The sequence below is a fragment of the Lithobates pipiens genome, unplaced genomic scaffold, assembly GCF_037356315.1.
Source record: "Lithobates pipiens isolate NorthernLeopardFrog02 unplaced genomic scaffold, aLitPip1_a1.2 Scaffold_55, whole genome shotgun sequence".
Lineage (NCBI taxonomy): Eukaryota > Metazoa > Chordata > Amphibia > Anura > Ranidae > Lithobates > Lithobates pipiens.
The window spans coordinates 3,511,911-3,633,806 of record NW_027507877.1 but is presented as its reverse complement, the minus strand read 5'-3'; the positions used below and the strand labels follow the sequence as shown (position 1 = coordinate 3,633,806).

Here is a 121,896-nt window from a genome sequence, read left to right as displayed (position 1 = left end):
GTGATTAGGGGAGCAAATCCTTCCAGGTCCTTACGTGGTTAAATAAAGAGTAAACATTTTATTCTATAATTTATCCAATTTAAAAAGAAAATTCAAATTTATATGCAAATGAATAAACTAGGGCTGTGGAAATTAAAGATGAACTCCTCGATTAATCAATTAATTTTTTTGATCGATCAAAATTCTTTTGATCGGTACTCACCTCTCCGCAGTCTTCTGGGTCTTCAGGGAGTTCCATCGGAGATCCGGTGACGTCACGGACATCAACGTCACTGGACTCCTCCCCCCCTTCCCCAAGTGCCTACGTCTGCTAACGAAGGGAAGGGGGGAGGAGTCCGGGGACGTTGAAGTTCTGATTGAACGTAACGCATACGGGGGAGGAGCTACGCATGACGTCACCCGCTGCTGCCCTACGGAACTAACACGATTGTTGGCTTTACATGCTGTGTTTTTATCATCTTTATGTGAGTAGTTTGTGTTTTGAACACAAAAATGAAATCTTATACTTAAGCGGTGAGCACTTCGATCTTTTCTTTCTACCAATGACCTGCCGTCCTTACTGGGATCTAATGAGACGTGAGAGAAGTTTATGGTCCGTGTTAACCCTTTTGATACCCACTTGCATGACCACCTGTTTTCACAGGGCTCCATGCCATAAGGTGAGAGTGATTAGTTAGACCGGAGGTGGAGGGATTGTCTCGCTACTGTGGGAAAAAAAATGACTTACGTCAGTGCTGCAGTTTGAATTTAAAACGTATTTGTGTGAACTGTGAAGTCAAGTCATGGATTGTGGAAACTAACTAGTGTCGGGTGATTGTATATAGTGTATACCACATTTACCACTGACTAATGCAGAGCTGCAGTGCAAGGAGATCAGCTAAAAGTAGTTGGATCTGTATGTGCCTTATAATTAATCGAAACTAGTCAAATAATCGATTAAAAAAAATCTATTAATCAAACACGAAAATTTTAATCAGTAACAGCCCTAGAATAAACACCAATTTTCTTTAAAGAAAAACAATTTGCATATTTAAGTGACACTGAAAAAAATTAACAAATACAAAAAAAACTAAATTAAAATGAATCAAGAATAAATAAAGAGTATATATTTTATTCTATAATTTGTCCAATTTAAAAAGAAAATTCTAATTTATATGCAAATGACTAAACAGAAATTTTCTTAAAAGAAAAAAAATTGCATTTTTAAGTGAAACTGAAAAAATTAACAAATACAAAAAAAAAAAAACTAAATTAAAATGAATCAAGAATAGATAATAAAGAGTATACATTTTATTGTATAATTTGTCTAATTTAAAAAGAAAATTCTAATTTCTATGCAAATGACGAAACAGAAATTTTCTTTAAAGAAAAACAATTTGCATTTTTAAGTGACACAGAAAAAATTAACAAATACAAAAAAACTAAATTAAAATGAATCAAGAATAAATAAAGAGTATACATTTTATTCTTTAATTTGTCCAGTTTAAAAAGAAAATTCTTATTTATACGCAAATGACGAAACAGAAATCTTCTTTAAAGAAAAACAATTTGCATTTTTAAGTGAAATTTTCTTTATCTAAAATATATGAAAAAAGCTAAGGGGGTAGCTCACCCTAAATAGCATAAGCAAAAAAAAAGTAGGAAGAAGGAGAGAACAGACTATACTGGTACCTGAACAAGATATAACAAACAATTTGTAATACATTTTTAATTTTATTGATACAAAGTCCACACTATACGTACATAAAATTCATAAAAAAATAAAAAAAAACATGTTCTAATATACTTTTGAAGTCAAAATCATGGGGCTGTACAGGCACTATCCACTTCTCCCCTAAATTCTATCTAAGGGTGATACACCTCCTCCAGAGTACGGGCCTCCTTTCTAGGCTGGCCTGACTTGAGCTATATGTATATAAGTCAGTCTGATTCTTAGTAAAATTATGATGGGTCATTTATTGATAATCTACATTTAGTGTAATATTTAGAATCTATACTTGAAGGGTTTGCCTTATATACCTCTGCTCTCCTAGGTTCTATAGTCATATTTACCTGGTTTCTGAGGAAGCCATCGGCGAAACGCGTCAACCAGTATCTATGATTTTGACTACAAAAGTATATTAGAACATATGTTTTTTTTTTTTTTAAATGAATTTTATATATGTATAGTGTGGACTTTGTATCAATAAAATAAAAAAATGTATTACGAATTGTTTGTTATATATTGTTCAGGTACTGGTATAGTCCGTTCTCTCCTTCTTCCCCCTTTTTTTGCTTAAGAAATTTTCTTTAAAAAAATGTGCATTTTTAAGTGACACTGAAAAAAATTAACAAATAAAAAAGAAATAAAATGAATAAAGAATAGATATAAATGGTAAAAAAAAAAGCTAAGAAGAGAGAGGAGGGAAAATATTTAATTAGGGTTGATGAGGATTAACTAAGGGTCAATGTGAGATTAAATTGAAATAGAGTTTATGTAAAAAATATAAAAGATTTTTTTTTTTTTTTTTTTTAAAGAGATGTCATACATTCATACCTTGAACTTTCCCATACTGCCTATTAATGAAATAGGAAGTACAATGAAAAAAAAATACATTTATACTTTGTTGAATTTTCTTAGGACGTATCCCTTATGTTTTATGTCCACTCAAACGGAAATCTGTCATTAAGGACAACGGAGGGGGCCAATTTTATCAAAACTGCAGCCATTTTCATTGGTCCACGCCTGTCATGCCTGTGACATCCCCCCTCTTGTTACTCCTCCATACACATTGTTGTATTTTTTTTATTATCTGGTCCTCGCTGCTCTCCACATTTTTCTTGGCGATGTCTAGCAGTTCTCCCACCATAGATTGGCCATAGGAATGAATACGAGTCTTATACTTCTGGGCTAATATCGCTATTTCTTTAGAATCTGAAAAAGAAACAGTATAAGACTATAATATAATAATAATAATAATAAATAATAATAATAATGTCTGAATTATCAATTTTTTTTTTTTATAAAATTCCTTCTCCGCTATTTATTTATTATTTATTATTATTTATTATTACATTTATCATTCACAAGAATTAACAGCTTAATTTCTGCGCTTTAGTACAGTTCATGTGGGTGATGAAAATTCAAAAGGAAAACCCCAAACTCATTTATGAAAATAATATACAGCATCCTGGGGACATGAGAACTTCCTTCCCACATCACCAGCTGCATGCGGAATAAGGAATATCTGTTTAAAAGGAATATGATTGTGGGGTTTGTTTGGGTTTTTTAATATAAAATAATTTATATGAATATCATGTAATCATATATCCAATTTATTTTTTGTGCTATTAACCAACAAAAAAAAAAAAAACAGACAATTGTGGGAAAAAAAACAATTTTTTTTTTACTTTCTGCTATAACACATATCCCCATCATGCTACATACTTTTGGTAAAAAAAAAAAAATAAAAAAAAATTGCAATAGGCGTATATTGATTGGTTTGCGCAAAAGTTATCACATCTACAAACTACGGGATGGATTTAGGGACTTTTATTTACTGTTTTTGCTGGTAATGGTGGTGATCTGCAATTTTTTGCGGGACTGCGACAATACGGCGGACAAATGTGCATTTTTTTTATTTTTCACGCTATGAACAAAAAATGATTGTGAAGTTTTTTTTTTTTTACTTTCTGCTATAATACATATTCCAAAAAAAAAACAGAAAAAAAAACAAGTAAATATATTATTATATATTAATATAAATATATATATATATATATATATATATATATATATATATATATATATATATAAAAAACATATTTATTCATCATTCTAAATACTTTTGGTAAAACAAAAAAAAATCGCAATAGGCGTACATTGATTGGTTTGCGCAAAAGTTATCACGTCTACAAACTACAGGATGGATTTAGGGGCTTTTATTATTTTTTTACTGTTTTTGCTGGTAATGGTGGCGATCTGCAATTTTTAGCAGGACTGTGACATTGAGGCGGACAAATCTGCTTTATTTTTTATTTTTTGCGCTTTAAACAAAAAAATACAGACAATTGTGAAAAAAAAAAAAAACAATGTTTTTTACTTTCTGCTAAATTTATCCTAAGTGTATTCTTCTACATATTTTTGGTAAAAAAAAAATAAAATCCCAATAAGTGTATATCGATTGGTTTGTGCAAAAGTTATCGTGTCTATAAACTTTGGCATATTTTTATGGCATTTTTATTTTTACTAGTAATGGTGGCGATCAGCGATTTCTAGCGGGACTGCGACATTGCTGGCGGACAAATTGGACACTACGTGACACTTTTTGGTGACCAATCACACCAATACAATGATCAGTGCTAAAAAAAAAGCACTGTCACTGTATGAATGACACTAGCAGGGAAGGAGTTAACATCAGGGGCGATCAAATGGGTAGAGTGTCCCTAGGAGGTGCTTTCTAACTCTATTTGGGGGATGATTTAACCCCTTCATGTCGACTGTACGCAAATTTGCGTTCTTAGGTTGAAGGAGTTACCCTGGGATGATGCCTGCAGCTGGAGGCATTACCCCAGTACCGTGTTTTAGAGCGGGGGCGATTGGCTCCTTAGTGATAACAACTGATATAGCTAAAAGCCGCTCAGCTGTCATCCTAAAGGAGCAGGAGGGGACCCCCCCAGCTGTTATCCCAAAGGAGCAGGAGGGGACCCCCCAGCTGTTATCCTAAAGGAACGGGAGTGGACCCCCAGCTGTTATCCTAAAGGAGCAGGAGGGGACCCCCCAGCTGTTATCCTAAAGGAACGGGAGTGGACCCCCAGCTGTTATCCTAAAGGAACGGGAGTGGACCCCCAGCTGTTATCCTAAAGGAACGGGAGTGGACCCCCAGCTGTTATCCTAAAGGAACAGGAGGGGACCCCCAGCTGTTATCCTAAAGAAACAGGAGGGCTGTTATCCTAAACAAATGGGAGGGCTGTTATCCTAAAGGGGTGGGAGGGAACCCCCCAGCTCTTATCCTAAAGGAACAGGAGGGGACCCCCCAGCTCTTATCCTAAAGGAACAGGAGGGGACCCCCCAGCTCTTATCCTAAAGGAACAGGAGGGTTGTTATCCTAAACAAATGGGAGGGCTGTTATCCTAAAGGGGTGGGAGGGAACCCCCCAGCTCTTATCCTAAAGGAACAGGAAAGGTCCCCCCAGCTGTTATCCTAAAGAAACAGGAGGGCCCCCCCAGCTGTTATCCTAAAGGAAAAGGAAAGGACCCCCCAGCTGTTATCTTAAAGGAACAGGAGGGGCCCCCCAGCTGTTATCCTAAAGGGGTGGGAGGGGACACCCAAGCTGTTATCCTAAAGGAACGGGAGTGGACCCCCAGCTGTTATCCTAAAGGAGCAGGAGGGGACCCCCCAGCTGTTATCCTAAAGGGGTGGGAGGGGACCCCCAAGCTGTTATCCTAAAGGGGTGGGAGGGGACACCCAAGCTGTTATCCTAAAGGAACGGGAGTGGACCCCCAGCTGTTATCCTAAAGGAGCAGGAGGGGACCCCCCAGCTGTTATCCTAAAGGGGTGGGAGGGGACCCCCAAGCTGTTATCCTAAAGGAACAGGAGGGGACCCCCCAGCTGTTATCCTAAAGGAACGGGAGTGGATCCCCAGCTGTTATCCTAAAGAAACAGGAGAGCTGTTATCCTAAACAAATGGGAGGGCTGTTATCCTAAAGGGGTGGGAGGGAACCCCCCAGCTCTTATCCTAAAGGAACAGGAGGGGACCCCCCAGCTCTTATCCTAAAGGAACAGGAGGGGACCCCCCAGCTCTTATCCTAAAGGAACAGGAGGGCTGTTATCCTAAACAAATGGGAGGGCTGTTATCCTAAAGGGGTGGGAGGGAACCCCCCAGCTCTTATCCTAAAGGAACAGGAGGGGACCCCCCAGCTCTTATCCTAAAGGAACAGGAGGGGACCCCCCAGCTCTTATCCTAAAGGAACAGGAGGGCTGTTATCCTAAACAAATGGGAGGGCTGTTATCCTAAAGGGGTGGGAGGGAACCCCCCAGCTCTTATCCTAAAGGAACAGGAAAGGTCCCCCCAGCTGTTATCCTAAAGAAACAGGAGGGCCCCCCAGCTGTTATCCTAAAGGAACAGGAAAGGACCCCCCAGCTGTTATCTTAAAGGAACAGGAGGGCCCCCCCAGCTGTTATCCTAAAGGGGTGGGAGGGGACACCCAAGCTGTTATCCTAAAGGAACGGGAGTGGACCCCCAGCTGTTATCCTAAAGGAGCAGGAGGGGACCCCCCAGCTGTTATCCTAAAGGGGTGGGAGGGGACCCCCAAGCTGTTATCTTAAAGGAACAGGAGGGGACCCCCCAGCTGTTATCCTAAAGGAACAGGAGGGGACCCTCCAGCTGTTATCCTAAAGGAACAGGAGGGGACCCCCCAGCTGTTATCCTAAAGGAACAGGAGGGGACCCCCCAGCTGTTATCCTAAAGGAACAGGAGGGGACCCCCCAGCTGTTATCCTAAAGGAACAGGAGGGGACCCCCCAGCTGTTATCCTAAAGGAACAGGAGGGGACCCCCCAGCTGTTATCCTAAAGGAACAGGAGGGCTGTTATCCTAAACAAATGGGAGGGCTGTTATCCTAAAGGGGTGGGAGGGAACCCCCCCAGCTCTTATCCTAAAGGAACAGGAAAGGTCCCCCCAGCTGTTATCCTAAAGGAACAGGAGGGCTCCCCCAGCTGTTATCCTAAAGGAACAGGAAAGGACCCCACAGCTGTTATCCTAAAGGAACAGGAGGGGCCCTCCAGCTGTTATCCTAAAGGAACAGGAGGGGCCCCCCAGCTGTTATCCTAAAGACATGGGAGGGGACCCTCCAGCTGTTATCCTAAAGACATGGGAGGGGACCCCCCAGCTGTTATCCTAAAGGAGCGGAAGGGGCCTTCCCCAGCTGTTTTCCTAAAGGCACAGGTCAAAAAAAAATTGTCCCTTTAAGAGCTATGGACGGAAGTGATGTTTTGACGTCCCTTCCGCCCTGCAGTGTCATGAAGGCGGGTGGGGTTCATCTTCCCCTCACTGATCTCCATGTCAGCCCAGGGGACAGACACAATCGCCTCCACCTCTGCCTCCGGTAAGCAGCGGACAGCACCGGATCATGGCGGGAGGGGGCCCCTCTCCCACCACAGATAAAAGTGATCTTGTGGCGAATCCACCACAGAGACCACTTTTATCTTGTAGCCAACAGCCGACCTGCAGGTGGTTGGGTGACCCAGCTTTGTGTGATACGGGGGCTAGGGAGGACATTTTCTGTTAGGCTTTTATAATTGGAGATGTTACTGCCCCATCTTTCCACCTGATCCAATCAGAAAACGCTGAGAGAATGACTCACATGCCAAGTGACCAAACTCCTGTGTTCAGAATGCAGCATGGCAGCCCCTCAGTAGACATGTGCAGGATAAAAAAAATAGTTCTGTTCCATTTCAATTTGTTATTTAACTAAATTTGTTTAGTTAAAGTGGAGTTCCACCCCCCCCCCCCCCCCCAAAAAAATAAATTTGTAATGTGCTTAAAAAATAAACATTTGGAGAGAAAAAAAATTCTCACCTCTAAATGGCTGTTGCTAGGGGGGTCCCTCGTAGTCTGTCTCCTTCGGTGCCTGGGCTCCTGACATCACTTCCCTCTGCACAGGAGGGGAGATCGCCTCTCCCCCCTTTTGTCAATCATATGGGACACGTCACAGGTCCCAGATGTTTGCATGGTCAGTCACGGCGCGCAGAGCGTCTCGCGCATGCGCAGTGGGTGCCCGGCTGTGAAGCCACACAGTTAAAATGCTGGTGCCGCCGCGCGGAGGGGGAGACGAGCGGGGCTCTGATCCCCCGCATCGCTGGACCCTGAGACAGGTAAGTGTCCGATTATTAAAAGTCAGCAGCTGCAGTATGTATAGCTGCTGACTTTTATTTTTTCTTTTAAGCGGAAGACCACTTTAAATTATTTACATTTAGGGATTTGTTTCGTTTTCAAATTCGAAAAAAAAAAATTGTCCGAATTTGAAAAAAAGAGATCAAATTCGAAATTTTTTTTACCGCATTTGAAAAAGTAAACTATAACCATTTTCCAAAATTTGAATTTCGTATAGAATGAAATCAAATTTGAATAGAAAATAATAGAAAAGAATAGCATAGAAAAGCAACAAAACAGAAAATAATAATAATATATATATATATATATATATATATATATATATATATATATATATATATATATATATATATACAGTGGTGTGAAAAAGTGTTTGCCCCCTTCCTGCTGTTCCTTTGCATGTTTGTCACACTTAAGTGTTTCGGAACATCAAACCAATTTAAACAATAGTCAAGGACAACACAAGTAAACACAAAATGCAATTTGTAAATGAAGGTGTTTATTATTAAAGGTGAAAAAAAATCCAAACCATCATGGCCCTGTGTGAAAAAGTGATTGCCCCCTAAACCTAATAACTGGTTGGGCCACCCTTAGCAGCAACAACTGCAACCAAGCGTTTGCGATAACGTGCAATGAGGCTTTTACAGCGTCCTGGAGGAATTTTGGCCCACTCATCTTTGCAGAATTGTCCTAATTCAGTTACATTAGAGGGTTTTCGAGCATGAACGGCCTTTTTAAGGTCATACCACAACATCTCAATAGGATTCAGGTCAGGACTTTGGCTAGGCCACTCCAAAGTCTCCATTTTGTTTTTCTTCAGCCATTCGGTGGTGGACTTGCTGGTGTGTTTAGGATCATTGTCCTGCTGCAGAACCCAAGTTGGTTTCAGCTTGAGTACACGAACAGATGGTCGGACATTCTCCTTCAGGATCTCTTGGTAGACAGCAGAATTCATAGTTCCTTTTATCACGGCAAGTCTTCCAGGTCCTGAAGCAGCAAAACAGCCCCAGACCATCACACTACCACCACCATATTTTACTGTTGGTATAATGTTCTTTTTATGAAATGCAGTGTTCCTTCTACGCCAGATATACTTGGACACACACCTTCCAAAGAGTTCCACTTTTGTCTCATCGCTCCACAGAATGTTGTCCCAAAAGTCTTGGGGATCATCAAGATGTGTTGTGGAGAAATTGAGATGAGCTTTGATGTTCTTTTTGCTCAGCAGTGGTTTTCTCCTTGGAACTCTGCCATGCAGGCCATTTTTGCCCAGTCTTTTCCTGATGGTGGAGGCATGAACGCTGACCTTAACTGAGGCAAGTGAGGCCTGCAGTTCCTTGGACGTTGTTGTGGGGTCTTTTGTGACCTCTTGGATGAGTCGTCGCTGCGCTCTTGGGGTAATTTTGGGCGGCCGGCCACTCCTGGGAAGGTTCACCACTGTTCCATGTCTTCGCCATTTGTGGATAATGGCTCTCACTGTGGTTCGCTGGATTCCCAAAGCTTTGGAAATGGCTTTATAACCCTTTCCAGACTGATAGATCTCAATTACTTTCTTTCTCAATTGTTCCTGAATTTCTTTGGGTCTCGGCATGATGTGTAGCTTTTAAGAATCTTCTGGTGGACCTTACTGTGTCAAGCAGCTCCTATTTAAGTGATGCCTTGATTGTGAACAGGTGTGGCAATAATCAGGCCTGGGTGTGGCTAGAGAAATTGAACTCAGGTGTGGACAACCACAGTTATAGTATGTTTTAACAAGGGGGGCAATCACTTTTTCACACAGGGCCATGATGGTTTGGATTTTTTTTCACCTTTAATAATAAACACCTTCATTTACAAATTGCATTTTGTGTTTACTTGTGTTGTCCTTGACTATTGTTTAAATTGGTTTGATGTTCCGAAACACTTAAGTGTGACAAACATGCAAAGGAACAGGAAATGAGGAAGGGGGCAAACACTTTTTCACACCACTGTATATATACACACATATATATATATATATACACACACACACATATACATATACATATATATATATATATATATATATATACATACATGTGTATATGTGTGTATATATATATATATATATATATATATATATATATATATATATATATATATATATATATATATATCTTCTGAAAATTATTGTATTCTATTCTGTTCTATTTTTTTCTATCCTATTCTTTTCTATTATTTTGTATTTCAATCTTTTCTATTCAAATACATTCTATACAATATTCGAATTTTTGGAAGCCATCATTCAATACAAATTTTGTATAGAATAAATTTGAATTTGAATAGAAAAGATTAAAATAGAAAATAATAGAAAAAAAAATAGACTAGAAAAACAATAGAACAGCATAGAATAAAATATATTATAATATATATTTTATCCTATGCTGTTCTATTGTATTTCCAGTCTATTATTTTCTATTTTTTCTATTCTATTCGAATTTGAATTCATTCTATACAAAATTAAAATTTTGGAAGATGGTTGGATGTATATATATATATATATATTTTTTTTTTCAGTTCTAGTGTATTCTTTTTTTTTTTTTTTTTTTTATTCTATTATTTTCTATTCTATTCAAATTCATTCTATATGAAATTCGAAAGCCATCTTCTGAAATTTGAATTTTGTATAGAATGAATTCAAATTTGAATAGAAAATATAGATTAAAAAATAAGATAATAAACTAGAATTTAATAGAATAAAATATAATTGATATATATATATATATATATATATATATATATATATATATATGTGTATATATATATATATATATATGTATATATATATATATATATATAATGTATATACACGTATATATATGTGTATATACACAACCATCTTCAGAAATTCTAATTTTGTATAGAATAAATTACAATTCGGATAGAAAATATGAAAATAGAATAGAAAATAATAGAACAGAATAGAATAAAATATTTTTTTTCCGAATAATGAAGAGAAATTTGTCTGAATTTCGATTCAGAACGAAACAAAATGCCCAGAAGCTTGTAGTGATCATATTACTAGAGGTACTGTATCTATACAGTGATGTCTAACTTCTAAAGGGACCCCACAGGTACGGTATATACATAGTTAGATTCCAAGTTAGAACAATGCAATTATAAGTAGCACCCTCCTAGATAGAAGCTAAGATGAGTTCAATTTAGTTCTGACCACTGTACTCCATGGAGCTCCTGCTCGTTATTAGACAAATTTAGTTTTGCCTTATTGTAACCAGCATGGCCGTGTTGATTGCTTTGATCTGATCTATGTTCCAGTAGTTGTAAGGTTTACTTCTTCCCCCTGATTAGTCCAGAAAGCACTGGAAATAACTGGGCAGGGAGAGCCTAATCAGCAGCTAAATATTCATACAGCCCTGGCCAATCCCTGAGGAGGGTTACCCAGATGTGAGCTAGGAGCCTGTATAAATACCCTGGGACAGAGATCAGTGGAGTTTTTTTTCCCTTAGTCTAAGGGGGGGGATGCTTGCTCCCTTAGGCCATCCTGACATGTGCCTGTGGGGTGTCGAGGCCTCAGGTTGGTTACCTGGAGGCCTGCTTTGCAGGAAGCTGCAGAGAGCTGACAGAGAAACTGTTGTCTGAGGATCTAGTCTGGTATCACAGGGAGAAAGTGTCACAAGGATATTGGAGGGAGGCAACCAATTTTCCAAAGACATTTGGGAGTACGGAGTGGAGAGAGATCCTAGATCAGTGATGGCGAACCTTGGCACCCCCAGATGTTTTGGAACTACATTTCCGATGATGCTCCACTACATTGCAGAGTGCATGAGCATCATGGGAAATGTAGCTCCAAAACATCTGGGGTGCCAAGGTTCTCCATCACTGTCCTAGAGGGTGTAGGCTGAGGCCATCCATCAGGTGTCAGAGTCCTCTGTGTGTGTGTAAAGGGGACATAGTGTCCGGTGTTCTGAAGAACTTAGTCCATTTAATTCCCAGTAAAGGGACTTTGCTTGGACTGTCCAGCAGTCTCCTCAAGTTTATGACTGGTTTATAGTTCTATAGAACATAAGTGTCATTCTACACTATTTGTACATTGTTTTTAGAGTACCCCACCCAATTCCCTAACCCCATCCAAGTTATCCAAAAATAAAAGCACCAAAAAAGAAAATCCCTAGACTGATTCATTGGACCAAAGAGTGACTTTTGATCGTGTGCCTGGCTGTGGAGCAACTATTGGGGAAAGGATCCCTGGGCATATTTCTAGTGGTGCCTTTGGGGGTAGCTCTACATATATCAAAGTATTCATTCCTGGAATTCTTTTTTAGGCATCAACCAAGCTCATAATACAGAGAGTGAGACAACCCCATAAATACACAAGACGTATTACAGGACTTTCCTCTGTAAACTCACCTCCACAAGTCTGGGTGTTGAACAGAGGAAAGTGCATCACATCGGGCGTCTCATATCCATCTCCTTCAAAGACGTAGCAGCTTTTTGTTGGAGGGTCCTCATAACTTTCTTCAGTGTTTTTTGGAAAGGGAATTTGGTGCGCCTTACAGTATTCAGCTGTTGTTTTCACCGTCTAGTGAACAAAGAAATTAATTCTGTTACAACATTTCCCCTGTACCCCAATAGCGATGATCAAACACGACCGGATTTAAGGAAATATGTTTTTCTATTAAAGTTGAAAATGGCTGCTTGCAAGACTCTAGGAGAATTTCTAAAAATTAAAGTTCTCCTTTTTTGATTGAGACATTTTAAAATCACCTTTAAAAAAAAAAAAAAAAAAAAAAATACAAAAAAAAAAAACATTTCATTGGAAGCCAACAAAATGTTCTTCTTAAACCCTTTTGCTGTCAGGTCCATACAACCTGACAGTGGGGAGTTTAACACACAATCTGGTGGCTGCGGCCACCAGGATTGTAGGTAAAGCTGACAATAACCAATTAGGTTCTACTTAATATACCCAAGAGCGGAATGCCCTCCTGGGGGGGTATAAAGTATGTGTAAAGGGAGTTCCGATTCCAGTTTGCACTTAAGCCAGTGTTGTCTAGTCTTTGGGTCCAATATTCAGCTATGATACCTGGTTCATGGGCCTAGACTGGAGGAAGCTGTATACTGATGGAAGCACCCATGCTGGGAGCTGGACGGTTCTGTCACAGTTCCTGAGGAAGCAATGGGTCCTGCTAAATCCCCGGGCGGCACAGTGGTGTAGTGGTTAGCACTCTCACCCAGCAGTAAAAAGGGTCGCTGGTTTGTATCCCAACAACCACGCTACCTGCCTGGAGTTTGCATGTTCTGCCTGTGTGGGTTTCTTCCAAGTACTCTGGTTTCCTCCCACACGCCAAAGACATGCAGGTAGGTTAATTGGCTTCTATCCAAAATTGGTCCTAGTATATGCATGTGAGCTGGGGGACCTTGGATTGTGAGTGCCTTGAGGGTAGGGACCGATCTGAGTGTGCGATGTATGTGTGGAGCATTGCGTAAATTCACGGCGCTATATGAGTACCTTAAATAGGGATAATTGTAGACACGCACCTACCCACACTCACTCAGGTTGAACAGGATGGACTGGTGTCTTTATTCAACCTTACTAGCTATGTAACCACTAACGTCACTGAGGAATCCCAGCCAAGTAAATGAAGGGGTGGGGATAGCAATGACATAGCAACACTCAGATATGACCATTGACTATGATTGGGCAATGAGGTCATGAAGTCGGCGATCAGTTGTGTGTGCAGGCCCACCTGGGTTATTTTTGCAAACCAGGGTCATCATAATTGATGATGGATCTACAGCAAGGGACCTTTATTTTTTGAAGGGCATTGGGTGTCTTACATATAGGGTGACCCTATACGTATTCACATGGGATGAGCAGTATCCGGGCCTCTCCTTATTAAAAGGGGGGTTCAATATTCTGATAAGCCCCCTGCCTGCAGGGTTGTGGGGAACAGGCCCTTGTCCTCATCAGCACGGGATCCCTTCATCTTGAGGGCATATGTGCTGGTATAGTTTAGGAAAGGGAGGAACACTAGTATGCTGGGATTAAAGGTCTGCTAGGGATTTCCTTTGGGATCTCACACTTTTTTTTTTTTTTCTGCATGGAAACCCCAAGAAATCCAGACGTTTACAAAAAAAGAAAAGAAATAAAACATTTACAGTTTAAATTGTTGGCAAAAGACATTTCCTGGCTCACAGACTCCCCCAAATGTCCCCCAAATTACATAGCAGACCTTTAGAAGGGCCGGCAATGACAATGTCATTTGCTGGCAATTTGAACACTTTTTCCTTTGTAAATGCCAGCGCTGCTGCAGCACTTTCTGTCCATTACAGAGATGCCCCCCCCCCCACTTCCCAGCTACCCCCCAGGCATGTTATTTAACCACTTGCCTACTGGGCACTTTTACCTCCATCCCTGCCCTGGCCAATTTTCATCTTTCAGGGCTATCACACTTTGAATGACAATTGCACAGTCATGCAACACATCACCCATATGACATTTTATCACACAAATAGAGCTTTATTTTGGTGGTATTTAAACACCACTGGTTTTTTTTTTTTTTTTTTGCTAAACAAGAAAGACCGTACATTTTTAAAGAAAACAGATCAAAACAAAATGTTTTGCTTGGTCTCTGTTAATTTGTTTTTGCAAACAGGTAACTTTTCTCCTTCTCTGATGTGCGCTGATGAGGCTGCACTGATGGGAACTAATGCGGCAGTAATGGGTACTGATGAGACGGCACTGATGGGCACTGATGAGACGGCACTGATGGGCAATGATGAGACGGCACAGATGGGAACTAATGCGGCAGTAATGGGTACTGATGAGGCGGCACTGATGGGCACTGATAAGATGGCACTGATGGGCAATGATGAGACGGCACAGATGGGAACTAATGCAGCAGTAATGAGTACTGATGAGGCGGCACTGATGGGCACTGATGAGACGCCACTGATGGGCAATGATGAGACGGCACTGATGGGCACTGATGAGACCGCACTGATAGGCTGCACTGATGAGGGGACACTGATTGGCAGCACTGATGGGTACTGTTGGGGCTGCACTGATAATCAGGACACTGATGATCACTGCCCTTTTTATCAGTGTAGATGTCCCCTTTAACACTTGCCGGTTACTGCCTCTCCTCTCCTCATGCTGTGACAGCGGGTGAGGAAAGGAATGCCGATAACCAACAAGTGTGTTTCCATTACAAGGAATTGGACATTTTTATTGTTTAACTTTAAGAATTAAAAAATCACTTCTCCTGGGTAAATATAATATTTCATTTTTATTGGTACTGTACATGCACCCCCTGGGCCATATCAGGCTAATTTTTTTATTTTATATTTTTACACCATTTTGCCCAATAAGCCCAGAAAATTGTCACTTTTAGTGTGAGAGGTTTGGCTCCCACTGATTTCCCTTGGGGGTTTTGGGTTCTGCCTCCAAACTGCTATGAACTTTGCCGAACGACGACTGAATCAAACCCGGGGCAGTTCGGCTCATTCGCTGATCGTTTCATCACTTATGTTTACTCTCAGTCAAGTTGCAGCGAAATGACCATAAAATGTGGTTACCTGGAATGGATCTCCTTGACTGAAGTCAAAAGACAAAATCAGATCCACTTTGCGATGAGGAGGCAACACCAACGGGTACGGAGTATTAATTTCCAACCCGGCATCGATCAGACTGATCTTCTTTTTATGAAAGAGGTCGCAGGTTTCTGGGATTTTATCTGGGAAATAAAATCAATGAAAATAATTACAGCACACACAAAGTAAAGTCAAATAATTTAACCACTTGACCCCCCCCCCCCAGAAAATTTTATCCCCTTCATGACCAGGCCTTTTTTTTTTTTTTTTTTTTTGCTATTCAGCACTGTGCTACTTTGACTTTTTGCTACATAAATGAAAAAGAACAAAAAATGAAAAAAAAAACAAACATTTTCTACATTCTGTCATAAAACATATCCAATAAAATCAAATGTATTCATGCATGTAGGCCAAAATATATTTCTTTCATAAAAATAAAAAATCTGTGTATATTATTAAGTCTGTGTGAAAGTTATAGAGTCTACAACTATGGTACTATGGTACATATATATATATACACATACCATAGTTGTAGACTCTATAAATTTCACACAGACTTAATAATATACACAGATTTTTTATTTTTATGAAAGAAATATATTTTGGCCTACATGCATGAATACATTTAATTTTATTATATATCAAAATATATATATATATATATATGAAATTGATCAATCCTGATGCGCTGACAGCCAATCTCATTTCTTGAAGCCCTAAAATGCCAGGAAAGTACAAATGCAATGCAAGTTTTTTGAAGCTGTATTTTTTTTTTTGTTGCGAAACTACAAGTCCCATGAGGCTTTGCAAGGCTGACAGTTTTAAGCATGACTCCCACAGGCAGAGGCATGATGGGACTTGTAGTTTTGCAACAGCTGGAGGGCCGCCATGTTTGAGACCCCTGCTGTAGACCAAGCAGCAACCAGTACATCGCTGAAACTCCGTTTAACTAGGCTAACTGGCGGCCGTTCTGGCAACAGGTGCGCGCACACTCACAAACGTGCGCGTCTACTGAGACATTTGTGCTTGTTCTGGTTGTTCTGGATTGGCACATGTGCACAGGTATGCGCCTGGAGACCTCAGCTGCACTTCGCAGATGTCTTTCCTGACACATGGTTGGAATTTAATCCGACAACTCCATTGCTGCCAGGCAGGAGTGCTAACCACTTAGCCGCCATGCAGCCTTCTGACCTTACTGCAGTTGGAGACTGGAAGGTTGAGGGAGGGGGTCAATACACCATCTAGAATTATGAATCATATCTTCTGGTGATAAATAAGCAGTTTCTGATTCATGGAAGGTTTCTTTGTTACAATGTCAAACATGTGCTCACTTTTGCATTGATAGAGGAAATTGTTTGTCGTTCCCCATTTCCACTGTGCAAAACAAGATGCGATGTTCTTTAGCGCTTTAGCACTTTTGTAGTAATCTAGGGAAAAACAAAAACATTTTCTTGAAACAACCAGTGTCAGACAACACTAAATGTTTGCAATATTAATGTGTATTGCTATCTCACAGTATTGACACTGATGTAAATTATCTGGTTCCTGGGCAGGTGGCTTCTACACCCCAGAGGATCTTCCCAGTCTCCTTGGTGTGTAGTGTAATGTGACCCTGATGAGTTTACTTCCTCTTTCATTCCCTGCAAAGGTAAAGCATAATGGACTACTATGCATCGCATCGCATCGTAGTCCATTATGTGTCACTTACCTGACACAGGAGCCAGCGAAGTCACCGCTGTCCCCTTTAGTCCGGCGCATCCATCTTCTCGGTGGGTCACGCTGGTCCGCCGCTGTCATTCGGCGAAGCCGCGATGACGTCGCTCCCGCGCATGCGCACGAGAGCCGCCACTCGTGGCACATCGCGTAGACAGCGGTGTCTGTCTTTCGGCAAATACACGGTTTGCACAGTTTAGGAGATATTTCTTGGACCTACAGGTAAGCCTAGAGATTAAGGCTTAAGTAAGGGTTTGGCTCCCTCTAGTGAAACTTTATCAGGATTTTTCTTACATTTATGAGGCAAACAGTTATGCATTGTGGGATATATAGTTTGATGAGGAAGTGACTCATGTTATTAACTCAGTTTGGGAACTACTGGACCCACAATGCCAAGTCCCAGAACAGCCTTCTGGGTAAACAGATAAAAGGAACAGTGTGGCCATCTTTTGGCCACTTGGGACGCCATTCAACAACCAGCAGGGAGGTCTGTGTGTGTGTGTGACCAGAAGGCTGCGGCCTACAAGGCGCAGAGCAGGATCATCAGCCTCTGAGAGACTTCAGAGTACTGCCCTGCCAGCTCAGCAAGCGGATCGGTGTGCCACGCCATGACATCTGGAAGTTTCCTGCATCTCAGCCATCCGGAGGAGCGGTACAGCGCGGCGGCGCCATATTTTCATCAGACTAAGACATCAAGGGGGGGAGTCCGGACAGAGCCTCACAAGCCTCTGAGTCTATTGTGGTGAGAAGGCACCTGCCCATTTCAGTAAAGGTGCAGTGTTTGCTGTTTGAGTTATTTACAGACTGCTGGTGAGACTTGTAGTCCCACAAAGGTGATTCTATTTATTCATTCACAGGCCACATACAGCTGAACCCTGGGGTTTGTTATTCCCTGTGTTGTAAAGTCAGTATTGTATTACACTCAAACATAATGAGGAAGTTACAAGTGCCATATTTCTTGAGTTACACGTTTATCAATCAATCATTTATTCTACAGTTTGCTTTCTCTCTGTTTCCCCGTTGGATTACAAATACTGCAGTTTACACTACAGGCTAGCTGAAGATATCCGGAGTCAAGGAACTTTTATCATCTTTTCCAAAGCATCACGGTTCTACTTTGTAATGTGAACATTGAATTACAACCTAGGGGGAGCGCTTGAGTACAGGTTATATATTGCACTGTATTATTGAATGTGAGAAACATCATATTAGGATTTGGTGTGTGTATTGAAGCTTCAGTGGAAAAGTTTTTAATAAAGGTCTTGGAGAATATTGAACACTTGTCCCACTGTACACCTGTCTACGTATACTCACTACAGTGTTTTTTGAATCCACAGTTTTCATATTCCATGCCAATTGTCACCAACTGTCCTTTATTGTTTGTATTTAGACCCATTGTTCATTGTGTTTAATAACCACTTTAGTAAACTTCCTGAGTGGTTAATTAATATTATGTGTGAGTCGCTATTGTTATTACAGCTAGTGAAGGGACAGGATGCAGGGCTATGGTAAATATATGTTATGGATTGTCATTACTGTGTTTTTCTCTATTGCCGGGTCTCACACTAATATTACCAAGCAGGTGTGCCAGCGGGGTTGAAGCCATTCTTGGGGTTGAGAGGCAGGGTGAAGAATCAAACATTCATCAGTGGCTCCTTTGGTGGTAGTGCTAAACTTGTAGGTAATAGATGTATTAAACATACATTTTTAGAGGGAGAGCAGTTGAAGGTGTCAATGGTGGAGAATAATCAGGGTGTTCTGGTAGATCATATACCTAATATGCATACATTCTAGGAGAACAACAGCTGGGCAAGTCAATGATGGAGAAGGATCTGGGTGTTCTCATGGATCAAAGTGTCAGGGAACGAACAGCAGGAGAAGGGCTCTAGGAACCAGTGTCTCCACCAACACTTATGGCAGGAGAAGGACTTTAGGACCCAGCATCTCTACCAGCACTTATGGCAGGAGAAGGTCTCCGGTTTGCTTCCTGTGTTCGATCTCGGCTATCCACCTGATCATGTCTGCTCTAAAATCCACCTGGCTTTTGACCTCGGCTAGTGACCTGACCACGTTTGCTCTGCTACCTACCTGCATCATGACCTAGGCTTCCTGCTGGCCAGGGCAGGACTTAGGGTGGTGGGGGCCCCTGGGCTTGAGTCACTTTTGGGCCCTACCTTCTATACATTACCGTATTTATCGACGTATAACACGCACCCCAAATTTAGGAGGGAATTTTAAGGAAAAAAACTTTTAGGAGGGAAGTTTAAGATGAAAAACGTATATTTAAATGCCCATCAATGCAGCCCAATCAGTGTCCATCTGCAGCCTTGCCCATCCATTTGCAGCCTTGAAGTTTAAAAATGGTGCCGCCAAGATACTCAGCTCTCAGGTCCTCTCAGCAGAGGCTCTCAGCCTCCTCTCACAGTCCCGAGTCTACTTGACTTGGCTCACAGTCACGCTCAGTCCCTGTGTTATGTCCATCATAGGGCGTGACTATGAGCGGAGCCAAGCCGAGTACACTCGGCTGTGTATCTCAGGGGGGCCTGCGGGGCCCCCTATTGGGCGGGGCCCATGGGCTTGAGCCCAGTCAAGCCCAATGGTAAGTCCAGCCCTGCTGCTGGCCACTCTCTATTCTCAGCCGAGTCCTGCAACACCTTACGGGCACCACCTGTCTGCTGATTCTACGCCAGGACATCAGCTGTACTCTGGAACCACCTGCACACAGTCAAGCAGGTGACCAGTGCTACTTTGGGCCTGAACTCTCCTGCTTTCACCCTCAGGGGGGTTCCAGAGTACAGCTAATGTGCTGGCGTAGAATCAGCTGACAGGTGGAACCCATGAGGGGTGTTGTAGAATTTGGATAATGCTAAGACTAGAGAGTGCTCAGCAGGAAGCCTAGGTCATGAGTTGGGTGGGTAGCAGAGCAGATGTGATCAGATAGATAGCCAAAGTCAAAAGCCAGATGGATTTCAGAGCACGCGTGGTCGGGTGGATATCCAAAATCAAACACATGAAGCAAATAGAAGACAGGTCAAGGACAAGCTGGGTCGGTAACAGGAGACACGGAAACTGGAATATTATGGAGATAATGCACTGAAGGGCCCGAAGATCAACCAGCAACTGCAGCCACTAACAGACTTCCTTATGTAGGCCCATGTGACATGCTGGTAGAAAGTTTGGGTCCTCAAGTCCTTCTCCTACCATAAGGTCTGATAGAGATTCTGGGTCCTAGAGCCCTTCTCCTGCTGTTGGTTCCATAGGGGTTGATTTACTAAAGGCAAATTGATTGTGCACTTTGCAAAGTGAAGTTGCTCCAGAGCTTAGTAAATGAGCAAAAGCTCTGCTGACTTTCATCATCCAATCACGTGCAAGGAAAAAAAAAAAAAACATTTTTTACTTGCACGTGATTGGATGATGAAAGTCAGTGGAGCTTTTGCTCATTTACTAAGCTCTGGAGCAACTTTGCAAAGTGCACAATCTGTTTGCCTCTCCACCAGCACTTATGGCAGGAGAAGGTCTTTAGGACCCATCATCTCTACCAGCACTTATGGCAGGAGAAGGACTTTAGGACCCATCATCTCTACCAGCACTTATGGCAGGAGAAGGACTTTAGGACCCATCATCTCTACCAGCACTTATGGCATGAGAAGGTCTCCTGTTTGCTTCCTGTGTTCGATCTCGGCTATCCGTAATTGGGTACTCTTTGCAAAGTGAAGCTTTACCTCATTTACTAAGCTCTGGAGCAATGGCACTTGCTTTGCAAAGTTCACAGTCTATTTGCCTTTAGTAAGTCAACCCCATAGACTTTTTAATCATACATTTTAGAAAGAGAGCAGCTGGGGAGTCAATGGTGGAGAAGAATCTGGGTGTTCTGGTAGATCCTCCTACAATTTAAGAGGAGAACAAGGTATGTTCCATTTCTAGATAGAACAAGATGATATCAGCATCACTCCATCCTATAAACTGGACCCCCCCGCCTTACATACCTTGAATAGTTTCAGACCAGGATTTACGAATTTCTACAGTGTCTATAATGAAGTAAAACAAGATGTCATCAATATCATCCCAAACATGACATGTACAGAAGAACATCAGACTGTTTTTTTTGCAGACCACTTTTTTCTGATTGAATGGAGATGAAAGATGATGTCATGTTATAGACTGCTACATTGTAACCTGTAATGATGGAAGGTGTCCCTCGTGCTTAGTAGATGGTGTGCCCATCATAATGATTACAATACTAAATGCTTCATAAAATATGGTGGCAGTTCAGGCCCATCAGAAGATTTATTCAACATGATGGAAAAAAACGATACATTATATAAAATATGAACTGAGATCTGTATATGGAATGTAGCTGTGATGACAGATCATGTCTCCAAACATAATGCTTACACCCGGGGCATGGCTTTTTTTTTTATTAGATTTAAATGATCACTCTACCTGTGAATGTACAAATCTCTGTCAGCATATTTGTCTATCAGGTTCCTGTAATTACTGAGCTCTATCTGAAGGTGGCCCACTGCCTTTGTTTTTCAGTGATCACAAACAGGGCTGTCAATGGGGGTAGGGGGGGTTAGACCCGGCCTTCCTGTACTGAGACCCCACCATCAGTTCAGCATAGGGCCCCATGGCAGAGAGGAGACAATTAAAATATGTGTGGACATACGCACAGTAATCTCAAGGACTGTGGTATCCAGCTATTGAATAAAAGTTCCCCGGGCCCCTATCAGTTCAGCAACAGGGGCCGACAGGGGCCGACAGGGGCCAAGGACAGAGAATGGGCTGCTTAGTAATTTTAGTGAGGAGGCGGAGTAATCCTCCGTTCCACGCCCCCCGACCATTAAACTAAAGTTCCGGCCTCGTCCTCTATATCAATCTGCCAGGTTGGGAGGAAACTGAGAAGGCAAAATTTTAAGATGAAATATCTGCCTTAAATGATCCTCAGATTTATTATTTTCTCACCTTTGGTCCCCATAGCCACCCTCTGCATCTGAAGGTAGTGGGAGCCACCAAACAGAAAAATATTGTTGGTTAAAATAAATTGAAGCAAAGTCAAAATGAATGTGTGGCGCTCAATGACTAGCTTACTGCCTGCAGGATAATCTCGATTTGTTGAGGGTGCTGGATGGGATTTCAATTCCTGAAGGGGCTTGGCTCGTTGCCCTCGATGTTGAGGCCCTCTGCAACTCCATCCACCATGGGCTGGGTGTTCGAGTTGTGGAGGGCTTTATTTCCAAGGGCGGCGATGGCGCATTGGAATACCACACATTAATTTTGACTTTGCTTCAATTTATTTTAACCAACAATATTTTTCTGTTTGGTGGCTCCCACTACCTCCAGATGCAGGGGGTGGCTATGGGGACCAAATGTGCCCCCCCCTTATGCCAACCTGTATCTGGGGGGGTGGGAGCGGCACCTCCTTTCTCGAGAAAATATTCAGCCATTTTTTGACCAGATTCCCATCTGGAGACGCTATATAGATGATGTTTTTTTTTTATTTGGATAGGGACGGAGAAAGATCTTTTGTTATTTTTTGAAAGTTTAAAAACAAATTGCTTCAACCTCAAATTTACCATGGAAAGAAGTCAGTCTCACCTCACTTTCCTAGGTTTATACATTTTCCTCAATTCTGATGGCAGTATAGGCTCCACTTTATTTCGCAAATCGTCTGAAGCCAATACTTTATTACATGCAAAAAGTTCCCATCGAGCACCTTTGATAGCAAGTGTACCGTATGGTCAGTATCTTCGACTTAAAAGGAATTGCAGTGAGGAAGTCCACTTTGAACTGGAGGCAAAGCAACTCCAAATGCGTTTACGTCAGCGCAGCTATAGCAATAAATGCTTGAAAAGGTCTTACCTTAGAGCCAAAAAACAAAGTGGACTGATCCTTATCCATGGTAATAAGACACCTAAGTCTGACACTGGGATGAGATTAATCACTCGCTTCTCAGGACAACAGCTTCAAGTACGCAATATTTTCATAAAATATTGGTACCGCCTCAAAGCTGACCTCACTGTATCTAAACATCTGGGCGATCGCCCTGCAATCACATTCAGAAGATCCCAATCCCTTAGAGATACTTTAGTACGGAGTCATTATGCCCCAATGGCAATCTCTGGTACCAAACAAACTGGTACTAGACCTTGCCATAAATGCAATTTTTGTCATGTTATCAATGCGTTTTAACACATTTTGTTACCCAATGGCCAATTTTTTAAACCCAACTTTTTGGCCACTTGTGAATCAATAGGTGTAGTATACATTATGATGTGTGATTGTAATGCTTTTTACATTGGCAAGACCAAACGTTCCTTCTTCCACCCCATCCGAGACCATGTCTCGGATGCGTGTGAAGAAGATGGAAACACCTATCAGTCAACATATGGGTTTATACCATGCTTTCAATGAGACTCTTATGCACTTTTTCGCACTTGAATCTATACCGCCTGGGGAAAGGGGGGGTGATAATGACTGTATTTTGCTACAAAGGGAAGCACGGTGGATTTTCACTTTGAGAGCTACTACCGCCCCTAATTTAAATGATGCTCTGAGTTTTAAATATTTTTTGTAATTGGTAAATTCAATTTTTTTTTGTCTCTCTCTTTTTCTTTCTTCTCTTTTTTTCATTTTAGGTAACACATCTGCGTACTTATAATATCTATGTCTGTAATACTTTATGTATTATATATTTAATTCAGCATGTGGTCATAAGAGATGGAAACCAGGATTTACTCTCACGCTATAGATTACAATGAATTGATTGTTCTATTCTTAAGATAATTTAATAAATGTAAATTTAATAATTTATTATTTAATAATAATACATTTTTTATTTACATGTCCCACTTTTTTTTTTTTTCCATGGGTTCCCCAGCTGCAAGCTTGCATGGGCACCCAGGGCATACCACGGGTTGCGCTGCCAATCAATCATCACCCCCTGTGGTCTGCCCTATTTGTAAGCTTTGCTGCCATACCCTCTGGTGGATGTTGGACTTCTGTTCCCCGGTGCTGAATGGGGGTTTTGGGCTTTTACCAATCCCCATTACTCCGTGGCGTCCGCCCTCTTGTCCAAGATGAGGGCAACAGATGTCCTAAGATGGCCGCTATGCGCCGATGACGCAATTAGCGTCGTCAGGTGCATGCGCGGAAGATTCCTCCGGACTTCCGGTCTGGCATCGAGGCTGAACTTTCGCCCGCGACTCGGCGGTGACGTCAGATGCCGCCGAGTCGGGGAGATCTCTTATAAGGCAGCACCCGGTGCCTTACTCTCTGCGGAGATGGCCAGTGAGGGACGGCATCGGACTGTTCCCCTCATCCAAGGTCTCTTTATCTTCTCAATGCTGGGGTAATATATATAGTTTGATTCTCATCACCATTACTTTTGGGCGAACATTAATTTACCTGTTACCCAGAAACGAAATTATGTTCATATTTATTTATATATTATATCTATATTTCCCATTTAGATTTGTGATCCAGCACTTGGTCTGCCGTCAATTACTGACGTCTCCTAGTCTTGTTGGCACGTTAATTACTGGCTACTGTAGCCCAGATCTTTCCATATTGATTCTACGTCTTTTACCAACCACTTAGAGGTAATACCCTCTCCATTGAGGCATCTTGTTGTCTTGCTTGGCTTCTATGTTTTGAGGTACTTATGCATATATACCTTCTGATTACTTTAGATTTCTATACTTGGGGAGATCTCTCTGCAAGCATCATTAATCTGTTGTTCCCCTGCGTATGGGGCTGTTCTCCATTTTTTCTCATCACTTTGTTTTATGATCATTATTTTTCCAATTTTTGGACTCCTAACAATTTGAGGTGAGACTTGGTTGTCCTTACTCCTGACCACACGCTGTTTATGTCCTTGCAGTTTCTATTTTGTTTTGTTTTGATTTGCATTTGCTTCCATGTTCATATTCCTACATATAATATGTTAAACTACTATGTATTTTAAACAGAATGTTTTTCATTCGTGTCTTATTATTACAGTATATAAAAGAACTGTGCCACCAATCTCCTGAAGAAACTCTAATTGAGTGAAACATGTCGAAAGTGGTAGAGGTTAATTTGACTCAGTTTGGATCATTTATATATCCTGTTGTTTGGATGTACCTTTGTTATTTGTGTATATTTTTTATATTTTTGTAATAAAAGTTCTAAAATATGTTTTCAGTTTTACTACTGATATTTTGACCCTTATATGCTCGATACCGTTAAAGTCCCGATGTTTGTTACCTCTTTAGCCCCCCCCCCCCCTTTTTTCTTTGTATATACATTTGGGATGTGGTATCAACAGTTTGACCCCTTCATCTCCCTCATTTGATCTTCTGTATATAATATTAAGATATATCTGGACTATGAACAGGCACTGCATGAATGGACAAGCAAGACAAAAAGAACAGTTTAACTATGAATGGCAAAGAGAGAAACCTAAAAACATCAACATAATACCTTAAAAGAGGAATAAGGTAAAATGTCTGATTAATGTTTATAAACAATGTTACTTTGCATCTCTTCATCTCCTGTCTGATCAATGTTTATAAACAATGTTACTTTGTATCTCTCTATCTCCTGTCTGAACAGAGTTGCTGCACATGTTCTGTGTACTATGACAATGGTTTTTGGACGTATGGACGATGTAGTATGTCCCATGTCTTAAACTAGTTATACTAAAGCGGCATATTTTTTTTTTTAATATATTATTTTTTATTAAGAAAAAAATTAAATTTACACATACATGGATAAAACATGATTTTCCAAACATAAAGAAAGTGTATATATCAACAAAGAATGCAAAGTTTTGCTTCCAGAGATATAGTTTAGCGCCAATGGCGTAACCATACCTGGCCCTCTTATTGTTGCTAACACACCTGTAAACCTATCCCCTCCTCCCCCCCATTACCCTGTTCTTCGAACACACGCTGTTAAATCCAGTCAAGCCTATTTGGCTAGCCGATAGCGGAGTGGCAAATCCATTCAGGAACAGAAATAGGGAACTTCCAGTAGGCTCCCATGACGCGCCAGGCCTAAGACCAATAGGTGCGCCCTAGATCCTATCCTCCGCTATCTCATCTAGGGGGTAGCCGATGTCCCTCAACCATGGATTCCATAGCAGCTTGAATTTTTTAAGGTTATTTTGCCTAATGTACATTGCCCGTTCGCACCAAATTATAGAATTGATGGCATTTATCCATGCTTGGAGGATTCTTTGCCTGCCAGTTCATCGCAATTAAGCGTCTGGCCTGATACAGGCATCTTAATATAGATATTTTTGTTACAGCAGAGATTCCACCCCTTTCCATAATCCCTAATAGACAAGTCCTAGCTTCAGGTTCTAAGGTAATGTTGAAGATCCTATTAATTCTGTGTACAATTTCTATCCAGTACCGGTATAGTTTTGGGCACTTCCATACCATATGGAGCAGATCCCCTGGTGCTCCACATCTAGGGCATTCCCCGTTAGACTTTCTACTTATCCTCCGCATTTTTTTGGGGGTGTAGTATGCCCTATATAGAAAAAACTTGTGGAACATATGCTGCGATGGGGAGATAGACACCATGTTCCCCTGTGCTAGGATCTCGTCCCATTGTTCCTGCCCAATTGGTCCCAGGTCTTCCTCCCATCCCCTCCTACTCTTATCCGGTCCCTCTCCATTCAACACTTTATCTCTGAGTTTTGTATATAGGCTAGAGATCTGACCCTTTTTTTGTCCTTGCTCGAGAAATCTCTGTAACAGGGGATTCTTTGTCCTCTTAATAGTAAGTGTGCCATACTGTGAATGTATCCCATGCCTCACTTGCAAATATATATAAAATGTTTTATTGGAGATGCCGAATTCCTGGCGAAGGTCTTCAAAAGATTTTATAGTGTTCCCCTGGTAGAGATGCACCAGTCTTCTAATCCCCCTCCTCTCCCACTCCAGGGACCGAGCTATACTATTTAATTCAGCCAGTTCTCCGTTGTTCCATAGGGGGGTATACTCAGTTACCCCCCCATAGGCCAAGAGTTGCTTAGCTATCTGCCTTTCCTTGCCAAGACATTGGTGGGGCATTTACAAGCAAATGAGTTAGCCTCCAGGACTTCAGCTAGAGTTCTATGATATGCATTGTTAATCATCAATTTATGATTTGGGCAGTCACCCCCTTCCAGTCCAGCCCCCGTCAAATGCTGGAGCTGGGCTGATAGAAAGTATGTCCTTAAATGTGGCATCGCTACTCCTCCCTTTTCCACAGGGAGCTGCAGCGTCCGCAGCCGAATCCGAGGCTGTCTCTTTTTCCATATTAATTCTCAAATTAATCCCTCCAGTCTGTTAAACCATTTCTGGTTAATCCAGACTGGGGAGTTGTGGAGGATATATAGAATCTGTGGCTGCCAAATCATTTTTACTAAGTTACACCGCCCCGCTACCGACAGGGGAAGGCGACACCAGCTATTGACCTTCTGCTTCAGCTTTGCCAGTAATGGTACCAAATTCTCCTCAACATACCGGTCTATCTCTCTGGGAATCCAAACACCCAAATATTTCAGCTTAGTTACCACTCCTAGTCCCTCGGTTATAGACGATGTTTGGTCTTCAAACTCCGATAGTGGCATAAGGGCTGATTTACTCCAATTGATGACCAAGCCTGATTGCTGCCCAAATTCATCCATCAGCCGTACTACACTATTCAGAGTGAAGCGTACATCGTCAAGAAAAAACAAGACATCGTCTGCAAACAAAGCCAGCTTCTCCTCCTCCAGTCCGCGCCGGAATTCCCGGATGTCCGAGCGTGATCTCGCCATCACAGCCAGGGGTTCCATAGCTAGCACGAACAGGAGGGGAGACAACGGGCATCCCTGTCTCGTACCCCTTTCTAGATAAAACACTTCAGAAAATAGGGTCCCCATTTTAATCTTGGCCCTGGGTCCCCTGTATAGTAGTTTTACCCATTGGATAAATTGGGGGCCAAAGCCAAAACGTTCCAATACGCCCCAGAGGTAGTCCCACTCCAGGCTGTCAAAAGCCTTATTAGCATCCAAAGCTAATATGGCACCTGGGTTGTCGCTATCTCTAGGTATTTGTAAATTTAGAAAAACCCTCCTAATATTAGTATTAGTTGTTCTGCCCGGGATGAACCCGGACTGATCTGGATGTATTAATTTATGTATACAGCTATTTAACCGGGTTGCTAGGGCCTTGGCTAGAATTTTTATATCTGAACATAGCAAAGATATCGGCCGGTATGACGAGACCTCTTGTTGGTCCTTTCCCTCTTTAAGAATTAAGGTGATATTAGCCTCACGCATTGAAGCGGGGAGTTCCCCCGCCTCTAGTGCATAATTTAACGTTTCCAGTAGTGCCGGCATCAGCTGTTCGCTGTATCGCTTATAAATTTCCACTGGAAGGCCATCAGGACCAGGGGATTTATAATTGGGCATGCTGTTCATTGCGCATTTTAATTCTTCCAAAGTAAGTGGTAAATCTAGATTCGATTTATCCTGGTCTGAAAGCACAGGAATATCTGTTTGCTGCAAAAAATTAGTGGCCAGACCCTCCCGACCCTGTGTGGTTGATTTATATAAGGTTCTGTAGTAATCACCCAGTACCTTCATAATCTCGGAGGGCCTAAAGACAAGATCACCCTTCTGTGTTTTAATTGCCTGTATTCCTGTGGGGGAACTATTGGTACGAGTCAATAAAGAAAGAGCTCGACCCACCTTCTCCCCTTCGCCAAAATAATATTGGCGTTGGAAAATACGTTGATTTTCTACCCTTTTTAGAAGTGCCATTTTGTATATCTGTTGGTTGTCCTCCCAAATCTGTTGTTTCCCCGGCGATGGATCCTCCACAAACTCTCTCTCAGCCTGAATAACATCATTTCGAATTTTCCCCTCTTGGTCTCGGGATTCCCGTTTTGTTATTGCAATATTCTGTATGAGTGTTCCTCTAAGAAAGGCTTTTAGGGAATCCCAAACCATTCCAGATGCCGCTGTCCCCCTGTTAGTCTGGAGAAATTCCCCTATTTGATCCCCTAAAAGGTTGGATCTATCGATTAGTTCCAGCCAAGCGGGGTTTATTCTCCACTCTCTCAGTGGGACGCACTCTCCCGTGTTCAAAGTTATAAACAAAGGGGAATGGTCTGAGATCCCCCGTACCCCGTATTCTATGTCTACCACCACTCCCATTGCCTCATTGTTCCCCAAGCCCATATCTATTCTTGATAACGTCTGGTGGGTACTAGAAAAACAGGAATATTGCCTATCCTGGGGGTGTCGCATGCGCCAGATGTCTCTTAGACCAACTTCCAATAGAAATTCGCGTAATCGACCTGTTCTATTCCCGGTTAGACAAGGGAATCTATCTAGGCGTTTATCTATAGTTTCATTGAAATCACCAGCAATTATCCATGGAACACCCATTTTACCCAGGCTGAACATGAGAAATTTATCCATAACCTCTAGTTTGAAAGGAGGGGGTATATAGATATTAGCTAGGATACATTCTTGCCCAGCCACCTGACAGTGCAAGAAAACAAATCTCCCCTCCCCATCTATCTGGGACTCTTTACATAAAAAATCCATGCCCTTCCTTACTAACACACTCACGCCTCGGGAATACGATGAATGAAAGGAGTGGTAGTATGCCTGGAATCTCCGGTCATGGAGCAGAGGGGCCGTAATTGGGGTTAGATGGGTTTCCTGCAAAAAAAGCAAGCCAGGTCCCCTTCCTTCCATCTCTAACATCACAGACCTCTGTTTCTTAGGGTCTCCCAAGCCCCTCACGTTCCACGAGGTTATATTCCACCTACCCATCAACTCCAATAATATTACTCCTGCCCATCGGCTCCAGTGGTTAATATGCCCATGGAGGGGAGGGGGAAAGGGGGGAGGGAACCGCTTCCTCTCCCCATCGCCACTCCCCTTCTCAACCTGTCCCTCCACGCCACCCCGTTACTCTCAGCGTGTGTTCGATGACTCCCCTCCCTCCCACCCCCCACCCAACCCTGCCCATCAGAGCCACCCTTAGGGGGCTCAATTGTAGCCAGTATAATCATACCCCATTCAGAAATGTCCGAGCTCACCATCCCCCCACGTGATCTTATCACCCCCCATCAAAATTCTTATAGGGTGGGATCGTAATCCCTCCATAGCACCAATCATACCCTACAAAAAAAAAAAAAAAGGCTTATATGTAGATCCCCACCCCCCAACTCCCACTCTCCCAACTCGGCTATAAAACCTCATAACCCCTTCTAGTGTAGAATTGTGTGAACTAATTATTCACCCTATGGCATCGCAGTGTTCTATATCCATAATACTATACCCCAACTTTAATCAATTTGTTATATCATTTCATTTTACCCACCTCGCCCAAGCAACGAACAGCGACAATTTAACTCCCCATTCCTTTACCGAGATGGGCTTGCAAATAAAATTATTTCCGATAATATACCTACATAAAATTATATTCTCTCTTAGAACCCCCCCCGCCTTCCCACCATACCTATAACCATATCTTTGTACACAATGTGGATCATCCTATAGTGCTCGATTACTCATAGTACATAAAAAAAAAAAAAAAGGGGAGATATATTCCCTTCTTTTTTCCTCCTCCCCCTCCCTCAAACCCCGCCCTCCCGACTCATCCATAACTCCTCATTAAATACTTCTAATGTGAAGTTATATAACTATTAATTCACCTTGTGAAATCGCAGTGCTCTATAATCCATAGTGTTTTACCCAGTTCGTAATCAATTTGTTATATCGTTTTACCCATCTCACCCAAGCAACAAGCTGTAGCATTAAAGCTCCACAATCTTTCAACAGGATGGGTACATAAGCAAAATTATTTCCAAAAATACACATACAAAAATTTGCATTCCCCCTTGCAGCCCACCCCCCCCCCCCAACCCCCACACCCCCCTCTTCCCACCTCTCCAGAGAAAACTACCTCCCCCCTCCCCCCCCCCCCCCCCAACAACCAAAACAAAAAAAAAAAAAAAAGGGATTAATACAGGCCGACTCTAAGTATCATTAAAGGGCCTCCTTATGGTCCTCCAGCCAGTTCACGGCCTCTTGCGGGGAGTTAAAAAAAATTGTTGAGCCCAAAGCAGACACTCGGAGTCGGGCTGGGTACAATAGGGCATACATTATCTTATGCGATTTCAGGGTGCGTTTAACAGGAATAAACTCCGCCCTCTGTTTCTGTAAGTCCGGTGAAAAATCTGGATAAAATGACACCCTAGTCTCCTTGTAGAAGATGTCTCCCAATCCCCTGACCCTCCGCATCAAAATTGCTCGATCATTATAATTAACAAATTTCAATATCATTGGCCTGCAGCGTCCCTCTGATAGATGAGATCTAAGAGGAACTCTGTGGGCTCTTTCGATGCTAGAAGGCGAAGAGAAGGAGACATCTCCCAGTAATTCCTTGAACCAATTTTCCAAAAAAATTACGGGGTCAAGCCCCTCGCTTCCCTCTGGCAGACCAATTAGTCGCACGTTATTCCTGCGGTTCTTGTTGTCCATGTCATCAATTTTGGCTGCCTGTGCGACAATTTGTTTCTGAAGTGTAGCTATTTTTTCCTGCAGGGGGGATAATTCGTCTTCCACCGTACTTAATCTTCCCTCTAGGGCGTCAATTCTATCGATGGTGTTGCTTAATAGCTGACTCATAGCATGCAGTTCATTTTGGATATTTCTCAGTTGGCTATCCAGCCCAGAAATAGAATTCTTACAATCATTAACCGCCAACAGTATCTCTCGTAAAGTCGGTTCCCCACCCCCCCTGGGTTTTTGAGCCGTCCTGTTGTCCTCCTGGGATAGCTCACCTATCCCACCTCCCGGCAGTGGGGTACCAGGGTCCAGTGAGGGGCGGCCTGCACTCCTTCTGTCACCTACCATCCCCTGCATTTTAGATTGACTTGGTGGATGGTGTTGGACTTTCCTACCTGGGGAAGTTACATGTGCATAACGCTCAAGTTTCAAAGCCGCAGAGGCTTGATTTAGTTTTTCTTTGACGGCACGCGTTTTTTGATTCCCCTCTCCCTGGGATATATCTTCTACTGCTCTTTTACTAAGCATGGTAAAGTCCACGTGAAGGAGTCACTAAGCCAGCGGAAGTTGGTAATATAGCAGTTTGTATCGCTAAATCAATTCTCCCAGCAAAAAGGCTCAATTTTTTAACAAGAGAACCTTGAAGGGGGCCAGCCAATTCACCAAGCTCACAACACCTGAATCCCACGTTAATTATGTTTGTGGGGCGAGCACGCTTCGGCCAGCGATTATCAGAAACAAAGCAGATGGGGAGAAGCAAACATTCCCAGCAATCAGAAGTAACCAAGTCTCAACTACACAGGTTCTAACTTCCGTCCCGCTAGATTATATAGCGTTTCTCACCACTCTGCGACCAGGGTTCTTTCATCAACGGGGCTGGCAGATGTCACCTGGAAGTTTGCTCGTCCGAGGCAGTCGTAGAGCTCTCTCCGCGTGTCCTCGTGTGGCGTTTTAAGCGTTCGTCTATCCTCGGATCTCCGACCGGATCTCCGACCGGGCTCCCGCGGTAGCGAAACCTACCGCGGAGTCCTCCTCAGGTTCTTTCGGCGATCTCCGTCAGTGCTGGGCAGCAATCGTGAAAGCGTGTGCTCCAAGTCGAACGTTCATTACGAAGTTACGTTAGAGGGAGCCAGGAAACAGCAGCTGTATCCACCAGCGGGCTGCGTTCCTCACATCGCAGGGCGGAGGCTAGGAGCTCGGACACACTCACACTCCTACTCACTCACTCACGCCCATCTCCATCCGGACACACCCCCAATGAAAGCGGCATATTTTTACATCTTTGTCCATTTGTTTGCGTAGTATAGTAAAAAAAAAAAAAAAACTATAATCAAGGTACGCTTAAAAATAACCAAAGGCCTGCTATGTGCTAAGAAATAACGGTGTGAAGATCATCTTATACTAAATGGTGAAATAACTTTATCCGCAGAAACCTGTGCTTACCAAAACATCGAAATCCGGTCTGGTGGTGAAGGTTCTAACTATTCCAGGACTTGAATGGGTTAATACCTCATTAACATAACAAAAGCGTTGATTTGGCGTTGCATTATTTATTGGTGCTCTAGCATTCCGCCCCATCCCCCATATCACTGCCCCGGGTCAGCACAGTGCTGAGATCTCTCTGTGACAAGAAGCCGCGACAGATCCACACACCTCCATTCACATAAATGCCCGCACTATTTTATTTCCATTCACCGACTCATCATCAGCATTACTTACATGATTGTCCTCTAAGAATGATATATTCTGGCTTTTCTGGCACTGCAAAAAGTGAAACACACAGAGAACATGTAGAGAATGAGTGACTCCGCCTCCATTCATATGTCACAGTACAACTATATATATATATATATATATATATATATATATATATATATGTATATACATATATCTCATACATTCTAATATAAGTGATGCCATTTAAGGCAGCTTATCGATTAGTTAGAACTCTTCAATCTATCTGTCTTAATATAAAGAATATAATCAGGGGACACCTAAAAATAATAAAAGTCCTCATCAATGTCGGGGAATAATGGGGGGGGAAATTGTGTTTGTATTCTAGATGGTTAAATAACTTTAGCTGCTTAAACTGGTGCATGCCAAAATGTGATCTGGTGGTGAAGATTCAAATTATTCCAGGACCTGAATGGGTTAATATCCTTTTTTAATACATCCTGGAGTTGATTTGGTTTGCAGTATCTGCTACTTGCCATTTATTGGTGCTCTGCCATTCCATTCCATCCACCTCTTGGCAGAGGCGTAACAAGAACTTTCAGGACTTTCAGGACCCCTTTCTTCTGCTCCTGAGGTCCTTTCCTTCAGTCCTGGGCCCCTTCCATTGGTGTCAGGGCTCTTTCCATCAGTCCCTGGGCCCCTTCCTTTGGTGTCAGGGCTCTTTCCATCAGTCCGGTGTCAGGGCTCTTTCCATCAGTCCCCGGGCCCCTTCCATTGATGTCAGGACTCTTTCCATCAGTCCCCGGGCCCCTTCCATTGGTGTCAGAGCTCTTTCCATTGGTCCTGGGCCCCTTCCATTGGTGTCAGGGCTCTTTCCATCAGTCCCTGGGCCCCTTCCATTGGTGTCAGGGCTCTTTCCATCAGTCCCCGGGCCCCTTCCATTGGTGTCAGGGCTCTTTCCATAAGTCCCGGGCCCCTTCCATTGGTGTCAGGGCTCTTTCCATCAGTCCTGGGGCCCTTCCATTGATGTCAGGGCTCTTTCCATCAGTCCCTGGGCCCCTTCCATTGGTGTCAGGGCTCTTTCCATTGGTCCTGGGGCCCTTCCATTGGTGTTAGGGCTCTTTCCATCAGTCCCTGGGCCCCTTCCATTGGTTCCAGTGCTCTTTCCATCAGTACTGGGCCCTTCCATTGGTGTCAGGGCTCTTTCCATCAGTCCCTGGGCCCCTTCCATTGGTGTCAGGGCTCTTTCCATTGGTCCAGGGGCCCTTCCATTGGTGTCAGGGCTCTTTCCATCAGTCCCTGGGCCCCTTCCATTGGTTTCAGGGCTCTTTCCATCAGTCCTGGGGCCCTTTCATTGGTGTCAGGGCTCTTTCCATCAGTCTCCAGGCCCCTTCCATTGGTGTCAGGGCTCTTTCCATTGGTCCTGGGCCTTTTGCTCTGAGCCCAGTGCCTTTCCCCCTTGGCTTGGGCCCTTCCCACTGTTCCTGGGGCCCTTCACTATGTTGAGGGGCTCTTTATAAGCTCTAGTTCACACTGATGCAACTCATTATGTGACTTTTAGCACTTAAAGTGGCTAGGCAAGCCAAAGCACATTCATTTCATTGGGTGTTCTCTTAAGCCTCGTAAACATGATCGGATTTTCCGCAGACAAAGCGCAGGACTTTTGTCTGAAGGGCGTTGGCCAGGAATTTGTCTTGCATACAAACGGCACACAATTGTTGGCCAACAAAACACAAAACGACTTGGGTTTTCAGCTCTTTAGTGCCACCCTTTGGGCACCTTCTGCTAATGTGGTGTCTGGTGAGCATTCCTTCCCGAGCATGCGTGTTCGTACTTTGGATATTTGTCAGACGGACTTGTGTACACACGCTTAGAAAGCCTGCTCTCCAACATTTGTCTGCAGAAAATCCGGCAACAATTGTCTGATGAAGCGTACAAACGGTCGGATTTTCCGCCAACAGGCCTGTCATCACACAATTCCCATCGAGAAATCCGATTGTGTGTACGAGGGTTTAGTCACAGTGACAGAAAAATAAATAAATCCTGCACTGTTTTTCTACGACTTTGGTGCAATTTGAGTGCCATAGACTGCAATGTTAAATCACAAAAGTCCCAAGGAAGTTGCAAGCAAGACGCAAGCAAGTCCATAGATTGGACTTGATGGTCTTTTTTCGACCTTGCCTACTATGTTACCATGTAGCTATGTAACAAGGAAATCACATGCAAGTCACATTTTGAGATTGCATCAGTATGAACATTTTCACATCTTCTACAGAAGCCTCCCTTCCTGCTGTCTTGTTCAGAATGCCAGAGTCTGACGCAAGTACGACCTGTGGGACCCTGGATCCAAAGAAAGGTCCATAAAGACAAGAATGGGCACGTATGGGGTGGAGGAACTTGACTGGCCTGCACAGAGTTATGACCTCAACCCGATAGAACACCTTTGGGATGAATTAGAACGGAGACTGTGAGCCAGGGATGCTCATCCAACATCAGTGCCTGACCTTGCAAATTAGTTTCTGGAAGAATGGTCAAACATTCCCATAGACGCACTCCTAAACCTTGTGGACGGCCTTCCCAGAAGAGTTGAAGCTGTTAGAGCTGCAAAGGGACAACTCAATATTGAACCCTACAGACTAAGACTGGGAGGCCATTAAATTTCATGTAAATGTAAAGGAAGGTGTCCCAATACTTTTGGTAATATATATCTATATTCTAAATTACAGAAAACGTGATACTTAATGTGATTGTAGCCGTATACAGGCAGAAGGTGAAGTCTCCTTACCACCAGTAATCCAGCTCTTGAATCTTCGCCAGGTTCCTGGATAAAATGAACAGAAACAATCAGTGTGGAGTGTATGTGACACGGATACAATGATTCATTTACTAAGGGTCACAAAGGTCACAAATCACAATAGTGATGAATTTCAAAGAATCCAAAGAAAATGATTATTCATTTGGTTTATTTCTTTACGACTTCAGAGGGTTCTATGAGTTCTGTAATACGTGTCGCATTCTGTATTGTTAGGATTGGCCAAACTCCCAAAATATCAAAGTCGCCAGCAAGTCACCAAAATAATACAAGGATGTGAGAAATGAAATCCAATCTCCCGAAATTACGGATTGATTTGGAACCACGAAGATACAAAAGAAATCCCGAAAATACAAAACAAATTCTGAACACAAATCATTCTAACATAATGAATGTGATGGAATTAAATGATTGCCGAATGAATCTGAAATAAAATGAATTTGTTTGTGATGCAAATCTCTAATGATTACTATGTATGATATGATATTATTAAATTGCAGTGGAGCTGCGGGATGACGTCATTATAATGACAGATCTTCTTATCCTTCATACGCCAGATAATATTCTAAGTAGAAGCAATTTCTGTACAAATTCCAAAGTTAAAAAAACAACTATCTATTCATTGTGGAAGGAAGGGAGGAAGGGAGGGAGGGATGAAGGGAGGGAGGAAGGAAGTGAGGAAGGAAGGGAGGGAGGGATTATGGAAGGAAGGGAGGGAGGGATGAAGGGAGAAAGGGAGCGAGGGAGGAAGTAAGGGAGGAAAGGAGGGAGCAAGGAAGGGAGGGAGGGAGGGATGAAGGGAGAAAGGGAGCGAGGGAAGAAGTAAGGGAGGAAAGGAGGGAGGAAGGGAGGGAGGAAGGCATGAAGAGAGGGAGGAAGGCATGAAGGGAGGGAGGAAGTAAGGGAGGGAAGAAGGAAGGGAGGAAGGAAGTAAGGAAGGAAGGGAGGGAGGAAAGGAAGGAGAAAGTGAAGGAAGGAGGGAGGGAGGAAGGGAGGGAGGGAGGAAGGGAGGGAGGGAGGGAGGGATGAAGGGAGGGAGGAAGGAAGTGAGGAAGGAAGGGAGGGAGGGATGATGGAAGGAAGGGAGGGAGGGAGGGATGAAGGGAGAAAGGGAGCGAGGGAGGAAGTAAGGGAAGAAAGGAGGAAGCAAGGAAGGGAGGGAGGAAGGCATGAAGGGAGGGAAGGGATGAAGGAAGGGAGGAAGGAAGGGAGGGAAGAAGGAAGGGAGGAAGGAAGTAAGGAAGGAAGGGAGGAAGGGAGGGAGGAAAGGAAGGAGAAAGGGAAGGAGGAAGGGAGAAAGGGAAGGAAGGAAGGGAGGGAGGGAGGAAAGGATGAAGAGAAGGAAGGAAGGAAAGGTTGAAGGAAGGGAGGAAGGAATGGAGGAAGGGATGAAGAAGGAAGGGAGGGAGGAAGAAAGGGATGAAGGAAGGGAGGGAGGAAGTAAGGGAGGAAGTAAGGGAGGGAGGGAGGAAGTGAGGAAGGGAGGGAGGAAAGGAAGGAGAAAGGGAAGGAAGGAGGGAGGGAGGAAGGGAGGGAGGTAGGAAGGGAGGGAGGGAGGTAGGAAGGGAGGGAGGGAGGGATGAAGGGAGGGAGGAAGGAAGTGAGGAAGGAAGGGAGGGAGGGATGATGGAGGGAGGGAGGGATGAAGGGAGAAAGGGAGCGAGGGAGGAAGTAAGGGAGGAAAGGAGGGAGCAAGGAAGGGAGGGAGGAAGGCATGAAGAGAGGGAGGAAGGCATGAAGGGAGGGAGGAAGGGATGAAGGAAGGAAGGGAGGGAAGAAGGAAGGGAGGAAGGAAGTGAGGAAGGAAGGGAGGGGGGAAAGGAAGGAGAAAGGAAGGAGGAAGGGAAAAAGGGAAGGAAGGAGGGAGGAAGGAAGGGAGGGAGGAGGGAAGGAAGGAAGGAAGGGAGGAAGGAAAGGATGAAGAGAAGGAAGGAAGGAAGGGATGAAGGAAGGGAGGAAGGAATGGAGGAAGGGATGAATAAGGAAGGGAGAGAGGAAGAAAGGGATGAAGTAAGGGAGGGAGGAAGTAAGGGAGGGAGGAAGTAAGGGAGGGAGGAAGGGGGAAGGAAGGAAGGAAGGAAGGAAGGAAGGGAGGAAAGAAGGGAGAAAGGAAGGGATGAAAGGAGGGATGAAGGGAGGGAGGAAGGGAGGGAAGGAGGGAGGGAGGAAGGGAGGGAAGGAGGGAGGGAGGGAGAAGGGAAGGGAGGAAAAAAGGGAAGGAGGAAGGAAGGGAAGAAAGAAAGAGAGGGAAGAAGGGAGGAAGTAAGAAAGGGAGGGAGAGAGGAAGGAAGGAAGGGAGGAAGAAAGGATAAAGAAAGGGAAGGGAGAAGGGGAGGGAGGAAGGAAGGGAGGGAGGGAGAAAGGGGGAGGAAGTAAGGGAGGGAGGGAGGGAGAAAGGGATGAAGAAAGGGATGAAGAAAGGGAGGAAGGAAAGAAGGGAGAAAGGAAGGGGTCAGTACTGGCATGGTGATATCAGTGCCTCTCTCTACACTAGTACATTGTGATTGGAGGGTCACTCCCTTGAGGGGGCGGGTACATGACACCCTGTACTCACAAAAGCTGGCCATACACGGGTCAGTTGTTGTTTTTTTTTGTTCAGCCAATGGGTTGAATGGAAAAAAACTGACCCAATTTCCCCATACACACACAGTGTATCATTCTATTCTGAAGCAATGAGACGGATGGCTACTCCAGGTGAGTATGATAATCCACCAGAAGCACAATGTAAGTGTGAAGTATTGTCACTCCTTGGCCTGTTGTTATAGTCCTGCTGGCAGTCTTTCAATAAACCTGCTGGACAGATCGGTGTGCAGCTACTTATTTCTACTTGGTCTAAATTGTATTCTGACAATCTATGGCCTGCAGTTCTGATTGAGTGATAAATGACTGTTCAACCACAGGGGCCACACATGGACCAGAATTCAACCGGTCCATGTAGAACTGGTCACATTCTGATCCATTAATCGCTTTAGTGTAAAGGCTCGTACACACGGTCGGACTTTTTGACAACAAACATGCAAATTAGCTGTTTTGGAGCAACATCCGACCGTGTGTATGCTCCATCGGACAAACTTTTTTGGTTTTCATCGGACTTTTGTTGGCTGTGCGAACGGACAAACTTTCTGGCAACAAAAGTCCGATGGAGCAAAGTCCGACCGTGTGTATGCAAAAGCATCGGACTTTTGTACAAGGTACAAACACGCATGCTCAGAACCATTGCAAACGATCGAACTACAATACAGAAGTTGACCAAAGGTGGCGCTGGAGTCATTGAACGTCCTCTTTTGAAGTGGCGTCCGTACGTTGTGACGTCACCACGTTCGTGTTTGTTGTCAAAAAGTCCGACCGTGTGTATGCAATACAAACTTGTGGACAACACACTTTGTACAAAAGTCCACGGGAAAGTTTGTACAAGTCCGACCGTGTGTATGGGGCTTTACAGATTGCCTGATGGTGAGTGCTATTCTATCTGCATGAGCAGTATGGGACCCGGAAGCTAATAGAGATCACTATAGTAGTGGCGTAGTAGCAACATAGAAGCTGCTATGTAGTAGCATTGTAGTGGTGTAGTAATGATGTGTTAAGCCCCATACACACGGTCGGACTTGTACAAACTTTTCCGTGGACTTTTGTACAAAGTGTGTTGTCCACAAGTTTGTATTGCATACACACGGTCGGACTTTTTGACAACAAACACGAACGTGGTGACGTCACAACGTACGGACGCCACTTCAAAAGAGGACGTTCAATGACTCCAGCGCCACCTTTGGTCAACTTCTGTATTGTAGTTCGATCGTTTGCAATGGTTCTGAGCATGCGTGTTTGTACCTTGTACAAAAGTCCGATGCTTTTGCATACACACGGTCGGACTTTGCTCCATCGGACTTCTGTTGTCAAAAAGTTTGTCCGTTCGCAGAGCCAACAAAAGTCCGATGAAAACAGAAAAAGTTTGTCCGATGGAGCGTACACACAGTCGGATGTTGCTCCAAAACAGCTAATTTGCATGTTTGTTGTCAAAAAGTCCGACCGTGTGTACGGGCCTTTAGTTGTGGAATAGAGGGGGTTGTAGTGGTGTATGAATGGTGTAGTAGTTGTTCAATAGATGTGGTTGTAGCGGTATAGTAATGGTGTAGTGGTTGCGTGGTAGTTGTGGAGTAGAGGGGATTGTGGTGCAGTGTAGTAATGGTTTAGTAGTTGTGGAATAGAGGGGGTTGTAGTGGTGTAGTAATGGTGTAGTAGTTGTGGAATCAAGGGGTTGTAGTGGTGTAGTAATGGTGTAGTCGTGGAATAGAGAGGGTTGTAGTGGTGTAGCAATGGTGTAGTAGTTGTGGAATTGAGGGGGTTGTAGTGGTGTAGTATCGGATGTCAAAGTGGTGTATTAGTGATGTAGTAGTGGGTGTAGTAGAGGTGTAGTAAAGGGTGCTCTAGTGGTGTAGTAGTGGTATAGTAGCAGTGGAGCTGTGGTGTAGTAGAGACTGTCATAGTGGTGTAGTAACAGTGTAGAAGAGGTGTAGTATCAGATGTCCTAGTGATGTAGTAGTGGTTTAGTAGTGGTGTAGTAGTAGGTGTAGTGGTGTAGTAGCAGTGGAGCAGGGGTGTAGTAGAGTCTGTCATAGTGGTGTAATAGTGGTGTAGTAGCAGTGGAGTAGGTGTGTAGTAAAAGATGTCATAGTGGTGTAGTAACAGCGTAGTAGTAATGTATATACAGTGATTTCCAGTTTTTAGAGGGATCGGTATGGTATATTCTGTGCATTGTTCCATTGGGCCAAGTTACAGCAATGTAACATTATTCATACTTTGAATCCTTCTATAACAATCAGACTAGTAATGAGTATAAACTTGGACTTGTTCTGGTTTTACTGAATTATAATGAACATTTGTTAATAAACAATCACATCATAATACAAAAAGAATGTTCCTTACTTGTGCAGAAGCTCACAGATCTATATTTTGCTGTTGGATGTGGAAATAAGAGAAGAGAGGTGAGTTAAGAAATTGCATTAGTAACACAAATTCATCTAAAAAACACACAACGTCTTGTATAGGTGAATGGAGGAGAACATTGGAGGAAGAGAACATGGGAGGAAGAGAACATGGGAGGAGGAGAACATGGGAGGAGGAGAACATCAGAGGTGGAGAACATTGGAGGAGGAGAATATTGGAGGTGGAGAACATCAGAGGTGGAGAATATCAGAGGTGGAGAACATTGGAGGAGGAGAATATTGGAGGTGGAGAACATTGGAAGAGGAGAACATCAGAGGAGAAAAACATCAGAGGAGAAAAACATTGGAGGAGAAAAACATTGGAGGAGAAGAACATTGGAGAAGAAGATCAGAGGGGGAGAACATTGAAAGAGGAGAACATTGGAGGAGAAGAACGCTGGAGGAGAACACCGGAGGAGGAGAACATTGGAGGAGGAGAAAAACAAGATATTTTGGGGGCACACCCTAAAAGATGCATTAAAGATGGTGCAGCCATAAGACCATACAACGGAACAAAATATTACAGCGCACACATGGAGAAGAGTCACAGTCTATGGATAGTGTAGGACCTGTTTAGGTGTTTTAAATAAGGCTTGCTGGAGGTAAATGTCTTTTTTGCGTTTGTGTGCGCTGTAACATTTTATTCTGTTGTATGGTCTTATGGCTGCACCATCTTTAATGCATCTTTTAGGGTGTGCCCCCCAAATATCTTGTTTGTCTATTGTACGGATTCTGACCAAATCCTTTTGGGTGTGGAGCACCCCACTCCCTCATCAAGTGCCTCTCATTAGTGTCCACCTGTTTCATGGGGGGAGACCTCTAGTTCTCCCATATAGAGGAGTGTATGGCCGCGTACACACGGGCGGACTGTTCGCCCAACTTTGTCCGCTGAACAGTGTTTCAGCGGACAGTCCGCTCGTGTGTGGGCTTCAGCGGACAGTTTCAGCGGACTGTCTGACGAACAAAGTCTTACGGAATTTCCGTAAAACTGTCCGCTGAAACTTGGTTTGAGCGGACAGTCCGCCCATGTGTGTGCCAGTCCGCTGTACTTTCGAAATGAGCGAACTGTTTCCCCCCGGAGAAAAGTCTGCTCATTTCGAGCGCGTCTCCAGGTAGGTGGGGCCCGCGAAGGAGACTTTGCGGGCACCGCCGCATGGTATGGACTTAAAGGGGAACTCCAACAACGAAAAAAATCGGCGTGGGGGTTCCCCCAAAGTCCACAACAGACCCTTGTACGAGCACGCTACCCGGCCAGCCAGGAAAGGGGGGCGAGCGAGCGCACCCCCCTTCTGAGCCATACCAGGCCGCGTGCCCTCAACATGGGGGGTGCCTTGGGGAAGGGGGGGCCGCGCGCCCCCCCACCCCAAAGCACCTTGTCCCCATGTTGATGAGGACAAGGGCCTCTTCCCGACAACCCTGGCCGTTGGTTGTCGGGGTCTGCGGGCGGGGGGCTTATCGGAATCTGGGAGCCCCCTTTAATAAGGGGGCCCCCGGATACCGGCCCCCCACCCTATGTGAATGAGTATGGGGTACAATGTACCCCTACCCATTCACCTGTGAAAAAAAGTACAAAAAAAAAAAAAAACACAACACAGGGTTAAAATATTTTATTGCACAGCTCTGGGGGTCTTCCGTCTTCGGGGGTCTTCTCGCCGGACTCCTCCGCTATCTTCTTGTAGCTCTTTTGCTAGTGGAGGAGTACGGCTTTCTTCCTCGCCGCCGGCCTCTTCTCCCGACTTCGGGGGTCTTGTCCCCCTCTTCGGTTCTTCTGCCGGGCCACCGCGCCTTCTTCTAGCTCTTTTAGAGGCGGTGGCCCGGTCTTCTGTCGCTGCTGTCGCCGTCGCCGCCTTCCGTTCTTCTTCTTCTTCTTCTTCCCCAGGAGATGTTGCCTCGACGATCTCTCCGGCCGGAATGCCAGAGCCGCGCTGCGCGGCCACTTATATAGTGACAATGGGGCAGTGTCACATGGTATATGTCACATGGGTTGGTCACATGGGTTGATGTCACATGGGGACTATGACATCGTAAGGGGGCGGGGTCACCATGTGACACCAACCCATGTGACATATACCATGTGACACCGCCCCATTGTCACTATATAAGTGGCCGCGCAGCGCGGCTCTGGCATTCCGGCCGGAGAGATCGTCGAGGCAACATCTCCTGGGGAAGAAGAAGAAGAAGAAGAAGAACGGAAGGCGGCGACAGCGGCGACAGCGGCGACAGAAGACCGGGCCACCGCCTGTAAAAGAGCTAGAAGAAGGCGCGGTGGCCCGGCAGAAGAACCGAAGAGGGGGACAAGACCCCCGAAGTCGGGAGAAGAGGCCGGCGGCGAGGAAGAAAGCCGGACTCCTCCGCTAGCAAAAGAGCTACAAGAAGATAGCGGAGGAGTCAGGCGAGAAGACCCCCGAAGACGGAAGACCCCCGGAGCTGTGCAATAAAATATTTTAACCCTGTGTTGTGGTTTTTTTTGTACTTTTTTTCACAGGTGAATGGGTAGGGGTACATTGTACCCCATACTCATTCACATAGGGTGGGGGCCGGTATCCGGGGGCCCCCTTATTAAAGGGGGCTCCCGGATTCCGATAAGCCCCCTGCCCGCAGACCCCGACAACCAACGGCCAGGGTTGTCGGGAAGAGGCCCTTGTCCTCATCGACATGGGGACAAGGTGCTTTGGGGTGGGGGGGCCGCGCGGCCCCCCTTCCCCAAGGCACCCCCCATGTTGAGGGCACGCGGCCTGGTATGGCTCAGAAGGGGGGGCGCTCGCTCGCCCCCCTTTCCTGGCCAGCCGGGTAGCGTGCTCGTACAAGGGTCTGTTGTGGACTTTGGGGGAACCCCCACGCCGATTTTTTTCGGCGTTGGGGTTCCCTTTAACTCCATACCAGGCGGCGGAGCCAGCCACGTCTCCTTCACGGGCCCCGCCTACCTGGAGACGCGCTCGAAATGAGCGGACTGTCCTTCGCGTGTGTGGGTGAGTCCGTTCATTTCAAAAGTTGAGCGGACTGTTTGGCGAACTTAGTCCACTGTAATTAGTCCGCTCAAAAAGTGCCGTGTGTGGGCAAGTCCGTTCATTCAAAAGTTTGGACGGACTGTTTCTCAAACTGTTTGAGGAACTTAGTTGGGCGAACAGTCCGCCCGTGTGTACGCAGCCTATGGCTCCCATGGTTCAGAGAAGCCGGATCTCCCATTCTATGGACCCACTAATCATGGGGTACTTTGTCACAGTAAGTGGGCTTAAGCACCGTATACAATATGGTGTGACCAAATCCCCATATTTTTTTATAATGTTTTTTGAAAATGTCTAATGGTGTTTTAAATATGCCTTGCTGGAGGTAAATGTCTTTTTACATGTGTGCGCTGTAACATTTTGTTCCATTGCAGGAGGAGAACACTGGAGGAGAAGAACATCGGAGGAGGAGAACACTGGAGGAGGAAAATATCAGAGGAGGAGAACATTGGAGAAGAATATCGGAGAAGGAGAACATTGGTTGAGGAGAACACTGCAGGAGGAGAACATTGGAGGAGGAGAACACTGGAGGAGAAGAACATCGGAGGAGAAGAACATTGGTGGAGGAGAAAATTTGAGGTGGAGAACATTGGAGGATGAGAACACTGGAGGAGGAGAACTTTAGAGGAGGAGAACTTTGGAGGAGGAGAACATCGGAGGAGGAGAACATTGGTGGAGGAGAACATTGGTTGAGGAAAATACCGGCGGAGGAGAACATTGGAGGAGGAGAACACCGGAGGAGAAAAACATCGGAGGAGAAGAACATCGGAGGAGGAGAACATTTGAGGTGGAGAACATTGGAGGAGGAGAACATTTGAGGAGGAGAACATCAGAGGAGAACATTGGAGGAGGAGAACACTGGAGCAGAAGAACATCGGAGGAGGAGAACATTTGAGATGGAGAACACTGGAGGAGGAGAACATTTGAGGAGAACATCGGAGAAGGAGAACATTTGAGGAGGAGAACTTCAGAGGAGACCATTGGAGGAGGGGAACACTGGATTAGGAGAATATTGGAGGAGGAGAACATTGGAGGATGAGAACATTGGCGGATGAGAACATTGGAGGAGGAGAATACTGGAGGAGAACATTGGAGGAGGAGAACATTGGAGGAGGAGAATATTGGAGGATGAGAACATTGGAGGATGAGAACATTGGAGGAGGAGAACACTGGAGGAGAACATTGGAGGAGGAGAACATTGGAGGAGGAGAACATTGGAGGAGGAGAACACTGGAGGAGAACATTGGAGGAGGAGAACATTGGAGGAGGAGAACATTGGAGGAGGAGAACATTGGAGGAGGAGAACATTGGAGGAGGAGAACATTGGAGGAGGAGAACATTGGAGGAGGAGAACATTTGAGGAGGAGAACATTGGAGGAGGAGATCCTGAGGAAATGATGAGGGAAGAAATCTGCAGTCAGACCCGCCATACAATAGCAGAATATTGATGGAATTTTTCCATCTTCCAATCATTAGTGGGATGAAGTTTATTTTTGACCGCAGTGACAACAAAATTTGAAGGATAATATTTTTTAACACAATGGGGGTCAATTCACTAAGAGTTAAACAATGGAAAATAAAATGCGGTAATATATTACATGCGGCAAATCAGTTGTGAAAGTTCAATTCACTAAGAATTTTGCATTAAATAAGAAATTAGGTATTTTTTCAATTGTTCGGTAACTACCACATTCTCTGGTGTGGTAATTTATCACACTTGTCATTGGTTAAGGGTTGTTTAACCTCTTCTGCTCCAGAAGATTTACCCTCTTAATGACCAGGCCATTTTTCGCGATACAGCATTGCGTCACTTTAACTGACAATTGCGCGGTCGGGTGACGTTGTACCCAAGTAAAATTGACGTCTTTTTTTTTTTTCCCAACAAATAGAGATTTCTTTTGGTGGCATTTGATCAACTCGGTTTTTATTTTTTGCGCTATAAACAAAAAAAGAGCGACGATTTAAAAAAAAAAAAAGAATATTTTTTACTTTCTGTTATAATACATCCAATAAAAAAGAATGTGAAACATTTTCTTTCTTCATAAATTTATCCCGATTATTAATTATTGATTTATCTGCTACATATTTTTGGTAAAAAATCTCAATAAGGGTATATTGATGAGTTTGTGCAAAAGTTATGTATGGGAATCATTTATGGATTTTTTTATCTATTTTATTTTTTTTACTAGTAATGGCGGTGATCAGCGATTTATAGCGGGACTGCAACATTGTGGTGGACAAATCTGGCCCTAATGCCGCGTACGCACGATCAGAAATTCCGCCAGCAAAAGTCGGATGAGAGCTTTTGGTCGGAAATTCCGACTGTGTGTATGCTCCATCGGACTTTCCCGCCAGCAAAAGATTGAGAGCGGGTTCTCTATTTTTTCGACGGAAAAAGTTCAGATCGGAAATTCCAATTGTCTGTAGCACAGTGGCGACCCGCCTATAGGGGGTGTCCGGGCGGCGCCGCCACAACCCCCCCCCCCCCCCCTTACAGGCAGTCCCAAAAAAAATTGAAAAAAATTTTTTTTTTTTTTTTTTCAAATGGCCCTTTAAAAAAAAAAATTGAAAAAAAGTCCTTAAGTGCACTGTGTACGAGCGCCGGACACAGTGTACTATGTGAAGCGCCACGTCAACGCAATCACAAGATTGCAGACGCGGCGCTTCATTTGCGGGGTTTTAACCCGCCTTGTGGCCCAATGAAAAGTGCTGATCTGCATCCGCCCGGCGCCCATAGGATTACTATACTATGTGCTTTGAGTGACAGACTAGTTAGTATGTCACTTTTCCCCTGTGTCAGACCAGTGCGCCGAGCGGAGGAGCGGAGGAGTGAACTCCCGCACTTGCCGCTATGAAACTCAACAACAAGGTAGATGCTGGAAATCCATAGGAGGGGGCGGAGCTCAATGATTCCACCGACAGCCAAACGAGACACAGCAACACTAGTGGAGATATTAGAATCACTGACCATGGGGCGCATGCGCGGAAGCGTCCAAGATGGCCGCATAGACCGGGAGCTCCGCGCCACCCTGGCCTAACGTCCGCCGCCACGACTTTCTGAGCCCTCATTTCTGACGGTAAACAGTCGCATCTGTTTGGGGAAACCGCAGGCTTTACACGAATGCCCGGCTCTAAGTCCCGTCGGAACTCCAAACCCGCGCTTTCCACAGCGTTAGCGGTGTCGGGCCGTTCCAAGATGGCCGCCGTTACCTCACAACACACAACCTGCAATGAGGATTCCATAGCGGACCAGGACCACACAGCTGAGCACCTCTCTTTAACTTCAAACGGCACAGTGAGTGAAACTCAACCCGGAGCCCCATCCCCAACATCCACTGACCCCCCTCTGAGACATATTGGGGGGGGAAAGTAATTCCTCCACAAACTCCTCCACAAGGCATATGTTGCCTATCAGCTTTGCTCCTTGGGACATAGTTCCTAGAGATTTGCCTTCTCCTCCCACTGACTTTGCATCCATGATGAACGCATTCTCTCAAATGTTGTCTAGAGGTTTATCTCAAACTGCTACACAGATCACAGCTTCTATCCATGCTGATCTGCAACAATTAGGAACCAGGATTGATGCAATAGAGCTACAATCGGATCAGTCATGTCTACGTATTAACCAAAATACAGCCAGGATACAAGAACTTCAGGATCATTTAGAAACAGCCACAGCTAAAATTGACGACCTCGAAAATAGGTCGAGGAGATATAATTTCCGTGTCAGAGGCATTCCTGAATCTATCAAGGACACTCATCTCGCTATCCAAGACCTCATCAAAAGTTTAATTCCCACAATCTCACAGTATCGTCCAGAATTAGACAGGGCTCACAGGGCTCTGCAACCTCTTCGTTCAGATGGACTTCCTAGAGACATTATAGTGAAACCTCACTACTATTCAGTGAAAGAAGAGATAATGAGACTTTCCAGAACCTCAGATTCTCTGACATTTCAGGATCATTCCATACAAATTTTTACTGATTTGTCACCATACACAGTCCAAAAACGACGAGCTCTTAAACCACTACTTCAAGTTCTGTCGAGCAGAGAAATCCCTTACAGGTGGGCCTTTCCTCTCCGCCTGAATTTCTCATTTAATAATAAACCGTACCACTTCTCGACGTTCCAAGATGGAGAACGACTTCTGCTTCAATTGGGATTGATCAACCAGGAACTCCCACAAACTTCTACACCGAAAGGAACCTCTTCGGCCAAACGCCCCTCACCGACCAGCCCCTTGACGCAAATATGGCAGAAACAGATGCCTAAGAGATCGAGGGAATCTCCACCAACCTGAATATATTCCTATTCTGTCCACTCTTTGTTGGAAAATTGACTTCCTTACGTTTTGTCCTCAGGGCCGAACCTTTACCCGGGCCGGGTTGACCATAGGTCCTGTTTTTTTTTTTCCTGGTAACTTCTCCAGGTGTTTTTCCACAGAAGACATTATTTTTTTTTTTTTTTTTTGCTTGCTCCTAATGTTGAAAATGTAATAATATTTTTCCTTTTTGACATGTACTTTTACTGTATTGCCTGTATTAGCCTCCTCTTCCTCTATAATTTTACAAATTATTTCTCTCTCCATCTGACCTTTTGGCTTTATACTTGATGTTTTTTTTTTTTTTTTTTCTTATATTGGCTTTTTTGCCATTAAGTCATGGTCACCCATCTCGTAGAGTAAGAGGGGGGCAGTTGCTCATTATTTATATATCCCCTATGTTTATTTTTGTCTGGGCTCAGATTATTTGTTTTAGTGCCAATGAGATAATCAACCTCTGCGGCGGGGTTGTCCAGGGTGGGTACAATGCACCCCCCTTTTTACTTCGATAGGAGAACTTTTTCTCCTACCGGGGTTCGTTTACTGCGTCCCTTGTGGGCCGCTTTGGGATTTTTTCCCTTTCTATTTTTAGTTATTGTATACATTTCTATGTACTTCTATGTACTTCAATGTACTTCTATTTTATTTTCTATTTTTCTAACTCTATTCTTTAATTACCTTCTTCTTTCTCCCTTCCTTCCTCCCTTTTTTACCCTTCCCAGTCTAACCACATCCTTCTTCCCATCTCCCTTGTACAGGATCAGGGCCTGGTTGGATTCTCCTCGTTCTTTTCTCACAAGCATTTCTTCACAAGAACAGGTGTCATTTCCTATCTGCCAGGGTCCACTACAAAGACAGGTACTCTTTTTGCACATAGCATGTATTTTTCCATGCCCTTCCTATGACCTCTACCTTACCGGTACAATCTAATCTCCGTATAATGTCCAATAATGTTCAAGGTCTTAATTCCCCAGTGAAAAGGCGTAAAATCATGCAACAATTTCATGCCCACAAAGCTGATGTTATCATGATGCAGGAGACGCACTTCCCCATTTCTTATAACCCCATTTTCCTACACAAAAACTTTTCTCAATTTTATCTGGCTAATGCTTCAAATAAAACAAGAGGGGTTGCGATTTGTTTTGCTAACAAAATTCATTTTCAACATTCCAAAACGGTTAGAGACCCAGAAGGTCGTTAAATTCTGGTCTCTGGGTCAATTAATTCAGTAACATACACATTTGTTTCCTACTATGCTCCAAACTCCCGCCAGGACCATTTTTTTGAAAAGACTCTCATAACGCTGAAATCCCATCTGAAGGGAATTGTTATCCTGGCGGGAGATTCGAACATCCCATTTGACCTTTCCTCAGACAGATCTAACCCTACGAAACCAAAGCCCAAAAGACCTCCTAAATGCAGTCTTAGGGTTGCTCATTCCATCCAATCAGCAGGCCTGATAGATATATGGAGAGAAATGAATCCCCGATCCAAAGACTACACTCACTTTTCTATCCCTCATAATACTTTAACCAGAATAGACCATATCTTTATTCCTCCACAATTCATCTCTTTGGTTGAATCCTCTAAAATTTATGATTCCTCTCTCTCTGACCATTCCATCGTTTTATTAATTATTCGAGGGGGTGGAGGAGATAAACGACCGTTCCAATGGCGGCTTAATGAGTCTCTACTAAACAATCAAGCTCACTGTGCGGTATTAGAATCAGCCCTTTCAGACTACTTTACAGACAATAATACAGATTCAATTTCGCCAGGCTCCCTGTGGGCGGCACACAAGGCAGTCATGCGAGGTAAAATAATTCAACTCTCAGCCCGTCTCAAAAAGGAACACTCTGCAGAGCTTATACGACTCAAAGAGGAATTCAAAACACTTAGCAAAAGTCACAAACGACATCCTACCCCAGATAGCCTGGCTGAACTTGATAGGGCACGCATTGCACTTAATCTTTTACTCACCACCTCTGCGGAAAAACATCTGCGATGGACAGGAGCTCGCTTCTATTATCAAAAAGATAAAATAGGGGCCAAACTCGCGAGTAAATTGTGTTCTCGAACTCGCACCTTGGTCTTCCCCAAAATTAGACAATCTTCGGGTACCCTTAGGCCGCGTACACACGCGGGGACTGTTCGCTGAAACTGTCCGCTGAACAGTGTTTCAGCGGACAGTCCGCTCGTGTGTGGGGCTTCAGCGGACAGTTTCAGCGAACAGTCCGCTGAACAAAGTTTTTCGGAATCTCCGAAAAACTGTCCGCTGAAACTTGGTTTCAGCGGACAGTCCCCTCGTGTGTAGGCTTGTTCGTCAAACAAAGTTGCGCGCATGCTCAGAAAGGATTTTCACGGCGAAGGTTGCATTGCAGTGTATAGGACGTCGTATTTTTCGTCCCGTCGTACGTGCCGTTCACGTCATCGCGCAAGTTTCAGCAGACTGTTCGTTCGTCGTGTGTGGGCAAGTCCGTCCATGCTAATTTTGAGCGGACTGTCCGCTGAAACTGTTTGACGGACAAAGTTGAGCGAACAGTCCCCGCGTGTGTACGCGGCCTTACACAAAATCCGGTAGAAATATTGAAATCATTTCATGATTTTTATAAAAACCTCTACACCGAGACAACTCATACTCATTACAAAACTAGGAATCAGTTCCTGGATCACCTCGATCTACCATACATACATCAAACTCATAAAGATCTAATGGATGAACCCTTCTCCCCTGCCGAAATACTTGACGTCATTAAAGCCCTTAAATCAGAATCAGCTCCAGGCCCCGACGGTTTCCCAGTTAGATATTATAAGACTTTTGGATCTAAATTAGCTCCCTACATGGCCCGGTTCTTTAATTCTCTCCGGGATGGAGCCCCCCTCCCGTATGGTTCTAATTCCGCATTTATCTCTGTTATTCCGAAACCTGGTAAAGATACTAGTGAAGTGGGAAATTACAGACCCATTTCACTGATCAATAATGATCTTAAAATTATGACTAAGATATTAGCCAACAGAATGTCCAGTTTTATATCTAACTATATCCATGGGGATCAGGTGGGCTTCATCCCGGGGAGACAGGGAATGGATCAGGTGAGAAGGGCAATTGACTTAATATCACTCTTGAATTCGCAATGGGACGGGGGCCCGGCACAAGAAGGCCTTCTGCTGTCTTTGGACTTGCAGAAGGCATTTGATACTGTTTCATGGCCATATCTATTTGAAATTCTCACCAGATGGGGTTTCGGAACAAATTTTTTGAACATTATACAATCCCTATATTCAACCCCCTCTGCTCAAGTACGTCTATTAGGCCATCTCTCTCAACCATTAGATATATGTAGAGGTACTAGACAGGGTTGTCCCTTGTCACCATTAATCTTTACGATAGCTATAGAATCTCTAGCCATTGCCATAAGAGCAGATATAAATATTAAAGGTGTTCGCTGTGGTTTCAAAGAGCATAAATGTGCTCTCTTTGCTGATGATATGCTTATATTTCTGACCTCGCCCCTAATCTCCACCCCTAACTTACTTCATCTTCTTCGGGACTTTGGAACTATTTCAGGTCTCCAAGTTAATACCTCAAAGTCAGTTGCTCTCAATATTTCAGTTCCCTCATTAACTATCTCCCGACTTAAGCCCTTTTTTCCCTTCTCCTGGGCTTCTGATAGGATTCCCTATTTGGGTATTTCTCTCACCAAATGTGTCAGTACCTTATACAATGCTAATTATCCACCCGCCTTCAGATCTTTGGAAGCAGATCTTACTAAATGGTCTAAAGAAGGTTTGTCTTGGCTGGGCAGACTCAATGCAGTTAAGATGAACTTATTTCCTCGTATTTTATATTTATTTAGAGCCCTCCCCATACCTATTAAAAAGTCGACCCTCAATAAATTCCAATCCAAAGTGGTTGGTTTTGTTTGGGGAAAACAGGGACATAGACTAGCGCGTGACATCCTGTTCCGCCGGACAAACCAAGGTGGCTTAGGTCTTCCTAACCTTTTTTTATATTATCAAGCAGCACGACTAGCACAATTTTCAGCAATATATTCTAAAACCAATAGTCCAGATTGGATTTCTATTGAGAACCAAGCAGTACCTGACTACACATTAGATCATCTACTATGGAGACCAACAAAACTAAGACCTACCATTTTGTCTCCCACGCTTTCTCAATCCATAGCACTATGTGATAGACTATACAAAAACGAACACCTGATTTCCCCACTGAAACCTCTCGTTCATTTATTTCACAATCCTGATTTTCCTCCTGGTTTGAACACCCAAGATTTTCAATGGTGGTTGAACAAGGGCCTTTTCAGAATTGGACATTTCATTACACCAAATGGACCCATTTCAATGGATCATTGTTACTCCAAACTAGAGATGCCCGATTCAGAACAATCGAGACTCTCTCAGATTAACCATTTTATACAATCTCTTGAACTTGATAAATCAAATAGTTACAAGGTTACGATTTACGAGCAATGGTACTTAAAACAAGACCTCCGCAAAGGAGGTATTTCCCTCATCTACTCGTCCCTGGCAGATAGGAATGATAAACCGGCATATGCTCGTTCTTGGGAGGAAGACTTGGACATCCAACTAGATACGGAAATGTGGTTTCAAGTTTTCAAACGATCATCGAAAGGTATTTTGAATATTTCCTTAATCGAAGCTAATGTCAAAATTCTAACGAAATGGTATTATGTCCCTTTGAGACTTTCTAAGATGTACCCAGAGATTTCACCTCTCTGTTTCAGAGGATGTGGTCATTTGGGTACGATGCTCCATACATGGTGGACGTGTCCTCGCATACGAAACTTTTGGAACAAATTTCTACATCTAGTGCGGAAGGTCACGAAAGCCTCAATCCCACAGGACCCTTTATATATTCTTTTGAACCGCAGGTTACACAATACCCCTAAGCATACTCAACAACTAATCTTCTTTATGTGCTTGGGAGCCAAGATCACTTTAGCTAAAGCTTGGAAAACCTCTAAGGTTTCCCTCTTGGCTGCCAGGTACAAAATCTCCTGGATTATGGTTCAGGAACAAACAGTAGCTAAATTGCGGAACACCACTCAACAATTTGCGTTGACATGGGAACCATGGGCCCGACACATCAAAGTGCAACTATATCCAGGGCACCTACAGTCTTAAATTATATACAGATGGAGTCATGACCCTGAACCCTGTACAACCCTCCCTTTCTTCCTCTATCCTGATCCCACTTTCTACTTTCTATCTTTGCTTTCCTTTACGCAGGATTTCTAATATTAAGATACTGATCTGATATTCTCTTATCCTAGTGTTTTCGCCCTCAGTTGACCTTTGTTGTTCTGACCGGAGTTTAATAGTTCTACAGAGGTTATTCGGAATGGGCTTGGGAGCTCTAGAGTATGTCCATCCACTTCCCTCCGGGGGGCACGTGTTCTTGGTGCTACCGGGGGGAGTGGAGGGACGGACGTGGGGGGTTCTCCGGCGGGGGCTCCCCGAGCTATCCCACTCCACAGTGTGAGCCCATTGGGGTGGAGTGGTGATCTCGGGGGTTTCCGTGGGAGACCCAGCCATGTTTACAAATTGAAACTTTCTATCCTCCCACTTAGGCCTAAATTTTTTATTTTTTTTTATCATTACTATAAAGTTAAGCTTTGTATATTTCGATGCCTTGTAGTGATAGATACCAAAAATAAGGAGAGCAGACTTGACTATAGCTAGTTGTTAGAGGCCTTCTCTACTTATCTTTTTGCCAATTGCCATAAAGAAGTTTTAATGGAAATTTCTTTCCCATATAAAGCTTTTTGTTCATAATAAGTTATCATAGCTCTGGATAGAGTTTAGCCTCTCTTTTTTATACAATGTTTGTGGCCTTTCTTTTCTGGTCTCAAGAGACCACGTACAGTCATACTACGATCTAGGTAGCTTATTGCTTCTTCACTTTGGTTCTAGACCATTAATAATATTTTTTTACTTAGGGGTTGTACACCTTAAAGAAATACATCTTTACTTTCCAAGTCTTTCTTACCCTACAATAGGCTCAAGTTTAGGCGTAAAAGATACTTTGCATATCTTGTTTTTCTTTGATTAATGACTCCTGCTCAGACTCAATTTAATTTTATTTTATTTTATTTTATTTTATTTTATTTTATTTTATTTTATTTTATGTATTTGCCTTATGTCTAATTTTGATGATATATGATGTATTTGTTGAAAATTAAAATTCAATAAAAACTATTGAAAGAGAATCACTGACCATCACACAAGGCCGGTCTCCTTATTTCTACAGGATGGATGGAGGGGGAGGTGTCACACAGGCTGTGTGTTTATCAAGTGCTGATCCTCAGTGCTTCCATTATCTCCACTGGTGTTGCTGTGTCTCGGTTTGGCAGTGTCAGTGGAGGCTCTTGTGAAACACACAGCCCATATGAAGCCTCCCCACACCCACCCATCCCTCTGTCCCTGATTCATCCCACCCACCATCCCTCTGTCCCTGATTCATCCCACCCACCATCTCTCTGTCCCTGATCCCTGATCCATCCCACCCACCAGCTCTCTGTCCCTGATCCCTGATCCATCCCACCCACCCACCATCCCTCTGTCCCCAATTCATCCCACCCACCATCCCTCTGTCCCTGATTCATCCCACCCACCATCTCTCTGTTCCTGATCCCTGATCCATCCCACCCACCAGCTCTCTGTCCCTGATCCCTGATCCATCCCACCCACCCACCATCCCTCTGTCCCTGATTCATCCCACCCACCATCTCTCTGTCCCTGATCCATCCCACCATCCCTCTGTCCCTGATTCATCCCACCCACCATCTCTCTGTCCCTAATCCCTGATCCATCCCACCCACCATCCCTCTGTCCCTGATTCATCCTACCCACCAGCTCTTTGTCCCTGATCCCTGATCCATCCCACCCACCCACCCACCATCCTTCTGTCCCTGATCCATCCCACCCACCATCTCTCTGTCCCTGATCCCTGATCCATCCCACCATCCCACCATCTCTCTGTCCCTGATCCATCCCACCATCCTTCTGTCCCTGATCCATCCCACCCACCATCTCTCTGTCCCTGATCCCTGATCCATCCCACCCACCATCCCTCTGTCCCTGATCCATCCCACCCACCATCTCTCTGTCCCTGATCCATCCCACCATCCTTCTGTCCCTGATCCATCCCACCTACCATCTCTCTGTCCCTGGTCCATCCCACCCACCATCTCTCTGTCCCTGATCCATCCCACCAACCATATCTCTGTCCCTGATCCATCCCACCCACCATCTCTGTGTCCCTGATCCATCCCACCATCCTTCTGTCCCTGATCCATCCCACCTACCATCTCTCTGTCCCTGGTCCATCCCACCCACCATCTCTCTGTCCCTGATCCATCCCACCAACCATATCTCTGTCCCTGATCCATCCCACCCAACAACTCTCTGTCCCTGAACCATCCCACCATCCTTCTGTCCCTGATCCATTCCACCCATCCATCCCTCTGTCCACGATCCATCCCACCCATCCATCCCTCTGTCTCTGATTCATCCCACCCACCATCTCTCTGTCCCTGATTCATCCCACCCACCATCTCTCTGTCCCTGATTCATCCCACCCACCAGCTCTCTGTCCCTGATTCATCCCACCCACCAGTTCTCTGTCCCTGATCCATCCCACCCACCCACCATCTCTCTGTCCCTGATCCATCCCACATTCCTTCTGTCCCTGATCCATCCCACCTACCATCTCTCTGTCCCTGATCCATCCCACCATCCTTCTGTCCCTGATCCATTCCACCCATCCATCCCTCTGTCCACGATCCATCCCACCCATCCATCCCTCTGTCTCTGATTCATCCCACCCACCATCTCTCTGTCCCTGATTCATCCCACCCACCATCTCTCTGTCCCTGATTCATCCCACCCACCAGCTCTCTGTCCCTGATCCCTGATTCATCCCACCCACCAGTTCTCTGTCCCTGATCCGTCCCACCCACCCACCATCTCTCTGTCCCTGATCCATCCCACATTCCTTCTGTCCCTGATCCATCCCCCCCACCATCTCTCTGTCCCTGATCCATCCCACCATCCTTCTGTCCCTGATCCATCCCACCTACCATCTCTCTGTCCCTGGTCCATCCCACCCACCATCTCTCTGTCCCTGATTCATCCCACCCACCAGTTCTCTGTCCCTGATCCATCCCACCCACCCACCATCTCTCTGTCCCTGATCCATCCCACATTCCTTCTGTCCCTGATCCATCCCACCCACCATCTCTCTGTCCCTGATCCATCCCACCATCCTTCTGTCCCTGATCCATCCCACCAACCATGTCCCTGATCCATCTCACCCACCATCTCTCTGTCCCTGATCCATCCCACCATCCTTCTGTCCCTGATCCATTCCACCCATCCATCCCTCTGTCCACGATCCATCCCACCCATCCATCCCTCTGTCTCTGATTCATCCCACCCACCATCTCTCTGTCCCTGATTCATCCCACCCACCATCTCTCTGTTCCTGATTCATCCCACCCACCAGCTCTCTGTCACTGATTCATCCCACCCACCAGCTCTCTGTCCCTGATCCCTGATTCATCCCACCCACCAGTTCTCTGTCCCTGATCCATCCCACCCACCCACCATCTCTCTGTCCCTGATCCATCCCACATTCCTTCTGTCCCTGATCCATCCCCCCCACCATCTCTCTGTCCCTGATCCATCCCACCATCCTTCTGTCCCTGATCCATCCCACCTACCATCTCTCTGTCCCTGGTCCATCCCACCCACCATCTCTCTGTCCCTGATTCATCCCACCCACCAGCTCTCTGTCCCTGATTCATCCCACCCACCAGTTCTCTGTCCCTGATCCATCCCACCCACCCACCATCTCTCTGTCCCTGATCCATCCCACATTCCTTCTGTCCCTGATCCATCCCACCCACCATCTGTCTGTCCCTGATCCATCCCACCATCCTTCTGTCCCTGATCCATCCCACCAACCATGTCCCTGATCCATCTCACCCACCATCTCTCTGTCCCTGATCCATCCCACCATCCTTCTGTCCCTGATCCATTCCACCCATCCATCCCTCTGTCCACGATCCATCCCACCCATCCATCCCTCTGTCTCTGATTCATCCCACCCACCATCTCTCTGTCCCTGATTCATCCCACCCACCATCTCTCTGTTCCTGATTCATCCCACCCACCAGCTCTCTGTCACTGATTCATCCCACCCACCAGTTCTCTGTCCCTGATCCATCCCACCCACCCACCATCTCTCTGTCCCTGATCCATCCCACATTCCTTCTGTCCCTGATCCATCCCCCCCACCATCTCTCTGTCCCTGATCCATCCCACCATCCTTCTGTCCCTGATCCATCCCACCTACCATCTCTCTGTCCCTGGTCCATCCCACCCACCATCTCTCTGTCCCTGATCCATCCCACCAACCATCTCTCTGTCCCTGATCCATCCCACCAACCATCTCTCTGTCCCTGGTCCATCCCACCAACCATCTCTCTGTCCCTGGCCCATCCACCAACCATATCTCTGTCCCTGATCCATCCCACCAACCATCTCTCTGTCCCTGATCCATCCCACCATCCTTCTGTCCCTGATCCATCCCACCTACCATCTCTCTGTCCCTGGTCCATCCCACCCACCATCTCTTTGTCCCTGATCCATCCCACCAACCATATCTCTGTCTCTGATCCATTCCACCCAACATCTCTCTGTCCCTGATCCATCCCACCATCCTTCTGTCCCTGATCCATCCCACCCATCCATCCCTCTGTCCCCGATCCATCCCACCTATCCATCCCTCTGTCCCTGATCCATCCCACCATCCCTCTGTCCCTGATCCATCCCACCATCCCTCTGTCCCTGATCCAGCCCACCCACCCATCCCTCTGTCCCTGATCCATCCCACCATCCTTCTGTCCCTGATCCATCCACCCATCCCTCTGTCCCTGTTCCATCCCACCCACCCATACCTCTGTCCATGATCGATCCCACCCACCATCCCCCTGTCCCTGATCCATCCCACCATCCCTCTGTCCCTGATCCATCCCACCATCCTTCTGTCCCTGATCCATCCACCCATCCCTCTGTCCCTGTTCCATCCCACCCACCATACCTCTGTCCATGATCCATCCCACCCATCATCCCCCTGTCCCTGATCCATCCCACCATCCCTCTGTCCCTGATCCAGCCCACCCACCCATCCCTCTGTCCCTGATCCATCCCACCATCATTCTGTCCCTGATCCATCCACCCATCCCTCTGTCCCTGATTCATCCCACCCACCCATACCTCTGTCCATGATTGATCCCACCCACCATCTCCCTGTCCCTGATCCATCCCACCATCCCTCTGTCCCTGATTCATCCCACCCACCCATACCTCTGTCCATGATCCATCCCACCCACCATCCCCCTGTCGCTGATCCATCCCACCACACCTCTGTCCCTGATCCATCCCTCTGTCCCTGATCCCATCCCACCCACCACTGATCCAACTCCCCACCCCACCTCCATCCCTCTGTCTCTGATCATCACCATCCCTCTGATCCCACCACCAAAGGCAAACATGTAAGATATTGCATTATTGCAGTCACTAAATGTGATGACTGTATTTGTTTTATTTTATTAGGCTTTCTTGTACTTCATTGTCTACGGTGACCTCTGCCTATTGCTGTTTCCCAAGCACCTTTTTTGTGTTTCCTGTTTTTTTTTTCTGGTGAACGAGGAGTGTGGCTGGGCTGTCAGACATATTGATGTGTCATTAGAACCTGGTGTATAATGTAGAGCCTGGTATATGAAGTATAGAGCCCTGTGTATAATGTAGAGCCTGGTATATGATGTACAGAGCTCGGTGTATAATGTAAAGCCTGCTATATGATGTACAGAGCCCTGTCTATAATGTAGAGCCTGGTATATGAAGTATAGAGCCCTGTGTATAATGTAGAGCCTGGTATATGATGTACAGAGCTCGGTGTATAATGTAAAGCCTGCTATATGATGTACAGAGCCCTGTCTATAATGTAGAGCCTGGTATATGAAGTATAGAGCCCTGTGTATAATGTAGAGCCTGGTATATGATGTACAGAGCTCGGTGTATAATGTAAAGCCTGCTATATGATGTACAGAGCCCTGTCTATAATGTAGGGCCTGGTATATGAAGTATAGAGCCCTGTGTTTAATGTAGAGCCTGGTATATGATGTACAGAGCTCGGTGTATAATGTAAAGCCTGCTATATGATGTACAGAGCCCTGTCTATAATGTAGGGCCTGGTATATGAAGTATAGAGCCCTGTGTTTAATGTAGAGCCTGGTATATGATGTACAGAGCTCGGTGTATAATGTAAAGCCTGCTATATGATGTACAGAGCCCTGTCTATAATGTAGGGCCTGGTATATGAAGTATAGAGTCCTGTGTATAATGTAGAGCCTGGTATATGATGTACAGAGCTCGGTGTATAATGTAAAGCCTGCTATATGATGTACAGAGCCCTGTCTATAATGTAGGGCCTGGTATATGAAGTATAGAGCCCTCTGTATAATGTAGAGCCTGGTATATGATGTACAGAGCTCGGTGTATAATGTAAAGCCTGGTATATGATGTACAGAGCCCTGTCTATAATGTAGAGCCTGGTATATGAAGTATAGAGCCCTGTGTATAATGTAGAGCCTGGTATATGATGTACAGAGCTTGGTGTATAATGTAGAGCCTGGTATATGATGTACAGAGCTCGGTGTATAATGTAAAGCCTGCTATATGATGTACAGAGCCCTGTCTATAATGTAGAGCCTGGTATATGAAGTATAGAGCCCTGTGTATAATGTACAGCCTTGTATATGATGTACTACAGGGGACGGAGTTGGTGGATTCTATAATGGGTGGGGCTTATGAGAAATGGGATGGGTCAAAAGGGTGGGCGTGGTCTAGCGCCCCCCCATCTTAAAACTTCACCAGCTGCCACTGCTGTAGCAATTCCGACGTGCAAACTTACTAAGCATGCTCGGAAGCAATTGGACACATGCTCGGAAGCAATTGGACGCATTCTTGGTAGCATTGAACTTCATTTTCTCGGCTCGTCGTAGTGTTGTACGTCACCGCGTTCTTGACTGTCGAAAGTTCAGAGAACTTTTGCGTGACCGTGTGTATGCAAGCCAAGCTTGAGCCGAATTCTGTCTGAAAAACCACCCAAGATTTTTTGGAAATTCCGCTCGTGTGTACGAGGCATTCGTGACACTTTTTTGGGGACCAGTGACATCAATACAGTGATTAGTGCTAAAAAAAATGCACTATCACTGTACTAATGACACTGGCAGGGAAAGAGTTAACATCAGGGGCAATCAAAGGGTTAAGTGTGCTCTTAGGTGGTGCTTTTCTAACTGTGTGGGGGAGGTGCATGTGCTGGGGGAAGACAGAGATCCGTGTTCCTGCTTAGCAGAAACACAAGATTTTTTCCCCTCTGGCAGAACAGTGATCTGCCTTGTTCACATAGACCTCCGTTCTGCCTCTCATGAGAATTATCTCAGGGTGCCGGCAAACAATCAGGCCCTGCTGATTGGCTCCTGCTGTATCCAATCACAGTGGGAGCGGGTCGCCGGCAGCACCCCAAACCCAGCACACATACTAGGTACGTGAAATTGCGCAGTAGGGCCGCCCTTCCGCAGTATAGGGGTTAACCACTTAAGGACGGAACCTCTTTCTGAGATTTGGTGTTTACAAGTTAAAAACTGTTTTTTGCTAGAAAATTACTTAGAATCCCCAAACATTATATATATATTTTTTAACACCCTAAAGAATAAAATGGCGGTCACACCGTATTTGCGCAGCAGTCTTAAAAGTGCACTTTTTTTGGAAAAAAATCTATTTTGAATTTTAAAAAAAAACAGTAAAAGGTAGCCCAATTTTTTTTTTCAAAATTGACACTCTTTTTTTGTTTATAGCGCAAAAAAATAATAATGCAAAGGTGATCAAATACCACCAAAAGAAATCTCTATTTGTGGGGAAAAAAGACATGGTGGAATAGTGTCAACTTTCTGTGGGTCCTCTGTGAGTGGAATTAGACTCCTCTCTGAGGGTAGTATTGTACCCCATCCTGTGGGTCTTCTGTGGGTGGAATAGTACCCATTCCTGTGGGTTTTCTGTGGGTGGAATTAGACCACTCTCTGAGGGTAGTATTGTACCCCATCCTGTGGGTCTTCTGTGGGTGGAATAGTACCCATTCCTGTGGGTGGAATTAGTCCCCTCTCTGGGGATAGTGCACCTCTTCCTGTGAGTGGAATAGTACCTCTTCCTGTGGGTGGAATTAGCACCCTCTCTGAGAGTAGTACACCCTTACTGTGGGTGGAATAGTACCCCTTCCGGTGGGTCTTCTGTGGGTGGAATAGTACCCCTTCCTGTGGGTTTTCTGTGGGTGGAATAAGACCACTCTCTGAGGGTAGTATTGTACCCCATCCTGTGGGTCATCTGTGGGTGGAATAGTACCCTTTCCTGTGGGTGGAATATTACCACTTCCTGTGGGTCTTCTGTGAGTGGAATTAGCCCCCTCTCTGAGGGTAGTGGTGCACCCCTCCCCGTGGGTGGAATAGTACCCCTTCCTGTGTGTCTTCTGTGGTTGGAATAGTACCCCTTCCTGTGGGTCTTCTGTGGTTGGAATAGTACCCCTTCCTGTTGGTCTTCTGTGAGTGGAATAGTACCCCTTCCTGTGGGTGGAATAGTACCCCTTCCTGTGGGTCCTCTGTGAGTGGAATTAGACCACTCTCTGAGGGTAGTATTGTACCCCATCCTGTGGGTCTTCTGTGGGTGGAATAGTACCCTTTCCTGTGGGTGGAATTAACCACCTCTTTGAGGGTAGTGCACCCTTCCTGTGGGTGGAATAGTACCATTTCCTGTGGGCCTTCTGTGAGTGGAATTAGACCACTCTCTGGGGGTAGTATTGCACTCCTTTCTGTGGGTAGAATAATACACCTTCCTGTGGGTGGAATTAGATCCCTCTGTGAGGGGGTAGTATTGCACCCCTTCCTGTGGGTCTTCTGTGGGTGGAATTAGATCCCTCTCTGAGGGTAGTAGTGCACCTCTTCCTGTGGGCAGAATAGTACCCCTTCCTGTGGGTCTTCTGTGGGTGGAATAGTACCCCTTCCTGTGGGTCTTCTGTGGGTGGAATAGTACCCCTTCCTGTGGGTCTTCTGTGGGTGGAATAGTACCCCCTCCTGTAGGTCTCCTGTGGGTTTAATTAGTCTCTCAATGGTTGGAATGGCCCTTTCTGAGGGTTTGAGTAGGCCTCTCTTTCAGGGTCACCTGTAGGTGGAATTAGACCACTCTCTGAGGGTAGTATTGCACCCCTTTATGTGGGTGGAATAGTACACCTTCCTGAGGGATGAATTGGATCCCTCTCTGAGAGTAGTATTGCACCCCTTCCTGTGGGATGAATTAGATCCCTCTCTGAGGGTAGTATTGCACCCCTTTCTGTGGGTGGAATTAGATCCCTCTGTGAGGGTAGTATTGCGCCCCTTCTTGTGGGTCTTCTGTGGGTTGAATTAGTCTTTCGGTGGGTGGAATGCCCCTTTCTGAAGGTTTGAGTAGGCCCCTCTTTCAGGGTCACCTGTAAGTGGAATTAGATCCCTTTCTGAGGGTAGTATTGCACCCCTTCCTGTGGGTGGAATTAGATCCCTCTGTGGGGGTAGTATTGCACCCCTTCCTATGGGTCATCTGTGGGTTGAATTAGACTCTTGTGGGTGGAATGCCCCTTTCTGAGGGTTTGAATAACCTAAAGGGTTTTTTTTTAGTTTCTGTTTTGTTCGCGAATTGGACTTTTTTATTGTTCTTAAATGAATTGGACTTTATGTACCAAATGCGATAATCTATGCAAATGAGTAACATGATACCCTTAACAAATTGAATGTTATGAGCAAAAAAAATAAATAACTGAAAATTTTGGAAGTGCTTTTGGATAACATTCGTCCTGTCATCTCTCTGTAAATGTCCCGATTACCTGCAGTCCTCTCTTCTCTGCAGTCCTTCTAAAACACACAGACCAAAGGCTCCTTCTCAGCTCAAGAAGGCAGGGGGCGCGGGTTGGACATCGCACACTGCACAGAGCTCAGCACAGAGCTGAGTGTAATCTGAGACCTGAGTGGAGGGAATGGGCCACACGCCCCTCTATACACAGTCTTATAGAGGATTCTGTGGTCTCCAAAGCAGAGGAATGAGAGAGCAGACAGAAATCACACATAGTGCGTTGGATTGAGGTAAGTACACATTGCAAAAGGGGTATGCTTTGTATGAGTTTTATCTCAGAAGGTTTACAACCACTTCTGACAACTTCTGATGTACATAATGTACAGCTGTGCTCATAAGTTTACACACCCTGACAGAATTTATGATTTATTGGCCATTTTTCAGGTAACATGAATGATAACACAAAAAACTTTTCTTTCACTCATGGTCGGTGTTTGGCTGAAGCCATTTATTATCAATCAACTGTGTTTACTATTTTTATATCATAATGGCAACAGAAACTACCCAAATGATCAAAAGTTTACATACCCCGGTGATTTTGGCCTGATAACATGCACACAAGTTGAAACAAAGGGGGTTGAATGTCTATTAAAGGTCACCATCCTCACCCAGGGGCGGATCAAGGGTCTAATCCCGGGAGCGGCACTGCCAAAATTTGTGCGGGCAATTTGTTGGGCAATGGCTGGTGTTGACTCTTTATTTATCACGGCACTATGGTAAATCTGGTGTCAGGATGATTGAAGTGCATGGTTTCTATTATTACATTGTAATATAAAATGAAATAGTTCAACTCACCATAATGAGCTTGTCACTTGCCATTGTCGCCTGCCACCAGATGCAGCGTGTCACTTGCCATCGTCGCCTATTGTGTCCCTATTGTCCTCGAGTGAGGGCGTGCAGTGAGAGATGCTGTCATCTCTCTGTTGCCCGCGCCTGCACAGTAATGGCGGTGTTCTTGTTGAAGCAGAAATGCGGCGATGCGGGGGGGGGGGCGGATGAGAGACAGTGGTGTCTCCAGCTTTCATATTTAGTGGGAGACACATGGGGGGACAGGGACAAAAGTAGGGGGGGGGAACTATAAAATGCAATTATATATACACACACATATACAGTAAATACACAGTGAACAGCAAGGTGGAAGGTAGGACAGAATTGAAGCAGCCAGGTGGAGGGGAGGACAGGGTGGATGCAGCCAGGTGGAGGGGAGGACAGGGCTGATGCAGCCAGGTGGAGGGGAGGACAGGGTGGACGCAGCCAGGTGGAGGGGAGGACAGGGTGGACGCAGCCAGGTGGAGGGGAGGACAGGGTGGGAAGCAGCCAGGTGGAGGGGAGGACAGGGTGGGAGGCAGCCAGGTGGAGGGGAGGACAGGGTGGATGCAGGCAGGTGGAGGGGAGGACAGGGTGGACACAGCCAGGTGAAGGGGAGGACATGATGGATGCAGCCAGGTGGAGGGGGGGACAGGGTGGATGCAGCCAGGTGGAGGGGAGGACAGGGTGGATGCAGCCAGGTGGAGGGGAGGACAGGGTGGATGCAGCCAGGTGGAGGGGAGGACAGGGTGGATACAGCCAGGTGGAGGGGAGGACAGGGTGGATACAGCCAGGTGGAGGGGAGGACAGGGTGGATGCAGCCAGGTGGAGGGGGGGACAGGGTGGATGCAGCCAGGTGGAGGGGAGGACAGGGTGGATGCAGCCAGGTGGAGGGGAGGACAGGGTGGGAAGCAGCCAGGTGGTGGGGAGGACAGGGTGAATGCAGACAGGTGGAGGGGAGGACAGGGTGGATGCAGCCAGAAGTGCCCGAAATGTTCCTTTTACCAGTAATCTGGATTTACCAAGTGGCCTAAAGTCGTCTTCTTACCTCTAGTTACGGCATTAATGAATTTTTTGTACATTTCTGTAAAACAAAACATTATTTTATATTATCTTTAATTAAAGAACATGAAATACAGTTAAACAATACAGTGATAATAGACAGTATTTTATGGTGGGTGGGGGGGATTTCTGTTTTTGTTTTTCCTCCGAGGCCCTATCCATGCAGCCATTTTCACCTAAAAGACAAAGTCAATGAACTAATTTATCTTGGTTAAACAGTGTGTTATACTGCTATTTTACCACCGTTCATTTCACTACTGTATTTAACCAGTTTAACTATTGTGTAACTATGTAACCTAGGTGGGAATGCCATATCCTGCCCTTTGGGAGACCCCCATTACGTATCCCAGGATTCACAGAGCAGCCAATGGGTGGAGCCTGGGCCGGGGATGTTTTTACTTTACATACACAGGGTTTTGTTATGACGTGTGCAGTCACGGGCCGGCTAATACATGCGCCCTGCCCCTAATCTCCATCCAGGGTGCCAGACGCATGGATTTCAATGTTTTTTTAAAAACAATTTTAGAAGCACGTAATTAGAGCCTGGGGCTCTAATTGGCTTCAAAAATGGGGGGGGGGGTGGGGGGCTCGGGTGCAGAGCACTGCGCACAGAACTCCCCCAGTTGTGTGACGATAGCAAATGAATATTCGCTATTGTCTTCCCGTTTCTACTGCCGGCCAATCAGAAAGCGGTTTTAAGGCCCAATTGGCCGAGAGGACAAGCGATCGTATTGGCCGCTGAAGGAGAAAGCTGCCGAGGAGTAGAAGATGCAGGAATGAATGAATGAAATACTTGTATAGCACACAATGCGAACTGAATCGCCTCTAGCTAATCGCCAAAGCTGGCTGCGTCCTAGATAGGGTAAGTGCTGGTGGACGGAAGAGCGAGCGACACGGGATGGGAGGTTTTACTAATTAACTGACCGAACAGGGGGGTGGCGGGGGGGGGGGTTTGTTTGCCGTCCCACCAAAAAATGGAGCACTAGACAACGGAAGTGTGGCTTATTGGACCTTTTCCTTTGCAGGGCACATACTTTCACATCTGAATGATGGATTGTTGCAGGACTATGAACTTTGCCTATTAGCCCAGTCATATACCCCCTTGCCAGTACCATGGGTGGGTGCAAAACGCATTGGGGGTGTGGCCTGGATGGAGGCTGTTTTTACTTTCCATACACAGGGTTTTGTTGTGACGTGCAATAGGCTGCGCACACCTATGGTGGTGACTGGTCTTCTGGATCCTGAGAGACCTTCACCACTGGAGAGCCAATAGGAAGTGTCTATGTTACCCAGGCATCCATGTAGGCTCCCCCCCCAAAAAAGGAACCTTCCACTCTGCAGTGTAACCACAGATTTAATTGAGTAAAATGGGCAGAGAGATTTTAGTTGTATTGCTGTTATTTATTGCTGCATCAACTAGTTAGAGAGGGGTTGGTTGTATGGTTTGTTAAGCTGGGAATCCCGTTTTGTAGAGAAGCTTTAACCAGTAAATGTTGAACACCTACCATTAAAGAACAACTTCACCCAATCAGCTCCGGGTGCACTGCCCCACAATCCTGCAGAGAAATAAAGACTGCATTAGTGCTGAATACAATGAGGATCACAGGTACGGAAATCCCCGTTTGTCTACCCACCCCCTCTCACCTCTATCCTATTTATCTGGGACTAATATCTTCTTCCAGTTGTGGTTAGGGATGAGCTGATGGTTTGAAGGATCAAACATAGGCTCAGACTAAACTTTGGCTGTTCAATGGTTCCTAAGGAAGCAGAAGAAGCAGAAGATGCTGACACCTGCTGAGTCCCTAGCAACAGCACATTGCCCTGCTGAGTTCCTAGCAACGGCACATTGTTTACATGACTGGAAATCCCCAACCACATAAGCTAAGAGGCGGGACTAGAAAATATGGTCACTGTCCATATTTGAGCAATGATGTCACTGCTCTCCCACCAGAGGCTAGAACCAACTAGAACCTTCAGGACACCCTTGGTGCAAGAAACCATAAGGGCACTCCTGACTAGAGATGGCCTTGTGGTTCACCCGGTGGTCGGTTCGCGGCAAACTTTGCTCGTTCGCGTTTCGCCAAACCGGCGGACTTCTGGCGCTGTTTGCGGAGGACATATGCGTTTACATTGTGAAGAACTTTGACCCATGACACATCATGGGGTACAGGACAGCCAGTTGAGACATTTCAGCACATGGACATCCCCCCTACGTTATAAATTGACCTGATCTGACGGCCATTTTACATTCTGTCTTTTGTCAGTGTACGGAAAGGATGCTGTGTGGTGCAGGGACAGTCAGTCTAATCACTAGCTAGCTAATTAGCTATTACTACTAGGTTCACAAAAGTCCTTTTAAGGACTGGTATAGGTGTACAGTATATAGGGTTGTATTACACTTATAATATATTTTCTTTCAAATATAGAAAGTATATTATGGTGCACTGCTGTGCTGCTGAGTGCTGACCGATTCTGCTGCTGTCTTTTATCAGTGTAGGGACTGAGGGACAGTTTGGTGTTTGGAGCAGGGCAAGTCTGCAATTTACTAGCTACTAGGTCCACAAAGGTCCTTTTAAGAACTGGTATAGGTGTACTATTTGGTGTGCAGTATATAGGGGTGTAATACACGTATAAAATACTTGCACATATAGAAAGTATAGTACATTTCCACTGTGCAGCATTGTGACTGCTGAGCATTTCTGCAGCGATACTACAAAGAGTGACAAACGCAATTAGAAAAAAGTATTATAACTGGTGTGATAGACCAGTGGCCCCCAAAACTACAGATTGAAGCGGGGTGTTATATACCTTCTTCCACATATACTGCACTTCTCTAGAGACTTTTGTCACAGGGTCATTTAAAAAATGACAGGCAGAGGAAGAGGCAGGCCCTTCCGCAGGGGTGGTAGGGGTAGGGCAGGAGCAACAGGCTTGAGCCAAAGAGGCAAATTGCAGAAGGTGCGTTCGATTACGTCAAAGGACGCACCAGACTTGGTTGAGTGGCTCACTCAGACTTACTCTTCTGCACCCTCCTCATCCTCTCGATCTGCACCCACTTCTTCACTCTCTGCTGTGTGCACCCCCAAAGACACTACCACCAACACCACCACCACCACCATATACCCTCCGCTTGAGTCACAGGAAATATTTTCTGATCCATCACAAGACATTGCCGATACGCAGCCACTCTTGGCATTGGATCAGGAAGGGGAGGCAGCAACAACCGCCACTCAGCAGTCTAACGACAGTACCCAGATCAGGCCAAGGAGGAGGTTGGTCCCCGATGTTGCTGCCTACTCCGAGATCTCTACTTATAGCGGTGGGGAAAGTGACGTTGATGATGACGTGTCTAGTGATGTCACGTGGGTGCCCACAAGAGAGGAAGAGGAGGGGAGTTCAGAGGGAGATATGGACCAGCAGATAGGGAGGAGAAGCAGGCGGAACTTAGATTGCACAGGAGGGACAAACCAGACTGCTAATGTATCAGGAGCGAGTCATCGACCATGTACGGTCACATCTGGCGCTCCCAGGACGCCGGCACATGGCTCCGCAGTGTGGGCTTTTTTTAACGTGTCCGCTGCTGACAATAGTGTTGCCATCTGCAGCCTTTGCAGTCAACGCATTAGTCGCGGTAAGCCCAACACTCACCTAGGGACGACCGCCTTAAGAAGGCACATGAGCAGCCATCACCGAGCCCAGTGAGAGCAACGGAACCCACAAAGCCACACTAGGGGCTCTCACTGTCCAGCCTCGTCTTCTACTTCTCCTCTCTCCTCAGAATTGTCCTCCACTCCACCTTCCATCATGCCGTCCTCACGTATTTCTGGAAAAAGGCTTCCGTGGGCCAAATGTTTGAGCGTAAAAAATGATGACGCCGGATAACCCTCTTGCCCAACGGTTGACGGCTGGCTTGTCAGAACTGTTAGCCGTCCACTACTGCCATATAAATTGGTGGACTCTGAGGCCTTTCGAAAATTTGTGGCCATTGGAACACCACAATGGAAGGTCCCAGGAAGGAAGTATTTCTCACAGAAGGGCATCCCAGAGCTATATGGCCATGTTCAGCGGCAAGTGAATGTATCTCTGGCACACAGTGTCGGTGCAATGATACATCTGACCACAGACACGTGGTCTATAAAACACGGGCAGGGAAGGTATATAACTTTTACTGCCCATTGGGTGAATCTTCTGACGGCCGTCAAGCATGTAAACCGTGGCACCTGTGTAGATTTGGTTTTACCGCCACGGATTGCATGCAGGCTTGGCTCTTCTTCTCCTCCTACTCCATCCTCCCTCTCCTCCTCGGCTGACTCCTCCTTTTCTGCTGCTAGCATCTCTTCCGCTGCGCCGCCCAAGATCCCAGAACCTATTCGACATGCCAGGTGAGATGTTGCCATGCTGTGCTGCGTCTGTTGTGCTTGGAAGCCAAGAGCCACACTGGCCCGGCACTCCTTTCAGATTTGCGTTCACAGGCAGATCAGTGGCTAACACCGCTCAATTTGACAGTTGGTAAAGTGGTGTGTGACAACGGTGCCAATCTGCTTAGCGCATTGAAACAGGGCAAAATCACGCACGTGCCATGCATGGCACATGTCTTAAACTTGGTCGTGCAGTGATTCCTTGTCAAATACCCTGGGGTCCAGGACATCTTGCGGCAGGCAAGGAAAATCTCTGCCCATTTCAGAAGATCTTACACGGCCATGGCTCGCCTTGCTGACATTCAGCGGTGACACAATCTGCCGGTCAGATGTCTTATTTGCGATTACCCGACGCAATGGAACTCAACCTTCTATATGCTTGATAGGCTGCTCCAGCAGAAATGTGCAGTTAACGACTATTTGTGTAACTCTGCGGCAGAACAGGTTCTGGGGAGCTGGGTTTTTTTTCACCACGCCAGTGGCTGCTCAGGCGCGATGCATGCAGACTTCTGCGGCCATTTAATGAGATCACCAAACTGGTCAGTCGCAGCCATGGCGCCATCAGTGGCATTGTACCTTATGCCTTCTTTATGGAGCGTGCATTGCGGCGTGTCATTGATCAAGCCATGGAGGAGCAGGAGCAGGAAGATGAGGAAGTCGTATGCTGGATGAATTCCCAGGGGGGGCTACTCTATCTGAGAAAAGTCAACAACAGGAGTCTGAAGAGGAGTCAGAGGAGGATGGTGCCGAGGCGGATGAGGAGGAGCAAGAAGAGCATGCTTTAAACCTTTCTGGGATCCCTGTTGTGCGTGGATGGGGAGAGGAGAACGAGGAGGACGACATTATCCTTGATGATGAGCAGGAGCCAAGCCACCATACCGTTTCCAGTTTAGTGCAAATGGGGGCCTTTATGCTCCAGTGTTTTAACAGGGACCCCCGTATGAAAAGCATAAAGGTCAAGGACCAGTACTGGGTGGCAAAGTACTTAGACCCCGGTACAAACACAAAATGGCAGAAATGTTACCGCCGTCACAGAGGGCTGTCAGAATGGAGCACTTCCAGGCCTTGCTTCAAGAAATTCTGCATTCTGCTTTTGCGTGCGCTGGCAGAGGAGCAATTCCCACTCCCAAAGAAGGAGTTGTGGGTACCAATCCAACAGCGCCTGCAAGAAGAGTCCGGTTTGAAGATGTGTTGGTGACTTCTGATATGAGATCATTCTTTCAGCCGACCCATGGACAGGTTTCATCTGGATCCAGCATCAAGGAACGACCGACAGGTGTCTGACTACATTGGGTTAACGACGGATGTGGACGCTCTGAGGAGTGATGAACCCCTGGATTATTGGGTGGGCAGGCTTGACCTCTGGCCAGAGCTTGCCCAATTTGCAATGGAACTGTTGGCTTGCCCCTGGTCCAGTGTTGTGTCCGAAAGGACGTTGGAGCTGTCAGCAGAAGGTAGGCACGCTTTTGCATATCTGGTGGGAATGGCCACTTCATCCACCCTTTTGGACTGCGGTACATTCAACCACCCTTCAGGTTACCACAGACAAACATGAGTACTCACCAGAACAGTACCTGCTGCATTACACCTCACCACCCTTTTAAGAATCATCATACATCTCTAGCAATGCACATGGTAAATGCAACTAAGTCATGCATACCAGAACATTGGAATTTGACACGGGTGCCTTCTAGAAAGGAACGGTTCACATGCATTAATAAATTGACTGAAATGGAGGAGCTGATACACATAGCTAAAGAAACACCAGACAAATTTAATTCAACATGGGCCTGTTGGCTTCACTTTCCCACAACAGATTTATAAAATCACATAATGAACAATGGTCACTCACAGACCCATGCCGCAGACCCCAATACTCACCTCTCATTCCCTCTTCTCCGATCTTCTTACTTTCCTATACTCAAGATGTTCTCTAAGCTTATAAGCTCTCAATAACCATTTTTGAGATACGTTGTGTAGCGGTACCCTTGTAAGGGCTGCTGAGTTGGTTATAGCAATCCGCCGATCACCCTACTGTCGACCTCCCATTCACCATATAAAGACATTAAACAACCAATGATTTTGTTTTCTCTTTATTGTCAGGATTATAACTTGGAAGAAACAAAGGAAGTATGAGATGCCCGTAGAGATTTCACTTTGACCGGTCTCATCCATGGCCTTGGCCTAGTAAATGGATTTTCTCTGTAGAATCCTCCTTGCAGACTATTGCTACTTCTGTTACTTGGCATATCTGACTGAAGATTTACTATGCACTGCTTCCAGTTAAACAAGAAGAATCACTCTGAATAATTCCCCTCTAGACTGATGTGGTTTTCCTGTTACATATCAGAGAGCGAAAATTGAGTACTATCCATGATACTTTTTTTATTTGCAGTAACATACAATTTTTCAAGACAAGCTTTCAGGGTATGTCCCCTTCTTCAAGGTCCAAGCAGGGCAAAGTCAAAGCTTGTCCGGGAAAAATTGTATGTTAGTGCAAATAAAAAAAGTATCACGGACAGTACTCAATTTTCTCTGTCACAATTGCACTAATACGGCTACAATCACATTAAGTATATCAGAGAGCCAAAGGCCTATACCGCCTATCTTCCATGGCTCCAAGAACTTAGCAGCCTCACACAGCATGCTACACTACTCGCTCCTGCTTCTGTTTCTTCACGTTACACTGGCCTTCTCCTTTGGTTGAAAGTCCTGTGTTTCCCGGTCACAGAACGCCAGTCTACTTATACCACTTCACTGCTACTTCTTCTACTTGATCTTCTCCAGCATTCAAGTCCTGTATTCCCCGGACACAGAAACTTGACACTTTCTCATGGAGATGAAGATCTTTCTCTAGGACTCCTTCCTAGCGGCTCCTCCATTCCTCCTCCGAGCATGGTACATCTCGGCATGGGGACGCCCGGTACAGCACCTCAGCACTCCATGCTGTCTTTCTGCTCCAACTCCCCCTTGGAAGCACGTGACCCCAGCTTATATGAAAAGCCTGCCCCCTGCCAACACCAAAAGATAATTGGTCAGGGCTCCTCACATGAGCTGCCTGCCACTCAGGTCTCAGGTCCAGCCTCCCTTCCAGAACAATTCTTCTGTAAGCAGGAGTGGATCTCTGAGCCAGAGTACAGGTGGCCACACCCCCCACTACACTAGACACTCCCATTCCCAGATCAAAACAACCAGGCCTGAAATAAAATACACAAGCCTGGCTAAATTTACCTGCACCTAAGCCCTGAACTAGAAAAATACGACTTTTAGCACCTACCTTTAGGTAGAGGGTTCTACATTTGTCATAAATGTTATAAGTTAAAGACCCATATACTGCTAACCTGAGTTTCAACCTCAAGTTTAAATGTTATAGATTTCCATATAGGCAATTCAAACGTATTGATGGTGTTATCTGACCCACGAAAGGACTGTTTTCACCCACAGTTTGACTATGAGATGTTTGTAATGTTTAATATGTATGAGATGTGTAAAATAAAACTTTTTTTTTGGAAAAAAAAAATGAATTTTGTTTATGTAAAATACCTTGTAGCAATGAAACACATCTGATTTCCTTCACCAATAAAATGTTATGGCTCGTTAGTTAAGGACCATTTCTGATTTGGCTCACCTTGAAGATACATCAAGTTGTGTTCAGGCATCTCCTTCAATAAACGTCCTTCTTTAAACCTACATCCCAGATGCTCAGTCTTTACATAGCATTGGTGAGAAGGAAATCCGGACTTGTGTGGAGTGAACTCGAACCAAGCTTCTGAAATGAGAAGATTTTCCTCCAGTTATTGTCCATCCTGAGATCTATGTAAGCACATGAGTGCCACCTGCAGTGGAGAATGTAGATGTCACCAGTCTACATTCTCCACTGCAGGTGACACTCATCTAGAACAGTGATGCAGCTGGAGAAGGAAGGCAAGGGAAACTTGGTTTCTCTATGGTTTCCTCAGTCCCCTGGAGCAGCGGTCCAGTTGGTTACGCTGGTTCTAGGTGACCCTGGTGGCCAACTTTAGTCAGCAGAGTCTTTCTATATCTCTGCCCCCTGGGTTTTGACACACTTTCATGCAAATGGATAGTGCAGGGACAGATCCCCTATTTGTCAGGGATAACATTAGCATTAGGGAGAGGTTCTGGAGGAGTTGAAAAAGCATATGGTCTACGTCTGATATTTGGGGTTGGACCGACTGCATTTCACCCTCCTCGATAGATGCTGTCTTCAGTTTGGCCTTATACATTGCTGAATTGCTCACAAAATTATTGTAAGTGTACCCGCCAGGTCTGTTGTATTGTTTCCAAGTTTTGCAATACATAATTTTCTGCAACCTGAGACTGTGTGTGCTTCCCGCTGCCGCACCACACTTCACCTACCCAACATGTGTCCTCTACACACCGAAGAGTCACTTCTATTTCCTGTTCATTACAAACAAAGATCTTCCAATCTTCATCAAGGACAACAAATAAATAAAAACTGTAAAGTTGGCCATGTACTAAAAGAAGTTTGAAAACTTTTAATTTCGGAATATTCGTTTGATTTTTTAATTGTTGGTGAAGGTCAAATTGATGCTCGTTTTTTATGAGAACATTTGATGGTTTAGGATGGAAAATTTCTCTTCAATTAACACATTTTTAACAGGGAATGTGTTTTTTTTTTCATTCTGAAAATTCCATTCCATTCATTCCAAATTGTATTGTTAAAGTGGACCTTTACTTAACCTTTTGCCACCCAGGTAATGCATATATGCGATGGCAAGAGTATGGGCTTTAAAGCCTACAAGCCACACATATGTGTCAGTGTAAACATATGTAAGCCTAATGTCACTTTGGTGGCCATCTTGAATAAGTCAAGACTCCGGTTCCTGGGCTTGGCGCGCTTTATGCAATTTGCTAGCGTAGGGACAGTTTCCCCATCTGACAGAGACTGTAGTAGACATAGGGAAAGATTCTGGAGGAGTAGGGACAGTGCAGGGACTATGTCTGCCTCTCCAGAAAGCCTCCCCTTTGGGTGTGGACTGGCCAGGCTACGCCATATTCTACCTCTTGTGGCAGCGCCTTCCAGTCTTCACACCACTGTACCATCAGTGTTGCAGTTAAAAGTGGTTCCGGTTGGGTGGGCCTTCCAACTTGGCCAGTTCGTATTTTCTGAACTTTGCTACTAGAGATGGCCTTGCGGTTCGCGGCGAACTTTGCTCGTTCAAGATTCGCCAAACTGGCAGACTCCTGGCGCTGTTCGCGGCGGACATATTACTTTACATTGTGAAGAACTTTGACCCATGACACATCCATCATGGGGTACAGGACAGCCAATTGAGACATTTCAGCACATGGACATACCAACTACCTTTTAAATAGACCTGATCTGGCGGCCATTTTACATTCTGTATTTTGTCATGGTAGGGAAAGGATGCTGTGTGGAGCAGGGACAGTCAGTCTGTTACTATTAGGTCCACAAAAGTCCTTTTAAGGACTGGTATAGGTGTACAGTATATAGGGTTGTAATACACTTATAATATACTTTCTTTCAAATATAGAAAGCATATTATAGTGCATTGCAGTGCTGACCGATTCTGCAGCTGTTGTTTCTCAGTGTAGGGAGGGACAGTTTGGTGTTTGGAGCCGGGACAGTCTGCAATTCACTAGCTACTAGCTAGCTACTATTAGGTCCACAAAGGTCCTTTTAAGGACTGGTATAGGTGTACTATTTGGTGTGCAGTATATAGGGGTGTAATACACGTATAAAATAGTTGCACATATAGAAAGCATAGTATAGTGCATTTCCACTGTGCAGCATTGTGACTGCTGAGCGGTTCTGCAGCGATACTACAAAGAGTGACAAACGCAATTAGAAAAAAGTATTATAACTGGTGTGATAAACCAGTGGCCCCCCCAAAAAAGACAGATTGAAGTGGGGTGTTATATACCTTCTTCCACATACATACTTCACTTCTCTAGAGACTTTTGTCACAGGGTCATTTAAAAACTGACAGGCAGAGGAAGAGGCAGGCCCTTCCGCAGGGATGGTAGGGGTAGGGCAGGAGCAACAGGCTTGAGCAAAAGTGGCAAATTGCAGAAGTGCTCTCTATCTCGGTGATGGTGTGGCGTCAGTGCTCTCTATCTCATTACTGGTGTCAGTGCTCTCTATCTCGGTGCTGGTGTCAGTGCTCTCTATCATGGTGCTGGTGTCAGTGCTCTCTATCTCGGTGCTGGTGTCAGTGCTCTCTATCTCATTGCTGGTGTCAGTGCTCTCTATCTCGGTGCTGGTGTCAGTGCTCTCTATCTCGGTGCTGGTGTCAGTGTTCTACTTCAGTGCTGGTGTCAGTGAGGGAGATAGCAGCGGAGAAGCCAATCAGCAGGCAGTGCCAGCACCATGGCCGAGGATCAGCACTGGACTGGCACCTCCGGACCACCGCAGTGGAGCCCTGCATAGGTGGGGGTAATGGTCGGGCAGAGGGAGGGGTCAGGGGCTCAAGCACAGATTGGCACACTGGGACACTGGCACAGGACTGCGCTACCCTGATTGTGGCACTGATCATCTCCTGTACCCCCTTCATAGCCTGGCATGACCTTGTCTCTCTTCCATGGCCTTCATGCGCTCCTAAATTGTCCAAATTTCACAGATAAAAAAAAGAATGCTTGTCGTTGTCGATCCCAGATGCACTTCATATTTTTGTTATGTCAGTGTCCATGTTGTGGGACTATGTGTGCACAGCTAGTAAGTATTTTGTGGCTGAAAATATGACCTGGAGGTTTTTAAGGTTCGCCTGCCATTAAAGTCAATGGGGTCCGCCGAACATTTGGGCACGTTCGCAGATTGCATTCGCGAAACGTCCCGTTGGAAGTTCCTCCATCACTATTTGCTACAATATAATGCTTTTAATCAAATTGGACTCTATGGGGGTTATTTACCAAAGACAAATCCACTCTGCACTACAAGTGCACTTGGAAGTGCAGTCACTGTAAATCTGAGGGGGATATGCAAGGGAAATAAAAAACTGCAATTTGACATGCACCTGATTGGATGATAAAATCAGCAGAGCTTCCCCTCGTTTCAGATCTTCCCCTCAGATCTACAGCGACTGCACTTCCAAGTGCACTTGCACTGCACAGTGGATTTGCCTTAGTAAATCTCAACCTCTGTGTGTTCTCTGCCCACCGCACAATGCTGCACCTAACCCACACGCTGTCAAAGACAGCTCTTGGTCCGTTCTAATGATCAGGAGTTGGAGGTACTGGCTCCCAATCATGTGACCACTGTGACAGCCAGTGGCAGACCATCCAGTAGGGGTGCAGGGGCAATGCCCCCCTAATCCATGCGCCCGTCCCCCTAATCTACATGGGGGGGGTGCCGGACGCATGGATTTCAATGTGAGGTTTTTTTTGTTTTGTTTTTTGAAGCATGAGATTAGAACCAGAGGCTCTAATTGGCTTAAAAAAGGATGGGCCCCACCCCACCCACATGTGTGACATTAGCAAATTAATATTCGCTAATGTCTTCCTGCTTCTACTGCAAGTCAATCAGGAAGGGGCTCCTGAGACCCGATTCGTCAGAAGTCTTAGGAGGGGAGGAGAAGCATTGGCCCGGCAGCAGCAGTCTCTCTTAGAGCCCTACCCCAGATTGATTCAGTGCACTGCCACTTTGTCCTCCTCCCTGCACCTCTCCTGTATAAGGAAAGGAGGCCATGGATTGTGTGGGGAGTGGCCATGGATCGCCGCCCCGGGGTGTGTAGTGCAAGTAGATTGCTGGATCATCGCTGTGATTGATCGCGGGGAGGTCTGATCATGCGAGTGAGGGGCCCAGTACTGTTTGCTGCCCCCCTCCCCAAAAAAAAATTGACCACCAGCCTCCACTGGTGACAGTTAATCACAGTGCTCATTTGATAGATGGCTCCTTACTGCCTCCAAGTCATACAGACCCTATGCACATCCGTGGGAGTGATTTCATCTTGGATAAGCCAGTTAAAATGGACAAAGGAACACAACCTGGAAGAAGATCAACTAAAGATGTCAGCACTTGGTGTGGAGGCTCCTGAACACTCATGGCTGGAGTAGAGGTAAGTAAAGTTCCACTTTAAAAGTAATACAGCTTTTTTTCTCCACTAGTTTGATTGGCAGGGCTCAAGCTGGATGGCATCATCTTACCAGGGAGGAGCTTTTAGATCCGGGCTGTAATGAAGTGGGCAAAGCAGTGCATGGAGGAAGTATATGAAAGAAGTATACAGAAGCTGAGGGGTAAAGGCCAACCCAAGGCATAATTGTTGTATTACCCCTCATCATATCAGAATCATACACCCCTTATGGCGAGTAATTACTAAGAAGTCAGTTTTAGTAAATCTACCTGAATCGTTTCCATATATTTTATCCTGTCTCACAGCAGAGTAGATGGGATATGGGACTTTACCGGTCTCACACATCTTCTTGTGACTGGACAGCTTTCCTTCATTAATCTGGAGAAGAAAGATATGAATATTAATTGTGCGTCTACCCCAAGGTTCAGTGTTATTAGTGGGGTACCCCAAGGTTCAGTGTTATTAGTGGTGTACCCCAAGGTTCAGTATTATTAGTGGTGTACCCCAAGATTCAGTGTTATTAGTGGGGTACCCAAAATTCAGTGTTATTAGTGGGGTACCCCAAGGTTCAGTGTTATTAGTGGTGTACCCCAAGATTCAGTGTTATTAGTGGGGTACCCAAAATTCAGTGTTATTAGTGGTGTACTCCAAGGTTCAGTGTTATTAGTGGTGTACCCCAAGGTTCAGTGTTATTAGTGGTGTACCCCAAGGTTCAGTATTATTAGTGGTGTACCCCAAGATTCAGTGTTATTAGTGGGGTACCCAAAATTCAGTGTTATTAGTGGGGTACCCAAAATTCAGTGTTATTAGTGGTGTACCCCAATGTTTAGCAATATTAGTGGTGTACCCCAATGTTTAGCAATATTATTGGTGTACCCCAAGGTTCAGTGTTATTAGTGGGGTACCCAAAATTCAGTGTTATTAGTGGTGTACCCCAATGTTTAGCAATATTAGTGGTATACCCCAGGGTTTAGTGTTATTAGTGGTGTACCCCAATGTTTAGCAATATTAGTGGTGTACCCCAAGGTTCAGTGTTATTAGTGGGGTACCCACAATTCAGTGTTATTAGTGGTGTACCCCAATGTTTAGCATTATTAGTGGTGTACCCCAAGGTTCAGTGATATTAGTGGTGTAACCCAAGTTTTAGTTTGATTAGTGGTGTACCCCAATGTTCAGTGTGATTAGTGGTGTACCTCAAGGTTCAGAGTTATTAGTGGAAGACCCCAAGGTTCAGTGTGATTAGTGGTGTACCCCAAGGTTCAGTTGTGGTGGTTCACCCCAAGGTTCAGTATTATTAGTGGGGTAACCCAATGTTCAGTGTTATTAGTGGTGTACCCCAAGGTTCAGTGTTATTAGTGTGTAGACAGTTGCAATCTACTTTCTCCACTGTAGGTGGCGCTCATATGCAATAGCATTAACTTTGAAGATGAAGTCAAGAGGTACATGGTTCCATTTTGGTTTCCTGGGTCACTGAGGAAGCTATCCTATTGGATTGTTAGGAAGGGTATACCAGCAGACAGGATGAATCTTCTGCACGGTATACTGTGCACAGGCGTAAGCTAATTCATGGTCCTTTGTATGCACTTAGGAAATGTGCGTGCGCTCGTGCACATCTATGGCTCACACATGCGCATCTGTTTTTCCAATTGGTGACAAATGACCTATTTAAACTGAGCCTGTGCTATGCTTCAGTGCTGTCTTGTCTACATGTTCCCCTGAATATCTGCAACCTGTTACTCTGCATCTGACTACTGTTAACTACCCGGTTTGTCCTCACTACTCCTGAACTCCACCTACACTGACCCTAGCCTGCTTCTGACCACGCTTCTGCCTGTGCCCTTTGCTGCTGCTCCACTGATATGTTACTGATTGGCCTGTATCATGACCTCACTCCTGCTTATGTATCTGCACTTGATCCATCTTCCTGTGTATCAACTAGTTTGTCTGACTCTGTCCCAATCACTGCTGAACTGACTACTGCAAGCCTCTGCCTATATTCCACTGGTGTCTGCTCGACGCCTGTCTGATACCAGCCTGTGCCTGTCTGCTGTCGCCATTGCCAGCCTGCTCCTGCCACCTACTCGCTGGTGTGAATTCAGCACCCCTGCTCAACTGTGGTCCACCGATAGTCTTCCCCTGCTCGATCCAGATAGTCCATCCAACCCTGCTGCTAGCAATATCAATAGGCACTTGTGCCAATATTTACTCCTGTGCCTCCCATCTACTCTATCAGGGGCCCAGAGTCAGAGGTGTAACAGAGGCCTTCCTCCTCGTGTCAGGCTGTTCTACCAGGTATGTAGGTATGTGACATGGATTCTGTCACCCCATGTGACTCTAGCAGCCATATTGGGTCAGGCAGAGCCTATTTCAGGCCCTGACTCCCAGCCTTAGCATGCATTTTCTGAGTGGATAGAGTAGGGACAGGTACCCAGTCTGCTAGGGGCAGAACTGGTGGCAGAGAAAGGTTCCCGACAAGGAGGGTGTCAGGTCACCTGATTCCAGGTGACAGATGCACTACGTTGGGGTCTGGAGTGTACCTCAAGGTAGTGGACCCTACGTCTGGTGGAGCTCTAGATGATACAGGAGAGCAGGTACTCTTTAGTACCAACACGAATGACACCGGGAGCTAGAGCATGAGATTTCCCAGGTCATGAAATCTAAGAGCCAGCGGGTGTTTACCAGAGGCCCCTAGTGGTGGGGATGGATTTAACTGCAGTCTGGCTCCAAGTCGCGACCCCTAGGGCCTCCCAGCTCACACTCATGGTAGACTACAGGGAGGTAGAGAGGAAACAGCAGACTAGACTAGAAGAATAGTCAGGAGATAGCCAAAGGTTGGGGAAACAAGCAGGTAAGGATAGTCAGGAGATAGCCAAAGGTTGGGGAAACAAGCAGGTAAGGATAGTCAGGAGATAGCCAAAGGTTGGGGAAACAAGCAGGTAAGGATAGTCAAGAACAAGCCAAGATCGGTAACTGGAATTAGATGTAGCACACAGAGCAAGTAGCACATGGAAGCCAAAAACACAATATTGATCAGCAGAGTTGGCTTGCAGTACACAGGTTAATATAGAGTTCCCTGATAGGGGCTGAGGTGGAGCCATGCTTCGAAGAGAGATTACTTAAGCAGCCAGGTGAGAGTGGCTGGCCTCTTAAGCTGAACACATGGAGAGGTAAGCTGACAGACAAACATTACTGCGTATCCATGGCAGTACCCCCCCCCCTCTTATGAGGCCTCCCCCTCCCCTGCCTGGGCCCAGAACCTATTGAGAAACCCTTGAGAAGCATTGCTCGACTGTGCTCTATGCTATCATACACTGTAGGTAAAAAACTGATCCATACATTTGTGTTCTCCCGACTTGACTACTGCAATGCTCCACTTGCTGGGGTACCTATATCCACTATAAATCAACTTCAATATGTTCAAAATTCTGAAGCCAGAGTCCTGACTAGGTCTGGTACAAGTGATCATACTACCCCTATCCTGGAGTCCTCGCACTGGCTTTTCAGCAAGTTTTCGCATAGACTTTAACCGCTTGCCGACCGCTTCACGCATTTATACATCGGCAGAATGGCTTGGCTAGGCAAAGCAACGTACCTGTATGTTGCTTTAAAAGGCCCGCAGTGTGGGCCTGCCGTGCGCAAGGTGCCCGCGGGACCCACGGACGCGATGTCTGCCGGTGTCTCGCGATCTTGTCACAGGTGGGGGGGGGTGCTTTTGTAAACAAGGCATTTCCCTGTACTGCCTAGTGACATGACAGAGATCACTGCTCCTTGTCATCGGGAGCGGTGATCGCTGCCATGTGAGTTGAAGCCCAGCCCCCCCCCCCCACAGTTAGAATCACTCCCTAGGACACACTTATTCCCCGCCCCCTACTGGTTAAACCCTTCACTGCCAGTGTCATTTACACAGTAATTTTTATAGCACTGATCGCTGTATAAATGTCAATGATCCCAAAATAGTGTCGAAAGTGTCCGATATGTCCGCCATAATGTTGCAGTCACGATAAAAATCACAGGTAACCGCCATTTCTAATAAAAAAAACAAAATAATAAAAATGCCATAAAACTATCCTCTATTTTGTAGATACGATAACTTTCGCGCAAACCAATCAATATACACTTATTGCCTTTTTTTTTTTTTTACCAAAAATTTGTAGAAGAATATGTATCGGCCTAAACTTAGCAAAAAAAATATTTTATTATATATATTTTTGGGGCTATTTATTACAGCAAAAAGTAAAATATAAAAATATATTGCTTTTTTTTTCAAAATTGTCGCTCTTTTTTTGTTTATTTAACCACTTGCCGACCAGCGCACGACGATGTATGTCGACAGAATGGCACGGGCAGGCAAATGGGCGTACATGTACGTCCCTTTAAATTTGCCGCCCTGCCATCGGGAGCGCGCCGCCGGCGGCGCGCTCCCACGCTGGTTGGGACCTCCGTGAGTCCGGTCGCGGGACCCGCGGACTCGATCGCCGCGGGCATCCCCGCGATCATCTCACGGAGCGGCCGAATGGAGAAGTGCCGTTGTAAACAACATTTCTCCATTCTGCCTAGCAACTAGTGACGCTGATCTCTGCTCCATGTGATTGGAGCAGAGATCAGTGTTCACTAAATGAAAGCCCAACCCCCCCACAGTTAGTAACACACCCCTAGGAACACTTAACCCCTACACTGCCACCAACTGGTTAACCCCTTCACTGCCAGTGTCATTTACACAGGAATCACTGCATTTATATAGCACTGATTACTGTATAAATGACAATGGTCCCAAAAATGTGTCAAAAATGTCCGATGTGTCTGCCATAATGTCGCAGTCACAATAAAAATCACTGATCGCCGCCATTACTAGTAAAAAAAAAATAATAATAAATTATTAATAAAAATGCCATAAAACTATCCCCTATTTTGTAAACGCTATAACTTTTGCGCAAACCAATCAATAATCGCTTATTGCAAATTTTTTTACCAAAAATATGTAGAATAATACGTATCGGCCTAAACTGAGGGAAAAAAATGTTTTTTTATATATTCTTGGGGGATATTTATTATAACAAAAAGTAAAAAATAATGCGTTTTTTTCAAAATTGTCGCTCTATTTTTGTTTATAGCGCAAAAAATAAAAACCGCAGGGGTGATCAAATACCACCAAAAGAAAGCTCTATTTGTGGGAAAAAAAGGACGTCAATTTTATTTGGGAGCCACGTCGCACGACCACGCAATTGTCAGTTAAAGCGATGCAGTGCCGAATCGCAAAAAGTGGTCTGGTCTTTGACCAGCAAATTGGTCCGGTCTGAAAGTGGTTAAAAAAAAAACTCTGAGATGATCAAATACCATCAAAAGAAATCTCTATTTGTGGGAGAAAAAAGAACGTCGATTTTGTTTGGGAGCCACGTCGCAGTGCCGAAACGCAAAAAAAAAATGGCCCGGTCATCGAGCAGCGAAATCTACCGGGGCTGAAGTGGTTAAGATCCTTTTGCTCACCTACAAGGCTCTTCATGGCTTGGCATCCCATTATCGCTCTAACTTTTTTCAACTTACTTCCCCCCTTGTAACCTCCGCTCCTCAAATTCTGGTTTGCTGTGTGACCCCCCTACTCACCTATACTCAATGGGGGGGCAGAGCCTTCTCCTGCTATGCTCCAAAACTCTTCAATTCACTTCCTAAGAACATCTTCTCTAAACTCATTCAAATAAAATCTAAAAAAAATTATCTTAGACAAATTTCACATAAATGTCCCTTTTTCCCTTATATTATCCTGTGCATTTCTTGTGTTTTTCTTGGAAAGTGCTTTGAGATGCCACCTTTAAAGGTGTTATATAAAGAAAAAATTTATTATTATTATTTTTATTGATGCAACCTGTCAACCTGGGAAAAATGCCAGTATCGCTGCCCAGCAGGGCCAGATTAAGAGCATCATGGGCCTGGTGCTGAGGATTTTGGAGGGCCGGTTTTATTGGTTAATAAATAAAATTAAAACGCAAGCAAATTTTTATTAAAACAAATTAGGTATTTTTAACAAACTGCTCATTCACACTATGTGCAAGAGAACCCGTGTGAATGAGCCAAATTTTCTGTATACTTTTTTTTTTACATTTTGAATTTTTTTTTTTATTATTATTGCAAACTTTTATTGTTTACATTCTTATATTTGTTTTTTCATGTTTGTTTTTTTACAATTTTAATTTTTTATTATTTTTTTCCAGTGGATGGTGTAAGTAGTGCAGTGGACGGTGTCAGCAGTTTTTTTTATTTATTTTTTATTTCATTTTTTTATAATTCATTTTTTACAATTTTTTTTTTTTTTCAAAATGCACTTGGGGGCTGGGTTTTTGGCAGTGGACAGCATCAGTAGGGCAATGGCAGTGCCCAAATGGTCAGTCCAACCCTGCTGGGCCTATATTAAAGGTGGGGGCTTGGAGCTGCAGCTCCAATAGCCCCTACGTTAATCTGGCCCTGCTGCCCAGACATGCCATCTTGGTAGATCTCTATGCAATGCCTCGCCACTGCATCTATGAGGCCCAACCAGGGCTGGAAGCAATCTGGGCTCCTGTACAGGCAGCTATGACCTCCTGGGATGAGACCCAATACAGGTCCTTGCTGGAGCAGCTGGATATCCCCTTTTAAAGACGTTTCTCTACCCCAACAGAGACTGCTTCACCTGCTGCTGGAAAAAAACACTTGCTGGTGTTTGCCACTAGTCCAGTGATTTCTCAACCAGAGTTCCAAAGAACCCTTCTCCAAAGGTTGCTGGGGGTTCCATAATCAATGAGAAATGTCTGCCCCTCAGCTTAGTTCCCACTGACACCATTGATATTTTTGTTTATTTGTAAGGGGGTAATTCTTCCCAATGACCACAAGTGTAAGGAGCATTCTTCCCACTAGGGTTGCCACCTGTGCAGGATTCAGTTCGGGTTTGGAATCATGCGTCCCGGTTTCAGACTGCCTGGAACCCGGACACATTAGTTAGACTGGACTACGTAGTTAGACAGTGTCTTTTATACTCCTTCACACTGCCCAAAGCCAGCACTCACAGTTCCTCCACCCAAACACACACACAGATAGTGATGGCCGAACGGTTCGCCCGGCGGTCGTTTCACGGCGAATTTCGGTCGCTCGCGGTCCGCTCGTTCGCTCGCCTTTTGCCGTTGTTCGCCCCGGCGGACTTACGTGTTTAATGTGTAAAAGAACTTTGACCTGTGATGACACGTCTATCATGGGGTACAGGACAGCCAATTGAGACATGACAGCACATGGACACTTGGACATTCCCCCTAACCTATAAATACACCCGATCCGGTGGACATTTTACATTCTTTCTTCTGTCACTATAGGGAAAGGTTGCTGTGTGGAGCAGGGACAGATAAATCGCTAGCTATTTGGTACACAAAACTTCTTTTCAGGACTGGTATAGGTGTTAGGTGTATATAGGTTTGCTGTGCTACTGATTGTTGCAGCAGCCTCAGTGTCTTTTGTCAGTTTAGAGAAAGGGAAAGGACGGTGTGTGCTACAGGGAGAGTCAGTTTAGTCGTCATCATCATCATCATCATCATCATTAGCTGTTACTATCAGGTCCACAAAAGAGCTATTCCAGTAACCACTAATTGTTCCAGGCTCCTCTTTTTTGCCACTTTGTATAGGGACAGGAAGGAAGCAGTGTGTCAGGCAGTGAGGGTCAGTTTAAAGACTTGCTGTTACTATTAGTTCCACAAAGGTTCTTTTCAGGACTGGTATCAGTGGTATGGTAATAGGCTTGTACACGTATAATATTCTTTCTTCCAAATATAGAAAGAATATTTTACTTGACTGCTGCCCTTCTGCTGCAGTCTGCTAATCATTCACAACTCACTTGTTCCACAAAGATCTTTATCAGGACTGGTAACTTGGTCTAGGGTGCTACAGTACATAGGGTTGAGCGCGGTACAGTCTGCTGTTCTGTAAGGACCGCTATCGGTCCACAATAGATAGGGTTGAGGTGCACCACTGCTGACCGCTGCCCTATACTGCAGCAGTCCTTCATTGGTATAGGGACTGAAGTACAGCCTGCTAATTACTAACACACAACCTGCTTGGTCCACAAAAGTTCCTATAAGGACTGGTAACTTGGTCTAGGGTGCTGCAGTACATAGGGTTGAGTGCGGTACAGTCTGCTGTTCTGTAAGGACCGCTATCGGTCCACAATAGATAGGGTTGAGGTGCACTACTGCTGACCGCTGCCCTATACTGCAGCAGTCCTTCAGCGGTATAGGGACTAAGAGTTTTGTCACAGGGTAATTTAAAAAATGACAGGCAGAGGAAGAGGCAGGCCCTTCCGCAGGGGTGGTAGGGGTAGGGCAGGAGCAACAGCCTTGAGCCAAAGTGGGAAGTTGCAGAAGGTGCGTTCAATTACTTTAAAGGACGCACCAGACTTGGTGCTGTGCTGACTTACTCCTGGGGCTGCTTATTATGAGGGGATCACACCATCCCTGTGCTGTGCTGACTTCCTCCTGGGGCTGCTTACGGTGCTGCTGTCAGTGCTGTATATCACGGTGCTGGTGTCAGTGCTTAATGTCACGGTGCTGCTGTTAGTGCTGTATATCACGGTGCTGATGTCAGTGCTTAATGTCACGCTTCTGATGTCAGTACTCTCTATCTCGGTGCTGCTGTCAGTGCTGTATATCACTGTGCTGATGTCAGTGCTGTATGTCACGCTTCTGATGTCAGTGCTCTCTATCACGGTGCTGCTGTCAGTGCTGTATATCACTGTGCTGATGTCAGTGCTGTATGTCACGCTTCTGATGTCAGTGCCCTCTATCACGGTGCTGCTGTCAGTGCTGTATATCACGGTGCTGATGTCAGTGCTTAATGTCACGCTTCTGATGTCAGTACTCTCTATCACGGTGCTGCTGTCAGTGCTGTATATCACTGTGCTGATGTCAGTGCTGTATGTCACGCTTCTGATGTCAGTGCTCTCTATCACGGTGCTGCTGTCAGTGCTGTATATCACGGTGCTGATGTCAGTGCTGTATGTCACGCTTCTGATGTCAGTGTCCTCTATCACGGTGCTGCTGTCAGTGCTGTATATCACGGTGCTGATGTCAGTGCTTAATGTCACGCTTCTGATGTTAGTACTCTCTATCACGGTGTTGCTGTCAGTGCTGTATATCACGGTGCTGGTGTGAGTGCTTAATGTCACGGTGCTGCTGTCAGTGCTGTATATCACGGTGCTGCTGTCAGTGCTGTATATCACGGTGCTGATGTCAGTGCTTAATGTCACGCTTCTGATGTCAGTACTCTCTATCACGGTGCTGCTGTCAGTGCTGTATATCACTGTGCTGATGTCAGTGCTGTATGTCACGCTTCTGATGTCAGTGCTGTATATCACGGTGCTGATGTCAGTGCTTAATGTCACACTTCTGATGTCAGTGCTCTCTATCACGGTGTTGTTGTCAATGCTGTATATCACGGTGCTGATATCAGTGCTTAATGTCACGCTTCTGATGTCAGTACTCTCTATCACGGTGCTGCTGTCAGTGCTGTATGTCATGCTTCTGATGTCAGTGCCCTCTATCACGGTGCTGCTGTCAGTGCTGTATATCACTGTGCTGATGTCAGTGCTGTATGTCACGCTTCTGATGTCAGTGCTCTCTATCACGGTGCTGCTGTCAGTGCTGTATATCACGGTGCTGATGTCAGTGCTTAATGTCACGCTGCTGATGTCAGTGCTCTCTATCACGGTGTTGCTGTCAATGCTGTATGTCACGGTGCTGGTGTTAATGCTTTATGTCACGCTGCTGATGTCAGTGCCCTCTATCACGGTGTTGCTGTCAATGCTGTATGTCACGGTGCTGGTGTTAATGCTGTATGTCACGCTGCTGATGTCAGTGCTCTCTATCACGGTGCTGGTGTCAGATGCCTCTATCACGGTGTTGCTGTCAATGCTGTATGTCACGGTGCTGGTGATCATCTCCTGCACCCTCTTCTTTGCCTACCCTGGTCCCTGACCTTCCCTCTCCTCCATTGCCTTCATGCGCTCCACAGTCCTGAATTGTCACAACAATTTCCCATATAAAAAAAAGAATGCTTGTAGTTGTCGATCCCAGATTCACCTCATATATGTATTATGTCATTGGCCATGTGGTGGGACTATGTGTGCACAGCTAATAATTACCTTGTGGCTGCAAATTTGACCTAAAGGTTGGCGAAGTTCGCCTCCCATTGAAGTCAATGGGGCCCGCCGCGAACGTTCGGTTTCGCGAACGGTCGGCCTCGTTCGCGTTCCGCGTTCGCGAAATGTCCCGTCGGAAGTTCGTCCATCACTACACACAGATGGAAGAGGAGAGAGGGCTCGATCTGCACCTCTTCCCCCCCACGCCTACCCCCCTGTGTCTTCCCACACTCCAATCCCAGAGTCCTCTCCATACATCAGAGTTCTCAGTGTTCCCCCTGAAATCAGGGTTCCCAGAGTTCTCCCTTACATCAGAGTCTACAGGGTCCCCCCTTACGGTGAAAGGGAACTCTGTGAGTTCAGATGTAAAAGGGGAATTTTGTGGATTCAGATGTAAAATGGGAACTCTGTGGACTCTGGTGTTAGGGGGGACTCTTGTTATTAACTTTTTACAATTAGAAATGTTATTTAATAGCAAAATATATGTATCGTTTATACAAAAAAACGAAAAAAATTGCCGCGTGCCACTAAAGTGTTTGGGTTTGACTTGAAGAAAAGACTCTACTTCCCACAGACCATCACACTAATGCAGCCTTTCTCAACCTTTTCAACATAGAGGAACCCTTGGAATAGTTCTCCAGTTTTGAGTAACCCCTGCTAAAAGTTAGAAATCTACAATTAATGATACATTAGTGTGATGGTCAGTGGGAAGAATGGTCCTTACACTTGTGGTCATTGGGAAAACTTATCTGAGAGGCAGAAATTGCCCAATGCTGAAGGAACCCCCAGCAACCTCTGGAGGAACCTTATACCCCGTACACACGAGCGGACTTTTCAACATCAAAAGTCTGACGGAATGATTCCGGCAGACCATTCGAACGTGTGTGGGCTGCAACGGACTTTTGATTTGCAAAAGTCTGACAGACTTTAGAAATGGAACATGCTTCCAATTTTTCCGGCAGAACTCTGCCGGACCCAGTTCCTACTGAGAAATCCGCTCGTTTGTATGCAGGTCCGACGGACTAAAACCGACGCTAGGGCAGCTATTGGCTACTGGCTATGAACTTCCTTATTCGAGTCCAGTCGTACGTCATCACGTTCGAATCCGCCGGAGTTTGGTGTGATTGTGTGTGGCCAAGTCCGCTCATTCGGAAAGTCCGTCAGAACTCTGTCAGAACTCCGTCAGAACTCCTTCGAAAGTCTGTCGGACATAAGTCTGGTCATGTGTACGCGGCATTAGGCTTCCACGGAACCCTGGTTGAGAATCACTGCACTAATGTATCATGAGTTGTAGATATAGTCATTAGTATCAGGTGTTCCCTGAGAGAGAAAAGTTATTTCAAGGCTTCCTCTCTGTTGACAAGGTTGAGAAAGCCTGATGTAGATAAACAGCAATAACATAAAGAGTATAATATCTATGAACAGAGAGCGACAAAGACTGGGCTTCCTATATTAATCAAGAAGCTAAAGACAAGTCACCCCAAGCTAAAGGTTCTCCTGGGTTCCAAAACTTGGACAGGACCTGGCATGTGCTTACTGTGTTCATGACAGAGAATACAAATGTATAGGCCCAAAGATCTGTCAGAGAGTACGAGTCTCCAAGAAATTTCTCTTTTATCTTCCTCCATGGATTTGTCCAATTCCGGTCAGTCTCGGATTTGATTCTCCAACTTAAGTGCTTTTCCATGTGTGAGAAGTCTGACCAGTTATTTTCCGAATACAGAGAAGACATACACCTGGAATGTTAAAGTAGAGTGCTGAATAATGCAATACTTTGGATATTTATTTTTTCGTACAGAATCACCATTTTTTATGTTGTACCTCATTTCTCTTGCTGCTACATATTTATACATCACATTGCACTTTATACTGAGTGCTGTTTTTATTTATATACACTTACACATTTTTAGTGGTGTTAGAACATATATACACTCACTGGTGCCTGTTCAGTGCACCTATCTTATATTTGAACAGCACCATTTTCCTTTTTTTTTTTTTAGAGTACTTACTAATGGCTTGAATGGTAGGGGGTCTGTTGTGCTGGGGGAGAGGTTTATGGGAAGGCTGGAGGAGTATTTAAACTAAAATTGAGGGGGGAGGGCGAACCAGAATTGCATCAGGCAGACAGGTCAGTTAGGGGTCAGACATTAATGGAGGGTGGAATGGAGATAGATGGGGGGAGGGATATGGCAGGTGACAAGAAATTTCCCATGTTGCAAACAGCCATTGGAAACTATAGTGCCATTTGTACTTCTAAAAATAATATAAAAAACACCAGAGCAAAATGTAATAATGCATTAAAGTGTTTGTACACCAATGCCAGAAGTCTGCCTAGCAAAATAGGTGAGTTGGAAGCTCTGGTGCATGAGGAGAGCTATGATGTAATTGGTATTGCTGAAACTTGGCTTCAATCTTCACATGACTGGGCTATTAATATTCATGGCTATGCACTCTTTTGGAGAGACAGGGTAAAAAGGAAAGGTAGAGGGGTCTGTCTCTATGTGAGAAGTGATCTCAAAGTGAGTGAGAAAGAGGACCTGGTTGATGGAGAGTGTGATGAGCCTGAAGCATTATGGGTGGAACTGCATACAGATGGGAGTAGTTCAAAGTTAATCATTGTTATAGACCACCCAATGTTAAGGAGGAGGTGGAGACTCAGCTCCTTGCACAGATGGGAATGGCTGTAAGGGCTGGGACAGTGATAATAATGGGGGATTGATATTTAAAAAAGAACAAATGTGTATCTATCACAGGGTGGTGTCTGTGGATACACTGATAAATAAAATGCCACGTCCTGGTTATCACTTTGTGAATGTAAATATTGACAAGGAAGGGGGGAGTAAGGGAGAAAAATAAAAAATGAAAATAAAAGAACCTTCACATAAAAGACCTCAAAAGAAAAAATGTGGGTTCAGTTGGACTTTTTAGGCATAAAGAAAGTTGTAGACACAACCAGTATATTCAAAAAGAATTATTTCTATTTATTTTTAAAACAAAAAATAAAAACAGAAAATAAAGAATTCGATTTCCTTTTTACACACAAAAAGGAAATGTTTCCTCCTTGTAACTACACATTTAAGACCTAATTGACATCCTATCAAAAACAGTAAGATCCATTTCAAATTCCCAAAAAGGAAAAAACAAAATATGTATCTATATAAATATAGGATTAAAGATATCAACCATACAGTCAGCAATTATATATATATTTTTTTGGTGCTCTACATGTTTCGCATCTGCGATGACGCTTCTTCAGGAGCTGATAACAATATTATTCCTTCATAGAGTGTGTCCCATATAGAGAGACCACCATTTCCGAAGGGGACTGGGGAAGTTGGTACGATTGATTACACAGCCATTTCTCCACAGAGGGAAAAACAAAAGGTAATTGTTGAGCAAAAAAATGTAAGTATAGATTTTGAGCTTAGTGAAGTCACTTTAAAGGTGTATTGGGCTCATAAGGTTTCAAATCTTCAGTGTTTAATAAATATTCTTGAGACGTAAGTAAACAGAGATAGGATCGGTGATGGATACTGTTTAGTACTGTTTAGTATCCCCTAAGCTCAAGGTGCAATGAAAACGGACCAAGTTCCCACTGGGTAAAGAAGGAAGGTAAGAGGGGGAATCAAAAAGGCAGACTATTCAGCCCATTCACCCCTATCATATTGTTTGTTGTGTATAAGATGGCCGCCATTAAGGTCTTAAATGTGTAGTTACAAGAAGGAAACATTTCCTTTTTGTGTGTAAAAAGGAAATCGAATTCTTTATTTTCTGTTTTTATTTTTTGTTTTAAAAATAAATAGAAATAATTCCTTTTGAATATACTGGTTGTGTCTACAACTTTCTTTATGCCTAAAAAGTCCAACTGAACCCACATTTTTTCTTTTGAGGTCTTTTATGTGAAGGTTCTTTTATTTTCATTTTTTATTTTTCTCCCTTACTCCCCCCTTCCTTGTCAATATTTACATTCACAAAATAATGGGGGATTTTAACTACCCAGAAATTGACTGGAGTAATGGCACTGCTGGGACAGTTAAAGGGCAAAAAATGATAAACCTATTACAGGACAATTTTATGGTCCAGTTTATTGAGGCCCCAACTAGGAATGAAGCTCTGTTGGACCTGGTAATCTCAAACCATGCGGAGCTTATTACTAATGTCCAAATAAAGGGACATCTGGGTAGCAGTGACCATAACATGATTTCTTTTGATGTTAGTGCTAAACAAGAAATACATACGGGAAAGATAAAAACACTTAACTTCAAGAGAGCAATTTTTCCAAGGATGAGGGCCGCTCTCCAGGACTTAGACTGGGAGAGAATATTGGCATCAATGGGCACAGAACAGAAATGGGAATTCTTCAAAAAGACTGCTTGAGACCTCACTGCAATAAGTTTAAAAGGCTAAAAACAAAACCTATGTGGCTCACGGCCAAAGTTAAAAAATCAATAAACTATAAGAGAAGAGCTTTTAAAAAATATAAAAATGAAGGAACGCTGTGTCATTTAAATGTTACAAAGAATTTAAGAGAATATGTAAAAAGGAAATCAAGGATGCAAAAATTCAAAATGAACGACAGATTGCAAAAGATAATAAAACAAACCCCAAATTTGTTTTCAAATATATTAATAGTAAAAAGGTCAAGTCTGAGCATGTAGGCCCTTTACAAAATAATCTGGAGTGGGTGACTGGGGACAAAGAGAAGTCTAACTTATTAAATAATTTCTTCAGCTCTGTGTATACAAAGGAGCATGGGGGAGCTCATGTCCATAATGGGGGTGGTAGTGACACAGCCCCAAATCCACAATGGCTCAAAAGTGATATGGTCCATAAATATTTGGACAGAATAAAGGTGAATAAAGCACCTGGACCTGATGGCATCCACCCACGGATCCTAAAAGAATTGAGCTCTGTTATTTCAGAGCCATTGTATCTAATTTTTAGGGACTCATTAATGACAGGAATAGTACCACTGGATTGGCACATGGCGAACGTGGTGCCTATATTTAAAAAGGGATCAAAGTCTTTACCAATTAACTATAGACCTGTTAGTTTAACTTCTATAGCCGGGAAGATACTGGAGAGATTAATAAAAGACCGCTTCAACGAGTTATTGCTGAACAAAAACACTTTAAGCAACAGACAGCATGGACTCATGAAAGACAGAAGTTGTCAGACAAACCCGAGTTCTTTTTATGAAGATATAAGTAAAACCTTGGACAGAGGGGTGGCAGTGGACATGGTATACTTGGACAGAGGGGTGGCTGTGGACGTGGTATACTTGGACAGAGGGGTGGCGGTAAACGTGGTATACTTGGACAGAGGGGTGGCGGTAAACGTGGTATACTTGGACAGAGGGGTGACGGTGGACGTGGTATACTTGGACAGAGGGGTGGTGGTGGACGCGATATACTTGGATTTTGCAAAAGCGTTGGATACATTTCCGCACACACGGCTCATGTGGAAGGTAAAGTCTACAGGTTTGGAAATATCAGTTTGTAAATGGATAGAAAACTGGCTAAAAGACAGAATTCAGAGAGTCGTGGTAAATGATTCTTACTCTGAATGGTGTAAGGTTATCAGTGGTGTACCCCAAGGTTCAGTGCTGGGACCCTTACTTTTTATTATCTTTATAAATGATATTGGGTCTGGGATCAAAAGTAACATTTCCGTCTTTGCAGATGACACCAAGCAATGCAGGGGAATAACGTCCTTACAGGATGTCTCCAATTTACAAGCCGACCTCAATGCTCTGTCTAATTGGGCCACTATGTGGCAGATGAGGTTTAATGTTGATAAATGTAAAGTTCTGCTCTTGGGGGCTAAGAATATACATCATACATACTAGGGGGAGTACAACTGGGGGGGATCCATAGTGGAGAAGGATCTGGGGGTTTTGGTAGATCAAAAGCTCACTAATAGCATGCAATGCCAAGCTGCGGTTTCCAAAGTCCTTTCTTGTATTAAGAGAGGTATGTACTCCAGAGAGAGAGACATAATTTTGCCCCTGTTCAAATCATTAGTAAGACCTCATCTGGAATATGCCGTTCAGTTTTGGGCACCAGTTCTCAAAAGGGATATCGGGGAACTGGAGAAAGTGCAGAGAAGGGCAACCAAACTGATAAGAGGCATGGAGGAGCTCAGCTATGAGGAAAGATTAGAGGAACTGAATTTATTCACTCTTGAGAAGAGGAGATTAAGGGGGGATATGATCACCATGTACAAATATTTAAGGGATCCATATAGTGAATTTAGTGTTGAGTTATTCTCTGTACGGTCAACCCAGAGGACACGGGGCACTCTTTACGTCTAGAGGAGAAGAGATTTCATCTCCAAATAAGGAAAGGTTTCTTCACGGTAAGAGCTGTGAAAATGTGGAATAGACTCCCGCCAGAGGTGGTTGTGGCCAGCTCAGTGTATTGCTTTAAGAAAGGCCTGGATTATTTCCTAAGTGTACATAATATAACTGGGTACTGATATTTATAGGTAAAGTTGATCCGGGGAAAATCCGATTGCCTCTCGGGGATCAGGAAGGAAATTTTTTTCCCCTGCTGTAGCAAATTGGATCATGCTCTGCTGGATTTATTTTTATTTTTTTGCCTTCCTCTGGATCAATTGTGGGCATAAAATTGGGTATATTGGATGGTACGATATTTTTTATTTTATTTATTTATTGTTTTTAAGGTTGAACTGGATGGACTTGTGTCTTTTTTCAACCTGACTAACTATGTAACTATGGCTGTGTGTCGAGTTATTTTGAGGGGACAGAAAATTTACACTGTTATACAAGCTGTACACTCACTACTTTACATTGTAGACAAGTGTCATTTCTTCAGTGTTGTCACATGAAAAGATAGAAGAAAATATTTACAGAAATGTGAGGGGTGTACTCACTTTTGTGAGATACTGTATATATATATATATATATATATATATATATATATATATATATATATATATATATATATGTAGCACTCACCCCCCGAAGGAGCTGCTGGTTAGATTTGGGCTTACCGTTACCTTCTGTCTTCCTCATTGTATGTTTAGGGGTGTCTTGTGGTAGGTGGCCCAGTAACTTGAGAGACTGACAACAGATCCACTTTAATGGATTTTATTTGTAAAATGTAGACAATGAACAGTCTCTTAAATTGGGATCAGAGGGTTGGAAAGGGAAGTTCAGGTACTCTTAGTGTCAAAGTCAAAATGTTGAAGAACTTGCTTACATTGACTGCATCCAGAGAATAGCCATTCGCAACTGGATGATCACTCAGGTTGGACAGTCCCTCTCACAAGGCCTAGAAGCCAAGAAGGTGCTTACTCAGGAACAAGTCTCTGCCACAGACGTTGTTGTAGAACATGTAGGAAAACTTAAAGCAGGATTCCACTCTAAAGTGGAACTTCCGCTCATCGGAACCCTCCCCCCCTCCGGTGTCACAGTTGGCATCTTTCAGGGGGGGGGTGCAGATACCTTTCTAAGACAGGTATTTGCACCCACTTCCTCCCACGAGAGTCTATGCTGTTTCCTGTCCCGCCGCGCTGTCTGCTGGGACACACACGGGTCCCAGAGACAGCGTGGACCATTCCTATTGCACTGCGCTACTCGTGTATGAGCAGTAGGAAACCGGGAAGAGAAGCCGCAACGCTTGACTTCCCAAATTTCCTCACCAAGAATGGAGGCGGCAGCAGCCGAGAGCCGAGCAATCGTTCGATCTCAGCTGCCGACATCGCTGGACCCTGGGACAGGTGAGTGTCCATTTATTAAAAGTCAGCAGCTGTAGTATTTATAGCTGCTGGCTTTTAATATTTTTTTGTAGGTGGAATCCCTCTTTAAGCTTGAAAACACTTGAAGGATACCTGGATCTTTCAGCCAGCTTGGCGATATCCACAAGACTGGATTCTCTTGCGTACTTCAGCCCTTCCAGGCTCTTACTAAGAAACCAACCCGTACGTGATCTTCTTCTGAAGAGTCATCCCCTGGAATGCTTGAAGTCACTGGGTCTCTCCCGAACCAGAGACGGCACCCAACCACCTCAGAATCCTTCTTCAGTTTTCTTGCCTTGGGCTAGCCAGGCTCGAGACATCAAAATCGGGTGGATCCGCACCCCAGGCCATAGCCTTCCTGGGGGCTGGTCAGGAGGACCAGGACCATGAAGTCAGTACATCATTTTGGACCGAAACCCCGAACCACGGGACATCTGCATCTTAAATACCCTCTCCCAGAAAGCACAGCGAGAGCGCCACTCCCACTGGGTGGGCTCTGAGAGAGAGTAACTTAAGCACCTAACCAGACCAGAGTTCCATGCCTACCAGAAGAGATAGCGCCCCCTGTGGCCAGGCTAAACATCTCACAGACCAGTCAAACTGATGCTGAGGTCTAATTTAGATAATTGTACCCAAACCAAACTGTAGTTTAGGCAATTTTATGTATTTTACGAATGACAACAAACCAAAACTAAATTATTTTTTTTTAAAGAAAAAATGGACTACCGGCGCACTAGGAATGCACAATATAAAATGTATCTGTTTGCTGCAACCCAGTATAGAAATATCACTATGTGAGTCAATCTAATTTGTATGTGTATATAACGAGGGTTGCGCTAACGTTACTTTTTATTATATTACCGTATTTCCAAAGACACATTCGGTAGAGTCTAAAACCTGTGATTCAAGTTATAAACCTATAAATGTGTTAATACCACTACAAAATATTTAACCACTTGCCGCCCGCCCTATAGGCAATTGACGGCTGCAAAGTGGTTGCATAATCCTGATCGGACGTCATATGATGTCCTCAGGATTATGAGCCGATGCGCGCCCCCGGGGGCACGCATCGCGGCGATCGTTGTTGCGGGGTGTCAGTCTGACACCCGGCAACTACGATCTCAGTAAAGAGTCTCCAACGGAGACTCTTTACCACGTGATCAGCCGTGTCCAATCACGGCTGATCACAGTGTAAATGGGAAGAGCCAGTGATTGGCTTTCCCTCACTCGCGTCTGTCAGACATGAGTAGAGGAGAGTCGATCGGCTGCTCCTCTGACAGGGGGGGTCTGTGCTGATCGATTATCAGCACAGCCCCCCCGAGGATGCCCACACTGGACCACCAGGGACGCCACCAGACCACCAGGGAAAAGGTAATCCTCCCTAGACCACCAGGGATACCAGTCAGCACAATGGATGCCAATCAGTGCCCATAATGGATGCCAATCAGTGCCCACAATGGGCATCACTGATTGGCATGCATTATTGTTTGGCACTGATTGGCATCCATTACTATAGTATAACACCAATGCCGCCTATGAGTGCCCACCTGTGCCGCCTATCAGTGCCCACCTGTGCCGCCTATCCATGCCCATCCATGCCCATCTGTGCCGCCTATCCATGCCCATCTGTGCCGCCCATCCGTGCCGCCCATCTGTGCCAGCTATCAGTGCCAATTTGTGCCACCTATCAGTGTCCGTCCGTGTCACCCATCCGTGTCGCCCATCAGTGCCGCCTATCAGTGCCGCCTATCAGTGCCACTTCATTGGTGCCACATTGGTACCCATCAGTGCCGCCTTATCAGTGCCCATCAGTGTAGCCCCATCAGTGCCCATCAGTGAAGGAGAAAACGTACTTATTTACAAAGTTTTGAAACTGAAACAAAAAAAAAACATATTTTTTTTCAAAATTTTCGGTATTTTTTTATTTGTAGCGCAAAAAATAAAAACCGCAGAGGTGATCAAATACCACCAAAAGAAAGCTCTATTTGTGCGAAAAAAAATGATAAAAAATTCATTTGGGTACAGTGTAGCATGACCGCGCAATTGTCATTCAAAGTGCGACAGCGCTGAAAGCTCAAAATTGGTCTGGGCAGGAAGGTGTCTAAGTGCCCTGTATTGAAGTGGTTAAATAAAACTAAACACCGCTTTTGCAAACTATAAACCCAAAAATATGATGGTACCACTGCAGGGTATGCCTGTCAACCAGGTCACCAACCTCTGCACTGGTATTAAATATTTAAAAGAATATATATATATACACATATATATATATATATATATATAATTTATCCTAATCAATATACACATATATACATTTTTTTTTTGTGCACAAGTCTACTAGTCAGTCCCATCCCCTCCACCGTTAGAACACACACTAGGGAACACAGTTAACCCCTTGATCACCACCTAGTGTTAACCAGGGGCGGACTGACCATTGGGGCACTCGGGCACTGCCCGAGGGCCCCATGCCACTAGGGGGCCCCATCAGGGTTGCCAGCCTCAATAAAACTAGGGAGGGTATGTGAAAATCTGTGTTTTTTTTTAAAATCCCAAGATTATAGCTTCCCCGCCTCTCCAGTACCTTTTCAGTGTGCGTATGTGTATTCTGTGTGTGTATACTGTGTGTGTATACTGTGTGGCCCCATAATCTCCTATTTCCCGGGGGCCCCATAATCTCCTATTGCCTGGGGGCTCCATGAGTTGTCAGTCCGCCCCTGGTGTTAACCCCATCCCTTGCCAGTGACATTTATACAGTAATCAGTGCAGTTTTATAGTACTGATCACTGTATAAATGACAATGGTCCCAAAAATGTATCAAAAGGCCATTACTAGTAAAAGAAAAAAAAAAAATGCTATAAATCTATTCCCTATTTTGTAGACGCTATACATTTTGCGTATACCAATCAATATACGCTTATTGCGATTTTTTTTTTTACCAAAAATATGTAGAATAATAGGTATTGGCCTAAACTGAGAAAAAATTATTATTTTTTTTTTTTAAATTGGGGATATTTAATATAGCAAAAAGTAAACGATATCATGTTTTTTCCAAGATTTACGCATTCTTTTGTTTATAGTGCAAAAAATAAAAACCACAGAGATTATCAAATACCACCAAAAAAGCTCTATTTGTGGTAAAAAAAAAGGACATCCATTTTGTATTTTTTGTACAGCGTCGCACGACCGCGCAATTTTCAGTTAAAGCGACGCAGTGCCGTATCACAAAAAATGGCCTGGTCATTGAGCAGCCAATTCTTCCAGAGCTAAAGTGGTTAAAACAGACTGGGGGTTCAAGATGTGCTGCTCAGGCTCATATGAAGAAGCACAAAAAAACGGGCAATGTTGAGGAGTGTGGATGCAGTGGTTGGTCAAGGAAATGTAATGCAGCAGATGAAGGACACATCAGGCTTACTTCTGTTCCACCTTGGAGGATGTCCAGCACTGCCATTAGCACAAAACTGGCAGAAACCAATGGAGCCCATGTAAACCCATCTAATGTCTGGAGAAGTCTGTCCAGAAGTGGTCTTATTGCGGCCAAAAAGCCAAACGTCCGATGTGGAAACAAGGCTAAGTGACTCAACTATGGAGGAAAACATAGAAACTGGGGTGCAGAAAAATGGCAGCGGGTGCTCTGGATTGATGAATCACAATGTGAAACATTTGCCTGTAGCAGGAGGTATTTTGTTGATGAAGGGTTGGAGAGCCGTACAATAATGAGTGCCTGCAGGCAACTGTGAAGCATGGTGGAGGTTCCTTGCAAGTTTAGGGCTGCATTTCTGCAAACAGAGTCGGAGATTTGGTCAGGATCAATGGCGCCATCAGGGCTGAGAAATACAGGCAGATACTTCTCCATCATGCCAGACCATCAGGGAGGCGTATGATTGACCCCAAATGTATTCTGCAGCAGGACAACGACCCCAAACATACAACCAATGTCAATAAGAACTATCATCAACATAGGGGAGAACAAAGTATCCTGCAAGAGATGGGTTGGCCCCCACAGAGCGCTGATCTCTCAACATCATGGAGTCTGTCTGGGATGACATGAAGAGACAGTAGGATTTGAGGGGGCCGACACACCCACACAACATCTGTGCTAGTTCTCCAAGATGTACATGGAACAACCTACCTGCCGAGATCCTCCAACAACTGTGTTTTTTCATTTACTTTTCCATTTTGTTAATTGATAAAACATAAACTTTTAACACAATTTCTTTTTTTTTTATACCTGCCTTAAACTTTTTCACAGTAGTATATGTATGTGTATGTGTGTGTGTGTGTGTATGTATATAGGTGGGTGTGGGTGTATGTGGGTATGGGTATGTGTGTATGTGTGTGGGTGTGTGTATGTGTGTGGGTGTGTGTATGTGTGTGGGTGTGTGTATGTGCGTGTATGTGTGGGTGTGTGGAGGCGTGTGTGTGTGTTTTGTTTGTGTGTGGGCATGTGGGTGTGTGTGTAAGTGTGTGTGGGCGTGTGTGTGGGTGTGTGGAGGCGTGTGGGTGGGTGTGTGTGTGTGTTTGTTTGTGTGTGGGCGTGTGGGTGTGTGGGTGTGTGGGCGTGGGTGTGGGTGTGTATGTGTGTTTAAAGTTAATTTTCTAGCAAAAAATTCTGATTTTACAATGCATGTGAAAAATGTAAAACATTTCCCCAGGGCAAGGTGACTAATAAATTAGGATAGCTGTTAAGTTATGCAGGTAACACAATGCTATATAAAATTGTTATAATGTATATACCATGTAGATCCAGATACCCCACCGATGTATGTAACGGCACCTAAAAGGTTGAGTTCGATCAGTTTTGAAATTGTTCCCAGAAAACCAACCATGGCGCGGAGTCCACCTCCCGATCCCAAGACCGCGATTACAGGAGGGTTGGAATGCTTTGCAAAAAAAAAAGATTTTTACCGTTATAAGTTATGTTAAAGGCATAGCATGTGTTAGACAGTGGTAATAAAACACAGTGTGACAAACCCAACTGGGACAGAACCAACCAGGACAGGGGCTTTTGAAGAGGACTAAGGGCTATCCTCCTACCCACTGATTATGACCCATGGAGGAGACCAGGGATTTTGTCTGCTTCTTCAGGTCAGAGCATGGTAAAGAGCTCAGTTCAGCCTCTGATCCCATGGAGAGAGGCGATCGTTCTCTAATGATGGACAATGGCATGATTACCCTGAAAGCGAGGCTTGGATTAAAATAACAAGCATACTATACTTACCTCCACTGTACCATTTGTTTTGCACAGAGTTGTGCTGGATGTGGTGTAGATACCCGCAGATAATGCGGCTATCTATACCCGGAAGTGGGAGCAAATACCTGTATTAAACAGGTATCTGCTCCCCCCTGAAAGGTGCCGAATGTAACACCGGAAGGGGGGGGTCACAAAAAGCGGAAGTTACATTTTTGGGTGGAACGCTGCTTTAATTAGATTACTATTTAATTAAGATCACTGTTAGTTTCTAATTGGATTTCTGTTGTCATGCTAATATCCCCAAGAGGAATGTCCTCCTGTTGGGTATAAAATATTTGTCTGAGTTTCAATAAACAGTCATTCTTTTGGTTGCTGCTATAAGCCCTTGGTCTGCTGGAAGGGTTTAGAGGGCAGGAACAGTGAAGGCTAGGACTGTACATTTTGGGGGGCAGCAAATACAAGAGATCCCGCCGCCACCCCCCCATGGTCAGTCGGCCCTGCACTTACCCACCACCACCTGGTTGGTCGGTCGGTCGGTCGGCCCCGCACTTACCTAATCTAGGGGGTGGTCGGCTTTGGCTCCTTCCTGGATCTCATCCTCCTCGGCGTCGGCTTCCTCCTTGATGGCTTCACCCTTCGTTTCGGGCTTCATGCAGGCTTTCTGCTCGGCGGCTTCACCCTGCGTCTCAGGCTTCATGTCAGCTTCCCTCCTCCTTCACTCGGTGGCCAATACGATTGCCTCTTCTCTTGGCCAATCAAGTCTTAAGACCTGCTTCCGGATTGGCCGGGAGGAGAATCAGGAATACAATAGCGAATATTCATTTGCTATTGTCACACACCTGGGTGGGCCAAGGGCACAGTGCTTTGCACCCCAAGCCCACCCTTTTTCAAAGCAAATTAGAGCCTCAGGCTTTAATTGTGTGCTTTGGGTAAAAAAAACATTGTAATCCATGCATCTGGTGCCCTGAATGTAGATTAGGGGCCGATTGCATGGATTATAGGTAGGCTCCCATTGAGCAGGAGACATTGTTTGGGAGAAGCGAAGAAATAACTAAGAAAATAAATTTGTGAGACGTATCAACCATGCTCCCCTCTGTGCTGTCATGATGTTGTAACCTTGTTGGCTTTTCATATTGGATGTTTTTATACCAATAACCCAATTTTCCTTATTGGGTTATGACTAAGCGAAGAAATTTGTGAAACGCGTCAACCATGCTCCCCTCTGTGCTGTCATGATGTTGTAAACTCAATGGTTTTTCATGTTGGATGTTTTTATACCAATAAAGCAATTTTCCTTATTTACGTTTGTAATGCGGTCAATCGTTTTGTCTCCTGCATCACCCAGGTGTGGTGAAAAGTGTTCCATCACATACAGCATCATGGTGGATTTCCAAACTGAATACAAGTATGGAGTAAATCAATATCTGTATGGAGATATCTAATTGTGTAAGGCTGAAGGGAAAGCTTGCTTATACAAAGGTCACTTGGTCAATTTGCACAGCTCTTTATGGTTGTTCAGTTCAGGCTCCCCACCTGCTGAAGAAGCCCATTAGGAGGGTATAATGCCTACGGGTATGAGGAGCCATTGCTCTTGATGTCATTTACTTAGAGCGTGGTGAGCTGACTACATGCTGTTTTTTCTATGTGAGTGTTTTTAATCCCATTATTCAGTTTTGAATAAACAATTTGTAGCAAAGAGCACTATGGTTTCTCCATTTCTATTCTGCGGTATGTCACATGGTTGTTCGAGACATAAGAAGTGAAGTGGCGTGTTTCAGGGACGATTCTGGCAGGAGTATTCCAGTCCCATCTTGAATGGAATTCATTAAGGCTATTATGACTCTGTAATGGGGTCATAGACTGGAGGTGAGAAAGCAATTTAACTAGAGGTGGTGGTCACTGAACCCAGTGGATGTTACTATATATCACTTTGAGTTGGCACAGTGGTGGAGCGATTATATTTTGAAATTGGATATTGTTGTTCATTCCATCAACTATTGTAATTGTTATACTTCACTCAGCTAGATACTGTCAATTTTCACTTAATGGTGTAGCTGTAGCACCTCCCTTTTTTCAGTAGGTGGCGCTGTTAACTTTTAGTGTTAGTATGATGAGCTGCAGTAATGTTAGGTTATTAATATGCATACGTCTCTCAGCCAAGGAATTTCATGGCCACTGATGCATGATGGGAGAGTGTGTATATACAGTATATATATTTGGGGAGGTCAGGTGATCGGGGTCCTCCCACCCAGACCTTGGTATGGTGTTGATGTGTGAGGAACAGCTGTGTTGAACAAGTCAGGTGCTTGAGGGTCTGCCAGAGAGGACCTGTTTGTTGCCTGGAGGGACGGGGGAGACTCTGCCAGAGAGGGCCTGTTTGTTGCCCAGGGTCTCTTGGGAGACTCTGCCAGAAAGGGCCTGTTTGTTGCCCGGAGGCACGGGGGAGGCTCTGCCAGAGAGGGCCTGTTTGCTGCCTGGAGGCATGGATAAGACTCTGCTAGAAAGGGCCTAGGCATGTGGGAAGTGATGGAGTTTTGAGATTAAGTTTCAGAGGTTACTCTTCCAAGAGCCCGGTACTGTGGAGAGCCTGGGAAAGCATCAAGATAAACTCATACAAAGAATCCCTGCACTGTGCTGTGAGATTTTGGTTGCTATAGAAGACATCTGTTGTTACGTAGGCACAGAACATCGGCTGCAGGCCTAAGGACCTTGTACTACTGTCTACTTGGCTTTTTTTGTCTTTGGAGTCTGCTGGTCTGTTTGCTTACTGTCCTAGGTTGTCATGTGCCCTAACCCTCTCTCCCTTCATTTTGTCATTGTGAGCAATAAACCAAAAAAAAGGGTGGGGTACATTACATTCAGTAACAGACACACAGGTGTATTCAAACTTCTCATCAGTAGACTGTCTTATCAGCAGGGGGAGCTGTTGGAGGAATTCCCCCCTCCCTCCTCACAGCTAATCCACATACACATATACATCCCATAATATTTTTTCTCGCAACGGCAGACAGACGCAATAGAACAATGGGATACAGATACTTAACAAAAATCAACCCCCACCCCACCTCAAACCATCTAGCAATAATCTCTGACAAAAAGGGGACTTTATCTTCATATATTCTTGAGATCAGACTGGGGTTCTCGGTCACCCTGTGCCCCTATTAGACACAGGGTAACTTACAGATAGGAGGGGCCGGGGGAACTGGACAAGGAGTTTCCAGAGCTCTCCAAGAGAAGCTGGGGTCCACAAGCCCCCATCCAAAGTGACTTCCGCCACAGTCCACACCCACCATACCTAGGAACCAACACCCTGAGGTGACATGTCAGTCCTCCCAGATGCCAGGGGCCCTGTGGTTTCAGGAAAAAAAATAGCTTGACTCTGCCATCAACACAGTCAGTGTTTAATGGGGGAATACTTTCGTGGAGCTATTGTGTTATCCCAGTGGGGAGGGGCACAGGGAACAGTCCCTGCCGGGAGAACACAGTGATTACTGTTACTGGCTATACCCACTGTCAACAATTGCATGCTAAAAATCCAACATGCTGCTTGTACCCAAGTCTATTGATGGATTAGTCAGCCTTCCCATAGATGGATCAAATCTCAGCCGGTCCAGTAAAGAAGTTTACCTCTCTAACCTCCATGCCCAAGGACAAAAGGGTCTTCTTTACTTTTTTCTTCCTTGCATTGACAGCTATGGTTTCCCCTTCTGATCTGTTAAGTGGAAAAAAAAGGAAAACAGTATTATAAACAGAATACAGTTAACGTATCTCTAGAGCCAAGGCCTTTTCATTATGAATAGAACAGGTCATTAAAACTCCTGTCAGTGAGGGAATGCTATGTTTTTGAAATTTAAGGTTAAACCTGAACTGCAGTTTGGTTTGGGTAAAATTGTTCCAAATTTGGACCTCAGCATCAGTCTGACTGGACTATAGGGTGTTCAGCCTGGCCACCGGGGGCATTGTCTCTTCTGGCAGGTATGGAACCACAGTTTGGTTGGGTGCTTTAAGGTAACTTTCTCTCGGAGGCCGTCCAGTGGGAGTGTCACTCTTGTTGTGCTTTCTAGTAGAGGGTACTTAAGATGCGGATGTCACGTGGTTTGGGGTTCCGGTCCAGAAGTATGATCCTGGTCCTCCTGACCAGCCCCCAGGAAGGCTATGGCCTGGGGTGCGGATCCACCCAACTTTCTGTCTCGGGGCTGGCTAGCCCGAGTCAAGGAAACTAAAGGAAGGATTCCAAGGTGGTCCGGTGCCATCTCCGGTCAGTTCTTCATTATTCACTTTGACGCTAAGAGTACCTGAATTTTCCTCCTAACCCTCTGATCCTGTTTTGAGAGACTGTTCGTTAACTGCGTTTTTTTACAAATAAAAATCCCTTTATGCGGATCTGTCGTCAATCTCTAAAGTTACTGGGCCATCTACCACGGGACACCTAGATGTAAATCGAGGAGAAGAACCTCCTTCGGGGGTTAGTGCTACACAAATAAATCAGAATGACTTGACTTACCCATCTACAATGTCAACGTTATCCTGTGAGAATACAAAAGACACATTGTTATGTTCAGAAGCAATCTTGTGAATTTTGTGAAGCAAACCAAATGACAAAAAAAACATTTTTCCAGAAATAAATGAAAAGTTTTTGGATGTTTGCAGTGTAAGGACCGTGTACATCAACTTTCCTCCAACACATTTTATCTCCACAAGTCAATGCCAAAGCAGTTAGCAGTAGCTTCATGTAAAGGTACTCTGCACTGGGCACACCCTAATCATCCCTTATGCCAGGGCCATCTGGCACTGCAGATGTGCCCAAGGTGCATGGGAGACCCTACAGCCCCCCCCCCCCCCCCTGCCCTGTCATAGCAGGAAGGAATCAGCAGTTTCAAACTGTATAGGTACAGCCACCAACCAGCATGACAAGGAGTGGGAAACTGAAGAGTTAAAGTGGTTGTAAACCCTTACAAACCACTTTGACCTACAGGTAAGCCTAGATTAAGGCTTACCTGTAAGTCCAAGAAATATCTCTTAAACCTAAAAGACAGGCACCACTGTCTACGGTGCATGCGTCGCAGACAGCGGCGTGCAGGCGCACTATCGCCGTTAGCAATATGCCGCTGCTAGTGGCAATATGCCGTTATTGGTGGCTTCTGTGCGCATGTCCTGGGAGTGACGTCATCGCAGCTCCGGCGCTGTGAGTGGCCGGAGCAGCGATACCCAGAAGAAGATGGACGCTCCGTACTACAGGGGACAGCGGTGACATCGCGATGCATAGTAGCCCATTATGATTTACCTTTGCAGGGAGACAAAGAAGAAGTAAACCCATCAGGGGTTTACTTCCTCTTTAACTTCCTCTTTAACAGCTACAGCTGATCTGTAGGGATGAGCCGGACTCCCCCCAGTTCGGTTTGCGGCAGAACATGCAAAAAATTTGTGCAAACACCGTTAAAATCTATGGAACATGAACATGAAAAATCAAAAGTCCTAATTGTTAAGGCTTATATGCAAGTTATTACCGCAAAAAGTGTTTGGGGACCCGGGTCCTGCCCCAGGGGACATGTATCAATGCAAAAAAAAGTTTTAAAATGGATATTTTTTCAGGAGCAGTGATTTTAAAGTGGAGGTCCGCCCACCGTTGTAAAAATTAAAAACCAGCAGCTACACATACTGCAGCTGTTGGCTTTTAATAAAAAGATACTTACCTATCCTGGAGTCCAGCGATGTCGGCACCGCAGCTGATGTTTCCATCAGCGGTCGGGTGCTGCCGCCACCATTGTGGGTAAGAGAACCTGGCAGTGTAGCCTTGCGGCTTCACACTGGGAACTATACTGTGCATGCACGAAACTCCGCTTCTCTCTCTTACTGGCCCAGCGACAGGGGAAGGAGGAGGGAAGAGGAGGGAGCCGAGCTGTGACATCAATATCCGTGGCTGTGGGAAAAGGAGGTATCCTGTCCCCCCTCCATCCTAAAGGTGCCAATTGTGGCACCGAAGGGGGGAGGAAATAAATGAGTGGAAGTTCCACTGTTGGGTGGAACTCTGCTTTAATAATGTTTAAAGTGAAACAATAAAAATGAAATATTCCTTTAAATATTGTTCCTGTGGGGGCTCCCTTAGTCTGCCTGTAAAGTGATGCATTTTCCCCATGTTTAAAATAGTACAGCAGCAAAATGTCATTTCTAAAGAAACAAATGTCATTTAAAACCACTTATGGCTGTATTGTATTGCCAGCTCCTGGAAAAATATACATAAAAAATCATTGAAAAAAACTGTGTTGCTTTTCCCCTCCATTCTATACCAGGCCCTTAAGGTCTGGTATGGATATTAAGGGGAACTCCACGCCAATTTATTTATTTTTTAAATGGCGAGGGGGTCCCTCCTAAAATCCACCCTGCATCAAATTAAAAAAAATGGTGTGGGGGTCCACCCCAAAATCCATACCAGACCCTTATCCAAGCATGCAACCTGGCAGGCTGCAGGAAAAGGGGGAATGAGAGAGCGTCCCCTCCTGAACCATACCAGGCTCCATGCCCTCAACAGATCCCGCCCTCCCCTTTTGAATGGGTATCCCACACCTATTCGCATAGGAGGAGGGATCTGGGGGCACCCTTGTTAAAGGAGGCTTACAAATTCCCCCACAACCACCGGTCAAGGGTTGTGGGGATGAGGCCCTTGTCCCCATCAACATGGGGACAAGGTGCTTTGGGGGACCCCAAAGCAAAGTGTAAGAAAGTGATGGAAGGCACGTTATCCAGTACATTGATCAAGATGTTAAGGTTTATTCATGAAAAAAAGGGGGGGGGGGGAGGGGGTTGAAACCCTACAGAAAGTATCTACGTGTTCATAAAATAAGGTTAAAAGTATACACATTAAATCAGAAAAATAGACATGCCCATGCAAGGGCAAGTTCTAACGTTTTTTGACGTGTTTCAAGGAAAAAACCCTCTTCAGATCCTTGTAGAACGACAAGAGAGGTCTACATAGTTTTGTGGATCAAACACACAGGGGAGTGGCTGATTGGGAGGAGTGACACATGTTAAGTGATGAGTTCTCCTATGCTCCAGGTTTGTCCATATCCCACCGCTCTAAATGTTATAAAGAGATAAATTCATATTTTCTTATTGGCAGTTCAATGTGTATCATGGATGGCAGTTCAATCATGTCTCACATGGATGGAGACAGCTAATATCCTCATTGCAACACAAGACCACTTTCTGTTTGGAGTTACCTAGCTTCCTTACAGAAGCAACTGTCTCCTGTTCCCAAACACATGCATGCAGGCTGCATCCTTTTTGTAAACCTGAATGCAGGCACAATCAACAGATACACATTGAACTGCCATAAGAAACATATAAATGACATCTCTTTATGACATTTACAGCAGTGGGATGTGGACAAACCTGGAGCATAGGAGAAATCATCACTTAACATGTGTCACTCCTCCCAACCAGCCAGTCCCCTGCATGTTTGATCCACAACACTATACAGACCTCTCTTGTCATTCTACAAGGCTCTGATGAAGAGAGTTTTTTCCTCAAAACACGTCAGCCAAACCTTAGCACTTGCCCTTGCATGGGCATGTCTATTTTGCTGATTTAATGTGTATACTTGTAACCTGATTTTATGAACACGTAGATACTTTCTGAATGCATTCAACCCCCTCCCCCCCTTTTTTTTCATGAATAAACCTTAACATCTTCCCCAAAGCACCCTCCCCATGTTAAGGGCATGTGGCCTGGTATGGTTCAGAAGGGGGGTGATCTTTCACCCCCCCCTTTTCCTCTGGCCTGCCAGGTTGCCTGCTCAGATAAGGGTCTGGATTTTGGAGGGACCCCAGGCCAATTTTTTTTTTAAAAATTGATGGGGGCTTCCCCTTAAAATCTATACCAGACCCAAAGGGCCTGGTATGGACAGGCCTTGAGTGGTGGTGGTGCCCTAAATCAAAAATATTGTTGGAAGCTAGCATCATCATGATTGAGGAATAGGACAGGCAGCATAGGCAGTCTTCAAGGGATCCCAGATCCATAGCAAATTCAATTAGTTACATCAGCATCAGGTGCTTGATAGCTGCAGATCCAGGACTGATTACTTTTTATAAATGTGAGCCTATCAACAGAGTCTGTGGACAGACACACACTTTGATCCATTACAAACCCTCCAGCAACACTGAATGTGTGTTTGGAAAGCATGCTGGATGCAGGACAGGCCAATAGCTCAATTGCATATTGAGCAAGTTCTGGCCAGTGGTCCATCCTCAAGACCCAGTAACCCAGTGGATGTTCTATTGGAAAGGTCTCAAAGTCTGCTTTTGCCCCTATCTATTTCTGCACCATATAATGCAGACGCTGGCTATGGTTGGCTATGGTTGCTGGAACCAAGCAGAGAAGCATCGGTCAGCCGGCCACCTTCTCCACCGCTCCTTCTGTGCCTGACCGAAGCCTCAGCTACACGTTGTCCAGGACCAGGAAATTGTAACCTCCCGGGGTCTGGAAATGCATTACACAAACTTTTCTTCAAAGTCTCATGAAGATGTTTCATCCTCTGCTCCCTCTGTGAAAGCAGGGTGAGTTTTGCAACCTTGCCCTTGTAACCTGGATCAAAAAGGGTTTCCAGCCAGTAATGATCCCTCTCCTTGATACCATGAATCCCAGGGTCAGAATCATGGAGGCCATGCAGCATGTTTTCAGAGGCATTCAATTATGAGTCCTTTGGGTCACTAAGGATCACATTATCCGTAACTACCTCCTCCCAGCCAAGTACAATTCCTTGCGTTTCTGGGGACTGAAAACCATCCCTTAAAGACTGCTGCGTGTAATCGTCCTCCTCCTCTTCTTCCTGTGTGTTTGGCGGACCCAGTGCCCTGTCCACGACTCCATGAAGCCCTGTCCATGATTCCATGAATGTGCTCCAGCAGGAAGACTAGAACTACAGTGTCACTGGTGCATGCTATGTGACGGGACAGTGCATGCATCCTCGATCAGTAGCCACTGGTGTGGCAAAAAGAAGCCAAGCTCCCCTGACCCTGTCCTTGTGCAATACTCTCACAGGTACTCATTGATGGCCCTTTGCTGTGTGTGCAGCTGCTGCAGCATTGCAACGTTGAGTTCCACCTGGTGGGCATGTCACAAATGAGGCGGTTGGTGGGCAAGTTGCATTCCCTTTGAATGTCAGTCAGCCAAGCACTGGAATTGTATGACCAGTGGAAAGGACCACAGACTTTTCTGGGCTGCCTCAGGAGATCCTGTAAGCCTGGGTACCTGGTCAAGAAACGCTGCACCACCAAATTTAGGACATGTGCCTAACATGAAACATGGGTCAAATGTCCCTGTCGGAGGGCAGAGAGGAGTTTGGTGCCATTGTCCCATACAACCATTCCTGGCTGAAGCTGGTGTGGTGCCAACCACCTCTGGGCCTACCCCTGCAGAGCTGACAGGATCTCTGCCCCAGTGTAGCTCCTGTCCTCTAGGCAGACCAACTCAAGCACTGCATGGCATCTTTTTTGCCTGACTGCTTGCATAGCCCCTTGAGCGCTTATGGAGCACTGCTGGTTCAGAGGACAATTATACAGAAGAGGCCATAGAGGAAGAAGAAGAGGAGGCAGGGGAACATGCAGATGTTGTGGCAGACTCACCACTAGCTTTTTGGAGGCATGGTGGCTGAACAAGCTCCAATACTGAACTCTGTCCTACATTCTGCCCTTGCCTGCTGGGCCATGAGTCATTGTTAATATGAACCTTACTGCTGAACGCCCTGTCCAACTAGGCCAAAACATTGCCTTCCACATGGCGGTAGAGAGCTGGAATGGCCTTACGCAAAAAGAAATGGCTTTTTTTTAACCTTCCACTGTAGTACAGCACATTCCTCAAATTCACGAAAGGGGGCAGTGTCTACCAGCTGAAAAGCCAGCAGCTGCAGTGCTAGCAATTTGGCCAAACTAGCAATTTGACGCTGAGCATGCGGATGGCTGGGAACAAGTTTCTTTTTACGGTTCAACAACTGGAGTAGGGAAACTTGCCTACTGAAATCAACTGGTGGTGTACTGCTAGCAGATTGGCTGCAAGCACTTGTGACACCTATTGCTATACCTTCATTCCTCTCATTGCAGGTTTTTGAGAGGACTGGAGGTACAGTAGGGTTCAGATGGGGGCAGGGAGTCACCCATTTACGTAAACCACCATGACCCCGCCCCCACTGACAACACGGGGAAAGCCATAGGGAAGTCCCCGTGCATCAGAGGAGGGTGGGGTCATCAGATGTTATTTAAGAAGTGGCAGAAGAAGTGGAGCGTCACACTACTGAAGACTCCCACAGAGGCGGATCGTGCGGAGGGCGCAGAGAAGATCCCGGAGCAAGATGCAGGACGAGAAGAGCGAAGGAATAAGAAGATGAAGAAGAAGAAGATGAAGAAGAAGGTGGAGAAGAAGAACAACATGGAAAGAAGACCAGAAGAAAGAAGATGAAAGAAGCGCAAAGAAGAAGAATTTAATAAAGGACTTGTCAAAAACTGTCTTTTGTCTTTTTTAACCTTTTTGCCACTTTTTTTGTGAAGTGGTAGGGGTACATATGTACCCCATTACCAATTCACACATGGAGGGCTGGAATCTGGGGGTCCCCTTGTTAAAGGGGGATTCCAGATTCCGATAAGCACCCCGTCCGCAGACCCCCACAACCACTGGGCAAGGGTTGTGGGGATGAGGTCCTTCTTCCCATCAACATGGAGACAAGGTGCTTTGAGGGGCTACCTCAAAGCACCCTCCCAATGTTGAGGGTATGTGGCCTGGTAAGGTTTAGGAGGGGGGACGCTCTCTCGCCCCCCTCTTTTCCTGCAGCCTGCCAGGTTGCGGGCTCGGATAAGGGTCTGCTATGGATTTTTGGGGGTACCCCACACACTTTAAGCATTATTAAAATCATTTTTTTTAAAAACAGTTTTTTGCATTGATACATGTCCCCTGGGGCAGGACCCAGGTCCCCAAACACTTTTTCCGACAATAACTTGCATATAAGCCTTTAAAATGAGCACTTCTGATTTCTCACATAGACTTTTAAAGGGTGTTCCGCGGCTTTCGAATTTGCCGCGAACACTCAAAATTGTTTGTTGTTCAGCGAACTGTCGAACAGCCAATACTCGAGTCGAACATAAAGCTCATCCCTGGTTGTGGCTCAATAACATGGCCAGCAGCAAAAAAAAAAGGACAAGCGTGCCCCACGGCCACCTGCAGAGGATGCACCATGTCCACAGCCACCACTGTGGACTGTAGACAGAGGCTGCTTGCCCTCTTTTAGTGTCCTGTGAGTGTCTGCCTCTCCTTGGTGGCCTTCCAGATATGATGGGGATTTTCTTCTTTTCACAGTACACTACACTGTATTATATACTGTGTACACCGTCTGAAGTGTATTAGAAATTGTACTTCAAAGAATGCACTGTATATATAGGCTACACTGAATGCAGAGTGTGTACATATATATATATATATATATATATATATATATATATATATATATATATATATATATATATATATATATATATTTATTCATCACCTGAAGTGTATTATATAATGTACACCATTGAATGCACTGTATATATAGGCTACACTGAATGCAGAGTATACAGTATCTCACAAAAGTGAGTACACCCCTCACATTTTTCTAAATATTTTCTTCTATCTTTTTTATGTGACAACACTGAAGAAATTACACTTGTATACAATGTAAAGTAGTGAGTGTACAGTTTGTATAACAGTGTAAATTTGCTGTCCCCTCAAAATAACTCAACACACAGCCATTAATGTCTAAACCGCTGGCAACAAAAGTCAGTACACCCCTAAGTGAATATGTCCAAATTGGGCCCAATTAGCCATTTTCCCTCCCTGGTGTCATGTGACTCGTTAGTGTTACAAGGTCTCAGGTGTGAATGGGGAGCAGGTGTGTTAAATTTGGTGTTATCGCTCTCACTCTCTTATACTGGTCACTGGAAGTTCAACATGGCACCTCATGGCAAAGAACTCTCTGAGGATCTGGAAAAAAAATTTTTTGCCCTACATAAAGACGGCCTAGGCTATAAGAAGATTGCCAAGACCCTGAAACTGAGCTGCAGCACGGTGGCCAAGACCATACAGTGGTATAACAGGACAGGTTCCACTCAGAACAGGCCTCACCATGGTCCACCAAAGAGGTTGAGGTCACGTGCTCAGCGTCATATCCAGAGGTTGTCTTTGGGAAATAGACATATGAGTGCTGCCAGCATTGCTGCAGAGGTTGTAGGGGTGGGGGGTCAGCCTGTCAGTGCTCAGACCATATGCTGCACACTGCATCAAATTGGTCTGCATGGCTGTCATCTCAGAAGGAAGCCTCTTCTGTAGATGATGCACAAGAAAGGCTGCAAACAGTTTGCTGAAGACAATCAGACTAAGGACGTGGATTACTGGAACCATGTCCTGTGGTCTGATGAGACCAAGATAAACTTATTTGGTTCAAATAAACTTATTTGGTCAAGCATGTGTGGCGGCAACCAGGTGAGGAGTACAAAGACAAGTGTGTCTTGTCTACAGCCAAGCATGGTGGCGGGAGTGTTATGGTCCGGAGCTGCATGAGTGCTGCCGGAATGGGGGGGGGGGGGGGGGCTACAGTTCATTGAAGGAACCATGAATACTAACATGTACTGTGTCATACTGAAGCAGAGCATGATCCCCTCCCTTCAGAGACTGGGGCGCAGGGCAGTATTCCATCATGATAACCACCCCAAACACACCTCCAAGATGACCACTGCCTTGCTTAAGAAGCTGAGGGTTAAGGTGATGGACTGGCCAAGCATGTCTCCAGACCTAAACCCTATTGATCATCTGTGGGACATCCTCAAATGGAAGGTGGAGGAGTGCAAGGTCTCTAATATCCACCAGCTTCATGGAAGAGGGGAAGAGGACTCCAGTGGTAACCTGTGAAGCTCTGGTGACCTCCATGCCCAAGAGGGTTAAGGTAGTGCTGGAAAATAATGGTGGCCACACAAAATATTGACACTTTGGGCCCAATTTGGACATTTTCACTTAGGGGTGTACTGACTTTTGTTGCCAGTGGTTTAGACATTAATGGCTGTGTGTTGAGTTATTTTGAGGGGACAGGAAATTTACACTGTTATACAAGCTGTACACTCACTACTTTACATTGTAGACAAGTGTCATTTCTTCAGTGTTGTCACATGAAAAAATATTTACAAAAATGTGAGGGGTGTACTCACTTTTGTGAGATACTGTATATGTGTGTGTGTGTGTGTGTGTGTGTGTGTGTGTGTATATATATATATATATATATATATATATATATCAATCATATAAACTGCAACTAATTAAATAACCTGCCTGCCTAATCTAACTCAAGCTATCTCTCTGTCCACAACAACAACACTAAATGCGGCCGCGCTGTAAGCAGCCTTATATAGTGTAGGGCGTGGACTTAGTCCCCACAGGGTGCCTTTGGCCAATCATGGTTCTCTCAGCAGAGCGCATCGTGATTGGCCAAAGCATGCAGGACAGGTTCATGCTTTGGCCGATCTCGCAGTACATTATGGGGCGTTCCGTGGACATTCGAGTTTCCTGTGAACGCCCTATAATATTCGCTGTTCGGCAAACACCCGATGTTCAAGTCGAACTTAAGTTTGACTCTAACATCAAGTTCATCCATACTGATCTGCCTCCTGCTGCCTAGTGAGCTAATGGGTGCTGGTGCAACCCACCCTTTTCCCAATCCCGCCACCTTTGATTGAGACCAGAATATCAGAGCTGACCTTCCTCTCTCCCCCTCTCTTTCCTTCTCTCTCCCTCTCTCTCACACCCTCACCCTCTCCTCATCTCCCCCTCCCTCCTTCTCTCCCCCCTCTCTTTCCTTCTCTCTCCCTCTCTCTCCCCCTCACCCTCTCCTTATCTCCCCCTCCCTCCTTCTCTCCCCCCTCTCTTTCCTTCTATCTCCCTCTCTCTCCCCCTCACCCTCTCCTTATCTCCCCCTCCCTCCTTCTCTCCCCCCTCTCTTTCCTTCTATCTCCCTCTCTCTCCCCCTCACCGTCTCCTTATCTCCCCCTCCCTCCTTCTCTCCCCCCTCTCTTTCCTTCTCTCTCCCTCTCTCTCCCCCTCACCCTCTCCTTATCTCCCCCTCCCTCCTTCTCTCCCCCCTCTCTTTCCTTCTCTCTCACCCTCTTTCACCCTCACCCTCCACCCCCCCTTCTTTATCTACCTCTCCCCCTCTTTTTCTCATTCCCCCATGCTCCCCCTCTCTCTCAATCTCCCTTTTTCATTTTCTCTCTCTGTCTTTCTCATCTTGTTAAATGTTTTAATAGGTGAAAAAAATAAATAAAACTGTTTGTTTACATAGATAAGTGTTTATTTAACCACTAGGCGTCCACTCTATAGCCGAAAGACGGCTGCAGAGCGGACGCTAATTGCCGGGAGGCCATCACTGGAAGTCCTCCTGTTTACTTCCGGTTTGCGCACTCCCGTGAGTGGGCATCGGGGAAGTTCTGTGCTGGCTGTGTCCCCTGGACACAGCCAGTCACAGATCGCTGTAAGCGGCCAATCACATTGACCGTTTACAGCACAATCGGCGTGCCCAATGAAAGATGATCTCATATGTAAATATATGAGATCATCTCTCATCGCCGGCTCTCCCTCCTCACACAGACAGCGTGTGAGGAGGGAGAGATAAACGGCTGCAGCAGCGGCCGTGAGTAGATAAAAAAATAAATAAATAAATAAAAGGTCCCACAATGTCACCTGTCCCCACTGCAATCTGTCCCCAGTGCCACCTGTCAGTGCCATCTGTCCCCAGTGCCACCTGTCAGTGCCATCTGTCCCCAGTGCCATGTATAAGTGCCATCTGTCATCAGTGCCACATAGTGCCATCTGTCATCAGTGCCATACCAGTGTCACGTGTCATCAGTGCCACATATTAGTGCCATCTGTGCCACGTATCAGTGCCATCTGTCATCAGTGCCACCTGTCAGTGTCACGTGTCATCAATGCCATGTATCAGTGCCATCTGTCATCAGTGTCACGTGTCAGTGCCACGTATTAGTGCCATCTGTCATCAGTGCCACGTCAGTGTCACTGTCCTGGTGCTCCAGGGCCTTCAAAAGTGTAATAGGTAGTCAACAAGTTAGATGTGTAATTTATGCTCCTAGAACACATGATGGCGCTCCCTGCATGTTGGGCCTCTCTAAGTGGCCAGGCTGTGGAAAAGTCCCACACATGTGGTATCGTAATACTCAGGAGGAGTAGCAGAATTTATTTTGGGGCATCATCTGTGGTATACACGTGTCACGTGAGAGAAATAACCTATTACAATGACAATTTTGTGAAAAAATAAATAAATAAATAAAAATAGGATTTTTATATACAGCTTACCTGTAAAATCCTTTTCTTGAGAGTACATCACGGGACACAGGAGCTTCATTACATAATGGATTATATAGGCACCTCTGGTGATTGGACACTGGTTAACCCCCAATTAAGGAGAATTCCTCCCCTATATAACCCCTCCCATATGGGAGGCACCTCAGTTTTGTCGCAAAGCAATAAGAAACCACGTAAAACCCAAGAAGGGCGGGAGCCCTGTGTCCCGTGATGTACTCTCAAGAAAAGGATTATACAGGTAAGCTGTATATAAAAATCCTATTTTCTTGATCATACATCACGGGACACAGGAGCTTCATTACATAGTGGGATGTCCCAAAGCAATGCTCAGTTTGAGGGGAGGGAGACACAGATCATAATTATAGACCGCCATGGACCATAGGATCTAAACTGCAGCCTGCAGTACGCTGCGCCCGAAGGCGATATCCTCTTGCCCTCTGACATCCACCTGATAGAATCTGGTGAATGTGTGGACTGATGACCAAGTTGCAGCCTTACAGATCTGAGCCAGGGAGGCCTGGTGATGCACTGCCCAAGAAGCACTAACAGCCCTAGTAGAGTGCGCTTTCACCCGAAAAGGAGGAATCCTCCCCTTCACACTATAGGCCTGAAGAATAACCTGTCTGATCCATCATGAGAGAGGGGATTTTGATGCCGCCTGGCCCTTCCTAGGACCTTCCGGCAAAATAAATAAGCAATCAGTTTTTCTTATCTGAACAGTTGCCTGAAGATAGATACTGATTGCCCTAACCACATCCAAAGTGTGCAAAGATTCTTCTTCTGTGGACTGTGGATCCGGAAAAAAGGATGGTAGGATTACATCTTGATTCAAATGGAATCCTGAAACCACCTTAGGCAGAAAGGACCTATTAGGACGCATTACTACCAGGTCCTTATGAATAATTGGATAAGGTTCCTTGCTGGAGAGAGCTGCTAGTTCTGACACTCTTCTAGCCGAGGATATGGCTATCAAGAAAACCAATTTTTTAGTCAAAAGAACTAATGAAGCCTGATGCAAAGGTTCAAATGGTTGCCCCTGCAATGCCGAGAGAACCAAATTCAGATCCCATGGGCATACCGGAGGTTTGACTGGCGGCCTTAACCGCATGGCCCCCTGGATGAAAGCCCGCACAAGTGAATGTGATGCAAGTGGCTTCTGAAAAAACACTGACAAGGCCAAAATCTGCACCTTGATAGTGCTTACGGCCAAATTCATTTCTAGGCCCGATTGTAGGAAAGCCAAGATCCTGCTAATGACATACTTTCTAGGATGCCATCCCCTGGGTTCACATCAGGAAACATATGCCTTCCAGATCTTGTAGTAAATAAGCCTGGAGGCCGGCTTTCTGGCATTGACCAGAGTAGAAAGGACTGACTCTGAGAGTCCACGATCTCTCAGAATGTGGGTCTCAGCAGCCAAACGGTTAAACTCTGACTGTTTAAAGCAGGATGGTAAATTGGACCTTGTGAGAGCAGATCTGGCTGGAGAGGGAGAATCCACGGCCTGCCTACTGCCAACTTCATGATTTCTGCGTACCAAGGTCGCCCGGGCCAAGCTACCAAAATCTGTTGTCCTTGACACAAACTTGTCCAGTTTCCTGTTGAATCTGGACGCAAACAGATCTACGTCCGGAGTGCCCCACTTGTGACATATGTTCCGAAATATGTCGGGGTGTAAAGCCCATTCTCCTGGGCATAACTGTTGGTGGCTTACAAAGTCCGCTTGCCAATTTTCCACTTCAGGAATGAAGACTGCAGAAAGGCATGGAACATGCCTTTTTGCCCAAGCAAGTATGCGATTCACCTCTCTTTGTGCAACCAGACTACTGGTGCCACCCTGGTGATTGATATAGGCCACAGCTGTGGCATTGTCGGACTGAACTCGAACAGGGAGACCCCGTAGTCTGTAAGACCAGTTTATGAGAGCCATATAAACTGCCCGGATCTCCAAAACATTCATGGGCAATAGCTTCTCGGTCACAGACCATTTACCCTGCGAGCACGTCTCCTCCAACACTGCTCCCCAGCCTGTCAGGCTGGCATCTGTCGTGATAATCTTCAATGGAAGAGGAAGATTTCAGCAGATTCTTGGTCTGTAACCACCAAACGAGACTCTTGCGTGTCCCTGGGGATAGACACATAGGAAGGTCCAAGGCCTGGGGCTTCCTGTTCTAAGCCGCAAGGATGCATCTTTGCAAAGGCCTTGAGTGAAACTGGGTGAATGGAACGGCCTCGAAGGAGGCGACCATTTTCCCTAACAGTCCCATACACAACCGAATGGGGGAAGATCTTCTGCCCAGAATTAGGCGCACCTGATCCCCTATAGCCATGGCCTTTGGCCTTGGTAGAAACACCCCGCCCTGAGCGGTGTGGATGACCATGCCCAGATACTCCAACCTAGTAGCAGGCTGTAGGGACGACTTTTCTAGGTTTATAATCCAACCTAGGCGTTCCAGGTGTTCCAGGTATAATCCAACCTAGGCGTTCTGATAACACTGTGGTTCAGGAGCGCTACTGTTTCCTCTATGAGAAGTAAATTGTCTAGATAAGCCATCACGGTTAAACCCTGAGCTCTTAGGTTTACCAAGAGAGGGTCTAGAATCTTTGTGAAGACTCGAGAAGCCGTAGCGAGACCAAACGGCAAGGCCACAAATTGAAAATGGCGCTGATCTACCACGAACCTTAGATACTTTTGGTGTGCGGAAAAAATTGGCACATGAAGATATGCATCCTTGATATCTATCAATGCCATAAACTCTACCCCTTGCAGGGAGGAGACCACAGAAAGTATTGACTGCATTCGGAAGGACCGGATGCGCAAAAACTGGTTCAGATCCTTCAGATCCAGGATAGGTCTGACATTTCCATTTGGCTTTGGAACGGTGAAGAGATTTGAGTAAAAGCCTGAACCCTGTTTTTTGGGTCCACTTCTACTATCACCCCCTGGGATATTAAGTGATCTAAGGCCAGAAGTAGCGGTTTTTGCTTTACTGGATCCTTGGGGATCTTTGACCTTAGAAAGCGAGAAGGTGGAATCTCCTGAAACTCTAGCTTGTAGCCCAGAGATATCGAGGAGGTTACCCACTTGTCCCGGATCTCTTCCCGTCAGGCTTCTGCAAACTGCAGGAGCCTTCCCCCCATTCGGCCGAGTGGGGGCACCCCTTCACAAGGAAGCTTTTGGGCTCTGCTTGGCAGGATTTCGCCCCCAAGTCTTTTTCTGCCCCTGGGCGTGACCTTGGGCCTTTCCTGTCGAGGGAGGTTGGGAAGGCCTTCGCCACTGCTTAGAGCTTGATGCTCCAGGAGAAAGAGAACACCTAAATGATGGACGTTTGCTCTTTTTGATTGGAAGGAGAGTAGATTTACCCCCTGTAATCTTTTGTTTATCCAATTCCTCCCGAAATAAGCATTCCCCCTTAAACGGGAACCCAATCAAATACTTCTTACATGATAGCTCAGCTGCCCAATTTTTTAGCCATAGAGCCCTTCGCATGTGTACCAACAGTAGAGACAAACGAGATGCTTGTTGGACCGAATCCAAAATCGCATCAATCATAAAACACAGAATTTGAGGAATTTCTGCATAATTCTCCACTTCCTCACTGGGAAGAAGGCCAAGCATCTGCTTAACCTGTTCCTTGAGGAACTGACACAACCCCACAGTTGCGACTGTAGGCTGCACTACAGCGCCAGCCATGGAAAAGGAGGTTTTCAATAACGTTTCCAGCTTCTTATCAGTTGGATCCTTAAATACCTGAGCATTATCCAAAGGACAGGTCAGGTTTCTATTCACACAAGAAACAGCCGCATCGACAGATGGGACCCCCCATTTCTTGGTGAAACTTTCCTCCAGAGGATAAAGCATAAAAAAACCTTTTAGGAGGAGCAAACAGTTTATCGGGATGTCCCCAATCCTCATACAACAATTTATCCATTAAGGGATGAATTGGAAAGGAAAAGGCAGTCTGTGGGATTCTCCAGAACCCCAGGGAAGAAACAGAGGATGTAGCGGCCTCAGCAGCGGGCATTCTGAATGTGCTACGCACCAACTCAGTATATTATTAAACCTAATTTCTGAGTGCCTGGGAGGAGGGGACTCTCTCCTCTTCCTCTGACTCATCCGACTGCTCTTGATCCCTATCCCATGATAGGGATCTTTCCTCATTGTCAGAGGTGTCATCTGAAGGAGGAATCTCAGACGAGGGAGGGGATCTACCCCTTTTTCTGCTATCTTTTAGGGAAGCTGAAATAAAATTCATGATTCTCCCTTCAAAACCCTCCAATGTAGCCTTAAGGGAGTCTTCAGTGACATAAACCGGGGCTGAAACATTAGGAGAGGCTGCAAAACCTGACAGGGGCACTGACTCATCCTGTGAGGCTGGCTCCAGTCTTGCAGGGGGAGGTGGTAAACTACAGGCATCTTTAGGACCCCTAGACCTAGGCGGTGATTTACCAGTGCCCTTGTTACCTCCCCCTGAGACTCTCTTACGAGGAGACATAGTCCTAAGCTACAAAGCAGAGGTACTAGTACAAAAGTGCAATCACAGTTGTGCTCCAAGTCTCACAATAAATATATATGCTTAAACTGCACAACCTGATGCTGAGTAGGTGTCTTAGGTTTGCCTGGATCCAATCCCTTAGGATGCTTACTGCCCACAGCTCCTGTGTCTTCCACTTACAGCCCCCTGGCGCTCTGGGATTTTTAAAATTGCAGCTTTGGCGCCTGCGCAGTAAAGCATTGTGCACGCCGACGTGCACGGCCCGCAACCACCCCCACTCCTCCCATTAGTATGGGAGCGCGCTCAGCACGCATGCACGAGGACTGCCAGTCATCCACGGGGGGAGAGGATCACCTATGGAGCCGCGCGGGACCCCTAGACTACGTGGGACCCCTCTCTTACCTCTATTGTGGCAGAGTCTGCAGCGGAAACGTGAGCCATCTGAAAAAAAACAGGCTTCACTGAGCGTGTGTATCTGAAAGGCATGTAAGTTGCTCTTACTCCCTCTAGTGGTGGAAACCAGGTAAGACATACAACTACTCACATGAAGAAATCCATAATATATGATTTATATAGGATTAACTTCTCTTACCTGTCCCCGCCACAGGAATTGCTGAAAACAGACAGATTCCAGCCTTCACCCATCACGGCGAGCAGAGTTGTGCCAACCTTGAGGATTTTTTGGGTTCCTTCTCAGAGGAACCTCTTACCTGGACCTTGTAAAAGGCTCTGCCAGAAACTTTCGTGCCACTATGTAAATAGTACACCAAGTCTGGTTTTCCCAGAGCCCAGTCTTCCAACAGGAGAGGACTTACAGGCAAAACCTTGTTTCTTAGGATGACGAGGCCCGGGTACCATACCATCTTGGGAGTTAAATATCGGCCCGAGATATGGATCCGGTTATCATAGCCCTTAGATCCCCGCAGGGATCTTCAGAGAGCTTTCTTCATAGCACATGTTTTACGTGACCAACCACTTTAGACACTGGCGAAAAAACTGAGGTGCCTCCCAAATGG

General features: G+C 45.2%; 1 protein-coding gene across 1 annotated transcript; it reads right to left on the bottom strand.

The window, feature by feature from the left end:
* Positions 1–2,235: 2,235 nt before the first annotated feature.
* LOC143957702 (cytosolic phospholipase A2 gamma-like) lies at positions 2,236–108,181 on the bottom strand. The gene is made up of 17 exons (XM_077467394.1): positions 108,155–108,181; positions 105,502–105,524; positions 104,625–104,709; positions 100,541–100,686; positions 89,583–89,781; positions 78,168–78,276; positions 73,455–73,595; positions 66,914–66,964; positions 65,395–65,430; positions 41,112–41,141; positions 36,162–36,197; positions 33,422–33,463; positions 21,141–21,182; positions 16,773–16,868; positions 15,427–15,584; positions 12,259–12,430; positions 2,236–2,914 (listed from the first exon to the last, which is right to left on the bottom strand). The coding sequence occupies exons 1-17, from the start codon at positions 108,179–108,181 to the stop codon at positions 2,712–2,714; spliced, it is 1,596 nt and encodes a 531-aa protein (XP_077323520.1). The 3' UTR covers positions 2,236–2,711.
* Positions 108,182–121,896: the final 13,715 nt, after the last annotated feature.

What these genes read in the sequence shown, in the direction of transcription:
- LOC143957702 (XM_077467394.1), bottom strand. Translation starts at nt 108,181, where the DNA reads ATGAGGATATTAGCTGTCTCCATCCAT. An exon ending in AATATATGGAAACGATTCAG is followed by an intron (nt 73,596 to 78,167) that starts GTAGATTTACTA and finishes TTCTCATTTCAG; the next exon opens with AAGCTTGGTTCGAGTTCACT. An exon ending in CAACACCCAGACTTGTGGAG is followed by an intron (nt 2,915 to 12,258) that starts GTGAGTTTACAG and finishes TTTCTTTTTCAG; the next exon opens with ATTCTAAAGAAATAGCGATA.